The sequence below is a fragment of the Trichosurus vulpecula genome, chromosome 3, assembly GCF_011100635.1.
Source record: "Trichosurus vulpecula isolate mTriVul1 chromosome 3, mTriVul1.pri, whole genome shotgun sequence".
Classification (NCBI taxonomy): domain Eukaryota; kingdom Metazoa; phylum Chordata; class Mammalia; order Diprotodontia; family Phalangeridae; genus Trichosurus; species Trichosurus vulpecula.
Genome location: NC_050575.1, coordinates 364071811 through 364215989, shown reverse-complemented (window position 1 = coordinate 364215989; position 144179 = coordinate 364071811). Strand labels below are relative to the sequence as shown.

At 38.2% G+C, this 144179-nt stretch overlaps 2 protein-coding genes across 8 annotated transcripts; one reads left to right on the top strand and one right to left on the bottom strand.

The window, feature by feature from the left end:
* Positions 1 to 37729: 37729 nt before the first annotated feature.
* LOC118841668 (zinc finger protein 74-like) lies at positions 37730 to 90446 on the bottom strand. Of its 6 annotated transcripts, none has more exons than XM_036749250.1 (7): positions 74902 to 74962; positions 71002 to 71232; positions 70482 to 70627; positions 69103 to 69188; positions 52852 to 52978; positions 49930 to 50025; positions 37736 to 38984 (listed from the first exon to the last, which is right to left on the bottom strand). In XM_036749250.1, the coding sequence occupies exons 3-7, from the start codon at positions 70495 to 70497 to the stop codon at positions 38890 to 38892; spliced, it is 420 nt and encodes a 139-aa protein (XP_036605145.1). In that variant the 5' UTR covers positions 70498 to 70627; positions 71002 to 71232; positions 74902 to 74962; the 3' UTR covers positions 37736 to 38889. The 6 variants fall into 6 exon arrangements, with proteins under 6 accessions (XP_036605143.1, XP_036605145.1, XP_036605142.1 ...); XM_036749249.1 differs by lacking the exon at positions 74902 to 74962 and adding an exon at positions 90359 to 90446 and having other exon boundaries at positions 37750 to 38984; XM_036749248.1 differs by lacking the exon at positions 70482 to 70627 and having other exon boundaries at positions 37730 to 38984; positions 49930 to 50022; positions 74902 to 74960.
* Positions 89869 to 120359, top strand: LOC118841653 (zinc finger protein 287-like). 2 transcript variants are annotated; one of them, XM_036749230.1, is made up of 8 exons: positions 89869 to 89933; positions 101826 to 101945; positions 102724 to 102809; positions 103932 to 104437; positions 105678 to 105754; positions 115461 to 115587; positions 116069 to 116164; positions 118233 to 120359. In XM_036749230.1, the coding sequence occupies exons 4-8, from the start codon at positions 104044 to 104046 to the stop codon at positions 119477 to 119479; spliced, it is 1941 nt and encodes a 646-aa protein (XP_036605125.1). In that variant the 5' UTR covers positions 89869 to 89933; positions 101826 to 101945; positions 102724 to 102809; positions 103932 to 104043; the 3' UTR covers positions 119480 to 120359. The 2 variants fall into 2 exon arrangements, with proteins under 2 accessions (XP_036605125.1, XP_036605126.1); XM_036749231.1 differs by having other exon boundaries at positions 102703 to 102809.
* The last annotated feature ends 23820 nt before the right edge of the window (positions 120360 to 144179 follow it).

The window sequence follows — 144179 nt, the reverse complement described above, 5'->3', positions numbered from 1 at the left end:
AAGACACTGATCATCCTTAGAAGGAGTACACAGAGAAAGGATGGCATCGGTACTGGATTCTAGAGAGCCATACTCAAGGTGACTTATATTTCCTTAATCTCTCCAGAAATTTCAACTGTGTGGAGGTGGAGCCAAGATGGCAGCTGGAAAGCAGGGACTTGCTTGAGCCCCACCCCCCTTCTCCCCATCCCTCCAAAAACCTATAAAAAATGGCTCTGAACAAATTCTAGACTTTCAGAACCCACAAAGTAGCAAAAGGAAGCAGGGCTCCAGCCCAAGACAGCCTGGATGGTTACTGGGAAGGGTCTATCGCTGGGAGCTGGAAGGGAAGCAGAGCAGAGTCCACCGTGGGTCACATTAGGACCAACCAGACTGGGAGCCAGGCAAACAGGCATAGCACCCTGAATCAGTGAGCTGTGGCAGTTACCAGACTTCTCAACCCACAAACTCCAAAGACAACAGAGAAGGTTAGTGGGAAAAGCTGCTGGGACAGAGTGAAAGGAGTTCAGGGAGGGACACCACCCCTGGGCTGTCGCAGGTGGTGTAGCTCTGAGGCTGCTTCCAGAGCTACAGCTGCAGCAGCCTCTGGCTCCAGATCCACCTGGTGGGAGAAATTAAGCAGCAGATTAGAGCAGGAGTGCAAAGCCTGCTTTGCCCTGTATGATCTGGGATGCAATCCTGGTTGGTGGTTCTTAGGGGAGAAGGGGTGCTGGTGTGGCAGAGCTTGCTGTGTAGAAAAAGCTCTGAAAATAGCAGCGCGGTCCCTCAAGCTTGGGACAAAGTACTCTCTACTCTACAAGCAGTTGTACCCCAATGAAAAACTCAAGGGTCAAGTAGTTGAGTAGGAACGTGAACAGGCAGCGAAAACAGTCTCAGAATCAGACTCAGACTTTAGAATCTTTCTTTGGTGACAACGAAGACCAAAATATACAGCCAGAAGAAGTCAACAAAGTCAAAGAGCCTACATCAAAAGCCTCCAAGAAAAATATGAATTGGTCTCAGGCCATGGAAGAGCTCAAAAAGGAGTTGGAAAAGCAAGTTAGAGAAGTAGAGGAAAATGGGGAAGAGAAATGAGAGTGATGTGAGAAAACCAGGAAAAACAAGTCAATGACTTGCTAAAGGAGAGCCAAAAAATACTGAAGAAAATAACACCTTAAAAAGTAGATTAGCTTAAATGGCAAAAGAGCTCCCAAAAGCCAACGAGGACAAGAATGCCTTGAAAGGCAGAATTAGCCAAATGGAAAAGGAGGTCCAAAAGACCACTGAAGAAAATATTACCTTAAAAATTAGATTGGAGCAAGTGGAAGATAGTGACTTTATGAGAAATAAAGATATTATGAAACAGAACCAAAGGAATGAAAAAATGGAAGACAATGTGAAATATCTCATTGGAAAAACCGCTGACCTGGAAAATAGATCCAGGAGAAATAATTTAAAAAGTATTGGACTACCTGAAAGCCATCATCAAAAAAAAAGCCTAGATATCACCTTTCAAGAAATTATCAAGGAGAACTGCCCTAATATTCTAGAGCCAGAGGGTAAAATAGAAATTGAAAGAATCCACTGATTGCCTCCTGAAAAAGATCCCCAAAAGAAAACTCCTGGGAATATTGTCACCAAATTCAAGAGCTCCCAGATCAAGGAGAAAATACTGCAAGCAGCCAGAAAGAAACAATTTGAGTATTGTGGAAACACAATCAGGATAACACAAGATCTAGCAGCTTCTACATTAAGGGATCAAAGGGCTTGGAATATGATATTCCAGAGGTCAATGGAGGTAGGATTAAAACCAAGAATCACCTACCCAACAAAACTGAGTATCATGTTCCAAGGCAAAATATGGATTTTCAATAAAATAGAGGACTTTCAAGCTTTCTCAGTGAAAAAACCAAAGCTGAACAGAAACTCTGACTTTCAAACACAAGAATCAAGAGAAGCATGAAAAGGTAAACAAGAAAGAGAAATCATAAAGTTGAACTGTTTTGCTTACATTCCTACATGGAAAGATGATGTGTGTAATTCATGAGACTTCAGTATTAGGGTAGCTGAAGGGAATACACATACATATATATACATACATATATATATATATAGATATATAGATATATAGATACAGATATAGATATAGATGTGTGTATATATATAGAGAGAGGGGGGCACAAGGTGAGTTGAATATGAAGGGATGATATCTAAAAAAATAAAATCAAATTAAGGGATGAGAGAGGAATATACTGAGAGAGGGAGAAAGGGAGAGATAGAATGGGGTAAATTATCTCACATAAAAGTGGCAAGAAAAAGAAGTTCCGTAGGAAGGGAAGAGGGGGCAGGTGAGGCGGAATGAGTGAATCTTGCTCTCATTGGATTTGACCTGAGGAGGGAATAACCTACACACTCAACTGGGTATCTTACCTGGCAGGAAAGAAGGAGGAAGGGGATAAAAAAGGGGGGACTATAGAAGGGAGGGCAGATAGGGGGAGGAGGTAATCAAAAGCAAACACCTTCAAAAAGGGACAGGTTTGAGGGAGAAAATTGAATTAAGGGGGACAGGATAGGAGGGAGCAAAATATAGTTAGTCTTTCACAACATAAGTATTATAGAAGGGTTTTACATAATGATACACATGTGGCTTATGTTGAATTGTGAGTCTTTTTTAGGGAGGGTGGGTGGGGAGGGAAGAGGGGAGAGAATTTGGAACTCAAAGTTTTAAAAGCAGATGTTCACAAAAAAGTTGGATTTGCATGCAACTGGGAAATAAAATATATGGGCAATGGGGCATAGAAATCTATCTTGCCCTACAAGAAAGTAAGGGAAAAGGGATGTAGGGAGTGTTGTGATAGAAGGGAGGGCTGACTGGGGAACGGGGCAATCAGAATACATGCCATCTTGGAGGGGGGAGAGGTTAGAAATGGGGAGAAAATTTGTAATTCAAAATCTTGTGGAAATCAATGCCAAAAATTAAAAATATTAAATAAATAAGAAAAAAAGAGAGAAAGCAAAAAAAGAAAGAAAGAAAGAAAGAAATTTCAACCGTGATCTTTGGATAGAAATATTTCCCTTCCTTGTCTTGGAGTTTCTCCATCCATACATTCAAAAAGCAATTATTAAGGGTTACCTTGTACAAGGCATTGTATTAGGGAACACAAAGACAAAAATGATGTAATCCTTATCCTGAAGGGGCACACATTCTACTGGAGGAAACATATGTATAGAGATAAATTAATACAAAATATATTCAAAGTCAATTCAAAGTATTTTCAAGGTAAGAATGGAAAGGCATTAATAATGAGGAAACTGAGGATAATCAGCATGGCTCTTATATAAAAGGTAGCACTTGAGCTGGCCCTTGAAAAGAGCTAGGTGTTCTAAAGGGTTAAGCTAAGAATGGAGAGCTTTCCAAACATAAGGGATACAGAAATGATACAGAATACAGAATGATACAGAATGGTACAAGGGTACAGAAAGGGGAGATGGAAGTTTGTTTATAAAGAACAGTAAGTGGGCAAATTTGGCTTGATTGTAGAATATATGAAAGAGAGTAATATGAAATTAGTCTGGAGTTATAGGCTAGAATCAGATTGTGAAAGGTTTTACATGCCCAAGAGGCAATGGTGAGACACTGGTGCTTTTTGAGTGGGAAAATGACATGTTCAGGTTGTGCTTTAGAAATACCAATACACCTGTAAGGAGAATGGATTGGAGAGTAGAGAGACTAGAGGCAGGGAAGCCAATTAAGAGGCTATAGTAATGGTCCAAGTAAGAAATAATGAAGGCCTGAAATAAGATGGTATTTATGTGAGTAGAGAAAAGGGGAGAAAATCTAGGGATGTTATGAAGATAGAATTAAGAAGAGTTGACCATTGACGAGGGGTGGGGTAGAGGGGAGTGAGCGGTATGAAGAGCCAAAAGCCTAGGAAAGTCCCATGTAGGGACCTCAACCCCAGTTGTTTTCCTTGAGGGACTGGGTCTATTAGGGTCGATGACAGACTCACAGGAAGTGCTAACAACTTGCAGTTCCCTATTTTAGCATCCCTTTCCTCTCTATCCAACATCTGCTTATTCATTCAGCAGGTTCTTCAGGTCTACTACAAACTCAGTTTTGTGCTAAGATCTGTTCCTGAAGCTAAAAAAAATATGACAGCCTTTGCCATTGAGGAATTTGCAGTTTCAATGTCTTTGGGAAAAAAGGATAAAAGAAGCAGCATGGTGTAGTGGAGAAAGAGTTGACTTTGAAGGCAGGAAGCCCTGGTTTCAAGTTCTACATCTGAAATATACTGGCTGAGTGATCATACTTAAGCCAATTAATGTCTCAGTGCCTCAGGTGACTCTCTAGGACTGTAAGTTATAGAAGAGTCATCAATTTCAATCAGTTCAGAGTTTTCACACTGGGAGTTCCCAATAACAAGGAAATCACAGATCTAGACCAATAATAAAGTAATATACATAATTATTATTTTCAATTTTACATAGAAAGATAAACAACCCTCCAAGGAAATATGTGAATAATGGATAAAACTAGTGATATAGACATTAGTCAAAGTGTTTAGAAAATGAAAAAGTTTATGCCAGAACATTTATAGAAAGGCTTCTTGGAAGAGGTAGGATTTTACCAGGCCTTCCAGTTTGGAGAGTTGGAGGGGAAAACAGGTAATTAATCCTAGGCAGCAAGAAAATCTTTGGCAAACACTTTGAAGTGGAAGTAATATGTCATCTTTGGGAACCGATGAATGACTAAAGTAGGGAATTCAAACCAGACATAAGCTAACCCTAGACAGTACAATGGGACCAGATGGTAGAGGACCTTCAATGTTAGCTTGAGTAGTTTGGAATTTATCCTGGTATCAGTTTGGAGGTAATAGATCTTTTTTGAGTAGAGGAAAGAGAAAGTAACATGAAATACTTGCTAGTAGTTGAGAGGGGAAAATGTCTTTATATAGAAGGAGATGCTTAATGCCTGTTTGTTGAATCAAAGTAGAGACGGATGATTGATTGGGTGGAATTGCCTAGGCAATAGTTAATGAAGGGGAGGGAAGGGTCAAGGATGACTTCATGGTTTCCATGCTGGGAGACTGGCAAATTCTCATAACAGGTGAATCAATCTTGAAATATGCTGAATGGACTTGGAAAAAAAAGTATTATCCTTTCTCTGGGGATTCAAGAATTCAATTCATAACTTCTTCTCAGAGGAATGACCAATTGTCCAGAAATGTGATAAAGCATGATCACCGCTGACTAAGAAACGTGAAGCTGGAGTTGTTGGTATATTCCTGGAAATTGAATATTTACACTTTGCCAGGTAAGCCAACAAAACACCAAGAGGCAGCATCTTGACAATGAGGTTAAATATGTAATTAAAGCTTTTATGACCTTATTGTTCATAATGAAACATAGCAGGTACATAATTTAGTTTTTTCACAGATCAACCTGTACATTTATGTTGCTACTATAAAATTATAATAAGTATCTGTGTGTATCACTGTCATTCTGTTACCACAGGTCTTGTGCTTTCAAAATAGGTCTGTTCCATCCTTATGTATCTTAACTTGATTTTAATTGGATACTTTCTGTTAGAAACACAAGAGTAGGCAAACGTTATGCAGATTGTGAATCGCTTGAGTCAGCATAACTGCAGTGTTGACACCATTCTTCCCCCAGAGAATCATATTTTATCAGAGTCCAAATCATTATATTTTGTCATCATTTTTAGGGTTAGGCAGATGAAGCTAGAGTAAGAGAATAAACACAGCACTGTTCACAGAAAGACATTTTCCTTCATAAACCAAGGAAAGTTTACTTTTGTAATTTTTGTTCTCTGAGAGAGGAATAATTTGTGCGTTAAAAGAATTTTGAGTTCTTATTGACAAGATAATGAATGAATAAAAAAAAGAATGAATGAAAAGGTGTTTGTTAATTACTCATTATATGCTAAACACTGGAGATAGAAAAGAGAGCTTCAGTTCACACTGTAATATAGAAAGTTTTAGCTTCAATTCAGATGGAAAGGTCACTTGGTCTTCATGGGATAATAGTGAATCAGATGTTAATGTCTTCACAACTTGATAGAAACAAATTAAAAGCCTATAAGAGCTTACGCTATTTGCCATTTTCTCTGCCTGAGAGCAGGACTTTCAAAGACATTCATGGTGTCTAGTGCTGATGACAGGGTATCTCCAAGATGTGTTTTTTCTCCAAGATTTTGGGCATCTGAAACAGAAACCTATGGTATCTTCATCTCCACCTAAGGAACTTGCCTTTACCAGAACAAAAAAACAGCATATAATAAACCTTTTATTAGAAATCTCTCAATTTATAACTAGGCTCTTAAGACATGTATGAACAAAGGGCTAAGCAATAGGATGGTGGAGAAGAAAAAGTATGAGGCTAGTAACATTTCCTTCCTTTCCTAGGCATCAACAATTTCATCTCCAGATCCTACAAACTGAGACCATAATCTCTAACAATGAGGAAAATTCAATCACAGCATCTGAAAATTTATTAGAGCTCATTACAATGGATTTTACTTGTATTCCTCTAATAGATAATTCTCAAATCCTGGTAGAAAGTGACATACTCTATCTTCACCAACATTATAGAGGCAAAATAGCATAGTGGCCAAAAACAAACCATAAGAAACCTGGGTTCTTATTTCAGCCTAGCTACTACTAACTTCTGTGACCTTAAACAGGTCTCCATACTCTCTGGACCTCATTTTCTCATCTTTAAAATGAAGCATTAGGCCAAATTATCTGTAAGAATGTTTTCAGCTCTAAAACTGTATGAATCTTTATTGAGTGTGACATTTCCTGAACATAAATTATAACAATAAAAAGACTCTTTAGTCTTCCTTTAGGACCTATTCAAAGAGTGTGTCACATCCACTAGTGGTAGAAAAGAAAAGTCCATCCCCATTATTTAAAACTTCAACATTTTTCACATTTATAAAGCAGTCCCTGGGAAAGAGCCAAACTGAAACGCGTGACTCCACGTGTTACTTTGAGGGGACAAGAAAGTTTGTCATTGCATGAAGAACAATCCTACCTTTTCACAGTCTCTTACTGTCTAAATAAAACTTCAAAAATATCTGAAGGTATAGCAGCATCAAAGAAAGTAGGATCATGTGGACAGAACTCAAGGGAATGGTATGTATCTTAATTCTGATTATCTCAAATCTGATACAAGGGCCAGAGGAAGATAATCGAATGCAGTACACTGTGCTTAGCATTGGAGAGATAAAAAGATGACACAGCATCCCTGGCCTTGAGAGGTTTACAATCTGACAGAGACAGGTAAGACTCACATACTTCAATATTTCAAAGGATCCATGATTTTATTGCTGTAGCTACTACCCTCATTGATATTGATCACACCCACACTTTAGGAGACACTCTTCATGATCTGTCATGGCCAAAAAAGATGCACTCTCTGATTGATAGCCAATCTTCTGGTGAGAAGTCTCTCCAAACTTAAGTGAATCTTGTCAGATGACACATAATCTCATACTCATACTCAAAGCCACTCTATTCTAGGAGAACCTACCAGAGGTTGCATCTTTGAGTTACAACCTTCAAGAACCCAGCTGGGGTACTCATGAGCCATGTCTATCAAATTTGAAGATACCATGAAGCTCTGAGGGAAAGCTAATTCACTGGATAATAGAACGGGGATTCAAAATAAAGATTAGAAAAGATATCACAAAGCTAACAACCAAAACTTTAAAATGAAATTTAATAACCATATAGCAGGGCACTATAAGATATAAATAACATGAAGAATATAGAGAAGCATAGGAAATATATATGAACTAATGCAAAGGAAGAGAAACCAACAACACTATACATACAATGACTACAGAAATATAAATGGGAAGAAAACAAAGATGGAAATTGAATGCTGTGTAATTATAATGACCAAGCTTGTCCCTCACCTCTCTTCCTCCCAAAAAAGAGATAAAAGAATACACCTTCTTCCTTTGTTCCCCCCAGAGGTGAGATACTGTGGATATTGAACACGGCATATACATCAGCCTTGGTTGTTACGACATTTGGTTTGACTGAACTGTTTTTTCCCTTTTTCTCTTTTATTCTTTGTTATATAGGGGCTGCTTCTCTGGGTGAGGACAGGGAGCTAATTTATTAGGAAATTAAAGTGATGTAAAAACAAAAAAAATAATAAATGTTAAAAATAATTTGTTACTACACATTTTCATGTCGAATTATGCATAAGGTCATTTTCTCTCCACAGATCTACTACTCTGCATGGTGGGACTCCAAAATGTGCTCTAAGCATTTTACAAAGAAATTTAACATTAAACTATTTTATTTCAAATCATCCGAATATATTTATTGGATACCTGCTTTGACTATGGTGGGTTATATGACCTTTTCCTCATTCATATATTTATTGCAACTATTTTAATGTTGATGAATATCAATCTTACAAAACTGTATATTTTACTTCATGAAACTCTATCTTTATTTGGAAAACAGCATTAAAAAACTAGTTAAATAAATTGCAAGGGAGACATGAGTGCTTAGTAAGTTCAGTTGACTGTAACTTTAATAGAATCACAAGCTTAGTATGAAAAAACAATGACACGGCTGTTATTAATAGATGTCTAATAGCCAACAGGGATGTGAGTTGCTGTTCAGTCACTTTTCCATTGCGTCTGACTCTTCCAGGGGTTTTCTTTTCAGAGATACTGGAATCGTTTGCCTTTTCCTTCTCCAGCCCATTTTACAAATGAGGAAACTATGTAACAGGGTGAAGTGATCTGCCCAAGGTCATACAGCTAATAAGTGTCTTAGGCCAGATTTGAGCTCAGGAAGAGGAGCCTTCCTGATTCCAGGTCCAGGATAGCATTCTATCCAGTATACCACCTAGCTGCTTATAGGGATGTGAACCCCACTGTAATTTGCACTATTCACACCGGATTAGAGAGACCTAATTGTTATAAGTTCTTCTCTATATGGAGAGGATATATGCCTCTGCAATTTTCATGCACTGGTGGTACCTGTTTGCCCTCTGGAGAAAAGCAATCTACTTAACTTCCATAGCTTTTCAACTATTTTAATATAATTATCATGTGTTTTATGAGTATATTTATTTAATATCTACTTCTAGTCTCACAGTTGCCCTTCTACATAGCTAAGCCCTCTGGCACTTTCTGCTAAGTATGGGCGGTTTTCTAGATGCGTGCCAGAAGTAGTTATAACTATACAAGTACTGGTAACTACAGATGAGCTTTAATTATTATTTAGTCACAGGAAAACTGGAGTTTCAGGGATTTTGTGCTTATAGAATTGATGGTTATAGAATCCTGGGTGTGGTTTGTAACATTTGGAAGAAAGAAGAGAGTGTTACTAGAGAGATTACTTAAGAATCTTTTTAATAAACTTTGCTAAGAGGATGCAATTAATTCAGCAAATATTTTACAGTATCAGCTATGTGCTAGGTACTAGGGCTTTAAATATGAAAAACAACTTAGTCCTTAATCTCATGGAACTTAAAATCAAACAGGAGTGATGTAGCATATAAATGAAGTATTGTATAATGTAGAAAGTGGAAAGGACAAAGGGAATGAACCAAGTCAAGTACAAGACCAAGATTGGATATATAAATGCTTGAGCCATTTGATTACAAATGATAGTTGAAGCCATGAGAATAGATGGGATTGCAAAAAAGAAAGAAAAGAAAAGAAAAAAGAATGTAGAGCAAGAAAAGGCCACAGAATAGAAAACTTGAGATTGTCCACATTTAATCAGAGAGTCAAGAAAACTGGTCAGAAAGGTAGAAGGATAACTACAGCAGGATACAATTTCATGGAATACTAAGATGTGTCCAATAGGAGGAGAACTAAGTGGTCAACAGCGTTAAATGCTGCAGAAAGCTCAAGGAGGATGAAGACTGAGAAAGGGTCATTAGATTTACCAAGTAAAAGGTTATTGTTGACCTTAGAAAGAGACATTCCAATAGAGCAATGAGAATGGAAGCCAAATTGATGGGGGATTTCAGTAGAATGGGAATGGAAGCCAGATTGCAAAGTCTTGGAGAATAAGAAAGTAGTGAAACAGTGGAAGGTAATTAAGATAGCACAAAGGCTTGAACTCTGATTCAGGACTTCTGACTTCTCTCTTAAGCCATATCCCTCTGCTTAACCTCTTTTTCTGTTTACGTTTCTTACCTTCCAATATACCTTCACAGGCTCACTTGCCACAGTGGATAAATTTTTTTGTATGTTGTTTTGGTTGTTTTTCAGTCAAGTCCAACTCTTCATGACCCTATTTGGGGTTTTATTGGCAAAGACACTGAAGCGACTGGTCATTTCCTTCTTCAGCTCATTTTACAGAAGAGGAAAATGAGGCAAATGGTGTCACACAGCTAAGTAAGTGTCTGAGGCAAGATTTGAATTCAGGAAGATAAGTCTTCCTGACTCCAGGCCTGACTCCAGCTAAGTAAGTGTCTGAGGCAAGATTTGAATTCAGGAAGATAAGTCTTCCTGACTCCAGGCTCTATCCCTTGTGCCATCTAGCTGCCCTCATTCTTTTTTCTATTTTACCTCAAATGCTCTTCCTCCCCTTTTGTCCATTCTCTTCTCAGATTGCAAAACTGTTTTTGAGAGCTATCAAATCTGTATCTTCTCACTATAAGTTTCTCTTTTGTCAATACAGGAAACAAGAAATATTTGCATTTTTTATTTCTTTCAGACTAGGATATTAGGTCTAAAACCAAAGACTCAACTCCAAAACAGAACACTCTTAAAGAAGAAGAATCTTAGATAATAATGTAAATCTGCACAAAAGATAATCTCTTAAACTCAAATATTAAGAGAGAGGTGTAAACTTAGTAACATTCTAGAAAGAGAACAGGGAATCCAGGAAAACATGTGAAGTACATGACACTCACCTATAGGAAAACTCTCCCTGGAAAGAGAATCAAGAAAAGCAAAGAATTTGGAATAAGCTTTAGTCTTAACTCAATAGTTGTTTTATGACCAGGATTTCCCATAGGAGAAAGGTGCCATAAACAGGATACTTGTGGACAAAACTTCAAACTTAATTGAGACGCAACTAAATATCAATGTGAGAAAGCCTTTAGTCACTTTTTCATCCTTTAGTGATGACCAGAGAATTCATATCGGAAAGAAACTTTACAAATACAATGAATGTGGGAAAGCCTTCAGGCAAATTAAGAGTCTTATTCAACATCAGAAAATCCATACAGGAGAAAAATCATACAAATGTAAGGAATGTAAAAAAGCCTTAGGTCAGAATACTCATCTTATGCAACAGCAGAGAATTCATACTGGAAAGAAATCCTATAAGTTTAATGAACGTGGGAAAGCTTTCAATCAGATTTCAGCATGTATTAATCATCAGAGAATTCGTACTCGAGAGAAACCCTATCAAAATAATTAAAATTGTAAAATGTTCAGTTTGAGTATGAGTATGAGTATGAGTATGATTATGTCTTAATTGACATAAGAGCCTTCATACTGGAGAAAAATATCATCAGCCATCATATACATTTATTCAACATCAGAAAATCCACGATATTGAGAAACTTTATCAATGTTATGAATATGGGAAAGTTTCAGCAATAAGTCATTCCCTACCAAATGCCAGTATTTCATAATAGAGAGAAACCCCTTGAAAACTGTAAACAAGAGAAGGCCTTCAGCTACATTTCAGTCTCATTTAAAATTAGAGACATACCAGGGAAGAATCACCCTGCAAATATATCAAATGAAGGATTGTTTTCAGATGAACTACTTAAATATTCTTGAATTAAGATTCTTTGTTTTCAATCAGATACAGCTCACAATGATACATAAACATAGAACTCCACCTACACATAAACACACATAGAGTATTCCTTTATATCATTGTTTGATCCAGTGATTAGCACCCCCAGAATCATTCAAACAATCAATATCAATTATTTTTTTTATTCTGATAAATACAATAAACAATCACAACCTCATCAGAATAGCGACAGAGTAGCATGCTTCTCACCCCTTGGTAGAGAAGTGATGGACTAGAGGTGCAGAATGAGACATACATTTTTGGACATGGCCAATATGTGAATTAATTTTCCTTCACTATAAATATTTTTTATAAGAAAAAAGAGATTTTTCTATTTGGTGGGAGAAGTTGTAGGCAGGAATTAGTAGTCAGAGTGATTTTTTTTCAAAATCAGAAATAAAAATCCTTAATGAAACATTACAGAGTACACAGAAGAGAACAGAAAGAAGGGGATACAGATAAGCAGAGGGGTTTTATTACTTTCATGCTAAATTTCATATGCACTAAAAAAAACTGCATATGATAGGAGCTCAGAGTTTTGAATATAATCTCCTTTTTGCTTTTTTCTTTGTAAATTGAAATGTTCACGTGTTGATATTTAAATTCATAAGAAAAAATTGTAATCAAAAAATAGCTATTCCAAAGTATAATGGCTACCTCAGATGGTAATGGACTTCCCCTCACAGATATCTTCAAGCAAAGGCTAGATAATCACTTTGGTGAGTATTTTCTATAGGAGAGGTTCATATATGCTTAGTATTATATATGTACTACAATCCCTTTGAACTGGGAAACTGTGATAGGAGAGCGAAAAGGGGAAAGAACCACAATATTAAGGCTGCTTTGAGTTACAGGATTTGTTTAGCTTGATTAGTGTAAGACAAAACAATTTTATTTCTAACTAAAGCCACAGGCAGGATTTGGGAAGAAGACAGTCTGGCAAGTGAGCTAAATTTTGTGGGAAAGAGGTTGGTAGCTATCAATTCATTTATATACTGGCAGTGGTTTACCACAATTCATATATATATGGTATTAAGTCAATTCTACCCATTACTTCTGACACTTTTATGCTTGGATTTAATAAGGAGAGTTCTGTCTCTTAGGAAGCATAATGACTGTTATCCATGTATTTCCCATTCAGATTTGTATAACTTTACTAGTAACTGATAGTCATGAGTATAATAAAGAGAAATAAACTAAGGGAGAGCCCTTTAATCTCTTAACCCCCTAGAACAAAATGACAGTAGTGACCAATGCAGGTTTGACCATATCGTCTACCCTATATTCAATAAACAAATGTACATCTGTTTCTCTGTTCCTGCTTGCTTTGCAAAGCTATCTTAGCTCTCTAGTGAATCTTCAATGGACCACTGTCAGAGAGCAGAAACTAATAGCCATCATGGTTGCCTTGGAAACATGTTATCACATCACATTAGCATGCTTCACATTCCATATCATATCTCTGCCATACTTTTGATATTTCCCAAACTCGTTTCTTCTTTCTCTTCAGGTAGTCTGTGTCATGTTGCAGTGTGGGGGAAAATCACTTTTGTTCCTCTCTCTCTTTTGACCTTCACCCACATAGTCTCCATCATTCTTTGACTCTCTGGTTCCTGGATTTCCTCAGAAGAGTTTACCTGTACACCTTCTTGACACACCATCCTCCACCCCCCGCTCCCAACTATACTATTTCTTTTGAATAAAGTACAGTGTATACCTCAAAAACCATAGTCAACATGGATTTCATCCCATCAATACTTACAACTTTTGTTAGGTGAACTACAACTCTGGCAAGGAATCTGTCAACCCTATGTGCTGAGTCATGATACTGAAATCCAAATCCAATGTTCAGACACCAACTTCTTAGTTCACTCCCCAAATTAATTTTTCTCTTCTGCATCTCTTGCCTTCAATGGATGGATAAGAGTTAGAAAAACATATCCGGGCCTTCGTGGTCTTCAGTTTCTTACCTAAGACTTCATAATTGTTAGTTATACTTTTTAAGTTTATTCCCAAATGAATCCCCAAGATAGGGTAGTTGTTATCAAATTTAATACGTTTGGGTAGGTTCTCTGTTAAGGCTTGGATATATGTTCTACCAAGAAAACAGACCTCTCAACTACTCCCATTCTCTTTTTATTCTGCCTCTTATAGGAAAATCTGTCACCTGATAGTTTCCATGGCCTAACTATATTATTCTTAGAAGGACTTGGAGCTTTTTTCTTCAACTGAGAAAACAGATCCAAAGCCTATCACAGAGGAATATAGTGGTAAAGGGTACTTCAATTATCCAGATACCCGATAGAGTTCTCCACCAAAAGCAAAATAGCCAATAACTCCTCGACTGGCCATAGTGATCATTTCATCCTCTAAAATGTAGAGGAGACCACTACCAAGGAGAAATTTTATTCTACATATGGTTTTCACTAATAGGGATGAACTGGTTGCTGCGGTGATTGACTAGGGTGGGTGGAAATGATGTGAACCTTAAGGTGAAGTGACCATCACATGCTAGAATTTGTGGCAGAGAAGTCGGTGAAATCTGAGCATAGTCTGACAGGAGTCCTAGATCATGGAAAAGATTTCAAAGTAAAATCAACAAGCATTTAAGTACTTTCTATGTCCCAGGCACTTAGAAAAGATAAAAAGAAAGGTGAAGAAGAAGAAGAAGAAGAAGAAGAAGAAGAAGAAGAACAACAACAACAACAACAACAACAACAACAACAACAACAACAACAACTACAACAACAATAACAAGAAGAACAAGAACAACAAGAACAACAAGAACAACAAGAAGAACAAGAAGAAGAACAAGAACAAGAAGAAGAACAAGAACAGGTAGAATTAGAACAAGAAGAAGAACAAGAACAAGAAGAAGAACAAAAAGAACAAGAAGAACAAGATAATAATAAGAAGAAGAACAAGAACAATAAGAAGAACAAGAAGAAAAATAAGAAAAATAGGAACAAGATGAACAAGAACAAGAAACAGGAGACAACACAGAAACCAATCTTAAACAAACAAGATATAAAATAAATTGAAGATAATGTCAGAGGGGAAGCACTAAGATTAAGGAGGATGATAAAAGGCTTCTTGAAGAAAGTGAGACTTTAGTTGAGTCTTGAAAGAAGCTAGGAAAAATAAGAGATGAAAGGGAGGAAAGAGAGAATTCTAGGCATAGGGGACAGACAGTGAGAATGCACTGAATCAGAAAATGGAGTGTCTCGTCCCAAGAGCAACATGGAGGTTAGTATCATTGGATCACAGAGTGCATGGAGGTAAAAAAAGGTGTAAAAAGACCAGAAAGATAGGAAGAGGCCAGCTTGTGAAGTGCTTTAAAAATAAAACATGGTATTTCATATTTAATTCTAGAAGTAAAAAGGAGTCACTGGAGTTTATTAAATATAGGAGACTAATATGGTCAGACCTACACTTTTGGAAGATCAATTTAATACCTAAATGGAGGATGGACTGGAAGAGGAGAGATATGAGACAGTGAGACCAACCAGCCTACTACTGCAATAATCCAAGCATGAGATCATGAGAGCCCACACAAAATTGATAGCAATATCATTGTGGGGAAGAGGGCATATATGAGAGATGTTACAAAGGTAAAAAAAATTTATAATTTGGCAAAAGATTGGATATGGGAGGTGAGAAAGAGTGAAGCATCACCTTGGAGATAAGCTGGGTCATCCTGGGAAGATAGTGGCATCTTCAACATTAACAGGGTTAATGTTAGGAAGAGGAGAGGGATTGGGGAAAAAGATGATAACTTCAGTTTTGGACACATTGATTAAGATACCTATAGGACATCCAATTTAAAATGTCCAACACATAACAGGAGATACAAGATTAGAAGTTGGGAGAAAGAATAGATCTAGACCAAGAGATCTGAGAATCAACTGCATAAAGATAATAATTGAATGCATGGGAGCTGGTAAGATCACTAAATGAATAGTACAGGGGAGGAAGAGAAAAGGACCGAGGACAGAACCTTGGGGTACACAAATGATTGTCCGGCATAGTCTGGATGAGATGAAAGATATGTAGGAATCCATAGTCTAAAATGCTGCAGGAGAAGTCAGCCCAGAAGAACGCTCAAGAATGAAAATCTAATGACACAAAAGGCAAATAATTGCAATAAGGAAAAATTATATTTTCTGAAGAGACAAATGTGGATGTAGAGGGAATCCAATCAACTTAGTACAGAAGACAGAAGCTAAACTAGGCAACAGAAAATTACTATAAGAATATGGCATAGTTATATAAAAATAGTATAAGGTGGATAGTTTTTTTAAAAGTACTTTGAGAGAAAAATGAGGACCAAAGAAAGGACAGAATATTTGCTTGGGATGGATAGGACCATGGTAAATCACAACAGTGAGAAAGAATAGCTACTGAATTAATATTTTGTTTCTATTTTTCTCTGCCAAGGAGAATGACCTTTACACTTAAAATGTCAGAATAAAATGACCATCAGGGAGTTGACATCCAAGACATGTGAAAGAATAGTAAGAGTGTCTATCTGTTCCTGATCAATTCAAGTTACCTGGCACAGATGAATTACATTTTCCTATTCTGAAAGAACCAGCAGATATGGTTGCTTATCCACTATCAAGTGACATTTAAAAGATCATGGAGAACAGGAGAGTTACCACAAATTTAAAGAAGGGCAAACGTACGTCCCAGTTTTCAAAATAAAGAGAGATAGCTAAGTCTGCAAACTATAGGCTAGGGAATTTGACTTTGATTTTAAGAACATTCTAGAACAGATTATTAAGGCAATGGTTAGCAAAGATCTAGAAAGAGAAAGGATGATTACAAAGTTCTAGCATGGTGTCATCAGGAACAGATCATGCCAGATTAACCTTGCTTGCTTTCTGGAAATGATTACTAGACTAGTAAATAAGCAAAATGCTGTGGACATATTTTACATAGTTTTTTCACATTTTTTAAGTATTAAGTATCTTATGGAGAAGATGGAAAGATATGTGTTAGGTAATAATACAATCATGAGATGAATTCAGAACTAGTTAGTTGTCTGAACTCAAAGAATATCTGTCAATGGTTCGATGTCACTGTGGTTACAAGTCTCTCATGTGGTACCTCAGGGCTCTGTGCTTGGTCCTGTGCTATTTAATACTTTTACCATTGACCTGGATGAAGGCATAGGTATTATGCTCACCAAATTTGAGCATGACACAAAGCTGTTAAAACAGTAGATGATGCATTTAGGATTCCAAAATATCTTTACAAGGTAAAACATTGGGCTAAATTTTAAATATATTAAGATGAAATTCAGTAAGTATAAATGTAAAAGTCTTCCACTTGGGTACAAAAAGTCAGCTTTACAAGTATAAGATGAAGGAAGCATGCATAGATGGTAATAGTCTTTCTGAAAAGGTCCTGAAATTTTAGTGGGCTGCAAGCTCAATATATGCCAGCAGTGTAAAGTGGCAGGCAAAAAACTAATGCAATCTTGGGATGCATTAAGAGGGGCATATCTTTCAGGAATAGGGAGATGACAGTCCCATGTACTGTGCCCTCACCTGAATGAATGGAAGAGTTGTGTTCAGCCATAGGCACTATATTTAAGAAGGACACTGAAAAACTGGAAAGTGTCCAGAGAACAATCAGTACAGTAAAGGGCCTTGAGTCCACGCCATATGATGATTGAGTGAGGGGATTAGAACATGCTTTCCCTGAAAAAGAGAAGACTAGGGAGGTGAGGAGAGAGAGAAGGCATGATAGTTCTCTTCAAGTATTTAAAACCAAATGCATTATCTTTATCCTCCAAACACTCCCTTCTTCCTAACTTCCTTGCTAATATTGGGGGTACCATCACCTTCCATTCACCTGGGCTTACCCAGGTGTCATACTTGACTCCCCTCTCTCATCTGCCATATCCAAACTGTTGCCAAGGTCTATCATTTCTCTGTTTGCAACACAGCCCATAAACACCCTCTTCTGCCCTCTGACACTGCCATTACCCTGATGAAAGCCCTCATCACCTCACTAATGGACTAGTTCAGTAGCCTGCTAGTAGGTTTCCCTATTTTTGTCTCTTTCTATTTCAGTCCATCCTACACTTAGCTGTCAGATTGATCTTCCTAAAGCTCAAGTCTGACCATGTCAGCCCCGAATCAGTCAACATCAGTGACTCTGTGTTGCCTCTAGAATCAAATACAAAATCCTCTATTTGGCTTTGAAAACCCTTCATAAACTGGGCCCCTTCCTAGTTTTCCAGGCTTCTGTAACTTACACTCCTCCATGCCCTCTGTGATCCAGTGACAATGGCCTCCTTGCTGTTCCTCAAACAAGACACTTCATCTCCTAACTATAAGTGTTTTCACTAGCTGTCCCTTATACCTGGAACTCTCATCTTCTCTGGGTTTCTCTGGCTTCCTTCAAGTCACAGCTTAAATCTTACCTTCTTTAAGAAGCCTTTTCCAATCCCCCTTAATGCTAGTGCCTTCCCTCTAAGATTATTTCCAATTTATCTTGTATATATCTTATTTGTACAAAGGTTTTTACATGTTATCCCCTTCATTAGACAGAAAGCTCCCTGAAAGCTTTTGCCTCTCTTTGTATCCTCAGTATTTCATACAGTGTCTGGTGTATAGTAGGTGCTTAATAAATGCTAGGTGGAGGACTGTCATTTGGAGGAAGTACCAGAATTGTTTCACTTGGCCCCAGAAAGTAGATTGAGGATCAGTGGGTAGAAAGAGAAAAAAAAGAAAAATTTAAGTTTGATATTCAGAAAATATTCCTAACAAAAAGAGCTGCCCAAAAGTAGAATGACCTGCCTTTCTCCCCTATCTTGAGTAAAATATAATTCTGTACCGAACTATGTGTATATATTCTTCCTCCTTTAACCAGTTCAGATGGCACTGAGATTCAAGTATTAGCTACTCCCCTCAGCACCCCCTCTTCCTGGTTTGTATAGATGACTGCTTACACATCTTGATTTTTGAGATAACTCCCTTTCCCTTCCCTCTTAGTGTATTATTTTTCTCTTAATATTATTAAGCCACAACAGAACCACTCTTAGGCCTTTTGTCTAATTAGACTCCCTCTACGACCCCTGATGATGATAAGGTTCAGAGGAGACACATGTCATCTCTCCATATTAGCATGTAAGCATTTTATCCTAGTTTAGTCCTTTATCATTGTCAATTCATGTATACCTATTTCATGTTTCTCTAAACTACTGTGTTTGAACTCAAAGTTTCTACATAATCCTGGTATTTTTATCAGAAATGCTTGAAAGTTCTCTATTTCATTAAAAATCCCTTTTTCCCCTGAAGGATTATACTCAGTTTTGCTGGACAAGTTATTCTTGGCTTTAGGCCTATATCCTTTGCCTTCTGAAATACATCCCAAGCTTTCTGCTCATTTATAGTGGTGGCTCATAAATCATGTGATCCTGTCATCCCTTGGCATTTGAATTCTTTCTTTCTGGCTACTTGCAGTATTTTTATTTTGATCTGTTAGCTCTGGACTTTGATTATAATGTTCCTAGAAATTTTCATTTGGGGATTTCTTTCAGAAAGTCACCAGTGGATTATTTCTATTTCCACTTTGCCCTTTTATTCTAAGAGATCTGGGCAGTTTTCTTTTAAGATTTCTTGAAATATGATTTCTAGGGTCTTGTGTTGGTCATGATCTTCAGGTAGTTCAATGATTCCTAACCATAAAATCTTTGGGGTTAAAGACTCTTTTCTTAGCCATCTTTACCAATCACAGTCTCTGGACTTAAAATAATTGTTTAATTAATAAAATTATTTCGTGTGCCCCTGGACAAGTTTAGCCCAAGGGTCTGACTATGACTGAAGCTACTATTTTTTTATGCTGTCCCTAACCTTAGCTAATATCTTTGGGTAGATTCCAGAGGGGCTCCAGAGCAATTGGTCCCTGCCAGAGAGTGCCTGGCACATAGAAGAACTTAATTATTGTTTGTTGTCTGATCAATTCTTAATTTTTTTTCTTCTCAGCATGTTTTCCAGGTCCATTGTTTTTGCTATGAGAAATTTTATATTTTCATCTTTTTCTAGCCTTTTAATTTTGTTATAATGATAATAATTAGACAATAAGAATATTGTCTTATGGAGACATTGGATTCCACTTGGTCCATTCTAATTTTCAAGGAGTTATGCTGCTTGGGCAAGATTTTGTACCTGTTATGCCAAACCATTAATTTTCTTTCCAATTCTTTCTTCCACAGCTCTCAATTATTTTCCGTTTTTTCCCTCAAGTACTTATTTCATTGATAAAAAAATTAATTCTTAATTAAAAAAAACTCTTGCTCCATCTTTTTCAGGAGTTTTATTTAAATTTGTGCCCAAGTTCTTTCTTTGGGACTTTGATGATATTTTGGAGTAATTTTCTTCTGGGTTTGTGTCCTGACATCCTTGTCATGATAGTAGCTTTTTTTGATGTGATTTTTTTTTTGCTTATTCCTTCTAGTTTACTTTAGACTTGATGTTAGTAGGGTCAGACACTGAATTCTTCTGGAGGGAAGGTATAGGCTGATCTTATTGCTGCTTTGTTCAGGTATTGAGTGTTGTTTTATTCCAGGATTTCAGCTACATCTCAGGCTGGAGACTTGTAAGCTTTCAGTGTTCCTAAAGTTGTCTGGTCCCTTACCCACCCCACCCCCCAAATGTTACAGTTCCTGACCTGGGTTTGAAAGTGAGTAATGATAGATGGCTACTAGACATAGCCACTATCAGTCAGATGGGAAACTCTGCTTATTCTGAGTGACAGATTTTCAGGCTCCCCTTTGGTACGTGATTACTGCCCTGGTTACTGCTCTGTAGTCTTCAGGGTAGGCTGGAAGCTGGAACTGAGTTCCTGTTTTGCTCCTGTAGCCAGAATGGACTTTGTTTTCTTTGAATGACTCAGCTTGCCTCGTTGAGCTTCCCTGGACGCTTGCTCTTCTGGGGCAGGACCAGAGCTTCCTGTGTGATGAGTCGTGGGGCTGGCTGAGGGCAGGTGTGTTAACGTGGTCTACGCTAAGGGTAGGGGCCAAGTCAAGAACCAATCGGCCCTGGTCGTTCAGGCGGTGCTTGATGATGTCAAAAAGGACAGCTTGAAGATCCTCCTTTCCTTTTCCGGTTGGAGCCAGAGACACCTACAGCCGAAGCTGAGCTGCCGGCAGCAGAGCTGACTAGAGGCTAGTGGGTAATCTTCTTACCGTAGAGGGGAAGCATGTATACGATTTTGCCTTATACCATCTCGCTTCTCTGTGGCCTCCTGATCACCCTTGTAAGGCGGACTTATTGGGCCTGGAAGCTTTTGATGAAAATATCAAAATGGGGACGCTGGTTTGTGGGCTTGTTATTGTGGAGTGTAAATACATGCTTTAGTTCTCCTGCCTTCTGCCTAGAGAATTCCTTATATCTTGCGGTTCCGGACCTTTTAGGCACATATGAGATTCTCTTTGAAATCATAAATTCTGCCTTCCTAATATAGCTCCTCAAGTCAGACTCACATCACCGCTATTTATGAACGTGTTTCTCTCAGCCTAGAACCTGTGGCAATTCCTTACTTTAGAATGCCACCCCTGGACAAAGGTCCTCTTCCACAGTCTGCTCTAGATCTGTGATATAACTGGCTATTGGGCAACCAAGCTGCCAATTTGTACCTGTTCCTGTGCAAAGTCCCAATATGGGTCTGGAGGTACCTGCTATGGGTCTGAGACTTCTTACACTGGAGTACAGCCTCTCCCCAGGCATGTATTGCTCTCCTAATCAGACCTCATCCCCAGTATCCCCAGACCTCCATCTTTATCTTCCTATACTGATCTGGGTCAGAGAAATGACTCAATGACATTTTCTCTTGGATTTTCCCATCAGGCTTCAGTCTGGTGCATTTTCTAAGTCTGTTTCAAGAGAAGAATTTGGTTGGTTTGCTTCCTGTTACTCAGACACCTTGATTCTGCCTCCTGTCATTTTTTTTAATCTTTGTAGCCTCAGTACTTAGCAAAATACCTACCTAGTTTGTGCTTAATAAATGCTGTTGTACAATTCCTAATCCAGGAGCAGGTATATATATATATATATGACTTTGAGAAATGCTTAATGTGTTGATTAAAATGCTGAATGTAGGAGAGACCTTACAGCTCATACCTGCTTCAACAATAAGAAAACCTTCATTTAGAGAACCCATGGGGATAGAACTGTATAGTTCACTGTTCATTTGCCCTCAGTGAATAGTCTTCAAAAGGGAGCAGAGCCTTAATTATATCCCTACAAATCCATTCTGAGGGGCCTGATCTAGAGGAAAGTTCCACACAAGGCATGGCAGTGCCAGGGTAGCAGAAAAGAGGGTACGGAAGCAATATATGTAGTAGAAAGAGTGGTCTTGAAATAAGAGGAGTTCTAGCTTTCTGCCTTCTGTTGACTGTAAAATGTAGAATATTCACACCATCCACTGTACGGTGAGTTTGTTTGTTTACTTGTTTGAACCTTAGAACATACACAAACATGATGTATTATGATTTCGCTGAAAGGTGATTTCTCATGCCTTTCCCAAATCCCACTCCTCTGCTCCCTTATTAACTGAAAGAATAAATGTGGGAATAAAACAAACAAACAAAAAGGTCATGTTATTGCACTGGTGAAGACAGGGTGCCTGGCAGCTGTATCCCTAGACATCTATACTTCACAGGCACCAGCTCGGGACACTTGAAGTTTTACCTGGGGATGGCGCCCAACACGTGCCAAGAGGAGAGGGACATCTTTCTATGGCCCAGCACCAAGCTCAGTGCTGCACATGCAAAAACTGTTTAATCAACGTTTGTGGAATTGAACAGCATTTGATGAACGACGAGTTCTAGTCAAGTTTTTAAGGAGCACGGAAAAAAATGCAGACTCTGAAATCAAGCCTAAGGAACGGGGTCAGAGCAGTCCCGCTCCACAAACCGTGCTAATCACGTGTTAGATTTTTAATTAATTTACGTTTGCTTAATTACTGGATGGATTGGGGGGGGGGGGTGCTTGTGTTATTCTGCTCAATGAGTTACTTTGCTCAAATACTGTTCGCTGTGCTTTCCGAGTCTTTAACTTACCTTTAACTGAATCTAACCTGGACCAGAAGCAGCAGAGGAGTCCCCCAATCACTCAAGAACGGACTGAGTCACAATGCCTTCTGGGATTTGGAGTCCGAACTCAGAAAGAGGTCCTACCGGAAGGATGCTCAGAACGGGACCTTGGAAGTTGTTTCTGCGCATGAGTAACTCCTTGTAGTTGTCCGCGGAGTTATTTGGCCACATAACTCGCATAGGTGAGTCTAAGTCAAGGGTTATGGTCAGGGTCAAGGCCGTGGGCATTCCCGGAAATGATTACAGTGACTAGCCAGGAACAAAGACTGGGCCCTGGGGTCTGTAGAGAGTCCGATGGGGCTGCCCCTCTCCAGCCCTCTAGAGGAGAAGCTGTGGCCTCAGCTCTGGGACAGTGAGGTCCGCGGGCGGGAGGACAGGGTAGCTTGTGCCTCTGCCCTCTTGTGGACACTGAGTGGTGATTTCGCCCCTTCTGCACATTTGTCCTCGGGGTTGAGTGCTACCTGACCATAAATCCCATGACTTAGCGGTCCTTGCTGGGCATAGTCTCTGAGTTTAAAATATTTATTAAATTAGTAAAATTATTTATGCGCCCCAAGCCAAATTCCGCCCAGGGATTTGATCGTGACCGAAGCTACTGTTTATTTAGGGCATCTCTATTCTTAGTACCCATGGGTAGGAATGGGCCGTGCCAGAGTAACAGGGACCTTGAGCCACAGAGTAAAGGTCCCAACCAAGAATCTTGCTCCTGGTCCCAGAAAGATCAAAGTGGAAGAAGCTGCCTCCCACTAAACATTTATCCATCCTGGAGGAAATCTACCTAACCTGGGACCTTTCACTAGTTTCAGAATAGAGACTGGAAACAGAGGAAAGAGCAGATCTGAAGCTTGCTAGTGTTGAAACTGTTGCTTATCTGTGATCAAGATCAGTGAAGAGAAGCTGCTTGGAAAAGGGAAGAATTACTCACCTTCGTTCATAGAGAAGAGGCAGAAACCTCAGAGCATGGCTTACAAGAAAATAGGCCAGGGGAAAATGGTGAACTGCAACTCTTCTCTTCACCCTGCCTTCCTCCACAGGTTTTTCCTCAGCTCTTGGTAGAAGTAGTCTTATAATCACATGAATCTCCATACCTAGTCTTTAGGGGTATACTGATCCCCTTCACCTGTTCTACTCAAGATTGAAGTTAATCCCCTTTCCTCTGATAGGTCAGGTTTTTCTCTAACTTGAGTTGTGGCTAGTGGAAAGACTGCAGGACTTAGACTGAAGATGTGAATTTCGAATTTTCCTGTAGGCACTTATTAGCTATGTGATGACAAACAAAGTCATTTAATTCCCAGCCTCCTTCCCCACCCCACCCCACCCCCGCCCCCCACTGTAAAATGGAAATATAAACATTCACACTACTTGCCTTATAGGGTTCTCCTGAAGAAAATGTTTTGCAAGCCTCAAAGATCTATAAAAGTGGAAGTTATTGCTATTCTGAGAAAAAAAAAAGGAGAACTCTAATAGACAAAGGAGTAGGAATGACATATTCGAAAAGCAATGGATGTTCTTATCTAAATTTAACTATTAAGTAACATCTCTAGTGGATCAACTGACCTAGCATGTAGGTATCAACATAGTAAATTGTTAATTGTTTGCTGAATCACTTCTAGTTGTATTGGGAAAAAATAACATTGGTTCAGTGACTGGTAATAAATATATCAGTCATAACATAATAACATTATAACTATAGTATTATTATGACTATCCCTTCCAAAGTAACAGGAGTACTTCCACTGGGTACCTTCGGGTAGAAACAATAGGAGAGGAAGTTTACTGTAACCTCAAAATGTGGTGAGTTCAATGAGTAAGAATATCTTGAGCCTCAGAGTGGACTCCTGATATTCTTTAGGGCAATCTTTCTCTTCTAGCTTTCTTTTTTTTTTAATAATCAGAAGGAGAGACAGTTCTGTTACCTCTTCCTGTAGTGAGAGACAGCCCACCTTCTTGTAAGCCCATTTCTCCAAAGGCTGCTATTTTTCTGTCTGTTAATCTGTGAATATGGCTCTTCTCTTGTAAAGATGTTTTGACTTCTATTAATTCATTTTGTCTTTACAATAACCCTGTAAATCATGTTGGATTGATATTATGTTCATCCCAATTTTATACATGTGGAATTTTGAGCTCAGAAAAGTGTAATGAATTACTTCTAACTTCACAGCTAGGTATTGATGGAACCAGTACTATAAGCCAAGGCCGCTGGATTTATTTTTCCAGACTTTCCATTAGGCCACACTACACTATTTATAGGGATTTTTTTTGTTTGTTTAGTTGTATCAGATATACAGTATTAAGAGTTGTCAATTTACCATGTGTTCTACGTTCTCTGACAACTGAACTCTGTATTTTGGAACTTACTAATAAGAATAGAGTCAGTGTCCTATATAGGTCTTTGTAAGGTTAATGGAATATAAGATCTTCCCTGTCCATGTGACCACGTGTTCCCTTTTTTCCTCGGAACAGGGGCCGTGTTCCCAGGTCTAAAGATACACAGGTATTTCAACCACAGATGTCTTGCTGCTTTGAGCTGTGGCCCAGCTCACAGCTATAATACATCCTGAGTCACGTAGAGCCCATTGGGGGAGGAACTTGCCTAAGAGGGGAATCTTGCTTAGGGGAGAAGCTTACTTACAGGGAGGCTTCCTTCCAGGAAGGCTTTCACACCTTTTGGCACTAATTAGGCACTGAGTCAGGAGGATAGTGATGCCTTCTGGCTCTGAGCCTATTAGCCAAAAGTGTGTGTGTATATCTGTATATGTGTGTGTGTGTGTGTGTATGTATATGTGTGTATACATATATATATATATATATATATACATATATTCTGAGGTGAGATTTTGCTTTGAGGCTCACTTATGGAAAGAATGTTTGCCTGAGGTCTTTGTGATTTGGCCATACAAGACTCTGGGCAGCCATTGCTAAGGAGCCCCCCAGCTTTGTGAACCCAGATGTTGGTGCTCCCTGTCTGGTGATTATATATCTATTACTATGTTTAGACAGTTGGAGCCCTGTCTATTGGAGCTCAGTGCTAATCTCTCTCTGCTTGTATTTTCTCCACATTCAGGGTGCTGACCTTTCCCCTGAACTAGTGAATGCCCTTTACCTTCTTTACTTACATATCTTTAATTAAAATAAGATTGTAGACCCCTTTGAAGCTATCTTTCCTTTAGAAAAGCAGATCAAAGAACCTGTGCTAGCAGGCCATCCTGGGTGTGCGAGGGTGCTTGCTAACATAGTCTCCTCTCCCTTATCATAGAAGGGGATGGGGCTTCTCCCAGCCTGCTTTTGACCTCCTTTGTCATATGGAGTCTGGATAGAGGGATGTCATACCTAACTGTTGTGTTGAGATTTCTAGCTAATTTGAGAATTACAAGTCAATTACTGTCTCCTTTTTCTTCCTCAGATCATTCTAATTTCTCTTAGCAAAGAACACATAGGAAGAAGGAATGGCCTCTGGGCTTCTGATGAGCAGATCCCAGGTGAATTGGGGTATTCTCTCTTCTGAATGGCAGTCTTAGATCTTACACTTCATAAAAGTTCCTTCCTTTCCCTGGAGCTTGTCTCCCCAACCAAATCCGTACCTCTTGTTTTCTCTCAGTATATGAGACTCCTCTGATAGATGAAGAACTATGAGAAGAATTCCTAATTTACCTTCCTCATTATCCATCTCTTTTCTTCATCCATTCAACAATTTTTTTGTTCGTTTGTTTTAGGTCTACTATGTATTACATACTCTGGATTTATTGCATTTTTCCTAACTATATTTATTAGTAACAAAGATGAGTAAATTGAGAATCAGTATTCATTTGGGAAATAAGATAATGTTTGGTCTTGGGCGTTTGCATTTTGAGGTGAAAGCATCCTTTCAACAAGTAAAAACTAGGCACTAGAAGGACAACTAAAAGGGCTCATGAGCATGATATGAGAGTCATGTACTTAGATGTGATAAAAGGGAGAGATTTGATAAGACTGGAAAACTAAGAGAAAAAAACTGAGAGGTAAGGAGTAAACCTTCTAGAATGTGAGCAAAGTAAGCAGAAGGAAAACCAGGATAATATTTTGTGTGGACCAGGAGAGGTGTAAGGTTCAAGATGGAAGGAATAGTCAGCAGTACCAAGGTAATTTGAAAACTTTTGGGAAAAGTAATTGTATTTGACTAGAAGAGTAGTCACTAATGATATCTAGAGAATGATTGCAGTGGTTTAAGAAACTGGTAAGGAAATAAAGGGATGGGAGTACAGGCTGTTCATTTGAACATAAAAGAAATGAAGAGGAAAAAATGTATGTTTTTATTAATTTTTGAATATGAAATATATGTTTAGGCTAAAGGGAGGGAGAGCTCATGAAAAGGAAAAAGTTGATTATTATAAGGAAAGCAAGGAATAGTGTAGGGACTAAGATATGGGAGGAGAGGGAGAATTGATATACTACAAAGTACAGGGGGAACTGAAATAATAATAAAGTATGAAATATGGAAGTCTTCATAGTTGAGATGAATATCTGAGGAAACTCAGGCCTCATGTCTTATCTTCTCTGCAAAGCCAAGCATCTTTGAGAGAACTCCACGTCCAAAACATTACGCACAGATAGAAAGCTTATTACCAGTGAGTCTTCTCTCATTTTTCACTCACCTACACAGTTACTTCTTAGGACCTCTCTACCTTCAGCTTCCTGGAGCCCTCCCTGTTCTCTTTCTGCATCTGTGAAGAACCAGATCTGGAATTTACAAGACCTGCTTATGGGGAAAAAGAAGGGAGATTTAGCTATTTGTGCTGAGAGTCAGTTTTATGATGTCTTTTAGATTTGAGATATCCATCACAGAAGTAATTCAATCCCACTCCCTTGATCTGTAGAGAACAAAAAGGAAATGTGAAATGCTAAAGATGATAGAAAGCATAAGTATTCAACTCCTACTTTCCTTCTGTCTGTTGTATCAAGAGAATGCTCTTCAGGTAGGAAGAGGTAGAACAACCATAATTTGAAAGTATATCAAAAGGGTGGCTACAATGCATTATAGGACAGTGGTAGCACCAAACCCAAAATGACAGCCAATAAAAGACCAATGTAAAAAGTGGAAGAAATCTGCAACTGTAGGATTAAAATCATATGTAATGTCTAGGCTGATGAAGATAGTTTATTGACTTACTGTTCCTGACAGCCCTCCATCTACCCAGAAAACCTTCAGAATATAAATCACCTTCCTAGCAGAATATCCATTCAGGCTACCCAACTTCACATTTTTAAAAATGTCTGTCAGCCTAACATAGATAAAAAAGGGCAAATGAATCTAAAACCCAGAAGCCAGTAATAAAAAAATAACCAAGTTATTCATTTCCTCAAAGTACTGGTGTATGAACTCTCTACCCTTCCCCCAGCCTGAATACCCTCTTGACTTACCTAGCTGAAGAATATGCTAAGAATTGTATTTTTAGAAGTATGGAAGAATTCTGATGGGCTAGCTAAGTAGTTCAGTAAATAGAGCACTGGTCCTGGATTCAGAAAGACCTGAGTTCAAATGTGGCCTCAGACACTTACTTAGCTGTGTGACCCTGAGCAAGTCACTTAATCCTGTTTGCCTCAGTTTTCTTATCCCTAAAATGAGCTGGAGAAGGAAATGGCAAACCATTCCGGTATCTTTGCCAAGAAAACTCCAAAAGTGGTCGCGTAGAATCAGACACAACTGGAAAATTATTAAACAACTTAACTAAAGAATTCTGAATAATTTATAAAGAAATATAGGGGAAAACTTAGAAGTAAAAAAGCAATCTGTGGACTAAATTTTTCCATGATTAATTCCAGGTGACCAGAGAACCAGTGTTTAAAATAGTACTTCCCAAAAAATTGAGACATGCTGCCACCTGGTGTTGATTTATGACAGTTACTAATTTTCTAGTTTCCTTAAAATTAATCTAGTTAAACCCCTACTCAAAGGATTTACAAAAATAAAAAAAAAACAACAAAAACTATGTTTGAATTCTGCTCTCTTTGTTTTAAAAATCTCTGCTTCATTCTACGTTAAAGGATAGTGTTTTCATTTCTTGCCCGATTCATCTGAAACAATCTTCTAAAACAGAAAATGAGTGGCTTTTTCAGATCCTATTTTTTCACATTCATTTTACTTTCAGTTTATTTTCATTTGCTACCCCACTCCACCCCCAGGTCAATGCCTTAGGACTGCTTAACTCAATCTGCCCCTCAAAGCCCAAAAGAAAAATTGCTTAATTTCTAGCAATTATGTTTACTCCTCTAATTGGTGCCATGCTTTGTGAAATGTGAATGGAAAAAATCCTAAGGGACCAAGTAAGTCTAAACATGAGGATAGAGTGCATAATGAGGAAGGAACTTAGCTATTGTATAATTTTAGTTGACATTACCACAAAGATGTTGACTATCTGAACAAATCCTAGATTATATGCTGTGTAGGAGGATTGAATTACAGCCTGGCACCAGATCTGACCTGAGATACACCTAAGGCATTTCATGGAGAGAAAAGAGCTTGTCAGCACCATGGGAGGCCCTTGTAGTTAGAAGCTTCCCGGAAGACATGTTAAGGAAATAGAGGTCCTTTCTGATAGTGTCTTTGTGGCTGTGTTTGAATCAGCTTCAGGAATGAAGAAATGAGCAATCACTCATAATCTTTTCTCAAACTAAAATGCGTCATACTCCTTGAAGATGTCCATATGAAAATTGAAAGCATATTTGGCTAAGTTTCCCAGTAGACTTACAGAAAACAGTTTAGGATTAAGATTCCATAGTTAACCCCCTGAGATGTGAGTGGTCTGGGTCAGGATCAGTCACCCCTTCTAACCTCCACTATCCCTTTTTAAAAAGAATTAAAGAAGCCTACATGGATAAGGAAGTCACCTTTTACCCACTGATCTACTTTTATAGAAAGAAGGTATTTAACCCTCCTTTTGTACAAGATAGCCATAGTGAATAAGCTTAAGTTACTTCCAACTTAAGTAGTCATATACTTTAAGTATTTTGGGACTATTTTATTAGTATCTTGATTGTTCTTTTGGAGGAAAAAAAGGTAATTATAGGTCTATAAGAAAATTGGCTTGTAAGGATTAAAATGCTACTGTCTTAACATAGGTGGATCTTCCCCAAATCCCACAAAAATATCCTTGTTGATCCTCAGGAAATTGCTGTGGTAATTTCAAACTATGACATGGGACTGACTACTTTTTTATTAACTTTCCTCCAAATTATCTCAGATCTTCCAGTTATTATGGGGACCAGTCCATAAGGAAAAGAATGATTCAAAGAAACTTCAACTTTGCTTTTTTAATTTTCCTCAAACTTAAAGTTGTTCCTGGAGCACAGAGATGTGGAAAACAGCCAAACGGTTTTGTCTGGGCAAAAATGAAATGCATTTATAAGTTAAAGAGACAGCTGGTGACAGAGTGGATAGAGCCCTGAGCATGGAATCAGGAAGATCTGAGTTCAAATGCAACCTCGGACACTTATTAGCTACCTGTGTCATAATGGACCAGTCACTTAACCTCTGTTTAACTCCTTATCTGTAAAATGGGGAAAGTAATAGCACCTACTTATCAGAGTTGTTGTAAAATGAAATAATAGTTGCAAATGTGCTTAGCAGAGTCTGGCACATAGCAGGCCCCATTATTCCCTTCCCCCTCTTAAGTGTATGTGAATTCTTTGGTTAACACCAGACTACTTTTCTACCTTGTAAATAATCCTTGTTTCTTTAGCCTTTCATAGGCAATAGATATACAACAACTGTTTTCAGAAAGGTATGGGTGTTTTTGTGGGCTGCTCAATATGTGTCAGGAATGTGATGTGATAGCCAAAAAAGTTAATTCAAATTTGGACTGTATATTGGAAGGGAATAGCTTCCAGGAATAGGGAGGTCAGTTGGACTAGACTTGTACTGTACACTGCCTTCTTCTGGGCATAACTGCATTTTGGCAGACATCAATGTTTTCAGAGGACAAGAGAATATGTGATGCCTATGTACATTTTTGTGTCTGCTTAGAATTGTTATGGACTTCTCTCACTGCTTCTTTGGATTTGTAATGAAGTGGCAAGTTTTGTTTTTAACAAATGAATTAAAAGCCCAAGGTATTTGTGGTCATAAGAAAATTCCACTCTTCCTTGAGTGGAAGTTTAGTTTTTAAGCCCAAACAGATTATATCCCAGAATACTAATAGCATTTACCTCTCTAATGAGGGAATAACACTTGAAAATCTTCAAAGAATTACAGATAGATTCCAAAGGATTATGACGAAAAAGAGATTGATTCTGAAAAACATAGACTAGTTTCTATTTCAAGGAGAATTCTGGAGTAAAAAGTTTGAAAACTTGAAAAAGGAAGTAGTGATCACTATGAGTCCGTATGGTTTCATAGCATGAGGTATTTGAAAGAGCATTATTCTTGGAGATGGAAGATCCAAGTTTGAGTCCCAGCTTTGTTATTCTGTGACCTCGAGGAGCAAGTCAATCAACTTTCTCTGGGCTTCAGCTCTTGAAGAACTCTGAAGCATTGAAATTCTTTTATTTGTTTCATTAGGTATTGCCCAATCACATGTGAAAGAGACTTTTAACAATCATTTTGTAAAATTTTGAGTTCCAAACTCCCCCCTCCTTGAGAAGGAAGCAATTTGATTATGATTATACATGTGAGATCATGCAAAACATTGCCTTATTAGCCATGCTGCAAAAGAAAACACAAACAAAATAAAACAATAAAAATAAAGTTTTCTGAAAAGTCATGCTTCATTCTTCTTTTAGAGTTAATCAGTTCTCTCTCTGGAGGTGGATAGCATTTTTAATTATGGATCCTTTGGAATTGTCTTGGATTGTTTTCTTAATCAGAATAGCTGTCTTTCACAGTTGGTCATCCTTAAAATGTTGCTGTTACTGTGTATAGTGTTCTCTTGGTTCTGCTCACTTCACTTTGCATTATTAGTTCATGTTCATCTTTCCAGGTTTTTCTGAAAGCATCCTACTCGTCATTTCTTAAAGCACAGTAATATTCTATCACAATCATATACCATAACTTGTGGAACCATTTCCCAATTCATGGGCATCCTCTCAATTTCCAATTCATAACCACCACAAAAAGAGATGCTATAAATAATTTTACACAAATAGGTCCTTTTTCCTTTCTTTAAGTACAACCTGGTCATGGTGTGTTTGTGATGTATTGCTATAATCTCCTTGCTAATATTTTATTTAATATTTTTGCATCAATATTTATTAAGAAAATTGGTCTATAGTTTTCTTTCTCTGTTTTTGATCTCCCTGGTTTAGGTATCAAAATCATATTTGTGTCATAAAAGGAATTTGATAAGGACTCCTTCTTTACCCATTTTTCAAATAGATTATATAGTGTTGGGATTAATTGTTCCTTAAATTTTTGGTAGAATTTATTTGTGAATGCATTTGGTCCTTGGGATTTTTTCCTAGGGAGCTCAATGATGACTTTTTAAATTTCTTTTTCTAAGATGGGCTTATTACAGTATATTTGTTCTCCTCTGTCAACTGGGCAGTTTATGTTCTTGTAAATATTCATCCATTTTACTTAGATTGTCATTTTTACTGGCATATAATTAGGAAAAATTACTCCTAATAATTGTTTTCATTTCATCTTCGTTGGTGGTATATTCACCCTTTTCATTTTTGGTGCTAGTAATTTGGTTTTCTTCTTCCTTTTTTAATTAAAATTAACCAATGGTTCATTTTTTATTGGTTTTATTTGTTAGTTCAGTGGGCTTTTTTAAACTTTCAATTTTATTAAAGTTTCCTTAGATTTTCAGGATTTCCATTTGGCATTTAATTAGAGATTCTTACTTTGTTCTTTTTCTAATTTTTTTAGTTCCATGCTCAGCTAATTGATCTGCTCTTTCTTTCTTTTATTGGGGCATGGATTTAGAGATATAAATTTTCCCTTAAGTACTGCTTTGGCTGAATCCCACAGATTACAGAATGTTACCTTAGTGTTGTCATTCTCTTTAATGAAATTATTGTTTCTATTATTTGTTCTTTGACCCACTCATTCTTTAGGATTCGATTAGTTTCCAATTATCTCTTAATCTATGCTTCCACACCCCTTTATTGAATGGAATTTTATTGCATTTTGCTCTAGAAATGGTGCATTTAATATTTCTGCTTTTCTGTATTTGGTTGTGAGATTTTTATGTCTTAATACATGTTCAGTTCTTGTGAAGGTGCCATGTACCATTGGAAAAAAAGGATGTTTCTTTTTATTCCCATTCAGTTTTCTCCAGAAGTCTGTCATATTTAACTTTTAAAAAATTCTCTGCATCTCCTTAACTTCTTATTTATTTTATGGTCAGATTTATCTAGCCCTGAGAGAGGAAAGTTGAGGTCCCCCAATAATGTAGTTTTACTCTCGATTTCCTCCTATAATTCATTTAGCTTTTCCTTTAAGAATTTGGATGCTCTGCTTTTTGGTGCATATGTGTTTAGTATGAATATTACTTCATTATTTATGGTGCCTATCAGCTGAATGTGGTTTTCCTGCTGATCTCTTTTAATTAGGTCTATTTTTACTTTTGCTTTGTCTGAGTTCATGATTGCTATCCCTGCCTTTTTTACTTCAGCTGTAGTATAATAGATTCAGTTCTAGCTCTTTATTTTAAATCTGTGTGCATCTCTGTTTCAAGTGCGTGTCTTGTAAGCAACATATTACTGGGTTCTAGTTTCTAATCCATTCTGCTATCTGCTATCTGCTTCCATTTTATGGGCTAATGCATCCCTTTCACATTCACAGGTATGATTATTAACTGTGTGCATTTTCCTCCATTCTGTTTTTTTCTGTTCATCCTTCTTCCTCTTTTTTTATCCTGCTCCTCCTCTAAAGTCTGTTTTGCTTCTGACCACTGACATTTTTTTATCAACCCTCCCTTTTATCACCCCACTCTTTGTCTTTTCCCCTTCCAGTCCTACTTACTTGTTGGGTAAGATAGATTCTGTTATCAATTGAATATTGTAGGGGGCAGAGCCAACATGGTGGAGAAAAAGCAAGGCCTTGCCTGAGCTCTCCCCAAACCCCAAAACAAATTCCAAAGCAGCAGAACCCCCAAAAGAATGATGTGAAATAATTTTCCAGCCCAAAACAACTTAGAAATTCTGCGGGGAAGATCTGTTGCACTAGGGTGAGAGTGGAGTGAGAGTGAAGTACAGTCCAGCATGGGAGAGCACCAGCCAACCAGCAGTAGGCCTTAGGGGTGCCTGAATCAGTAGTGGAAGGTTTTACTTCCAGAGCTCTCAAATCACAGACAGTAAGGAGGTAGAACAGCTAGTCAGAAGGAGATTGCAGGTGTCTTTTTGCTGGCACTGGGGGCAGGACTTTGTTGCATTGCCCATACTTGGATCTGGGTCACAATCCTGGAACTCAGGCCCAGTACAAGGAGGAACACTACAATGCCAGAGCTTTTACCTACAGGGGAGCTGAGACCCTGATCAGAGTTCCAGGACAGAAAAGAGTGGTTGTGGTCACTCAAAGACCAGTGCATAATACAAGAGAGTAGTAAACGCACCTCTCCCTAGATCATACCACCTTGGAAAAAATGTAATCTTACAGATCCCCAGAATTACCTCTGAAAAAAGTTGTACAAAAAAACCTGAAGCTTGGGACAGTGTCCCCTCCACTCCATAAGCAGAACCCCATTTTAGCATATTTGAAAGCCAAGAAATAGACTGGGAAAATGAGCAAACAGCAGAAAAAGATCTTGAATATAGAAAGTTACTGTTGTGACAGGGAAGATCAAAACACAACCTCAGAAGTAGACAACAAAGTCAAAACTCCTACATCCAAAGCCTCAAAGAAAAATACGAATTGGCCTCAGGCCATAGAAGAGCTCAAAAAGGATTTTGAACATCAAATAAGAGAGGTAGAGGAAAAATTGGGAGGAGAAATGAGAGTGATGCAAGAAAACATGAAAAAAGTCAACAGCTTAATAAAGAAGGCACAAAAAATATTGAAGAAAATAAGACCTTAAAGAACAGAATAGGCCAAATGGTAAAAAGAGGCACAAAAATCCAATGAAGAGAAGAATGCCTTGAAAAGCAGAATTGACCAAATGGAAAAAGGAGCAAAAAAATTCACTGAAGAAAAAAACTCCTTAAAAAGCAGAATTGGCCAAATGGAAAAAGAGGTATAAAAGCTCGCTGAAGAAAATAATTCCTTAAAAATTTAGAATTGGGCAAGTCAAAGCTAATGACTCCATGAGATAATCAAGATACAATAAAACAAAATCAAAAGAATTTAAAAAAGAAAATATGAAATGTCTCATTGGAAAAATAACTGACCTGGAAAACAGATCCAGGAGAGATAATTTAAAAATTATTGGACTGCCTGAAAGCCATGATCAAGAAAGGGACTGCACAGTGATCCACATGTCCTATTAACTGTGATGAGCTTCCCTGATCCATATCCATCGTGCTTTCCATTTGTCTTCATTAGTCTTTAAATGCCAAACAGTGGAGTTTATATTAAATCTCATAATGAACAGGAAGTCACTGAGGTTTCTTGAATTGGGGAGAATATGGTTAAATCAACTTTAGGAAACTATTTTGGTGGTTGTCTGAAGAATGGATTAGAATAGGGAAAGACTTGAGATGGGAAATCAATTAGAAGTCTAGTGCCACAGCCCTAAATTGTCCCCATTATTAAGATAGGGAAAGGCCCATCATAAACAAAACTTCCAAGGCTGAATTGAATTTGGGACATTTTCAATGTGGGTCCTTCCTCCAATGATGCAGATACAACCCACTCATGCCTTATAGCCCTGTAAAACTTCTGATGTTGTTTAAACTCTTACTACGTGACCAGCCACCTTCTTTTCCAGTCATACAGTTGTTGATTAACAATGCCTTTGAACCTACTCTCAACCATTGTTCGCTTCTCCATTGCCCTGTGTTAACACTTAATTTAATTCTTCAGATACTGTAACTCATCATAACATAGAATAACAAGAAGAACATTGATGTTTAAAATATGGGCCTTTGTTTGAGGGAGAAACTGGGCATGTTAAAAGCATTACACAGCTTTCCAAAGGCAATCCAATGCACTCACCTCCTACTGTTCAATTTTTATTACAGTCCATGTGCAGTGTCTGTCCAAGTTCAGTGTCCTTATGGACTATCTCTATGGGTTGACCATCCAACCATATATCATAATCTGTACGACTGATATTTTCTGTCTTCAATTGAACCAGATTAATGCCCAGCAAATATATATCCATCTAAACTAGTTGTGAATGGCCAAACGGAACATATTGTCCAAAAAAGTGTAATTTAGACTAGATGGCCAACTACCCCATTGCTAAAGTCTCTTCCAACTCTCAAAGTCTGTGACTGTGTGAGATTCTGGACTTGAGTGGATAGTGGGACTGCCCCCAAGTTCTTAGAAGATAAACCTAAGAAAACAACATGGGAATCTTCACAGAACCTATATGTCCCAGATCTGGCTGAAGACTTCTACCATTATTGGCCATGTTAAGGTGGCAGCAGGAGGCCAAAGAAGTAGCATTAGTTTCAAATCCCAACTTCACTACTCTCCTAGGCAGGTGACCCCAAATTGACAAGTCATTTGACCTTTCTAAGCCTTTTATTCATCTCCTATAAAATATGGATAATGAAATTAATTACCTACTTTACAAGGTTGTTGTGAGAATTAACTTAGGTATATATTAGGAGGACTGAGTGTGCTAGAGCAGATTAAATTAATTCACTAGAACTGATTGTTAAAATTTAAGTGTGAGCATTGGAAATTGGCAAATACAAAAATTGGGGCATGATTTATTGTTTTGTTGATTCTCTAAAATTAAGAAAATGACAGAGATGATGTTAATAATGCAGATTAAACTTAAAAGTATGTCATGTGTACATTTTTTGGGGGGGAGCCAGGTTAAAACATTCACCAGCAAACCCCTGTGTGTATACAAAGTATTTTTTTTAAACATTAAAGTGATAGTAACATTTTAAACGTTAAAGTGATAGTTATTTTTTATAAAAATGGGGAGGCATTTTAGAAGGAGAGCTACTGTCCAAGCCCACAGCTGTGGTGCCTTCTGCTGAGCTGAAAGGGTAAACAGTACATGCTACCATGAAGTGATGTTTCCTGTGACTGCTTCTTTGAATGAAGCAAATCATCATGCTTTTTCATACTATATTCCTTTCTTCATGTTGTTCTACTCTATGTGAATCTAGTGTCTCACCTCATCTGATATTTTCGTGCTTGGCTCTTGGATGTGGTAAAAGGCTTTGGCTTTTAGATTGTTCCTGATTATTTGAACTCCTAAATGGAGAATAGTGCTTAGATGCCTTATATCCTAGTGCTTGTTAACTCTAACTTGTTAAACAAAGCTATCCAATGGAGATAGGGGAAGAGGAACACTTTTTTGATGGCCTAAACATTACAGAGTAGGAAGTGCTTTATAAATGGCTATTGATTAATTGATTTCTATTATTTTGTGTGCCTTATAAACAAAGACCCTAGGAAGAGCAGTTTTATGGTCTGGGGAGTTTAGTTGGTGAAAGTAGAGATGAGAAAGAGATTAAATGTTGCATCTAAGACATCCATATTTGGTAGTGGCAGGTATTTTTGTGGAGTTCAGGCCCACAGGAGGGTAGAAGAGGTTCAACTGACTGTGACGTATCAGCAGTGTGATGTGGCAACCAGAAAAAGATAATGAGACCTTGGGATGCTTAAGAAAAGTTTCATTCAGTTTGGGGGGCTGTGGCATAATAATTATTTCTCTAAAAAAACAGTAATATGCAAACTTTTGATTACACACCCTATCACTAAAAAAAATAATGTTGAGCACACCCCCCATTTATACATATATATCAATTTATTTATAAATTACATACATGCTCTACTGTACACACATTATAAAACATACACAAATACAAATTACAATAAACAATAGGTTATAACAGTGAACATAATAGCTCTTCAGGAGTCATGTTTTCTGCATGAAGACAATCATCATACACAATGGGAAAATGATAAGCAAAAGTGAATTGTCTCTGAATTCAACTCAGCAGAGAGCTTCTTCTATAAATGCATTCCTCTTTATTTTCATGGTTCTGCTTAATGGATGTTTAATATCCTATTCATATTTGGATATTTTGGATGGTTTTGTATAAAGATGAGGAACAGCAAGAAGGCCCATGTGATTGGATTGTACAGTGCATGAATAATAGAACTGTATAACAAAGTTAGAAAGGTAGGTTGGGGCCAGGTTTTGGAGGTCTTTAAATGCCAAATATTGCAGTTTATATTTGATCTCAGAATGAACAGGGAGCCACTGAAGTTTCTTGAATTGGCAGGGAATATGGTCAGATCTACTTTAGGAAAATCATTTTGGTGGTTGTCTGAAGAATGGATTAAAGTAGGGAAAGATTTGAGATGGGAAACCAATTAGAAGTCTAGTGCCACAGCCATAAATTGATCAGGGGAGATAGGGAGTGAGCATATTGGGTGGTTGGAGTGGTTATTTACCAATGACATCTGCTCAGGTATTGCTATAGGTAACAAATAGGGTTTGGATTATAAATACCCAGAAGAGCTTACCCCCATACCAAAAGGGAAGTTAGAGGCTTACATGCCTACGGGAAGGTGGAATGAAGAATTGTTCAGAGATAAGGCATGAAGAGTAGGTTGTACTAAGTCCCAATATTGGCTGCTCCAGGAAGGGTGGAGTGGTAGTTGATCACATATGCCTTGGGATCTGAAGACTCTTGCTATAGTGTACACCAAAGTGCTCCCTTCTTTCCCATGCTCCCCTATCAGTTCAGAGAAGGGAAGTAGAGCCCATATAACCTAACCCTAGTATGAATCCTTTATATATGATGATAATGAATGACGGGATGGAAACAACCTAGGCAAAGGCATCAGCAAAAGTTACCAAAAGCAGTATGGTCCTGATGCTTTTAGAGGAGATTCTCCAAGCCAGAGAGATCAGGACTAGAAATGAGCAAAATGCTTCAAATAAGTTGAGGTCTGGCAACTCGTGAGAAGCAGCATATCATCAGACAGAAAACTCTGGGTAAGACAAACTGGTGCTTAGCCAGGGAAGTACCTGTGGGTAAGAAAGCTTTGGGTTAACAATGGGACCTCAAAGAGATAGGAAAGGACTTGGGTTGGGGGGAGGAAAGAGGCAGAGAGATTTCCTGAGTTCCACCAATAAGCAGTTGCTTAAGGTCACCTTTTTTTGAATATGTCCAATTTAGAAGGAAAAGCAGACTAACCATTCAAAGTTGGTAGATTACAAGAAACTAAAACAAATTTCATCTAGCTTCAAGGCTCTTTTTACAGAGTTAATCCAGAACCAGGTTTTCACTGGGGTGTGTTTGAGTGCATCTGCTAAGATTTTTAGTTTGAGACAACATAGCTCCAGCTAAGACCCACTCTAATCCGTACATGTGAGTTTTGACCTTGGTAGAGCACGATAAAATCTAAATGGTTGTGTGGACAGGAAAAGAGAACCTGGGGGAAAGACTTTGATTTTGCAGGTGAGGCAGAGTATTTCATTTCATGTCTTTTAAGAGCAGGAATCTAAATGGAATCCTAGATAGACCACTACTTCCTCACCTCCCTCTTCCACCCCCCTCACAAAATGCATATATCCCAAGGCTGGGAATGTGGAAATCTGGGCTATCAACAATGCCAATATTTGCAGTGGTGGGGAGATAGAGGAGTTAGCATTTTCTCTCAGAAATCCTCCATCATAATTTTGAAAAAATCAGTTCCAGAGGATACAAGAAATCACTCATACACGAGAAAAAAGGAAAAGGCTTGAGTGTTGCCAAGGTACAGATGTTGTTTGCTGTCACATAAAACACCATTGCACAAACCATCAGGATGCTCTGTGTGTAAGATTTCACACAGTACACAGACCAGCTCAGAGTATAAGACTCCCCAAGGGACCTACATAACACAAAGGAATATAAATGCATTGCTCCATTATCACAAGACCATCCCCTCTCACTTTCCTTCCTTCAAAGACAACCAGCTCTTTAAGTAGCAGTGTAATTACAGGACTAGACTACTATCCAGCAAGTTCTACTTCTACAAGCTTTTAGGTGCTGGCCTTGCACAACCCCAGCATCAGTGAGAAGCTGGGGCTTCGTCAGGGCTATTGACAACAGCTATTTTGCCATCCCCAAACTCAGCTATCCTGTATTCCATATTGTTACTAACACATTCCTGCTCTGAAGTAGGGAGGAAAGGTTGCTTATTTCAATTGGTAAAAACAAAAGTGTAGGGCTTTAGCACTGAGAAAATGAATTTTAGTGTCCCTAACCACACCCAAAAGTAGCAAGTGTGTGCTTAAAGAGAACAGGACCCAGACTAGCCTCTGTCTTAAACGCATGTCCCGATACCTTTATATCTCAAACCCAGGAAGAGGAGAAATCTAAAGAATAGACTCTCAAAGAGGGAAGAGTAGTCTGAACCCCCAAATTCTAGGGTGCAGAGATAACCCTGGAGAGAGATGGGTGAAACCCAGTTATGAGTCCAGTCATAAAGTAGGGCAAAATAAAACATGGTCAGCTACAGCATTGCCCATAGTTACTGTGGCAAGAGTCAAGGAAGGATCATAGGATCATAAATTTAGAGCAGGAAGAGATTTTACTCAGAGAACATTGACTCCAACCTTTTCATTTTACAGATGAGGAAACTGAGGTACAAAGAGGTTAAATGACTTGCCTAAGGTCATGCAGCTAGTGAATGTCTGAGGCAGGACTTGAACCTGGGTCTTTCTGACTCCAAGAATGCCATCTAACTGCCTGGCAAGGGGAAGTGGGAGAGTCTGAATCCTTGGGAGCTCCACTAAGGCCAACTTGTCTAAACCCTAGGTCCTGAAGAGCCAACTAGAGTGAGGACTTGCATGGTAACAAGGATTGCAGTTTAATAGCTGTTGGGCAAGTCCCTTCAGCTGCCCTAGCCCTAATTTCTTTATTTGTGAAATGTAATACCTGCATTACCTATCTCATATAGCTGCCCAGAAAATCAAAGGAAGTAATGCTTACAAAATGATTTGTAAACTGTGAAGTGCTGGACAAATATGAGCTAGAGGACATTCCCCTCTCCCTGGAGACTGTTAATCCACTTAGCTTTAGGACTCCACCCTGAGGATGAAATGTCTAAATTGTTGAGTACAAACTCACCCAATCCACTATATTGAGCTGGCCTCAGATCATGCTTCACATTCCATTCCATCCATCCATCCACCCTGGGTGTCTTACTATATACCCTGCTTCAGTGTTCACCCATTTCCACCCTCTTCTCTAAGAACAGTAATTAAATCATTGCTTCTGCAGAGGGCATGACAATCAGCTGCCCTGTGGCACCTTGCATCATTACATCCTTTCCTAACACAAGGGAGTTTCACGCTTATATAATAGATATATATAATATGTATAATAGCCCCATTCATTCATTTCATCATATTATGAGATATATAAGCCTTGGGCAATTCTCTAAAGCTTATCTTCTCAGTTAGTGGTTCTCAAAGTGTGATCCAAAGACCCCTGGAATCTTTCAGGGGTTTGGTGAGGTCAAAAATATTTTCATAATAATTACTATGATGTTTTAATTCCTAATACAGTCAGTAATGATAGACATAATCCATATAAACAAGAACTCAGTAATTTTTAAGAGTGGGAAGGGGTCCTGAGTTTAAGAAGTGCTGTACTGTTATAGGCTTGCAATCCATATCAGTGGAAGGTGTTTGCACACTGACAAAATCACAGCTTCCTGATGTGCTGATATGAGATATATTAGCCATAATTTCTTTCACCGGTGATCTAATGATTCTATTTTTTACATTGAATTCTGTCATACACAATTATTTATTTTTATATAAAGCCCATTATTAACCCAATTGGTATTTTTATTGGGCATCTTAGATTTTCTGGATAGACAATCATTTAATCTTTGTTGTTGTTGAGCAGTCATTCAGTCATATCTAACCCCATGGACTGTAGCATGCCAGGCCCTTCTATCCTCCACTGTCTCATGAAGTCTGTCCAAGCTCATGTTCATTGTTGCCATGACACTATCCATCTCATCCTCTACCATCCCATTTTCCTTTTAACTTCAGTCTTTCCCAAAATCAGGGTCTTTTTCATTTAGTCCCATCTTCTCATTATGTGATCAAAGTATTTAAGCTTCGGCTTCAGTATTTGACCTTCCAGTGAATACCTTGAGTTATTTTTTAAGTATTGTTTTAAGTATTTTAAATTTTAAGTATTGTTTTTAAGTATTGACTTATTTGACTGCCTTGTTATTTTTTTAAGTATTGATCTCCTTGCTGACCAAGGGACTCTCAACAGTGTTCCCTAGCACCACAATTCAAAGTAGTCCAACTCTCATAACCACACATTTCAAAAACTATAAATGTGATTGTGTGGACCCTTGTCAGCAAGATGATGTCTCTGCTTTTGAGTGTGCTGCCCAGATTTGCCATAGCTTTCTTTCTGAGGAGCAAGCTGCTTTTACAACTAGAAATAGGTTTGTCCCTTTGTCACCAATGTGTATTCCTTTAGTTTTTCATGCTTTAGACAAAACACGTTGAATAGAAATGACCAAATTGGGCAACCTTTATTTTGCACCTTTCAGTTGTAATGCTTCTAACATTTTTCATTTTATGTCAGCCCTTCATTTCAAATAATTGTTTTATTATGATAAAATATCATTCTGTTCAATTTTTAGAGGGATTGGTACAAATGGATATTGTATTTTATTAAACTATCATTTCTCTGTGGGACAGCTAGGTGGCACAGTGGATAAAGTGCTGGAGCTAGAGTCAAGAAGACTCATCTTCATGAATTCAAATCTGACTTGACATATTTACTAGCTGTGTGACCCTGGGCAAATTACTTAACCATATTTGCCTCAGTTCTTCATCTGTAAAATGATCTGGAGAAGAAAATGAATTATATTTGTAGATTTTTCCATGAGTACCATATTTGTGGAGTCTCTCTCTCATAGGAATTCTATGTTAAGAACTGAACTTAAACTGATGTTTTCTCCAAATTCACTACACTTAATTCCTATCTTCCTAGAAAGGGTTTTCTTTTGCGAAATTATTATTTGCCGAAAATGTTGATCCTGGATTCTCCATGGTGTCTCTAATTGAGCATCACATTCATAGTCTTCTCTAAACTTGGAGTTCAAGAGATAACCCTTTGTAACATGTTCCATTATAATTTTCTGAGATAATTCATCTTTGAAAATCCCCTGCTTTGCAATTGACTGCTTGGTTTCAAGCCTAGTCTCCCAGTCTGAAAGAAATCAAATCTGCATATGTCCCTATTCCTTGTCCTAGGAAAAAGCAAACCACTATAAAGTGGGGATGGAAGAGTGACATTAACAAGGAACAATGTGTCCTGAATAGCAGTTAACAAATGACATTACGGTCTACTCATATGGTGGAAAACAGAAGGGAAAAGTAGTTAGAAAGGGACACAAGTCTTTAGGTTAAAGAGGAGATAGGGAACAGGGCTGATACATTGTGCAAGTGAACAAAGGGGAGTGAAACAATCTTATCAAGGATTATTGAAACAACTAGTCCTGGTTGAACAATATGACACATTAATGAGAAGAGATCTGGCTAAAGGCAAATATGAGATGAGCTGGAATTAAAGGAAGCAGTCTGGGTTAAGAGTTGAGGCCCATTACTTCATGCCTAGCCTACCTACTTCTAATCCTTCCTCTCCCTCCCAGCTATCTATCCAGCACTATCAAAGTAATCTTCCACATACAATTCCATACTTCCCTACTGCATAGCTCTCCTACACTAACCATACCCAGATAACTTTCAATCACAGAGCCCCCACTTGAATCTAGATGCAATCACGCCATGCTTGTATCTGTAGGACAAGCATCTGCCGCACTGAAGAGAAAATTTAAGTGAGCCAAAGAGCATATCATATTTACCCAGGATTGGGCCCAGTTCTGATCACTAGTGCTATTCCTGTTTTCATGGTCCTGTGGATTTTGTCATCCTCACAGAGTTGTAGAGTGGAACAAGCACTGGAAATGGAGTTAAAGGACTTCGGTTGAAATTCTTGTTCAGATGCTACTACCTGTGTGACTTTAGGCAAATCACTTCATAACTCTGAACCTCAATTTCTTCATGTATAAAAATAAGGGAATTAGATTGGATGATTTTTACATTTATTTCCTGGTCCCACCATGAATGGGTGACATTCTAGGGCTATGTATTAGGCCTTTTGTTTCCTATATACTGTCTTCTGGTGATCTCATCAGCTTCTAGGGGCTTAATTATGTAGATAATTCCCAAATATATACCTACATGCATATATACACTCTGTGTGTGTGTGTGTGTGTGTGTGTGTGTGTATGTATGCATTTTCAGCCCTCAAGTTTCATAAGTTATAGTCCTTTATCATCTGTCTGCTGGCTGTCTCCACCTGGATATCCCCTAGGATTATCTTAAATTCAGTTTATCTAAAACAAAACTCATTACCTTTCCTCTCAACTTGTCCCATCTTGCTAATTTCCTTCTTCCTGTAAAGGGCAAACCCAGCCTCCCAGGATCCCACCTTTGCAACCTTGGGATGATCTTCAACTCTTCAGTCTTCTTGACTTCCCATCCAATTAGTTGCGAGGACTCCTTGGTTCTATCTATACAACATCTCTCACTTTCATCCCCTTCTCTTTGCTTAAAAGGCCACCATCCCTGTACACCTCTCACCTGGAATATTGCAATAGTTCCTAATTAGTCTCCCTGCTTCCAGCCTCTCCCCTCTCAAATCCATCCTCCACAGAGTTGGCAAATTAATAATCTTTAAGTACAGATCTTACCTTTTACTCTTCTGCTCATAAAGTTCCAGTTGCTTCTTATTGCCTCTAAGATAAAATATAAACTCTTCTTTTTGGCACTTAAAGCCTTTTACAATCTGCCTCAAATCTATCATTTCATACTGATTTCACATGAATCTCCCTCCCACACATTACCTGCAATTCAAATTATACTATTAGATGTTCCCTTAGCATGATATTTTATCTCCCACCTCCATGCCATTGTACAAGCTTGGAGTACTGTCCCTTTTCGTTTCCACCTCTTAGACTCCCCAACTTGCCTTAAAAACTCAGCTCAAGTGTCATCTCTGACAAAAGGTCTTTCCTAATTCCCTCTGGTTACTCCACCCAATTATTTTGTATTTATATATCTGTGTATATTTTGGATACTTCTAGCAAAAATGTATGTTTTGAGGGCAGGTTATTTCATTTTTGTTTTTGCTTCACTGGCACCTGGAGATGTATGTCTTTCACAGAAGAAGAGCTTAATAAATGCCTACTGAACTGTTCAGCTAAATTGGTTTGCAGATTTAGGGCTTCCCTCTAAGAAGCATGGCATGAAAGCTTGTGGTAGGCTATGGTCAGGACTAAAGACATCACAAGTGAAGGAGGAGACTGAGGAGCAGGTAGGATTTGAAGCGGAAAATCATTAGGTTTCAGAATAGATAGAATTACAAGTCACATGGGAACTAGGGAATGCTAAGGACAGTAACCCCTGCTACCTAGGTAGCAAGAGTATAAAGGTTCTTTGTCTTATGCATAACCACAGGCTTTTTGTACCAGTGACATAGTTCCTGGCACCCCCAGGGCCCCTTAAAAAGCCCCCACCCAAAAAGTTTCCTGTCTTCTCAAACATGGTAGATTCTGTATTCCATGCCGGCCATATTTGCCACCATAGAAATATCATATGCACAGAGAAAAAAGGAAAAAAATCTTGGCTCTCAATTCAACCACTAAATTTGTCCAGTGTTCCTATGAGTGAAGAAACTTGATCTTTTATAACCCATTCTTGTGTTGGGTCCATCATTTACAACATCTTGATGCTTAAAATCAGGAAAGTTGCCATCAGGAAGGAAAAAAGGTAGGATAAAGCTTTAAACCAAATTTGCTGTTACTGGGTTCCTGACTACTCAACTCTCCCCTGTCTCTGGCCCCCACAGACCTACTGCTACTGTCTATCCCCTGATTTGGTAAAACTCTTCCCTTGCTGAAAGACATCCTCTAGTTCTATCTTACCTAGAAGGTATAATTCACAGAAATCAGGTTGGCAATAAAAGCCCTCTACAACCTGGCCCTGGTATACCAGTTCTACTTTATACTGAATTCAATCTGATCTCTCTTCTTTCTCATCCATAGCCCTACTCATTCTGAACCCTTTGTTCATGCTGTTCATTCTACCTGGAATGCCATCTCCCTTTCTCTCCACCTATTCAAATTCTGAACATTTTTCAGGGTCCAGATCATGTCACTAACAAAAAAGACCAATCATGCCAGCGCACATTGTTGTTCTGAACTATCTGAATTATCTTTTATTATAATTGTTCTTGTACATGCTTCATCTCCCCGACTAGGCTAAAAATGTAATTGAATTTGAGGCTCTCTTATTCTTTTTCCTATTCTCCACAATACTGACTATAAAGGGTCCTGTACATGGTAGGCCTTCAATAAATATTTGTTAATTTGAACTTCAAAGTCATTTATTGCCTATGCATTTTGGAACTTAGCGCTATAATATTGTTCTACCTTATTTATTTAAAAATTTCACTTCTAAATGTTCTATTTTAAAATATTTCATAGTTTTAACTTCCTATTTAGATTCTAAACTCTTAACAGGTAGTATTGTGAGGGAAGGAAAAGAAGAGGAAGAAAAAAATAAAGGATAGGAAGTGAGTGAAGGAGAGGGGAGAGAGAGAGAGAGAATAGAAAGAAGGGAGGCAAAGAAAGGTGTCCTGACTCCACAGTAAACAATCAATCGAGGGTTTATTTACCAAGCGCCTACCACATATCCAACACTGGAGGTAATTGGAAGTATAGGAAATGGGCGCTTCCCTCTGGGTCTTTAGAATCTAGATGGAGAGACAAGACTAACACATATGAAACAAAGATAAAAAATACATAGTATGTGATCAAATGTTGATTATACTCATTCTTGAATCCAGATTTTTACTTCATAACCTGTGTTCTTTCTACTCTACCACACTGCCTCTCCAATAATAATTTGTGTATACATATATATATATACATTTGTATGTATATATATGTGCATTTATGTGTGTGTATATGTATGTGTGTTGCATTCATATATATTTACAAAGTTCTTTCCTCAAAATAACTCTATAAGGTGAGTGGTCAAATATTTTTATCCTATTTTACAGAAAAAGAAACAGGTAGTGCAAGGTCACACAGTTTGTAAGTGGCAAAGCAAGACTTGAACTCATCTTTTGATGCTAAATCCTGGGATCTTTCTTCTATGCTAGACTGCTACCCATGGAGGAACAAACATGAAATGTGAACAGACTGAAAACTAAATGAAGAGAAGGCAATTGAGGAATTAGAAGGAAATATACTTTAGCCTTGATACAGCTGGTGTTGTAGATTCCTGATTAGGGCAGTGACAAGATGAAGATTTTTATCATTCGTGTGCCCACTGCAGTGTCATCGTTTCCTCAGATGGTGAAAGGTACTATAAAAGTGATTATTGAAGTTATGGTTTAGGGTTAAGAGGTGATAAGAAATTTTCAATATTATTGGGACACAGAAACAAAGTGTTCCAATGTGCTCTTGTCAGAAAGACAGACTTATAAAGATAGAAGGAAAACAAGAAAATTCAAAAGAAGGCCATAACACGATGAAGCAGGGATTAAAGTAGGGATTCTTGACCTTTTTAGCATCATGGATCCCTCTGGCAGTTTGGCTAAGCCTATCAATTCCTTCTTATAGTAATATTTTAAGCGCATAAAATATATGGGATTAAACAGGAAACCAATTATGTTGAAATAAAGATGTAATTTTTTCCATCCAAGTTCATAGATGCACTGAGATTAACCCACAGACCCCATCTGTGAACCCTATGTTAAGAACCCCTGCTTCAAAGGAAAACAAAGCCAAGGCCCCTGGTGAAAGATTTCCCAGAGATCATGGAATAGCAGCAAGAACCTCCAAAACTTTTCAACAGAGAAATAAAACTTGAAAGAGATATAAGGATAGATATTAGGTTAGAAATGAGAGGTTAGAATAGGATATTCCAAAAAAGAAAAGGGGATCATGTTGTACCCCCAAATTAAAATAGCATTAAATATCAGCCTAATCATCTATGGATACATGTGGAACTTCAACAAAAAAGAGGCATTTGGGTTATTCCTGCAAAAGAAACAAGAGGTGAGAACATTCAACCTGCAAACAATCCAGACAAAACTAAAACAGAAGCAACGTAAATAAGCACAATTATCGAGAAAAAAAAACTGAGCTGAGAAACCAATTCTCTCTTGTTTCTAGGCTCTCTTTAAAAAAAAATAACAAAGAGGGAACAGCAAGGGACAAAAGATTCTAAAGGGCTACAAATTTAAGAGGAAATAAGGAGCCTGGCATAGTGGCAAAGATGACCTGAGGATCACAGCTTCCAGCACTGTGTCTAATAGATGTCAGCTGTGTGTCCCTGAACAAGTCTCTTAACCTCTCAGGAGGTTAACCTTAAATTAGTTTAGCCTCTCTAAAATGACAAGTTGCCTTGAAAAAGTCAATTCCACTGATAGAGAAAGTTGCTCACCTGAAGCTCACTACACCGATAAATCACATATTCAATTTTTTAAAAAAAAGGGTATGGGTGAAGAAGTCAGAGGAAGGTAAGAAGGAAATACTGGATTAATGTTCTGTGAACTGAATCTCATGATTCTCTATGAGTGAATCAATATCTGTTGTGGGAATGAAAATACAATGGGAAATTGTTGTTCAGTGACTGGCTTCATGTCCCCATGGATTATATTGTCCATGGGGTTTTCTTGGCAAAGATACTGAAGTGGTTTGCCATTTTCTTCTCCAATGGATTAAGGCAAACAGAGGTTAAGTGACTTGTCCAGAGTCACACAGCTAGTAAAGGTCTGAGGCCAGATTTGAACTCAAGTCTTCCTGACTCCAGGCCCAGTGCTCTGTCCACTGAGCCATCTAGCTGCCTCCAACAGTGGGAAGTAGCTCCAGTGAAAAGAGGGAAAGCAAGAGACATGAGAACTGGAGGTGGACATCCTCCCAGCCACCATGTGAGCAGAGAAGAAACAGTAATTTCTTCAGCTTCTTAACAAGATTTAGAGGCCATGGAAGAGAAAATAACAGAAGGAGAAGGGCTGCAGTTGGGACTGGTTCATGAAAGCTAATCTAGACTTAGAAGGCAAAGTGATAGAATACTACTGAAGCACACCCATGGATGAGGGTGAGGAGGAGAGACAGAAATTTTTTAATGGGTCTTTGCTGGACACCTGGAGAGATTACTTTCCCTTGAACAAGAAATGTGATTCCCAGGAGAGAAGGTATATGAGACCCTTTGCTATGGCCAGAGGTCGAGGTGGGGAGGCAGGGAGAAGAGACTTAACTCCAACAGGAAGACATACTGACCTTAAGAGAGAGGAGTATCCATAAGCAAGACATAAGATCAGTCCTCTTGATTGTGTGACTCCCACTACACCTGACTGTCTCTTTCAAGAGCTAATATTTTTAGGAATGACATACATCAGAAAGCCTCACAAAATATACAAAAACTCAAAACATGAAAAAAATCCACTTAATGGTGGGATATTTAAGTGGAACTATCCTGTAAAAAAAGGAAGGAGAAGAACAGCAAAGTAAAATACCCTGGCTAGATAAATGTGGGAGATTAGATTCAATATAAGGAAGAATTTAATAATTGCTTCAGCTGACCGAAAATATAACATGCTATATCAGAAGCAGAAGGCTCTTTGTCAGGTATGTGCACTGGGTATGAGGTAGGAACAGCTAACCTCAAAGATCGTTTTCAACTTCGAGAATCTGTGAAATGTTTAGGTATAGTTCAGGTATCTAAGGGAGTTCAAGGCAAATGGCCTCAGTTCTCCCCACATGCCCCATGTTTATGGGACATTTAAGGAGACTTACCCAATCACTGCTTCCAAAATTCCACCCTTTGTGACTGTTACAGTGATTTCCACCTGCTGGGTTCTCACACTCACCTAGGCGGTTGCTTTTTGGAATTTCCTTCTTGGTCCAGGGGCCTTTTCCATGCTCCAAATGAGAAATCACATCTGGTTTGGAAACTGGATGTCCTGCTTATAAGTAAAAAGAAAGGCTTTCAGTGTTGGTGCTGGAAGACAAAGAACCAGAGCAGAAAACAGTTCCATCCGATTGTTCTTGGCTACACACGGGAGCACTCTACAAATCCCCACCTCCACTGTACTCTTTTGAACAAGCACCCTTATATTCTATAATACTTCCTCTATTACATCACCCATTTTGTCATATTGTGTGAAACCCAGATTTCCTCTGACAATTTAGTATCTTTTGCTACTTTCTCCAATGGAGGCTACTCTTTCAACTCTCTATAATTCATAGCAGTGACAACTATGCTTTGGAGCAGATAGAGTGCTGGACTAAGAGATAGGCAAAACTTGAACTCAAATCTTGCTTCAGAAACTTTGTAGCCATGTGACCCTGGGCATATCGCTTAACCTCTCTGTGCCTTAGTTTCCTCTTTTGTAAAATGTGGATAATAGTAACCTCAAACTCTAAGGGTGATTGTAAAGATCAAATGGCATGTAAAGCACTTTGTAAACCTCAGAGTGCTTGTGCATGCTAGCTACTATTATTACAGCACCAGAGTTTGGCATACTTTATTGTAACACATTTAGAGTTAGAAGGGATGTCAGTGACCATGTAGTCCAATTCACACCCAAAAGGAATCTCCAGCATAACATACCTGACAAGAGTTGATGCAGATTCTATAGACCTTCCAAGTAGAGGCAGGATGCCCAGCACCTCTCTAGGCAGCCATTTTTAAACAGTTCTAATTATTAGAAATTTATTAATAATAACAATAATAATAACTAACATTTAGGTAGCAATTTAAGGTTTACAAAGCACTCTACATATTATCTCAGTTCATCTTGACAACAAACTTGTGAAATAAGTTCTGTTATCATCTCTATGTTATATAGACGAGGAAACTGTGGTAGATGCTGGCTTCCTTCAAGATACAGTTCGAATTTCACTTTGTGCAAGAGGTTTTTCCATCTACCTCCTCTAGTGCCTTGCCTCTGAGATGACTTCCCATTTACACTATATACATCTTGTACATCCGCAGTTATTTGCATATGGCCTCTCCAGTTAGAATGTAACCTCCAAAAAGGGCAGGGACCATGGTTCTGCCTTTCTCCTATCCCCATAGCATAGCACAGTGCCTGGCACATAGGAAGTGATTAACAAACGCTTGTTGATGATAATGATATAGTTATTTGCCTAGGGTCACACAGCTAGTTGTGCCTGAGGCAGGATTAAAACTTGGGTCTTCCTGACTCCAAGTCTATCACACTCTCCATGGCACAACCTTAACAGAAAAAGTCTAATTTCTTTGCACATAACAGCCCTTCAAATGCTTGAACATAGCTATCATGTCTTCCCTGAGTTTCCTCTTTTCTGGGCTAAACATCTATAATTCCTTCATCCAATTCTGACATGACATGGACTCAATGACCTTTGATATACATTCTGACTGCCTTCCTATGGATATTTTCCAGACTTCTGATGTCTTTCTTTAAAGCTAGTGCCCAGGACTAAATACAATACTCTGGGTTTGGTCTGATTATTACACAAGTAGAGAGAGACTTTCACCTCCCTCTCTAATTCCTGTAGGCTATGCCTCTCAATATAGTCCAAGACTGAATTACTTTTGTTTACTGTCACATTGGTATCATACTGAATTTGCAGCACACCAAAACCTGTATTTCTTTTTTCAAACTAACTGCTGTCTATGCATGCGTTCAGCACACTATATTTGTAAACTTGATTTTAATCCTAAGTATGACTTTACCTTTATTTCCACATGTCATTAGATTCAACCCAATGCAGGTGAAGATTTTTTTTTGTATCTTGACTCTTTCATCCACTATGTTACCTATTCCAGCTTCAGAATCTTCTGCAACTCAATGATTGTGCCATCTATATCTTTATCCAAGTCATAATAAAAACATTAAACAGAAATGGACCAAATACATATCCCTGGACACTCCACTGGAGGCCACCAAACAAGTTAACACCAAGCTAATAATTAATAAATTCTCTTTTAATTTAGCTATACAACCTATTGTCTAATCCACATTTCTCATTCCTTTCCAGAAGAATAAAATGGCATAATTTATCACATTCTTTGCTAAAATCCAGGTAAACTATATTTAAAATATTTTACTGATCTACCAGTTTAGTAACCCTGTTAAAAAGGAAATCATGTTATTATGACATGACCTATTTTCAATGAAGCCACAGTTCATTTGCTTCCTTGTACTCACTGCATCCTTTTCTTTATTTTCACTAATCATCTCTTTAATGATCCATTCTAGAATTTTTCCAGGAATCAAAGTAAAACTCAAAGGACTGCAGTGTGCTAAAGAAAACTCTCATTTTGCACCCTATCTCCAATCTCCAAGCCATCTGTGTTCCAGGACAGGTATTCCCAGGTTCTTTAAGTAAGTAATCCTTGCATGGAACAGTTTCCAGTTCTCTCACTATCCTGATCACCCTCCTCTGAATGTGTTCTTTTATCAATATCCTTCCTAAAATGCAGAGCTTACAACTGAACAGTATTTCAGGTATGATCTGACTAAATAAAAATATGATAGAACTACAGCTTCCTTTATCCTAAAAACTATGCCTGGGGGTTATGGAGGAGTGGACTGGAGAGAAGATAAAGAAGGAAGGAAGGAAGGAAGGAAAGAAGGAAGGAAGGAAGGAAGGAACGAAGGAACGAAGGAAGGAAGGAAGGAAATTGAAAGAAAGGAAGGAAGTTATCAAAATATTTTTAAAATCAAGTTCCTGGACACCTGGTTAAGAAGACCTACTCTTGCCTAACATTATTCCATGAATAATACAGAAACAACCCTTACCCAATGAAGCCAGGTTCCTGTAGTTATCCAGCATCACATCTCTATACAGACTTTTCTGAGTAGAATCAAAATGTCCCCATTCATCTTGGGTGAAGCTCATAGACATATCCTTGAATGTCAGTGATTCCTGAAATACCAAGTATTTTTTTTAATTGTTTACTTATTTTTGCAAGCATTTATTATCTCTCCCTCTTACAATCAAAAGGAAAGAAGACAGGAAGGAAGGAAGGAAGAAAGAAAGGAAGGAAGGAAGCCTCATAACAAATATGGATAATGCAGCATTTTTTTTTTACATTGGCCATGTCTAAGAATACGTATTTATTTTGCATTTTAAACTGCTTTCCTCTCTGGCAGGAGGCTTTATCTTTAGACTGCTGGGTTCAGACTCATGATTATCATTGAATCAATCAGAGTTCTAAGGTCTTTTGAAGTTTTCTCTATGATGTCACATTGTATATACAAATTATTCTCCTGGTTCTGTTCATCTTACTCTGCATCAGTTTACAGAGCTCTTTCAACTTAATGCTGAAACTAATTATGACAAAATAATATTCTATAACATTTATATGGTATAATTTGTTTAGCTATTCCCCAACAGGTGAGTGTCCCCCTTAGTTCCCAATTTTTACTACTCTGTAAAGATTATCGTTTTGCACATATGAGTCCTTCAAAAACATTTTACTCAGACTAGAACAACCATCCTGCAACCCTGATATGGCCTTGGAGAGAGATGGCAACATTTTGTCAGTCAATAAACATTTATGAAGTACCTACTATGTGCCAGGAACTGTATTAAGAACTGGGGATAGAAATGTGAAAAAAAGAAAGACAGTTCTTGCCCTAAAGAGCTTTTTACAGCATGGTCATTTCTGGAAATCCAGCATCTACTGCTTCTCTAACACTCCCCACCCCCAGCTAAAACTTCCCTTGTAACAAAGAAATGCAATTAAGCAAAACCACCACTTCTGCAAATGTAAACAAAATGGTTCCCTAATTATCCCTCTCCCTCAAACCTGGATGCAGTGAGGAGGAGGAAGCATGTTTCATTATCTGTTCCCCAGGACCATTACTGGCATTTCATTCACTCAGAGTTTGGAAGACAAGCCAGAATGTAATGGGAGTAAGGGTAAATTGGCAGGATTATAGGAACTGATAACATTCATAATGCTTAATGTTTCAAGTCAAATAAAACTTTTATTGTGTTCCATACCTGGCAGTATTTAAGACTAACTCGGGCTATATTGGAAAATAACATAATGTATAAATTCTTTATCAAAGATTGCTCTGCCCTCTGCAGCCACAGCACAGTGGCTTCTAGCAGCTCAGGACCTGGGAATGTAGGGTGGGGAGCCAAAGCTAGAATGGAGGCAGGAAGTGGGGCAATAAATATGGTTAAGGGAGTAGTCATTTTTTTGTTCTTTATGTTTTAAATAGTAACAACATTTAGACCAAGATAAAATAAAAATACTTGTGGTTGGATGTTTTGTAGTAACAAAGAACTGGAAACAGTAGATATACACTGAGGAATGGTTGAAAAAATTAATATGGCATATGAATAAAATATTACTAGAGATGATACACATGAAAAATTCAGAGAACTATAGAAAGATTTGTATGAACTACTGCTAAGCAAAATAGGCAAAATCAAAATAACAATATATGTGATGATTACAATAATGTAAAGGAAAAGATCACTAAAAGGAAACCGAATTCTGAGTAACTGAAATACCAGCAATTATTCTGGAGAACAGATAATGAAACATGCCTTCCTCTCCTCACTGCACACAGGTCTAAGGAAGGGATATTATTAGGGAACCACGTCGTTTACATCTTCAGATGTACTAGTTTTGCTTAACTGCTTTTCTTTGTTACTAGGGAAGTTTTAGTGGAGGATGAAGGAAGGGGTACATGCAAAAATTACCATAATATAAAAATGAAAGACACTAATAAGACTTTTTTTAAAAAAAAAGAAGGACCTTTAGTAGTAAAGGATTTTTGAATTGGTAAATATATGCCAAGACTGACAATTAGAAAATGCTATTCTAGACTATGTGGGACATATCAAGTTGGATATATCAAAGAAGTATAAGACACAGTATATATCCTTGTAAAGCGTGCAATTTTGCTCAGTTGGAAAACATAGCCATGACAAATTTTAGAAAACAATATAAGACAGAATATTGTCAAATCCTAAATTATATGGTAAGCACATAGAATGGAGTTTTTTGTCCTTTGTTTCTGAAGTGGACCAAAGACATCACAGGGTGATGTCTTGACTTGTTTGTCAATTGGATTTAAGTAATGCAGAGTTGCACAAAGTCTTCAGCCTCACTGTCTCTTCCAGAGTCATTGAAGTTCGGTGGCAAGATAAAAGTTAAGATGACTGGCTATGGCCTAGGATGCAGTGGATGACCAAGCTCTAAGCACTCCACAGTGCCTGCTTCAGCCTCTTTCATGAGCATTTGAACAAATTGTTCTCATCCACTCATTCCATCAGGGAAAAGTTTTCACTAGAGGGAGACATTCCCCAATTCATTGATCGATTTGAGGCCTGTTGGTTACCCTTAACCTAGTTTAGCCTGTCTGCCAAGACAGTTTTCCCAGTAAGTGGCTGCTGTGCATGCTACCACTTCTTGAGTTCCACGTGAGAGCTGGGTGACAGTTGGACACCAAAGGTGGATGAGCAGCCCTGAAAAGGGCTCAGCAAGTCCTCTTACCAGATGTGCTAGTCCTCCCTGAACACGTCATAGTAGGGAGTATTTCAGAGATGAAGAGATCAGGATAGGGTAGAGAAGGGAGGGAAGACAAGCCAAAAGAATTACATAACCTCAGAGCAGGAACATCCTCTAAGTTATTAAAGACGTGTAGTTATCTTAGCCAATGTTTTAACACTTCTGGTACTAGTTATATACTACTTCAAAAGGGAAGCCACTTCATTTGAAAACTTTTAATTGTCAAATATTCTCTCTTAATGTGAGCTGAAATCATTTTCCTCATACCTTTCACCAGTTGAATACTAAGTCATAAAAACATGCAGCCATTTGGTATGAAATTGATAAAATTTTGCCCCAAGATTAAAAATACTGAAGGGAATAGCTACAGTAACAATAATGCAATTGTTCTGATGAAAAGAGTAATATTCATATCTTTATAGTGTTTAATGGTTTACAAAACACGTTCCTCATGATAATCCTGAGTGAGTTATGTAGGATTTGCTAGGACAAAAGTCCATATCATATCTTCTCTACATTCTACATTAAGTTCTGCACTCCAAATAAATAAATAACTTCTCAATACTAATACCTTTGTATAGATAACCTAGTTATGTAGAAATGAAATAAAATGGAGAACATGGTTCAAATAAATAAAGGCCTTTGAGTGACAGAGATACAACAAGGTTTTTGTTTTGTTTTTAAACAAAGCTAGGCAGGTAAAGAGAAAGAAAAAAATGCAAACAAGGTGAGAAAGATTGACAAAAACGGGCAGAGAAAAAAGAAAAAAAACAATCCTATCCCTGGTCATGACAAAGCGGGAAATCTAACTTGTGATCCTAAGAATATATATGTTGCCATTTTTCCAAAGGTACATAAGTGGCCTCTGACTGTTTTCATTTACGTATGTGGAGGTCTAGTGTAGAAATCTGCTAATGCAGTGGCCTGCTACAAGTTGTGTCTCAGGATTGATTCTATGTACCTCTTTTTATTTTGGAAGAGGTAGTGTCAATCCAATGATCAATAGAAGCCTGAAGGACCTTCAAGATGCTCAAAAACGTCAAAGGCTGGACAAGTGAGATGGGCAAGTAGAGGCAGAGCCCCATGCCCCTCTGTTCTCTAAATCTATGGTAACCTGCTTCCAAACAAAAATGACTTCATGGAGAATATTCATTTGACTGCTGACATAAGCCAAGCAGAAATTTGTCTAATTGTAATTTCCCTGTGGCCTCTGAAGTGTTACAAAATAAGTCTAAGTCTTCTTCTAAAGAACAACACTTCAAATATTTGATGCCAAGAATTACTAAATTGTCTAGTAAGGGTGGTATTGATTGAGTTATTCAGCTGTTGGCTCACCCTACATAAATTAAAAGATAAAATATAGTACCTTAGGTGAAAATCAATCATAAGCACTAGACTATGTAGGAAAAGTCCTTTGAAATGGAGTGTCTTAACACAGGAAAGAGGATTCAGATCTACTGAAGAAACTTTGTCGTGCCCTAGTGGTCCTATACAAATTTTCAGTTGATTTGAGAGTGGAGCCATTAGAGAGGCTGGAGCAAGAGTAGTGCTCTAGTAAAACTCCGGAGTGGGGTTTACTATATCTGAAGGGAAGAAGAAGCCTAAGCTTCCTCCCCATTTCCTCATCCACCTCTTTGGAGAGGTGAGGATTTTGTGAACTTCAGAGGGTATGGAGGATTTTGGACTTCCCATCTTCCCAATGGTATCCTAGCAGCCTCCCTAGATGAGCTACCAGCAGTGTCTACCTGAGATCTGAGGCCAGATTGGACATCATTTCTAGGCCCCACAATGAAAGTAAAGAAACTACACACCATGACCGTGACTCTTGAACATCTCATATATGAGAGAAAAGAAACTAGGATCTGTGAGCTACCCATTTGTTATCTGTGTTCTCTAAGCTTAATCCCACTTTCCCCTGGATTTTGTATGTACTTGTGGGACCGTAACAGATGTTCCTATTGTGTCAACTTAGTAAATACTTGTAGAAATTATTCTCAACTGATAATCTTGAGGAGGGAAGCACATAGGTATGGGCTTGAGCCAAGGTCTCCCTCCCCAGGGGTACCCCTACAGCCCTTAGAGGATGTAGCCTTGCTCCAAGACCCAATATTTGTCTGTAAGACCAGGAATTGTGGTAAGGGTCCTCAGAGTTTATATTGGCTACACTTTTTACCAGATAAAGATCCCCAGTTCTTTCAATCATTCTCTATGCTATTTTGTATCCCTCATGTTTCAGTTTCTCAACATCCCTCTTAAAATGGGAAGCCCAGAACTGAACACAAAACTTCAAGTGTGTTCTAAACAATGTAGAGCACAGTAGATTTGTTACTACACACACACATATACACATACACACACACGCACATACACACACCAGTGTCTTTCACTATATATTGATTAATGCAACACATTGCTGTCTCATACTGGGTTTAGAATAAAGTAAAAGTTGTCATCAAATAAAGTGAAATAGAAAAGCTTTCATTAGGCACTTATTTTGTGCTAAAATTGTACTAAGTGCTGGTGATACAAATTGAAAAGTTCCCAAGGAGCTCACATTCTAATTAGAGGAGACAACACATAGAGAAGGTTTTGGGTGCAAGGTAAAGGCCCGGCAGAAGGGTGGATGACAAAGCTCAGTAATCTTTAGGGAAATAGACTCGCTATCTAATACATCTCCCCCATCATACCCATCATGTACTTGTACGGTTGAAGTTTAGAACATAAATACTACACTGTGAGTATGTCCTCATTAAACTTCCCTTTTTAAAGTTTTGACCAAAGTTTCACAACTGAAAATTTTTTATGAATCATGCTACTTTTACCCTCTCTCCAGAACAAAAATGACAAGCCTCCCCAAAAAGTTATGGCTTACTCTGCAACCCCTCCTAGGTTCTATCGAATTTATGTTTTTGGCTCTTTTTCATTCCCAACCTCTTCAGACAACTGGTTTATTTACCTCAGTGAATTTGTAAATCAAAACAACTCTGAGGTTTCACTTCACCCTGAGTAAATTAGCAAAGATGACAAAAGATAGACATAGTCCATCTTAAAAGAACTGTGGGAAGACAGACACATTAATACATTGTTGGTAAAGCTATAAATTGGTCCAACTTCTTCCCAAAAGTAATTTGGAATTATACTAAAAAAGCAACTTAAATGCCCATACCTTGAGGGTAAGGGAAGAGAAGGGGTATTTTCAGAAAAGAGCAGAATGTAAAAAAGAATATGTGTGTATAATATTTTTAAAAAGAGAAATTTCCATAATATTATGGAATTTGAAGGAAATCAGCACATTAGCACCCACAAACAAGAATTCCTGAAGGATCTCACCATCTTCAGGGAATCATTCATTCATTTTCATTCTGCATCCATCATCCTGAATGATACTGATAAACATCTTTGATGAGCACATCTCTACTATATTAACTTGCTATTGAAAACCAGATGGCCATTAAACATTGTCATCCCATTGTTGCATCTGTCACAAATCATGACTTTAATCTATGCATGGGTACTGTCTAGTTGAATAAGAGTCTTTAAGGCTGCACTGTTATACCAAATATTGTTTTATTATCAACAAACAATAAAAAGTGGAATCTTGAATTCTTTATATACCTTTCAGTTAATGATGTAAATGCGAAGCTATGATGGTATACAAAGCATTATTTTTGAGTGTCCACCCCTCTCATATTTTCGTTAGACACTCAATTTATGCAAAGATAACTCTTATAAAGTTTTATAAAGAGGAGAAAGTAAAAATATAGGTCAGTAGTTACTGAAGTCTTCTTGCTTACCTTTTTTCCATAATTATACCCAATCATTGGCTTTAGCTGTTTTATGAGCTGATACTGTTCATAGCATTGAACTCTCCATCTCTATAGGCTTTTTGTTGTTGTTTTCATGAAAAAAGAAATCTATTCCAAGTTTAAGCACCTCAAAATTTATATTTCCATTCAGACTATAGCACAAATGTAAATTCTATGTGAAACCATGAATCTCCATGTCTTACTGCTTGCTTTTTTAAAGTGTGTAATATATTCTACGTGTTACCTTAAAAAGTGTCCTGCTTATCTGTGCTTCCTCCCAAACTTCATTCTGTTCTGTATATTTTTTTGAATGTTACAAAACCTCCCCATTTTGGCACCACTATTGCTAATTTCCTTCCTCTCGTCTCTCAATTTAAAAAGTGAGAGACAGAAGAAAAACCCTTGTAATAAGTAAGTATAATCAAATAAAATGAATCCACACAGTGGCCATGTCTAAATGTACCCTATGTCTACCAGCCCTCTATCAAAAGGTAGTTAATTTGCTTCATCACAGATCCATGGCTGGTCATGGAACTGATTAGAGTTCTTATGTCTTTTAAAGTTGTTTTTCTTTACAAAATTGCTGTACTTGTATAAATGGTTCTCCTGGTTGAGCTCACTTCATATTACCCTAGATTCTATGAAATACTGTAGTGTATTTCTTATGGCACAATAATACTCTTATTACATTCATATACCACAGTTTTTTCAGCCATTCACCAGTTATCTGAGACAATGGAGGATGCCCCATAGATTTTGGTTCTTTTCTTTTTCCTCTACCTCAAATCTTCCCTTCAGGATCAGGAAGTTTGGATCAACTGGGATTATTCCTTCCTTGAAATTATTCTCCTGCTTAACCTCCACTTTCCTATCTCCACTTGTTTCCTTATTGAGTTTGATGTATTCCCATTGTTTGTTTGTGCATATGCATGCATGATCAAATCTTTTTTCCATTTCAAATGAGAGTGAGGTTCATCTGTTGCTCACTCCCTCCACATCCTCTTCTTCTATGTCTGTATACTCTTCTAATATGAGAAGCAGCAAGTTCTATACCCTTCTTCCTCCTTTCAACACAAATATATTTCCTTATGCCACCCTCCCCCTTCTCTTTCACTTCTTCAATGTTCAGAACAAAACCAATCCACTCCCAGGACTTCTGTTTTTCATACTTAACTCCCCAAATAACTTTTAAAAATTGAGGTTCTTAAAGAGACACACATTTTTCCCCCATTTGAATGTTAGTACTATTCCATCATACAGCTCAATTGCTCAAATAAATTGACCATTTTTCCCTTCAGTTCTGGTCTTTTCATAAGAAATACTTGTAAGTCTTCTTCCATTAAAGATCCATCTTTTCCCTTGGAGGATTATACTCAGCTTTGCAGGGTAAGTTTTCTTGGTTTGCAAGACTATCTTTAGCCTTTTGGATATTGCATTCCAAGATCTATTTATAGCAATAGCTGGCAGGTCTTTTGTGATATTGTCTGTGAATCCATAGGGCTTGAAATTCTTCTTTCTGGATGTTTGCAGTATTTTTTCTTTGATGTGGGAGCTCTAGATTTGGGGTTTCTCTCAGGAGGTAATTGGTAAATTCTATCTTTACTTTGCCTTCTGAATTTAAGAGATTTTGGTAGTTTTCATTATTGATTCCTTGGGCTTTTTTAAATTATAGTTTCAGCAAACCCAGTGATTCTTAAATTATCTTTCCTTGACCTGTTGGATTTTTTTAGGTCAGTTGTTTTGTATATCAAATAGCTTGCATTTGCTTCTACTTTTCTAATTTTAAAATTTTGTCTTAATGATTTCTTGCTGCCTCATGGAGTCATTGTTTTTATTGTTGTTGTTGTTTATTTATTCTGGTTTTTAGGGCTTCTGTTACTTGGGTAAGGTTTACCACTCTCTCTTCTAAGCTGCTTATTCTTCTAATTATTTAATTTTTTACCTCTTGCTGTGTTGCTTCTAGGCATTCAGTGGCAGTCTTTTTTTTCCTTTGAGTTTCTCTGGATGCATTTATTATAGAAATACTCTCTTCTTTTGAGGATCTCTAGATTTTCAATAGTTTTTTATTCATCAGTGTATTCTTTGATTTACTCATGTGTCTAGCTTTACTCCCTACATTGAAACTTTGTGGCCAGACTCAGTTCCTTGCTGTGTTTTTGGATAGGGTCATCTGCCCTGCTTGTTCTCATCTTGTGTTCCTTGGGTTCTTGCACTGAACTCCACCTCCCAGGATTAAGCCCACCTGCATTGTTGAGGTTCAAAGTGCTGAATCTTTTGGGTCTTCTCTGACATCTCAGGAGAGAATATTAGGGCCTCAGAGTCCTAAGACTTAAACTATACCAACCTAAGCACATGACTGGCTACTGCCTGCTGCCATTTCCTGGGTTTTGAAAGTTCCCATTCTGGGGCTTTCTTACCACCCTGGAGAACACTGTTGTTGCTGTCTCTTGACACAGAACATTGCAGTCTACACATATCCCATCTCTGGTAATGTTGAGAAGCTACCTTGTTCTGACTTTGCTGGAGGGCCCCCCCCTTTCCTATTCCACTGCTTCTGGATGACTTTTTGTTCATTTTCTCCAGTAGAGGAACTCACTCTACTTCCTTATGAGATTCCTTAATCATTATTCAGCCTGGCATGATTTTCAGGGTTTGGAAGAAGTAAAGATATGATCACTGAAAGTTCTGTCTCTTATTCAGGCAGTCATGTTGGCAGGAAGTACCTCTGTACTCCTGGTACTCTGTACTTTATTTAAACTTCTATAAAATGTGCTACTTGTATACTCTGTGTTGTGTTTTCTTTATTCCATTTCCCATTTTTCAGCCTCAATAGCTTGTTTGAAGAGATAGGGTTGGATCTGTTGTAACTGCATTCCAGATCATCTTCTCATCCTGTATTATAATTTGGTGTTTATTTTTACTTAACAAGTCACTGGTCTTACCACATACAAGCCCTAAGCCCTCCCAGTCACTCAGGCTGACAACCTAGGTGTCATCCTGGACTCCTTTCTCTCTCACACACAGCCCTATGTCCAATCAGTTGTAAAATTCTGTCATATCTACCCTTATAACACTTCTCATATTTGCTCCCTTCTCTCCTCTGAGATGCCATCACACTTGTGCAGGCAGGCACTTGTCACCTCATGCCTGGACTACTCTAAGAGCCTGCTAATTGGCCTCTCTGTCTCAAACCTCTCCCAACTTTGGTCCATCCCCCTCTAAGCTGTAAAACTGATCTTCCTTAAGCATATTTCTGATCATGTAATCCACTTACTCCATAAACTCCAGTGGCTCCCTATTACTTTCAAATATGAAATCCTCTGTTTGTCTCCTACCTTTCTAGTCATCTGATACTTCACTCCCCTCTATGATCCATTGACACTGGCCTCCTTGCTGTCTCTCAAACAAGATACTCCATTTCCTGACTGAGCATTTTCACTGGCTGACTCCCATGTCTGGAGCTCTCTCCCTCCTCACCTCTACCTTCTGGATTCCTTCAAGTCTGAACTAAAGTCCCACCTTCTGCAAGAAGCCCATCAATTGGGGAATGGCTGAACAAATTGTGGTATGTGATTATGATGGAATACTATTGTACTATAGGAAATGATAAGCAGAATGCTCTCAGAGAAACCTAGAAAGATTTGTATGAGCTGATGCAAAGTGAAATGTACTGTGTACAAAGTCATAGCAATATTGTAGGATGATCAGCTGCGAATGACTTAGCTAGTCTCAATAATACAATGATCCAAGACAGCTCTGAAGAACTTACGATGAAAAATCATATCCCCAGCCTATCCAACCCCCGACAAAGAACTGATGGTGTCTGAATGCAGATTGAAGCATACTTTTAAAAAATTTTCTTTATCCTTCTTGAGGGTTTTTTGGTGGTCTACGATTTCTTTCACAACATGACTATTATGGAAGTGTTTGGCATGACTACACATGTTTAACCCATATCGAATTGCTTACCTTCTCAATGGGGTGGGGCCTGGGGAGAGAGAAAGGAGATCTTCCCAGACCTTCTTACTTCTAGTACCATCCCTCTGTTTATTTGCAATGTATCATATACATGTGTGTATAAATCTGTGTATATGTATATTTATATGTATGTGTGTATACATGTGTATATACATATATGTATACACACACACATATATATACATATATATATATATATATCTTGTTTGTACATAGTTGTTTGCATGTCACTGTGAGCTCCTTGAGAGCAAGGACTCCTTTTTATCTTTTTTTGTATGCCCACTGCTCAGCATAGTGCCACATGTAGAAGACATTTAATATGTTTATTGACTGACACCTATTAACATCACCCTCTTCCCCTCCAAATCAGCCACCTTTCATGGCAAACTCCCACTTTCCTCAATGACTTTGGCAATTAATTGGTTTCCTAATTCATTTCATTCTCTGCTGTAATCAATAGCTTTAAGGGACTTTAGTCCAATTTTCTCATTTTTCACATAAGAAAACTGAGGTCTGTGATCAGTTATTTAAACAACTATATTTTATGACTTCAGATGACTTAGCCTGAATTTCATGTTATATATGTATGTAGTACACTTCATTTAGTAGTACATTTTAATACAGGCAATATTATTTTTGGTTCAATATTCTTTTTTTTATTCTTCAAAGAATTAAGAAGCAAAAACTTAACTAAACTTGACTTTTAAATTAACAACTAAGCTTTACTTTAGAAACACAAACTTTAAAAATGTGACAAAAATACTTTTTTTGAGACAACAGGGTATGCCTACCTATATTCATCTCTACTTTACTACTGTTGCTCACTTTGAACTTCACTATAACTTGAAACTGTCCCGCCTCCATAATCTCAAATTCTGAAATACTCTCCTACATTTTAAGCATCTTCATTCCTACTAAATCTGTATTTTTTCCTCATTTATGCCCTTTAGTCTCTCTGCCCCTACCCTATTCTTCTTTCCATCCCCACTCAAAAATCTCCAAAGGTCAATCATATCTAACTTTTCTAAAATTCCATTTAGGTTCTTAATTTTATTCATGTTTATTTTTTGTCTATATTTAAAAGAGAAATCTTACTTCTTTTGGTAACTTATTTAACTTTTACTTTAAATATTTAGATGCTACACAATTTTGGTACATATATGGTTTAGTATTTAATTTAATCCTTTGTTTTTAGTACCTTTCAGCATAATGTGATTTCCCGATTTATCTCTTAACTAAGACTATTTTTGCTGTTGCCTTGTCTGAGACCATAATTGCTACTCTTGTCTTTTTAACTTTAAGTATTTTAATCTTTTGTGAATCTTTATGTCTCAGCTGTATTTGTTGTAAACAACATTATTTTGGATTCTGTTTTTTGATCCATTCTATCCTGTTCCATTTTATGGGTGAGTTCATCACATTCATAGTAATGGCTGTTATCTGTGTGCTTTCCTCCATTCATTGTATTCTTTTATGCTTTTCCCTACTGTTTCCCAATTATACTTTACAATGAAGGTATTAAGTGAGGATTGTGCTCAGCATCAGTGTTCTAGGTTTGAAGCAATTTGCTTCCCTGTGCTTTATTTTACCTAGATCCCAATCAGAGGTTCTTAGCATTTCTTACTTTCCTTTTAAACCCTTGTTCTTATGATTAATCCTTCCCTAATTCTACCCTCCCTCTTATTCCCCCACTCCTTCCTTCCCCATTCCCTCCCATTTCCTCATTGAGTGAAATATATTTCTGTACCCAACTCTGTATGTGTCTGTATTCTGATCTACTTTGACAAATTCAGATGAAAGTGTTCCCCCACCCATTCTTCCTTATTTTTGTTATCTTATAATTGTACACCATGATTGTATGAAATCATTTCCCACCACCTTTCCTTAGGTGTTCATTTCTGCCTCCCTTGCCCTCTTTTAAAAGCATCAAAACATAACAAAAAACTCTTGTCTTGTTTAACTCCCTCTCTGACCTCTGAAGACATTGATTCTGAGGGGAACCATATGTTCTCCCAGTACTTGAATGTAAAAACTTCATCCTTGTTTAGTACTTTCTGACTGTTCACTCATATTCACCATTTTATGTTTCTTTTGGTTCCTGTATTTGTATTTCAAACTTCCTCTTCAACTCTGGAGTTTTCATCAAGAATGCTTGGAAGTTCTATTTCATTAAAAGTCCTCAATTGGATTATACTCAATTATTCTGGATAAGTTCTTCTTAGTTATAAGCACATTTCTTTTGCCTTTTGGACTACTGTATTTCAAGTTCTCCACTCCTTTATTGTGAGAGTTGCTAAATTTTATATAATCTTGACTGTGACTCCTCAATACTTGAATCCTCTTTCTGGCTATCTGCAGTTTTAACTTTGATCTGGAAACTCTGGATTTTGGCTTTGATGTTCTTGGTAGTTTCCATTTTATTTGTTTTTGTTGTTGGTGGTGGTGGTGGTGGTGGTGGTGGTGTTTTCAAAACTGTCCTCTGGTTCTATGAGATCTGGGAAGCTTTCTTTCGTGTTTCTTGAAATATATCCACTTTTTTTTTACCATGGCTTTGAGTGGTCTGATTTCACTCATGAAATCACTTTTAACTTTTTTTTTAACTCTCGCTTTATGCTTACCAGGAATTCTAGTTGAAATTGTGTCCACATTATGTTCTTCTTTGAGGCTTTACCTGTAGACACTTTGGAATCATTGTTTTCACTTGGGTTTGTATCTTGGATGTGTCTGTCACTCTAACATCTCTTTATGGTGGAAATTGTTTTACTATTATAATTATTACTCTTTCTTCTAGACTTCTCAACTGGAACTATATCTTAGGGCCAGGGAATGGGAATGCCTGGGTTCTGTTTTAATTCTCTGGATATTGAGTCCTATGTTCTTTGGGAAACTCTGGGGCTGCTTAGGCCAGGCAATTGCAAGCTTTCAATATTCCCCAAATAGGTTAATCTAGGGCAAAATCTATTCACTACCCTTCTGGTCTGAATTCCACAAGCCAATAATTCCAGCTGGTATATGGACTACACATCTGTAACTTTGTCTCTGAATGGAGCTCCAATAGACTGCCGCTGACCCCAGATCCTGTCAGATAGCTGGCAGGTTCTGCAGGTTAAGAGTGGCAGAACTACAGGTCCCTTCTTGGTCTGAGCTCTCTATACTTCTTATTCAGGTACAGACCTCAGAGCAATTATTAAGTCAGAGACCCTGCTCCACGGTAAATGCCACAGAGCTACTAGTTCCTTCTGTTCCTGCTTTTTGCCTAGTACTCATCCTTGGGCAATTACCCGCAATATGTGGTCTACTACCCCCACCAAGGCTCAGGTCTTCTCTCAAGTCCACAACAAATCTTCCAGGCAACTATTCCTGCTCCTTGATCAGCATCAGTCATCCCTGCTGGATCTGGGACTGCTTCTTACCCTAATATATAGCCATAGGTCATAATTCAGACCCCTCTTGGAAGGCTCCATGAAGTACCTTCCTACCTAGAACTCTACCCTGGTGTCTGAAGACCTGGCTCCTTATGCCAACTTGGGCTGAAAAAAAAAAAGACTCAGTGATTTTTCCCTGGATTTCTCTATCAGGATTGAATATGGTGATCTTCCTAAATTATCACCAGAGTAACTGTGGGAGAGAGCTGGGCTGTACTTTACCATATTGGCTGGTCACCTCTCCTATTCTCCCAGTAAATTAATCCTTTTTTTCTTTTTACATACTTTCCTACCCAGACTGAATTCCTTAGTCAATTATTTCAATAATGTACTTATTAAACAAAACCTACTAACAAATGTGCATTTCAATCTAGTGTCCAATAAACCCAGAACACAAACTACTGAGAAAGAGACTTTTTTTAATGGAAAAGAACTATGAAGAAAACTGCAAATCAGTACAGAAAAAATAAGTTTAGGTCAATAACTTAAGCCACAGACACAATAAATTCAAATGGATAAAATGTCTAAATGTAATACTATTGTACATGTGTGTGTATGTGTGTGTGTGTGTGTGTATGTGTGTGTGTGAGAGAGAGAGAGAGAGAGAGAGAGAGAGAGAGAGAGAGAGAGAGAGGGAGAGAGTAGAATATTATATCTTTCAAAATTATGGATAAGGGAAAATTCATAACCAGACCCAAGATAGAAAGCCTCATAAAAGCAAACTAGATAATTGTGGTTATATAAAATTTTAAAAGCATATGAAGAATTTTTTTAAAAATACAGTTAGAATTAGAAAAAAAAGGTATGGATTAGGGAAAACTCTTTGTATTAAGTATATTTAGTAAAAACGGATATCTAAAAATCTATAAATTGACAGAAATATGTAAGATTAAAGGGCATTCCTTAATAGACAGAATCTATCAGAACAATATTTTCAGAAGAGAAAAATGCAAACTACCAATAGCCATTTGGAAAAAAAATGTTCAAAAACAGAGAAATATACATTAAAACAACTCTAATTAGTCCAAGAGAACAGCTGATGAAAATTATCTTCCTCCTTTTGGTATAGAGGCAGAGAGGACCTATAAGTGTAGGATGTTTCATACCTAGTCACTGTATCAGTTGGTTATAATCAAACTTTTTTTTTCTTTGTTACAAGAAAAGTCCCAGTAGGTGACTGACTGATCTAAAAACAAAAAGGTATGCATACAACTTATTAAAATAAATTTTAAAAGCGTGAGGTATCACCTCACACCCATCAAGCTAATAAACCTGAAAAAATATGGGGAAACATATTGTTTGAAGGTTTGGAAAAGGTAGTATGCCCTTTCATTGTTGGTAAAGTTATGATTTCAAATATTCTGGAAAATTTGGAATTAAGCAAAAAAAAAAGTCATCAAAAGGTCCATGGGTACAGAAATGCTCGGGGTAACATGTGTAACAACAGAAACTATAATTAAATATACCCAATGAATGAGGAATAACTGAAAAATTCTGGCATATAAATATAATGGAACATTACTTATTCGTAAGGAATAAGGAATTTGAAGAATTCAGAAAAACATGGGAATGCTTATATGAAATGACGTAAAAAGAAAAGAATGCAGAGCCAAAAGAATATGTCTACAACAAAGCTCATAAAGTTAACATGGAGAAGAAACAGAATTCTGATTTAATAAAATTGTCAATGTTAGAAACATGCAGTCAGAGTTAAAAGACCCATCTTGTTTTGCTCAACACTCAATAAACTTTCTCATGAAATTCTATTAAATTAACCTCATAAGGGGGAGGAGTGATTGCATGTTTGTTGGGAAATGTCAAAATAAAATATATAAAGTTTTTGAAACAAGACAGAAAAATCAATAAACTATTTCATCAAATGTACTTTATATACATAATCTTTGCCCTCAAGGAGTTTAAAATGTACACACATAGGGGAGACTAAGTACATAAGAAATAACCATTATAATTGTTTTTATTAGGTGTGAAAAAGTTAAAAATTACAATATAAAGGTATGTTTAGGTGTCTGTTGGGAGGTGTCTATTGCATCAAAACAAAATATATCAAAAAATTAAAAAACAGTACGCTCCTACCTTCTTAGAATACCTCTAAGGGCAAAGACCGTATCTTTACCCATGCATTTATATTAAGCACCTGTTAGATGTAGGGTACTATACAGGTGCTGATTATACAAAGACAAAAACCAAACTGTCTCTGCCCTCAAAGGGCTTACATTCTATTTGGGGTATACAATATGCTCAGTGAAAAATGATGTAGTATTTAAGGAGAGAGAAGAAACCCCAGCTCACCTTGGATCTGGATGCCAGGAGCCCAGAGGTCATTTCCTCCGCCTCTGTGCTCTGTTTGGGGAGAAGGTCATATTTCTCAGGCAGGGCTGGTAAAGAAAAAAGAACCATAAGGGAGACAATCCTACAATTCTCAAACCTACAAGGCTAGAAATTGAAACATTGCATTTGGCTTTGATCACCTCCCCAAGCATGCACAAGTCAAAGGGGTCCCCTTCCTGGCCTATATCCTTGATTTTAACCTTACGGTCTGAGTGGTTTCAGAGGACAGAACCCTATGCATTCCTTGAATCAGACCACACGATGCAAATTCAAAGCTCTGTTCCCATGTGCACTGATAATGAATGTGACATACCCTCTCTGCTTCAGTCACTTCCTCACTTAATAAAGAAAAATATTACCATTTCCCTCCCTACTCCAATTTTCCAGACTCTTCAGAGAAAACATACTTTGATTTTACTGTCAGTAAAGTAATATGGCCCAAAAGAACGAGCACAGAACTGGTCAGATTATAAACCTGGTTCTGTCACTCACTACCTGTGGGATTCAAAGCAATTCTCTTTAACTCTCCAATCATGATTTGCACATTTGTAAAATAAGCATTACCATATTTATCCTGCTAGTCTCCTGTTCTTGTGGAGATAAAATATAATAGTAAAACAGAAAGTTTTTGTCAAGTAAAAAGTTTAATTCATAAACAAACTACAAATACAACAAATATCACAGAAAACATATGATAGAAAGATTTATAAAAGGGTGGATGATTGGGATAGGAATAACCAATGGAAAGAGAATGGGTTCCTGAATTTGTAGTACATCAGTTCAAATCTCACCTCCAGTGTTTTTTACCTATTACCTCACTTTTATCTAGACCTATGATCCTAATGTTGGCTTCCAAGGGCATTTTTTTTCACAGAAGAGCTAGAAGGGAAGACAAAGGCTAACTACTTCATGGGGCCATACTAAGACTATGAATATACTCACTGAACCCATCATACCCTAAAGCCAAGGAGGCCTTCCTCTCCCTCAACTCTACTCAATTTCTGATAGAATCAGAACTATTTAGTAGAAAAAAAATCCATATACTCTTCAGAAAGTACTGAAAAGGCTGCACAACAGTATCATAAGCCTGGACATATGCCACAATTCTGATTTTCTAATGTGTTCCCCTGCAACCACTGTAACCATTACCCAATTAACAATGCATTATCTGACCAATCTAGGACCCAAGTTTCTAAGCCAGCCCTTCCCTAGGAATTTTAGGGTACATGAAGGAGGGATTGTGAAGGTAGGCCATCAAAGGTCTGAAAATGGAAGCTTTGGGGCAGGTTTCCCAGGTGGTGTTTAGGAGATAAAAAGGAGCTAGGGCCGGGTATACTCACAAGCTGGGGCAGTCATTCTCCTCTGCAGCAGAAAACTCCACTCAGGAAATTCATCATTTTTATACTTTTGTGCACAATGTAATTTTTTTCCTCTTCTGTTTTCTTTTAATGAAAGTCCCTTTTGGAAAAACTACAACCTGTCTTGGCTGAATAAAGAGGACAGTGGTTTTCCGTTGTTGTTATTGTTGTTGTTGTTATGGGTTTCTTTTTTCCCCACAGTTTGAGCAGGATAGATTGAGGAGGGACCAATGTACCTTATATGTTAGTGGCCAAGGGACTAGATCAGTGTAAGGCTTAAAAGAAGAAGTAAATATAGGGAAAATGGAGAGAGAGAAGGAGAGGCCAAGGGGAAAATGGAAAATAGGAACAAAGAGCCAAGCAGAAGATGAAAATTAGGGTCAGCTATGGATTTTGATCATGTCATTCCTGACCTATTCACCCACATACCCTCCCCTAAGTGCTGTCTGCCTTTGTCCCTCACTGCAAAGATTTCTCCCCTTTCACATTTTGTAATCCTCACCTTTCTTCTCAAACATGTTCACCAAATCTTCCATAAGCACTCCTTCGTCTTTGTTCACTGGATGCTCTGATTTCATCCAAGGACTGTCTCCTGGGGCAAGACGGTCAGGAATTGTTCCAGAATTCTCCAACTCCACACAAAGATTCTAAAGAATGCCCCGATGTGTGTCCTCCTAAGAGCAGTTCTGCTCTTCAGGAGTGGCCTCTTCTACCTCCACCTTCTTTTAGAGGACTGTATAGAAAGAAAAGTAAATTCCCTTTAGATGGGACCTTCTTCACTCTGAGGTTCATATCTCACTACCCTACAGAGAATATACCCCTTGGTGTCACAGGCTAGGTCCCTTAAAACTCTCCCAGAACTGTTGTAGGTGAATAAAGGATTAAGTCACAAGAGGAGACTAAAAGCCTCAGTCTCAATGACTTCAGGGATGTCCAGAGGCAGCTAGAGACACACAACCAATAAATCCAATACAGTAAGTTTTGTTCACTCCACAATTAACTCACTGCAATGTCCTAGGTCTTATGGGAGATCAATGCCTTCATGAAGAATACAAATTTGTTGCTCTCGAGGGGTTTACAATCCAGTAAGTAAAGCTGTTGGTGGCACCACAGTCAAAAAGTTATGTACACAAACACACACCTGGAGCCTTTTACTGACTAGTGCACACACAAAGAAGCATGCATGCACAGATATATGGGGCTCCTCTTCGTTTTCATCCATAGACAGAAACAGATGCACAGAAATGGGGTTCCTCCTAATGCAGACAGACACACAGACAAGGACACAGGGCTACTATCTTGCTACACACACAGACACAGAACACCAACCACTCTCTACCTCTCATACTTGAAACATGGACACATGGGTGCACAGACCTATGGACACAGTGATACAGGGCTGCTCTCTTCTACTACATACACAAACATGTACATAGGGCTCCTCTGCCCTCCTTCTTTCTCATGTACACAGATCTGGGGTCATCTCTTTCTTGATCTCTCACTCCACCCCCCACCTGTCACTCACACATATACACTCATACTCTCTCTCTCTCTCTCTCTCTCTCTCTCTCTCTCTCTCTCTCACACACACACACACACACACACACACACATACACACACACTCACATGGTTTCTCTCCACAGCCACAGCCACAGCCACATTCGGCCGCAAGACTCCTCTTCTTTTCATATTTTTTATGCACAAAGAAGCAGGGGTGTGCTTTTTTTGTTTTCAAGGAGAGACACAAGACACAGGAATACAGAGTTCCAGTCCTCTACCCCTCTTTCTTTCCCACCTTACACACATACACACAGCTCCTCTCCTGTCAGACACACACATACATAGTGCCTTCTTCCCCTCCTCTCTTACACACACATACACAGGGCTCCTTTTTCACACATAAAGACACATGGACACAGAGGTCCTCTCTTCACACTCTCCGCTCTTCTCTTACATTTACACACACATACACACTGCACACACTGCACATAAACCGAGACACCCAGGGCTCCTCTCCCACATACAAAGACAGTACCCTCCTCCCTCCTCCCCACATATACAGCGTTCCGCTTTCCTCTTCAGTTGCACACACAAAGCTCCTCTCACACATGAAGACACACAGGCTCCTCTCCTCTTTTAAAGCATATATATGTACACAGAGCTCCTCTTTTTACACACAGAGTGTTCCTTGCTTCTCACATACACAGATTTATGTATCTACACATATACAGTATACCTCTACTAACCCCTCTCCCCCCCATTCATTCTCTGTCTCTGTCTCTCTGTCTGTCTCTCTCTCTCTTTCTCTCTCTCTCTCTCTCTCTCTCTCTCTCTCTCTCTCTCTCTCTCTCTCTCTCTCTCTCACACACACACACACACACAAACCCCTGAGTGGCCTCTCCTCCCCCACCAGACATAACACACATACAGTGCTCCACCTCTTTTCACCCACACAGATACACAGACACAGAGCTCCTCTCTTCTCACACATACATAAACACTCACACCAGTAGTGTACTTCTCTCATCCTCTCAAAGAGACATAGGGTGCTTCTCTCTTCACAAGCCTACATACCCAAGTACACATATCCCGGTGATCTTCCTCTCATACACACAGACACAGGCATACAGATATCCATGAATTTCAAGGGTCTCTCTCTCTCTCTCTCTCTCTCTCTCTCTCTCTCTCTCTCTCTCTCTCTCTCTCTCTCTCTCCTCTCTTCTCTCTCTTCCCTCTCTCTCCACCTCCCTTTCTCTCTCTTCCTCTCCCCACCCCGCCCCCCCCCGGCCCCGCTTGAGCACATACACACACACCTCCTTTCCCCTTCTTTGTCACACACATAAATACAAAGTTCCTCTCACACAAACACAGGGATAAAGGACTCTACTCCCTTCACAAACATAGACATAGGTCCCTTCCTCTTTTCACACATAAGACTCCAGGCTCCTTTCCTCTTTTCACACACAAACACATGGACAATGGCTCTTGTTCTTTCTCAGACACACACATATGCACACACAGTATACTCACACTCATACACAGGGCTCCCCCTCTTACACACTTGTATACCTACTTACACACAGAGCTCCTCTCTCCTCAAATACACAGGTGGTTTGCATGTCTCCTCTCCTCTCTCTTATATCTCATTTTCTATATACCTTTCCCATGATTCCTTGATGACAGTTCCTTCCCTCTATTGATTATCTATAATTGTTCCTGAATATAGTTTGTACATAATTGTTTGCTTGTTGTCTCCATTAGTTTGTGAGCTCCTTGAGAGTGGGGACTAGTTTTTGTCTTTCTTTGTATCCCTAGCCCTTAGCACAATGCCTGGCACATAGTAGGTGCTTAACAAATGCTAGATAACTGACACTGCTCCTGTCCTCTGATCCAAACATAGGACCACTCATATACAGACCATACACATGCATGCATACGCGCACACAAACACACATTCACAAGACTCCCCTCTCCCCTCCTCTCACACAGAGACACAAGATTCCTCCTATTTTCACTCACAGAGACAGAGATAAGGACACATGCACACACATATACATAGGGGTCTTCTCTGAAATAGTGCTAAGTCCTCCCTATCACTACAGTCTCGCTCTTTTCAAGACAGAGGAGCCAGTCTCTCCTCTCACACAGACACATACCTTCCCTACCCCCCCAACACACACACACACACAAACACAAACACACACACTCTAGTCCTCTTTACTCACACAAAGACACAAGATTCCTTCCCTTTTCACATGCAGACAGGTTGGAGGTCCTCTCCTTTTTACCGAGAGACCACTGACACAGAGTTTATCTCTCTCTCTCTCTCACACACACACACACACACACACACACAGAGCTCCTCTCCTCCCCACCCCCAAACAGCAGATCCATGGGGCTTCTTTTCCTTCCCTGTCAGTCACAGAGCTCCCGCTGAGATCACCTCCAAAGTCCCCATAGATCTTATATGTACAGAGTTGTTGACATGTTATCTCCCCCATTAGACTGGGAACTCTTTGAGAGCAGAAGTCATCTTTCTGCCTTTCTTTGTACACCTGTCACTTAGTACAATGCCTGGTACACAGTAAGTTTAATAAATGCTCCCTGTCTCCATTTCACATGCTCACAAATAGCTCTGCTTCTTTTCACACACACAAGCAGGGAAACTAAGGTCCCCTCTCTTCTCACATATAAACACACACACACACACACACATGGTTCCTTTCCCCTCCTGTCACAAAACTGTCTCCAGTTTTTTTCTTACCACAAACACATGCCTGCATGTGGTCCTCTGCCCTCTCTTCACACACAGACACATGGACAAACACACAGACCCATGGATGCAGGGTCCTTTCCTCTTTTCACACACAGACCCAAGGACAATGACATGATCACACCTACCTCCAGCCCCTCGGATTTCTATCCCTCCCCCAGCCCCTCTCTAACCCTTGGCCAGGCTCATCTACCTCTCCCTCCCTCTGTGTCTGCATCCTTCTGAGGAGGAGGAGCCTGGGTTTATTCACCAACCAGGAACCTCCAGAGAACAAAGGCACCAGCGATTGCCACGTAGCCAAACTAAGGTCCCTGACACCTGCAGAGCTGATGAACTACCCTTCCCAGAAGCCTTCTGGTCAAAGTACTTCACGTCCCAATTCCATTTCCCTGATGGCACAGAGCAAAAAGCCCCTGGGGCCCTGAATCCTGTAGGATTTCTTAAAAAAATGGTTAGGTAACAAGAACTCTCAGCATTCTGGGAAATGTAGTTTGGACCTCACTTCTGCCCTTCTGTACTGTCCCTTCTTTGTTTAAGGAAGCCTGCCAATACTATGGGGTTTACCTGAAGTATATCTAACTTGAATTCCAGAATTATAACATCATAGACTCTTTCTCATTCTTTTGCTGGTTCTTCATCCATGCCATACCTACTACCTGTGGGTGTCCCAAAAGGCTCTGCCCTGAGCCACCTTCTCTTTTCCCTCCATATTATCTTGTTTAGGATCTCACCTATTTCAACTAGATTTAGCCAGCCTTGCCTTCTCTCCTGAGCACTATTTCTGTGTCCTCAGCTGACTTTTGGAAAATATCCAAAACAATTCATTATCTTCCCCAACCTCTACTCCATCCCCCTATTACTGCTCAGGGTGCAATTCTCCCAGTCAGACTTGCAACCTCAGGGCCATCTCAGTTCTTCACTTGAATTCACTTCACGTAGTCAGTCTGCTCAGTCCTGCTATTTCTACCTTTAAATCACATATATCTCCTTTTTGCCACTCACACAGCTACCATCCCAGCTAGTGTGAGCCCTCATCAACTGAACTATTGCAATGGCCTTCTGTTTGTCTATATATCTCATCCCTCCTCACTCTAATACATCCTCCACTTGGTTGTCAAAGTTATTTTCTTGAAGCTCAAGCCTGAGCCTTTTCAACCCACTCCCTCCTTCAAAAAACTTCATTGGCTCCATCATCTCTGATATAAAAAATAAAATGCTTTATTTGGCATTTAAAGCCCTTCACAATCTGTCCCTTTCTTACTTTTCACCTTCTTATACTTGGCTCCCCTCCAGGTACAGGGCCTGGTACTTAACAAATGCTTAAATAATTGACAAACTGGCAAAGCTGTTAGTATGGTACAATGGACAGAGCACAGACCTGCACTCAGAGGAGCTGCTTTGGCCATGGACTATCTGCATAACCTTTAGCAAATCACTTAATCTTTCTAGGCCTCCATTAATTCATCAGAAAGGAGGGACTTAAACTGGATGACCTCTAAGATCCTTTTCAGCTCTAAATCCATAATCCTATGATCTAGTCCAACCCATTCATTTTACAAAGAAGTGTGAGTTCTTGTTCTGAAATATTTACTTGTGTGAATGTTATCAGCCCTTCCTGCTGGCTCACCATTTAAAAAATCAGAAAATCTCAAAATTGCACAGAACTTAAAAGGCCATTCATTCCAACTCATGCCTGACCAGCAATCCTATCAGTAACATCCTAGAAAAGTGGTTATCTAACCTACTTTAAGAATTCAAGTGACAAAGAAGGGAAGAATTTGGAGATCAGCAGGTCACTGGTGATCCTAGAATGAGCAGCTTCAGTAGAGTAGGCCTTATACAAGCCTGACTACAGAAAGTAAGAGTAATAAGGAAATGGAGGCAGCATATTTGGCTTTTTTAAGAAGTTTAGCAGTACAGGAGAGGAGAGCCAGTTAGTAGTTAGAAGAATGAGAAGAGATAAGGGATATTTTTAAGAATATCCTCAATCAATCAATAAACATTTATTAAGTACCTTCTTTGTGTAAGGCACTGTGCTATAAATGCTAGAGCCCAATGTTAATGGGCAGCATCACCATCATTAATACCTCCCTGTAAGGAATCCTGCTTTAAGTATGGAGTATGCTTTAAATCAGGAGTGTGGAACCTGTGGCTTCCCCAAAGAATTTGTTCTGTGAAGTTTGGATTCAGACCAAGAACCACACTTGAGGACCTAGAAGGCCACATGTGGCCTCGAGGCCACAGGTTCCCCACCCCTGGTTTAAATAAATGAAAGCATTAGGAAACAAAAAGCCCTATGTCTGCTTCATTTCAGGATTCCAAAGAGAACAGAGCACACAAGTATAGAAGACTGAGTGGGAGAAGAACAGGAAAGTTGGGACTCTTAACACAAGCAGCTATAACTTATTAAGCCCAGTCAGATTTTTTAAAACCAGTATTAAATTGTTTTGATGCTTCCTTTTTGTAGTAGAGTTCAAGATACAGAGCTTCCAGACCCCCTTCCTTCTCAAATTTTTTCATTATTTCCTCTGATATTCTCGGTCCTGCCAATGATTTTTGTTATTTTATCTAAGATTATAAAGCAACTCTTTAGTAGTTTGAGTGATATGGCACTGAATTTGCAAATTAATTTGTGTTCAATTAATATCTCTCTAGTTGTTTCTATAAAGAGTTATTTTCCCTCCACAGTTTTTCCAGGGGATCCTGTCAGCTCAAGATCCATCCATCCATTCCCTACCCTCTCTGTATTCCCTCCATGGAATTCCCAGGTAGCCCACCTTTATCAGGCCAGGACCCCATCCTGAGGGCCTTCTCCAATGTTCCAGAAGCCATCCCAGGTCCAGTTCCACCTCCTAATCATGCTCCCTCCTATTGTGAAGTAGGCCTCCACAGGATGCAGTATCACCACTTGCCATGAGATTAAATCTCAGAGGAGGGCTTTAAACAGTCTAATTATTTGCCATCCTCAACTGTTCCTTCTCCAACCACAGATTCTCTTCCTGGACTCATTCTTCATTGGCTAGCATACTTTTCCCATCCCAGTGATTCTGAACCAACCTTCCTCTCTCCCCCCTGAACAAAGCTAATTCCTCATCCTTAAATGCTTTCTCTCTTCTTCCCATACCCTCAACCAAATCTCCCACCACATCCCTCTCCAGATCTACCTACCCCTTCCACTATAATCTTTATAATTCAATTCAATAAGCATTTATTAAGCACCTACTATGTACCAGGCACTATGCTAAGAGCCTATAATGGATGCTCCTTCTACCTCCTGGAATTTACTGAGATCTGTCTCTTAACTGATGACATTCCTTCCCTGGCCATCCTTTCCAGTACTGGTTCTACATCTCAACTCATTGGTCACAGAGGGAGAATGGGAACCCTCCTTAATCCCCATCGCTACTTCTAGGATCTCCAACTACCTTCATCATTCAGTTTCTATATAGCACCCCTCCAAACACCATTTCAGTTGAGGACCTCACCACACACTTCAATGAGACCCTCTTCTCCCCTCCTCCTCATCTCATATCACTTACACATCTTCCCCCACTATCTCTTTCTTCACTCTGGTCTCACATGAAGAGATAGCTCTTTTCTCAATCCGCTTACACTGGGAAATAGATTAGAACCCTGTGGGATAGGGGTAAATACAAGTCAAGTAAATTATAAATTATGAGGTTAGTCATACTTCTAAATAGAAACCTAGGAAAGGCAACTGGAGCAGCTAGGGCCTTAGCACGCAAAGTAGCTTGAGCTAGCCAAAGCTAAGTCATCATCACCATCATCACTAACATTTATATAGCACTTACTTTGTGCCAAGCACTATGCTAGAATTTTATAATGATTTTATTTGGTCCTAACAACAACCCTAACAGGTGCTATTATTATCTCCACTTTATAGGTGAAGATATTGACACAAACAGGGGTTGTGAGTTGCTCAGGGTCACAAAGTTAGCATCTGAGGCCATATTTGAACTAAGGTCTTCTTGACTTCAGACCCAGTCCTCCATCCACTGTGCCACCTTGCTGCCTTAAATTCTCATCAAAATGAGAATTAGCTCAATCAAATAACTACTTCACAATAGGAACTTAGCTTTAATAATTTCTGACAGAAAATCACACACTACAGTCAGGAAAAGAACACACACAGAAGGGAGAAGAATGGGATGAGAAAACACACAAACCAGGTAGATAGTTGGGGGAGAAATGAAGACTGCAATGTGCAATAAAAATAGCTCTAGGAAGATAGAACAAAAACAATCAAGATAGATTCCCTTTCAAGTTTCCATTGGACTTTTCCTGCTGGGATGCATCAGAGGTCCTCACTAATCAGAAAAACAAAATAATTGCTGAGCCCTTCAGCCCTCAGAAAGATGGAAAAGAGAAAAAGAGTAGGAAAAAATGTCATCTTCTTTCCTCTCTGAGTCACAGTACAAGGAAAGCAAATTCAGGAAAATGATCTTCCTAATATAAAACAAAAATTAAAAAATTAAAATGAAGCTGGATGCTAAGAAACTTGCCCCAGGAAGGACAAAGCACCTCCTTTACGTTAGAACTGAGTAACTATTGATATAAAATGTTGTATGATCTATCAGACAGTCCCTCAACTGGCTTTAGTTGTTCTTTTTTGTTTTTGCTACAAAGAAAAGCTCATGTGATAGGAGTGGAAGGGTGTATCTAGAAATTACTTCAAGGAAAAAAAAAAGATACGATAAAAGATTTAGGACTGAAAAGCAACTTAGAGATCATCTAGTTCAATTTCCATGATTTGTAGCATGAGTCTCCTGATCATTTTGGAGAGGTCTGAGAAAAGGGACAAATTCCATAGAGCAGGACACCTGCCCTGGCCTCTGGCTTAGAGACATAAACACTGGTTCCTTGCTGGGAAGGCAGTGAATTACTGATTGGTCCCCAGCAAATGGTGCTGTCTTAAAAATAACTGGAGGCGAGAGGTGGAGAAGACAGTACTGAGATACAGATTCTCATAAAAGAGACTTCTCGTTTTACAAAAGTGAGCTACAGAATTGGTTCTGCCCCTTTTTTAGTCCCTTCTCCCTTTTTGTCTACTTTCTCTTACACTTCCAGCAAAAGGAGGAGAAGATATTCCCAGGCCCAAACATCTCCCTCCCCCCATCACTTAGCAGTTCGAGTGACTTACAGATTCATAGGGCAGTGAGAGACATGTGCTTCTGCAGGTTAGCTTGAGATTGGAATCCATAGAATTCACAATTCCTGATTGCTTTTTCTACCTTTCTGTTTCCTTTTCTGAGCTCACATAAGAGACTAGATATCCTGAGAAATAGATGTGTCCAGCCATGAAGAAATGCCTCATGGGTAATCACAAGTTCTAGTTTTCCTAAGTCAAGTGTTAACTTTCAAGAAGAAAATTTTGTAATAAAGGTCCACAACACCTAATCTTGCCAATACTTCATGACAACTGCTGTGAGTTGTTTGGGTAGTTCAGGCCTGGGATAAATGCAATGTGACAAAACCAGTATGTATCACAGACAGCATGGCTTCCTGGCTCCAAGTAGACTATCTGCTATGCTATGCTAACTCTTATAAAGTAACTACTAAAGAAAAAAATTAAGTATCCAAATTTCTAGATGAAATCTTTCAAATGGTTTAAATAGAATCAACAAAAGGCTGGGAAAACTGAAATAATGGCAAGTAGCATGGAACTTTCCTGTAATACAGTATCAAGAATGCTAAAACTAAGCACAAGTTGAGGTTGATGAGGAAAGTTAAGAATCAGAAAAGGTATTTTTCTTTGTTTTGCTATATTGAAAGAGTTTAAATAAAAGATAGAACTACTGCTTGAGAAATAGGAGACTAGAATAACAGAGAAGATAGAACTATTCCATTCTTATCCTGCCTCTAGATTCTCTGTCAAGGAGAAATGACCCCTGCCCTGCAAATGTCAGGACAAAAACATGGCTGACAGGGAGTGGATACTATAGATAAGGAAAGAGGTAGGAAGAAATAACCTAGTTTGACTTGATGGATCCAGTCATCTGACCCAGAGAAATTACATCCTAGCATCTGAAAGAACTGGAAGATATGATTGCTAAATCACTCTGCCAGCAGTATGTTCCAGATATAATGAAGAATAGGAGCAGTACCAGAGATAGACTTTCAAAGCTAGAAAATTAGTCTGCAAACTATAGATGAGTGAGCTTGATTTGACTCCTGGGAAAATTCTGGAATAGACTAAAGAGATGGTTAGTGGACAACTAGAAATGAAAGAGAGATTATAAAGAGTCAACATGGCATCGAGAACAAATTATGATAGAATAACCTTCTTTCCTTATTTTGATGATTAGTAAATAGTAGGTAAAAGTAGGACAGCTAGGTGGTACAGTAGATAGAGCACTGGGCCTGGAGTCAGAAGACCAGAGTTCAAAACCAGCCTCAGATATTACCTACTAGCTATGTGATCCTGGCAAGTCACTTCACCCTGTTTGCCTCAGTTTCCTCAAATATAAAAATAAGCCAGAGAAGGAAATGGCAAACCACTCCAGTATTTTTGCCAAGAAAAACCCAAATGGGGTCATGAAGAGTCAGACATGACGGAAATAGCTGAACAACAACAAAATTGACAAGTTTTGATATGATGTACAGGAATTTTTCCTAATCGTTACAAAAGAATGGAGTGGACTAACTTGGATTACAGTTGAAATCAATGGTGGCAACAATAATCCTGAGATATGTGTGAATGCATGAGCCAACAAGTTGTCAGCACAATATGACTTCCAGAAGGGACAAGAGAATTCTGTTGCTGATGGTTGGTACCACGGTGCATGACAAGAAATTGTGTGGATTTTTAGCATATAGGAGAGACCTGTGGGATGACCCATTCTGTATGCCCAGGGCAATGCCCTCATGCTCAAGGACTATGACTTCAACTGTAGCAAAGTTAGGTTCAGAGACAGAACCCACATGGGGTTCCCCATATGGGAATAGAGGTGATGGTAGCAGGCCTGAGATTCTGGCTGGGTCAGAGATGCTGATGAAAGAGTCAGTCATCCTAAACCAAGGTTGGGAATTGACAAAAGGCCCAGACTTAAGGGACAAAACTGCTTTGAATAAGTGATAAGACTGTTTGGAGAAAGAAGGCTCTCTCCTCAATTCTGCCTCTTGGACTACTTAAGTTCTTTCAAGATTCAGCTCATGTGCTTGTGTTCTATATGAGACCATTAATGGTTGACAAAATTACTTTGCACATGTATTACTTATTTACCTATGAAGATGGCATGTTCCCCTAGTAAGCTCCTTGAAGGCAAGAATTATTTTTTGTCTTTGTCTCTATTGGAAGCAACCAGGCACATGCCTTTCAGATACTAGCATGTTTTCAGAACTCAGATAATTAAGAAATTCTGCCATCTCTGCCAAATGTTGAAGGCAAGAGAATTCTTCATCAAGGGAATATCTCATGATCTCTGACTTCAAATGCAAGAAACTTTTTTTGATCTTTTTTTTTAGTAAGAACTTAGAGGGCTGATAAAACTGACCCCAATAACTTCCAATATAAGCCTAACATTTCAGACTTAGTTTAAGAATACTTAACAACATGCTTTATGACCAGGGCCAAGGCCCAAAGAAAGGAGATGTGAATGGCTATCACTTTTGAAGAATCCCTAGATGCTGGAGTGTGTTGGTTAGTGTGTAGTAACTGACAAGAAATAAACTGTTCATGTTTATGCTGTGTAGGGTATAAAACAGTATGTTTTACATTGCTGGAAGGCAACCTGGGCATAAATAGGAGTAGATATTCATTTATGTACAGAAATTGAACTTTAGCAACAGGCAAAAAGCCATTATGGTTACTCAGCTAATTGGTGGTCCATTTGAGGGCAGGTGCCCCAAAGAGAGGTTGTCCACAGCACTATCGCCGTCCAGAATTTCAACCCCTGATACAAAATCTGATGGAGTAGTTGTCATGGCAGTAATAATCACCAAAATGGAACTTCAGAGGTCACATGACCTGGATACGGAGGGAAAACAAAAGATGGCCTTCCAGACTCAGAATGGCTTCTATGGGCATTTAGTTAAGCTGTCTGCTTTCTGCAAAGCCTCTATATTCTTTCAATAATAATAAATGCAATGTTTTTAAAAGTATTTGTTCAAGCGGTAATAGTCACAGATCCAAAGAATCTCTTTTTGGACCAGACCTCAGATAGCATCCACTCCAATCCATATTTGAAGAAAAAGCCCCTCTACAACATCCCCAACAAAGTCATCCAGTGTTTTGTTGAAGTTTCTAGTGAAGGAGATTTCACTGCTTCATAAAGCACCCCATTCCATTTTTCCAGAGCTCTAATTGGAAGTGTTTCTTTAATAAAGCTTAAATTTACCACTGCAACTTCCACCTTTTGCTCCTAGTACAAACAATTAAATTCAAAATGAATTTCTATGGTAAGTGTTGGAGCTATCAAAACAAAAGAACAGTACTTGAGCTTAAGAGGATTGAATTCTACTAGTAGAAGGGAATACAAAAATGACAAAGATAAGTATATACAATGCAATCTGAGGAAGGAGAAAGTATTAACAACTATATCAAGAAAGGCTTCTTTCAGCAGGTGGTGGCACCTTAGATGAATCTTGAAGAAACTTAAGGATTCTAAGCAGTCAAGGAAATGATTCCTACATCCTAGAAAGAGAGAACAGACTGAAAAGGCAGAGGCAAGAGATGGAATGCCAAATTTGGGAAAGAAACAGCAAACAGTCCATAACAAGGGCAGCTAGGTGGTATAGTGGATAGAGTGGAATCAAGAGGACCTGAGTTCAAATCCGACCTCAGACACTGACTAAGCTATGTGACCCTGGGCAAGTCAGTTTCTTCATTTGCAAAATGAACTGGAAAAAGAAATGGCAAACCACTCCAGTATGTTTGCCAAGAAAACCCCAAATGGGGTCACAAAGAGTCAAACACAACTGAAGAACAAACCATCCACAAGGCAGCATGGTAGAAGGAAAAGGACGGTAAGAGGACCTGGGTTCAAATGTCACCTCTGACACTACCTATCACCTGTGTGACCTTGGGCAAATCACTTAATCTCTCTAGGTCTCAATTTCCTCATCCGTGAAATGAGTTGTTTGACCTACATTCATGATTGATTTGCCTAGAAGGTAAACCCGGAGGAGGAGGCTGGAGCTAGACTGTACAGAGTTTTTAAATGCCACACTAGGGGCTTTCCATTTTATCCTATAAACAGTGATGGAATCCTAATAAAACTGCCCCCAGCCCCAACATTCTAACTTCCTTATGGTCCCCACTGAACAGCAGGTATGTATTGATTTAACCACACGATCTGGCTTTAACCACACCTCAGTCCCCCATTCAATACAACCACTGCCTCTAGCTAACCTCTGTCCCCAGATCCAAATCTCATGTTTAAACAGGTGTATCCAAGCAAAAGCACATCATCCATCTACCCCAAGACAGTGCCACAATACCTAACTATCCATCTTGACCAGACAGGACCACAATAGCAGAAGGAAATCAGAAAGCAGAAGGAAATGCTTGACCATCAAACCATAGATGGCATCCTTCCCCATTACCTAATCCTTTAACAAACCTTACCTGCCTCTTTAATATTCATAATTTCTGTTGTGTGATCAGCATCATTACACTATAAATTTGCCTGTGTTGTCTTACCAAGATGCTGGTTGCTCTTGGATCCTAGCCTGCTTCTGAGGAGCATCAATCCTCAATAAATGCCTATACCTGGATTGGAAGTGGTCTGATTCTGAATCCTTTGAGACGACCCCTACAATATACCATGAAACTGCAACAAACAACAGGGAGGCATTGAAGTTTCTTGAGTAGAAGTGTGGCATGACAAAATAAAGGAAAATGAGTTTAATTTCTCTTCCACATGACAATGCTTCAGATACTTAAAGACAGCCCTCATATCCAGTCTATCAAAGTTGGTCATCACACCATTGTTGTTGCTGCGGACAATGTTCTCCTGCTTCTGCTCACTTTACTCAGCCTCAGTTCATGTAAGTCTTGTCTTCTCCAGTATAAATATCCCCAGTTTCTTAAAAGTTTCTTCATTCGTTCTTCATATGGGCCTCCTCTCCTGTGGTCTCACCAGAGCAGAGAACAAGTGGGTCTATTGGACTACTTGGTCCTTGACTCTAGGTCTCCCTTAATGTAGTCTCTGATCATATATTTTTGTTGTTGTTGTTCTCAAAAAGACTCCTTACAGTTCCTTGGCTCTGGATATTTTCTCAGGATGTCTCCCATGCCTGGAATGTTCTCCCTCCTCGTTTCCACTGACTAGCTTTCCTGGTTTCTTTCAATACCCAGTTAAGATCTCATCTTCTCCAAGAAGCCTTTTCTGATTCTTCTTTATTTTTAATTCATTTTTTAAACTTTATTTTAAGTTTTCAACATTCACTTTTATAAGGGTTTGAGGTCTAAGCTTTTCCTCCTCCCTCCCCTCCCCCTTCCCTAGATGGCATGCAATCTGATATAAGCTATACATGTATCATCATATTAAATATTATTTACACATTAGTCATGTTGTAAAGAAGAATCAGAATGAAAGGGAATAACCACAAGAAAGAAAAAAAACAAAGAGAAAAGGGAGAGAAAATAGTATGCTTCGATCTGCATTCAGGCTCCATGGTTCTTTCTCTGGATGTGGATAGCATTTTTCATCATGAGTCTTTTGGAATTGTCTTAGATCATTACATTGCTGAGAGGAGCCAAGTCTATCAAAGTTGGTCATTGCACCATTGTTGTTGCTGTGCACAATGTTCTCCTGGTTCTGCTCACTTTACTCAGCTTCAGTTCATGTAAGTCTTGCCAAGTTTTTCTGAAATCTGCCTGCTCATCATTTCTTATGGAATGATAGTATTCCATTACATTCATATACTACAACTTGTTCAGTCATTCCCAAGTTGATGGGCATCCACTCAATTCCTAATTCTTTGCTACCACAAAAATATTTTTGTACACATGGGTCCTTTTCCCATTTTTATGATCTCTATGGGATACAGACCTAGAAGTTGTATTACTAGATTAAAGGGTATGCACTTTTATAGCCCTTTGGGCATAGTTCTAAATTGCTCTCCAGAATGGTTGGATCAGTTCACAACTCCACCAACAATGCTTTAGTGTTCCAATTTTCCCTTATCTTCTCCAACATTTATTATTTTCCTGTTTTGTCATGTTAGTCAATCTAATAGGTGTGATGTGGTACCTCAGAGTTGTTTTAATTTGCATTTCTCTAATCAATAGTGATTTAGAGCATTTTTTCATATGACTATAGATAATTAATTTCCTCCTCTGAAAACTGCCTGTTCATATCCTTTGACCATTTATCAACTGGGGACATGACTTGTATTCTTATAAATTTGACTCAGTTCTCTATATATTTGAGAAATGAGGCCTTTATCAGAGACAATGGCTATAAAAATTGTTTCCCAGCTTTCTGTTTCCCTTCTAATCTTGGTTGCATTGGCTTTGTTTGTGCAAAATCTTTTCCATCTAATTTAATAAAAAACCATTTTGCTTTTCATAATGTTCTCTATCTCTTGTTTGGTTGTAAATTCTTCCCTTCTCCACAGATCTGACAGGCAAACTATTCCTTGTTCTCCTAAATTTGCTTATAGTATCAGCCTTTATGTCTAAATCGTGTACCCATTTGACCTTAGGTATATGGTATAAGATGCTGGTCTATGCCTAGTTTCTGCCATACTATCTTCCAGTTTTCCCATAACTTTTGTTAAATTGTGAGTTCTTATCCCAGAAGCTAGAGTCTTTGGGTTTATCAAACAGTAGATTATTATAGTCATTGACTACTGTGTCTTGTGTACCTGACCTATTCCACTGATCCACCACTCTATTTCTTAGTCAGTACCAAGTAATTTTGATGACTGCTGCTTTATAATACAGTTTTAAATCTGGTACAGCTAGGCTACCTTCCTTTGCATTTCTTTTCATTAATTCCCTTGATGTTTTTCTCCAGGTGAATTTTGTTATTTTTTTCTAGCTCTACGAAATACTTTTTTAGTAGTTTGGTTGGTATGGCTCTGAATAAGTAAGTTGATTTAGGTAGAATTGTCATTTTCATTATATTAGCTAGACTTACCCATGAACAACTGATATTTAATAAAAGAGAAAACGAATTCTGACTTTATTTGTGTGAAAAGTGTTTTGTAATTCTGTTCATATAGTTCCTGTGTTTGTCTTGGCAGGTAGACTCCCAAATACTTTATATTGTCTACAGTTACTTTAAATGGAGTTTCTCTATCTCTCACTGTTGGGCTTTGTTAGTAATAAATAGAAATATCAGTGATTAATGTGGGTTTATTTTATATCCTGCAACTTTGCTAAAGTTGTTAATTATTTCAAGTAGTTTTTTTGTTGATTCTCTAGGATTCTCTTAGGTATACCATCATATCATCTTCAAAGAGTGATAGCTTCAATTACTGTTTCTTCTCTTATTGCTAAAGCTAACATTTCTAGTACAATATTGAATAACAATGGTGATAATAGACATCCAAGTTTCACCTCTGATCTTATTAAGAAATGCTTCTAGCTTATACCCATTACATATAATGCCTGCTGATGGATTTAGATAGATGCTACTTATCATTTTAAGGAAACTCCATTTATTCCTATGCTCTCTATTGTTTTTAATAGGAATGGGTGTGGCATTTTGTCAAAAGCTTTTTATGCATCTACTGAGATAATCATACAATTTCTGTTAATTTCTGATTCTTCTTAATAGTAGTGCCTTCTCTTTGTTGATTCCTGCCCCCCCCCCCATTTATCCTGCATATAGCTTCTCTGTACGTAGTTGTTTGCATATTGTCTTCCCCATTAGATTGTGAACTTCTTGAGGACAAAGACTGTCTTTTGCCTTTCTTTCTATACTCAATGCTTAACAAAGCACCTGGCAAATAGAAGACTTCTTAATAAATTCTTATTGACTGACTGACAATTCTGGTTCATATTGGGCTTGCAGTCTACAAAAATCCCTGGCTCTTTTTCCATACAAACTGATGCCTAAACATATCTCCCTCACTGTGGACTTGTAATTCATCCTAATTACATCCTCATCTATTCTATTCCCAGGACCCCGCCCAGCATGCAGAATTTGTCTAAGCCATCTTCCAATATCACCATCAGTACCAGCTACTTGAAAAAGTGCAGAAATTCCAATTTGAAGAAAAGTCGAAGTCCCTGAGGCATTCAAAAGGACAATGGGGAGTCTTAAGTGTTACCTTATTGTGTTGAGTGACCCCTACCTCTGCCAGCTATCTACAGATATTCCTTGGCAAAGTATGGTGACATGCCAATTTATCCCTATATTCTCTGCCTTGACATTTTCACCCCCAGGCTTTCATTTGACAAGTGGATTTAATAAAAGAGAAAACAAATTTAATGACCTAGAAAAGTGGTTCACCTCAGATCCTACTTTTATATACTTAGATGGGAAGAAAAACTGCATTATGGAGAACAATACATTGTGAAGGGGCCCTCTTTTCACAGGCAACGCTACCACTGCCCACAGCCTGTCTCTACACATACTTTTTCCAGAAACTGATGAAGACAAGAAGAAAAAAAAACTTATCGTACCCAGCAGATGGAGACGCTCGTAAGACTACATTTAAAGCACCATTTTAAAGGAGTATGGTATCTCACCATTGCCTAAAGCAGCAGACATGTAAAACTCAAAACTCCCAAGAAAACTAAATGAAAATGTAATTGGGAAATTTTTAACAAATTTTAAAAAATACAACATAATGTCTACATGTGGTTTTCTAAAGTCTATCTGGCCAGCACAGGCTGTTTCTATTGAATTTGACACCACTGACCCACACAGACCATTAGAACATATAGAATACCTTTGGAATACATGGCTGTCCAAATAATGCTTAACCTATAATAGCAGGTTGAACTTCAATATCACCTATGTTCCCTGACATCACTAAGATCTAACAGATCAATAACCCCCCAAAGTCCAATTGATTAATTAATTTTTGCATCCATTGAACCTCAACTAGATCTATTATTGTTAACACTTTTACAAGCTTGACTCTCAGTTTTTACACCAGTTTCCTGCTTCTGGAGATATCACCTGGAAACTGTTTCTACATGTTGCAGTCCCTACCTCATCGGCAGCAACAAATACTTCACAACTAGAAAACAAAGTTTTCTCCACCCAAGTCCTTAGCACTATAAAATGTTTCAACATCATAAAATAATGTAATTCTCTTCAGTGAAAATGACATTAAAGATAATTGCCATCTGCTTTGCTACTTTACCCCAAGGACCTCAGGAGTTTCACCTGACTCTCAGCAGAAATCTCCTGTGTGTTGTCTCCCTTATTAGAGTATCAGCTTCTGGAGGGCCCACATACTCATAGCTTTACTCTCTGTATCACCAGAGTGTAGCACTGTCAGCACTTCTTCCTTCACCGACTTAGCCCCGGAAGACACTCTGGCTTGCACTGGGCCTGCCTTTAAGCCAAGAAGGCTAGATAAACTAGGGCCTGGAAATGGAGGTCCTAGTGATGACCCTAAACTACTGTGAATTAGCGTTGGATTAAGAACTGATGCGGACGGGCTGGAGGACAGGGTTGGGGGAGGGGAAGGGGCACATTGGGGAAGTTAGGCCACAAACAACTTCGCCAGGCCCGCCTCTCTTCGCGATGGCAGGGTGTGGTGGGGGCCACGGCCCCTCCTCGGCCCAGGCTGCAGCTTCTCTCCAGCTCGTCACCCGACACACTTCCCTTCTCACTCCCCTCCTCCTCCCCCTCCGCCCCCTCTCCCTCTTTCTACAGTGTGCAAGGGAGACCAAGCCGTCCATATGGACACGTTCCCTCTCCTCCCCACTCCAGAACACCAACACCGCCGTCCCCACCCTTCCACCCCGCCAAGATAAATTTAAAGGCGGGTGCAGAGCCAGAATAGCGACACACCACAGGGCAGCCTGTGGCCCACGACTGAAACTCCAGCTCTGGCGAGTGAGACAAATGACAGTCTCCAGGCCCGGAGCATGCCGGGAAGCGGAGGAGGGGCGCCCCGGGGGATTCTGGGAGTGGTAGTTGAGCGGCGGGGCTCTGTCCAGGCTTCTGCGCAGTTTCCTTTTCTCTGGGTTTGCTGCATTGTCCGTCAGGTCAGCTCCAAGTTCAAGGTGAGTCCGGCTCCATCTCCCTTCCCCTGCTTCTGTCTGTGCCTCGGCGCTCTGGGACTGGCTGACAGAAGGGAGAACGCGGTGCGGGGCTGTGGCAGCGGATACCACCCGGGCTCCCCGGATCCTCCGGCCACGCGTGCTCCGACCCAGCCCCTTAGGCTGCCCCGGACGAACCGGACCGAGCCTTGGGCTGAGCCGGCCCATCCCACAGGGCGGCTCTGCGGGGTCAGAGACCCGGAGGGGCCCCTCCAGGTCTTCTCGTCCAAGCCTCTGGCGTTAAACATGAGGAAACTGAGGAACAGGGCAGTGACTCGTGGGGCATCCCTCAGGTGGTAAACGTCAGAACTCCGCTCGAAACCCCATCCGCTGCCCCCGGGTCCGGCACGCTCCCACCACTCCCTGCTGCCTCAGTGTGCCTTACTTACCCCATGTGAGTGACCATCTCTGTGCCTGATTTCCTGTGTGATCCAGCCGTGCGATTCTCCATGTGACAGTGTGACAGTCCGGTGTGCCTTGTCACCATATTGTGTGGTCGCCTCTGTGTGGATGACTGAGCTGTGGGAGCACGTGAGGTGAATTTTGGGAGGAGAGGGTCACCTGTATTCATGCCTTTTATCTGGTTGCCTATGTGACCTTGTATGTATAAGTGAAATCATTACTGAGTGTGACTCTGTGTGTAAATGTGGTTGCCTACATGCACGACTCTGTTATGTGACCTTCTTTATGGTCTCCCACAAGCGCCCCTCTTATATGACCATTTATGTATTCACCTGCATGTGGTCATCTGTTTGTGGTTGCCTTAGCATAACCATGCATTTTGTATATGTGTATGACCTGTGTGTGTGGTCAGCTATGTGAATGGCTGTGTGTGTAGGAGTACACATAGGGAGTCATACATGCAAGATCATGTACTCAGGCAACCACATGTATGTGCATGATTTTATGTTTGTGTGATTACTTCTGTGTGGCTCTACATCCTTTCAAATGCATATAGTCTTGTATGTGGGGTCACCTATATGTGATCTTAGATATGTGTGTCTTCACTTTGTGTGATTTTATATATGTTTATGAATGTGGTCTTCTGTATGCCTGACTGTGTTTGTGAAGGTATGACTATGTGTTTGCTGTGTGTTTTTGGTGACTTGTGTGTATGTGACCATTTATGTGTGTTTTACCTATGTGGTCATTACATTATGTATATGTGAGCACTTGTATGTATGACCATATGTGTTTATGTATGGTCATGACCTTGTGTGGGTGTGGGTGTTGTTGCCATTCTGCATCATTTGTGTGCTTATTTGTGGTCACTTGCATGTAAGTAATTGTCTCTGTGTGCCCATGCACCACTTATCTGTGAGTGGGTCTGTATATGAGGCCATGTATGTGTGTGATTATCATTACTTATGGTCTGCTATGTCAGGTGACTAGCTGGGTGCTTGACCTTAGGTATATGGTTGTCTGGGAGTGAGACCTTGTTAGATGACAGTGTTCATGACCCTAGTGTGGATCTAACCCTCTGAGTATTATCACCTATTTGTTCCCATTGCAGGACCCTTCTCTTTGACTGTGTTTGACTATGTATATGACTAACTAACCACACTCCAGTGACTGAGTACCCTTGATGTCAGTGGAGGGTGCTAGGGGAAGAAGGAAGGTTTGTCTATATTTCCTGGTTCTGAGTATATGGTAGGTAGTGTTAAAATAAGAAGTATGTATCTGATAAGAGCTCCATACACACTTGTGTGCCTGAGTAGTCATAGAATGGCACAGACTGTTTAGTCCAACAACTTAATTTTACAAGCGAAGAAACTGAGTCATTCCTTAAGAAAGGAAGTGACTTGTATCAATCAGAGGAAGGGTTCTTTGCTATTGAGATGAGAACTGAGGTAATGAGGTCTTATGAAGTAGGTATCTTGCTTAGGGGACACACCTGACCTGAATCTTCTAAAACTCAAACTCTCTTTTATCAGGAAAAAGGCAGATTAGTCAAGGAAAAGCTGATTTTTGGACTGATGTCAGTATTTGGCAATACTTGTTAGTCTGAAAAGACATTTTCAAAGATGAAATATATAAAATCTCATTACAGGTCAATGTTAAGAGATGAACATTTGCAAATGATTTTAATGACAAGGAACACTAACTTTGAACCCCAATTAAGTGAGCTATTATTTCCTCCAAAAATAATTCCATTCTTCTTACTAGTAGACCATATTGCAAAAAAAAAAAAGTATTCAGTTATTGTTGTCATAGTTTGAATTTCATCAATAAAAATGTTATAGAAATTTGTTTTCTCTCTTGTTATATTAAGTACCTACATAGCATCTTTGAGTTAGCCTCATGGCCCTCAAAGCTTAGAATATTTACCATCTGGCTCTTTATAGAAAAAAAAAAAATTGGCTAACCCCTGCATTAGAAAATAAGCTTTTTTGAAGGAAGTAATATCTTGTATCTTTATGTCTCTTCTTAGTCTTCTATCTTTCCACTTATGCCATTTTACTTTACTTTGATTTATCAACATAGAATAGTGTTAAAAAAAAAAACCTGGCGTGTTAAAATCAGTTTACTGAATGTTACTATCATTTTCTGAGCTGTTCCTATGCTTTCAACAAGCAGGCTAATCTATTCATTTTTATGTATCCCACTGGATACAGACTGTGCTATTGAGATAAAATCATAAGGAGTAAATGGCATAAATCAACATAACTTCTTTTTATTCCCCAGACACACAGTTATATTCTAGTGAGGGCCAAAACTTCACCTGAGTTCAAACCTAGTCTCAGACACTTCCTAATTGTGTGTCCTTGGGCAAGTTACTTAACCTCTGTTTGCCTTGGTTTCCTCAGGTGTAAGTGGAGATATCAAGTGGAGAATCAGAAGAGATGATATTTGTAAAGTGCTTAGCCTAGCACCTGGCTTGTAATAGCACTATATAAATGCTAATTGTTATTATTATCATTATTATTTTATTGCCTTTCATTTAGAGAGGCAAGATAAGGCTGAAAAAGTAGAATCCCCAGAGTTGTATAAAGAGTGCTAGATTAGAGATCTCAATTTGAATTTCAATTCTATCACTTCTCATGGAGATGATTAGACTAAATGTCCCCTAAGGTCCAAATACATAGGTTCCTAGACATCACAACCTTCCTAAGGGAATGACCTTGAGCAAGTGACTTAACATCTCTGGGCCTTAGTTTCCTCATCTGTAAAATGAGGAGGTTAAATTCAGTCCCTTAAGATTAGATCATAAAATCTCACAGCAGCAACAGTCTCAGATTGCATGACTTAAGGGCAGAAGTTTTCCTTTCTGAGCTAACAGAACTTTGTTCTGCCCCTAGTTGAACAAATATTTATTAAGTGCCTTCTATAGGCTAGGCAGTGGGACAGATAAAATGTTTAGATTAGACATAGTCCATGCTTTCATTGAGTTTATAGTTTAGGAATGGGGTGAGACACAAATCACTATAAAATGTGATACATGCTTTTTTAAAAGATTAAATAAGGTGTAAGATGTGTATAAATGGGTTTTCAACTGGAGGGATTATGGAAGGCTTCCTGAAGCAGGTGGCCACTTAGCTGAACTTTGCAGGTTAGATAAGAATTCAGTGAGCATTGCAGGCATAGGAAATGGTTTGAGCAAAGATCCAAAGGTAAGAATACAGGATGTGTATAGGGGTTGGCAGTAGTCCAGTTTTCCTGGAGCTTAATGTAAGCAGGAAAAGAAGTAGATAAGGTCAGAAAGGTAAGATCACACTAGATTATGTGATTTGGTAATAAGTAGGGAACAGAAGGGACCTAACCAGATATATGCATAAGGAAGATGACTCTGGCAATTGGGAAAAGAATGGAGGCAGAAAGGTCACTTAAGAAGCTTTTACAATTGTCTAGCCAGGTTGTAATGAAAACCTGTACCAGGGTAGTAACAGTAAGGATGAAGAGGTGGGGACAAATAGGCAAGATGGTACAAAGATAGAATCAACAGATTTAAACATAGGTAGTGAAGAAGCTGGCCAAGGAAATATAAAGAAATACCTAGAGTTCTGAAATAAAAGAGAAAAGGTAGATAATTATATGTTATTACATGGACTTTTGCTGGTGCTTAAACTTTGCTCAATCCTCACAGAGCTAGAGCAGCTCTGAAGAACAAGAATGTGCTATTTGATAGTGGAATGCAGCTGAGCCCACAATTTCATCACAATCAGATAAAAAGCTTCTAAATATTATTGTTGTTGTTCAGTCATGTCTAACTCTTAATGACTCCATTTGGGGTTTTCTTGGCAACGATAATGGAATGCTTTGCCAATTCCCTGTTCAGATCATTTTACAGATGAGTAGGTAAGGCAAACAAGGTTAAGTGACCTGTCCAGAGTCGCACAGCTAGTAAGTGTCTGAGGTCAGATTGAACTCGTGAAGATGAGTCTTCCTGATTCCAGCCCAACACTCTATCCACTGTGTCACCCAGCTGCATTCTAAATGTACCATAGGTAATTTAATTTAACTATACCATAGATAAATTATACTTCCCCCACAAGCTCCTTAATTCTTTGACAGGTAGTTGTTGTTTATTCTTCATTTTCCAAGAGGTCCAGTGACATCACAGGTGATGCCTTGATTCCATGTAAATTGGATTTAAGTGAGGCAGACTTGGACGAAGTCCTCAGCCTTACTCTCTTGTCCTGAGTCATCATAGTCCAGGACAAAAGTCAAGACTACTGGCAATGTCCTGGGATGCTGTGGATAACCTTGGCATCTTTGATGCCTGACCAAGCTCTCAACTTCTGCAGTGCCTGCTTCAGCTGCCTTCATGGCCATTGGAACAAATTGTTCTCATCTGCCCATTCCACTACAGAAAATCTTCACATGCTTAGAGTAGACAGCCTCCTAACTCACCAACAGGTTTGGTCTGTCAGTTTCCCTCCACCCAGGGTGTGTCTACTGTGCATGCTACAGTTTCTTGGAGCCACAGGTGAGAGTTGAGTGAATCAGGTGGATATCAAAGGTGGATGAGCAGCCCTGAAAAGGTTGTGGCAAGCCATCACACCAGAGGTGCTAGTCCTCCTGGACATCCCATGCACCCCAGGTGACAGGTGCATGACAAATGAGTAGCTTCCTATGAGAGTCAGCCACAAAATTTAGCCATGAAAGCTGCCAACAAGAAGACAAAGGATTAAAAGTCTGTTAGTATGGTGATGTGATCATCTTAAACTTTTCAGGCCTAGTCTTTCTAGCACTACATTGTCTCTGCTCTAGACATTACTGTCTATTCCAGATATTATCCTTCCTTCTGACTGCATCCCCTTTCTTTTCTGAAATCACCTACAACCTTCTATCTTAAAATATCCTATGGACTATGGTGCCTCCTGGCCTTTGACATTAGAACTGTAAAAGCTTTTGGATATTCCTGGTTGAGCTTCTACCCCCATTCCCATGTTGGTGTTCCTGAACTACCCAAATCAAGGAATTATTTTGGAGCCAGGAGTACCACTACAGTACCTAGAAGGAATGATGATAACATAGCTCCTTCAAGAACAAGTCATGCCAGACTAACATTATTTTTTTTCGCAAGATAAGTAGACATTGGTGGGAGAGGGTAGATGAAGTATATCTAGATTTCAAGAAAGAATTTAAGTCTCATACAATCCTTATGGAAAAGTGGAGAGATGTGGCATATGTGATAGTGTAATTAAATGGATTTGGAACCAGTATAATGATTGAATAAAAAGAGTATTCGCTAATGGGATGGATTTAGCCTACTCTGATGTCTCATTTTACCATGGAGATAATCTTGGATTCTCAAAGACTGTGCCAGTGGAATATCAGCTTTGGCATATTTTACCATGATAGAAAGGCTTTGAATACAGATGGGGGTGGGAAGAGATATCATCTTTCTTAGGAGCAGCTTAGCTAAGTACAGACAGGCTTAACCCCAGTATTCTGTACACTTAGTGATAATTTCTTTGGCCATGGCAGTTGATCACATGAAAAATATGATATGGATATTTGTAATATGTAACATCCTTCCAGTTGGGCAGAGTGGTAGAATAGGGAAGAGGGTGCTAAGAATCACAGTTTTTAGACTATCTTTTAGAGATCCTATATCTCTAGGAAAAAAAAAATCAATGATGCCAACAGCTTCACATACTAAAGCATCCACCACACTAGGGCTGTTGGAATTCTAAATAAACAGTCCTTGTTCAGTGACCAATAAATAGATATGCTAGTGAAGGAACTGAATTCTAGAAATCTTTATAGTCTCACTATCTAAAAAAAAATAAAACAAGGGAATTGCAAGATAAATGGAAGAATCGTTGTTCACAGATTCCCCTTAGACAAGCAAATAAAGGTGTTGGCAGAGTTAGTTTTATATAGTACCTAAAGGCAACAAGAAACATTTCATAGAACATTTGCTCTTCTCAAATTGTTCTCTTCTTGATGAGTATTTACAAAAAGACCATCATGAAAATAATAAGAGGATGAAGAATTATATGAAGGATGAAGAAATTATATGAAGAACTTGATAAGGGCCTCCAAATTAAACTAATATATACTTTGATACTTAGTGATTTTGAGGCAAAGGTGAGGATAGTAAAAAATGTTAGAAAATATACCTCAAGAATTAAGAATGAGAGAAGCCCTACACCAATACCTCATGGATATTTCCTTTGAGAAAAGGACTAAAAGATGCTGGACATGGCAAGCGCTGAATAACATCACTGAAAAGTCAAACTGATTTTATTTGAACAGTCAGACCAGTGACTTGTTAGAGAAAAGATTAAAATTAATACAAGACTAAAAGGAATAAAAATGAGAAAAATATACAGTGGGCAATTAAAGCAACATTGGAGGGTCTATGGGAAGACAGGCATATTAATGAGCTTTTCTTAGAATTGTGAATAGTTTTGACTGTTATGGAAAATAGCTTGGAATTATGCAAGAAAATTTACTAAACTGTTCATACCTTTTGACCTATTGACTTCATTACTAGACAAATACGCCAAAGAGACTTAAAAAAAACACATATAGCCAAATATTTGTATCAGCATTGTTAGTGTCAAAGAAAAAAATGAAAATGAAGTGGTTACCCATTAATTGGGGCATGGCTGAACAAACTGCAGAAATAGAATATAAGAAATGAATAATATAATTAATTTGCTTCTTAATGTTTTCACACCATGACACCTTTTTTTCCGGCTCCTCTTTATGTACTGGAGGACAACAGGTGCCTGCCCCATTAGAATACAAGTAGGCAAATTATGAGCCATGGGCCAAATCCAGTCCACCACCTGTTTTTGTACAGCCCACAAGCTAAAAATGGCTTAAGTTGTATTGAAATATAGCCATACTCCTTCATTTGTGTATTGTCTATGGCAGCTTTTGTGCTGCAATGGCAGAGCTGAGTAGTTGCAGCAGAAATCAGATATGATGGTCTCATCACTTTGACTTCTGTTCAGCAAATTCAGCAAATTGCAGTGAGAGTCACAATTCAACAGTTTTGAGTGCTCAACCTGTTGTCCCACTGTGACATTTTATTACCAGTAATGCTCAGCATGTCAAAAGAAGGTAGGTAGGTAGGTAGGAAGGAAGGAAGGAAGGAAGGAAGGAAGGAAGGAAGGAAGGAAGGAAGGAGGAGGAGGAAGAGGAGGAAAAGGAGAAGAAGAAGAAGAAGAAGAAGAAGAAGAAGAAGAAGAAGAAGAAGAAGAAGAAGAAGAAGAAGAAGAAGAAGAAGAAGAAGAAGAAGAAGAAGAAGAAGAAGAAGAAGAAGAAGAAAAAATTTATTATGATTTTTTGAGCTCAGGGTCAATAATTAAATTTTTTTTTTTCTGACCATGAATAACCACCCTCAACCACTATTATGGAACACTTAATGGCTTTAGAAATTGGCTTTTGCTGCAGACTTGATAATATTTCTTAATTAATTCAACCTAAAATTATAAGGCAAAATGGGGTTTTTATGGAAATTTATACTGTGGTAAAGCCAATTCAAGCAGCTAGGTAGCAAAGTGGATTGAGTACTAGGTCTGGAGTCAGGAAGACCTGAATTCAAAATATAGCCTCAGATAATTAATAGCTGTGGAGTCACAAAGAGTCAGACATAACTCAAATGACTAAACAACAACAAAAGCCAATTCAATGACGGCTAATGTTAAACAACATAGTCATAAATAATGTCAAGCTGCTTTATATACTTCCTCTGCTGTCAGAAGTTAAAACAAGAAGCAAAATCTCCATTCCCAAACAAATTTGTAGCAGATATGTTTTCCCAGCTCAGATTACAGTTCCAACAGTGTTTTTTGGGCCCTGATGCAAATACAAAAGTGTTCTATATTTCAAAATATGTCTAAATGTACAATTGATGACCTTCAATTGGATCTTCAATTGGAAGTGATTAATCTGCAATATTAATTAATCAATCTGCAAACAAAAGGCAAATATCAAGAGAAGAATCTAATCTAATCCTATAAATGCCTTCCAAGCAATATATATATATGCATATATATATATATTATCAACTAAAATTATATGTTCATGGACTGATACCAGTATTTGGCGATACTTGTTAGTCTGAAAAGACATTTTCAAAGATGAAATATGTAAAATCTCATTACAAATCAACATTAAGAGATGAACATTTGCAAATGGTTTTAATGACAAAAAACACTAACTTTGAACCCCAATTAAGTGAACTATTATTTCCTCCAAAAATAATTCCATTCTTCTTACTAGTGGACCATATTGCAAAAACAAAGAATTCAGTTATTGTTGTTATACTTTGAATTTCATCAATAAAAATATGATAGAAATTTTTTTTCTCTCTTGTTATATTAAGTACCTACATAGCATCCTTGAGTTAGCCTCATGGCTCTCAAAGCTTAGAATATTTACCATCTGGCTCTTTATAGGAAAAAAAAATTGGTTAACCCCTGCATTAGAATATAAGCTTTTTTTTTTAAGGAAGTAATATCTTGTATATTTATGTCCTTCCTTAGTCTTCTGTCTTTCCACTTATGCCATTTTACTTCACTCTTCCCAAACCTGTTCTTTACATTTATCGTAATAGTCAATTCCTTTATCCATGTCTTTTCTACCAGTCTGCCATTTATCATGGCCTCATTTCACTCTCAACCATACTTGATTCAATATGAACTCTTCAACCCTATAATACCTTATTGCCTTGAATATCCATTATTTCTTTCCTTCAGAACCCCAACCCTGTGAAATTCCCATCAGCTGTATTACCCTTATTACCAAATTGCCAAACACTGCTAGAGATACCTATAAAGCCATACTGAGTCCACTATTCATTAATACTATTTACCCTCCTACTGATCTTTCGCTACAGCACAATTCTTTTATTTTGCTCTTAATGACTTATTATTATATCCCCCATATTAGTTGCTCAATATATTCTCTCTCCTCAGATTTTCAATATAATTCTATCATATTTCTCTTCATCCTCAGCAGATAGACTCTCTCCCTGCATTACTGAGAAGACTAAATACAACTCGGTTGACATCTTTCAATTTCCTTCCACCCTTCTTGTGTGGAAACAAACAAACTAATCCATGTTTCATTCTTTCCCTTTGTTTTTTTATTCTCCTTATCTTTCTCAAAGTTAGCTCTTCCATGTAGCCCTTGATCCCATCTTCTCCTATCTCCTCCTTGACTTTGCTTCATCATATTCTTTGCTTGTATATCCAATATGCCCCCTTTCTCCCCACTCTCCTCTACTGGAACCTTTCCTTCCTACAAACATCTTCAGTTCTCTTATTCTTGAAAAACAAAAACTTGCCTTTCACCTGCCCTTAACTACTAAACTTCCAGAAAGAGTAATCTACAATTGATGCCTCTGCTTACTAGCCACCCTCTTACTCCTCATTTACTTGTAATCTGATTTCTGCCCTCTTCGCTCTACTGAAATTGTTCTTTTTTAAAATTACTACTTTTTAAAGTTATTTTATTTATTTTTAGTTTTCAATGTTGACTTCCATAAATTTCAAATTTTCTCCCCTCTCCTCCCCAAGATGGCCTGCAATCTGATATAGGCTCTACATATATATTCCTATTAAACATATTTTCACATTAGTCATGTTGTATAGAAGAAGTATGATATATGGGAGAAACCGCAAGAAAGAAAAAACAAAACAAACAACAACAACAAAAAAGAAAATAGTCTGCTTCACTCTGCATTCAGACTCCACAGTTCTTTCCCTGGATGTGGATGGCATTATCCATCATAAGTCTTTTGGAATTGCTTTAGGTCCTTGCATTGCTGAGAAGGGCTAAGTCTATTAAAATCAGTCATTGTACATTGTGGATGTTACTGTGTACAATGTTTTCCTGGTTCTGCTCACTTCACTCAACATCAGTTCATATAAGTCTTTCCAGGTTTTTCTGAAATCCTCCTGTCCATCATTTCTTGGAGCACAATTATATTCTATTACATTCATCTACCACAACTTGTTCAGCCATTCCCCAATTGATGGGCATCCCCTCAATTTCCAGTTCTTGGCCACCACAAAAAGAGCTGCTATAAATACTTTTGTACATGTGGATCCTTTCCCCATTTTTATGATCTCCTTGGGATGCAACCCTAGAAGCAGTATTGCTGGGACAAAGGGTATGCATATTTTTATAGTCCTTTGGGCATAGTTCCAAATTACTCCAGAATGGTTGGATCAGCTCACAGTTCTACCAACAATGAATTAGTGTTACAATTTTCCCACATCTCCAACATTTATCATTTTCCTATTTGAAACTGTTCTTTTTAAAGTCACTAATAACCTCCTTTTTCAGTGAGCCCAGCTGTCCAGCTTTCTGTTTTCTGTGTTTGTGAACAATCCTCTCCTTCTAAATCTGGAGTTCTTAGCCTTTTTTTGTATGTATGTGTGTGTGTGTGTGTGTGTGTGTGTGTGTGTGTGTGTATGTGTGTCATGGACCCCTTGGGCCATCTGAATAATGTTTTTAAAGAAAAATGTTTTTAAATGAATAGCAAGGGGCTTCAAAAGAAGTCAATTATATTGAAATATATATTTTTAAAAGTTCATAGAACCTAGGTTAAGAGTCCCTGTTCTGGATAGTCTCGTCTACCCTTGTATCTAGAACACTACAATCTACTGGTTCTCCACCTTACTTCTATGACTACCTTTTTTTTTCCTGTGGACTTCCTCTTTTTTTTTTATTTGGATCTCAGGTTGTTGTTGTTGTTTTGGTTTTATTTTGTCTATGTATTATCTCATCTTTTAGTTTGTAAGTGACTTCATGACAGGGTCTCTGTCCTTGTTCTTTGCATCTTTTTTATCCCCGGGGTCTAGGGCAGTGGCTTGTACATAGTAAGTTCTCAATGTTATTTGACTTGAATATAACTGTGTCCTAAGAAAGGAGAGATTTGAACTCCTTTCAATATATATTTTAGAGGTAAACTGTCTTCCAAAACTTTAGGCTCATGGTCTGCATAATAACATTGCCTATTTCCTACATTGTGCAGAATATTATGGGCTAGATATAGAGAGAAAAGTCACAGGGGACATATTGGTTTCTATGTTCAAATGTTTGGAGGGTTGTCATGTGGAAGATAGAGTAATCTGACTATATTCCACCATTGGGTGGAAGTTAAAGGAAGTAAAATTTCAATACAGTATAATATATACAAAACAGAAATCAACTCCCTCCCCCACCACCAAGAAACCAGCCCTTCCTTCTGATTCCTATTTATGTCAATTGTCTCTGGAAACCTCAGGATCGCCTCTGTCTCTCTCAATCAATATATCCAATCAATCATTTAGACCCGGGCATTCTATCTTTGAAATAACTCTGGAATCTTCCTTTTCCTTCCTAGTCCCACTGCTACTTAGCAGATATGATCCCTAAGTGAGCAAAAATATTTTTCCCCCTTAGGAATCAGTCACATTCAAAGATTTGACTGGACTTTATCAGGAGCAGGAGCAACTGGAGTCTTCTCAAAAGGACTACACAAGGAAATAATGCTGAGGATCTATAGGAACCTGGTCTCATTAGGTAAGGATGGTTTTCATATGTTTCAGAATCTGACCTTTGGGTGTATTCATTTCCTGATTCCTGGGATCATTTGTTTTCCCCAGTACAAATATTAGATTCCTACAATTTTCTCATAAGCAGGTTATCAGATTTCAAAATCAGTGTGTATCATCCCCTCAACTTCACTTATACTCACTCCATGTGCCCTATCCATTGCCAAATCTTGGTGTTTCTACTTTTGCAACATCTCTGGCACACACACACACACACACACACACACTTTGACTTACATAGCTGCTACCCTAATGTAGGTCCTCTTTACCTCACACCTGGACTGTTGCAGTGGCTTTCTGACTTGTGTCTGTGAGCCTAGGGTTCCTATGGTCCAGTAGAAATGAGAACACAGGTGCATTAGGTTCACAATGTAGGGAGATGGAAATCTGAGTGTCCACTAAGGACTTGCCTGGACTAAGACTATCCCATAATTTGTCATACTTATTACCTGTAACCTCTAGGGCTCAGCTTCTAAGACCATGCTAGACCCTAATGGCTAGCTGGAGGGGAATTACTCCACAGAGTCATCAGTGGAGTTTTACTAGTGGAGAGCAAAAACTCTGAAGCCACTCTATTCAATTGAGAACATTGGAGGGTGGAGTTGATGTGGCTACAACCTCTGCTCCTGGAATCTCTATTTTCTCTTTTTTTTTTGGAATTAAGATTGTACTGGAAATGTCCCAGGAGAGTGGGACAGTATTCATTTACATTTCTCTCTCTTCAGCTTCATCTTGCTTTGCCACAGGCACTACCTACTGGATTTCTGGAGGAGCAAAGGAATCAGAGTTTGTTGGCTCTAGTGTCTTTTCATTGGTTTCTGTCCAGCTTGGGGTGAGTAAGATTAGGGGAAAAAAAGGGAATAAAGCTGGGACTCTAAAGGGAGTGTCAGGAGGGGAGGAGAAGAAGCCTTATATCTCTTTTATTTTATTTTAATTACAAACTTAACAAACACCAAATAAAATGGGTATTTGCATATACCAAATAAAACAGTAAAAGGATGATTGTTCATGAAAACTGTAAATTTCTTACTTGCAACTTTTTTTCTTTACTTTTTATGTATATAATAAATTCAACATGTAACTTTAAAAGTTATCGTGCTTATGTGTTTCCTTCTGGCCTTCTGTTCTCTTTTGTGCATTAAAAATGCTTCAGTGATGCTCTTTTCGTTCTTTCTTTTATGGACAATTTTATTGCTAACTTCCCTCTCCTTTCCACTATTGGAGGGGGGAAGTATCTTGTCACAAATCTGCATAGTATAGCAAAACAAATTTCCACATTGCAAACTTTTATCTCCTGAATTGGAAATTCAGTAAAGATTCCAGTGACAGCAGATCCAGAAACAGCCAACTCATGGTCTGGTTGGATGATCACTGATAACTACATCTCTCACCGACTTTCATCCTTCAGATAAGGGGAAAAGAGAGTCAACTTCTTCAGGACCCTGGGACAGAGTCTGTGGGTCACCTTTATCCTTGACTTCTAAAGGCTTTTGCTCAAGTGTGTATTAATCTCATGGTTTGCCATTGGTTGTTTCTTATCACCCTACATTTTTAGAGAGCTTTAGAGTTCATAAGGCGGTTCACAAGCAGTTCATTATAGTTTTTAGTCAATGGTTTGATCCAAGTCCCTGTGACTTCACACCCCACCTTCCCCCACCTCTGTGCCTTTTCTGGCTTTTATTTGTAGGCAAAACTGCTTTATTTTTCCAACTCTAAAGAGAATGTGATAGGTATTTGCTTCTGCAGCCCTTTTATCTATTGTTTACATATGAGGATTGAGCCAAATCTGAAAGCATCGTTTATATTAACTTCAGAGCACCCTTCCATACTACTTTCTGAATTGCACTTCTTTATCTTTACAATCTCTTTACAGTCTGTAAGACCTTAAAGTACTGTTTGTATGACTGAAGCCTCTGGAATCTTCCTGTTAATTCTAATCTCTCTTTGCCCACAGCACTAATTAGTAGACTGTAGGTTCTCTGCCTGAATTTGAATGGATTTGGTTCCTTCCAAAGAAGGCAGATTTGAACCCTAGAATAAAGATCCCAGATGAGGAGAAACTGTCCATGAACAAGGAGATGGCCACCTCTAGGAATACTCATGGTCCACATTTACAAGAACAAGATGAGGTTTTGAGAATGACTTTTTCTGAGGAACATGAAACCCTTCTAAAAAGAAACACATTTGATGCTGCAGTCTCTCGTCGTAACTTCAGGCACTTTCAATATGCAGAAGCAGATGGACCCCATAAAGCCCTAGGCCAACTTCGAGAGCTCTGCCATCAGTGGCTGAGGCCAGATATTCACACCAAGGAGCAGATCCTGGAGATGCTGGTATTAGAACAGTTTTGGGCAATCTTGCCTGGAGAAATCAGAACTTGGGTAAAGTCCCATCATCCAGAGAATGGGGAAGAGGTGGTGAACCTGATAGAGGATTTGACCCAAATTCTTAAGGAGGAAGGTAAGACTTACAAAAAGACAGGGAGAAGACCTGAGGATTTAAGAAAGGGAAATATGCACCTGAAAGTGGAGGGGTTAGGGTGGCAGGTGCTTGGAAAGAGAATAGTGGAAAGGAAAATATCTAGAGGGTAGATAAAGGGGCACAAGAGATTCTACCTGCAAATATCAATAAGAATATTTGAGCCTTCAAATGAAATCCGGATATCTTCTTGGTCCTCCATGAGTAACAACGTGTGAAACCACAGAGGAGAGAACATTCTCCACTTGATAATCCTGTTTCGGTTTTAGTAATGTGAGACAGTGATACACATCATGAAAAACTTCCACAGAGGGGTTTTTCCCTGCAAAGGCTAATGCCATTCAGCTTATAAATAAAAAAAAAAAAAACAGAATGATCATTTGACTTGTATAAGTCTTTGTATGTCTTACTTGTATCCACATTAAGAAGACAACACAGATCTTCTGACTTCCATCTTCGTCTTTTCTGGATTAGTGTTATTCAACTGCCAATCTGTTGTGTGGCACACTAATGTCAGTTCAAAAAGCTTTTACAACCTTTATTTCTTAAAGCATAAAAACTCTTTGAACTCTTTATTCTACTCCTTCTTCCTCTACCCTTCTCCTTTCATCCCTGCTCCATTTTTTTCTCCCAGTGCTTGGTATCTGCCTTGCCCCTTCCTCTGATTTATCGTACTGAAATTGTAGAGAGCAAATTGGTCTCTGGCAAAGACTTTAGATATTTTATAAATCCACAGTATGACGTGGCTTGAGTAAATTACACTAATTCACCTTAACTGATATTAAAGCCAATGTTTTGTTTCTTTGGAGCTGCTTTCTGCAAAGAAGTTGATAAACTGATCTCTTACATTCTGTAAAGTAGGATAGAGGCTTGGAAAATATTCCTTCAGTAGTTAAGGAAACTACTGTGGCAGAGAGAGTTTGAGTTACATTCTTCACATCACATAGCAACTTGAAGATAGAGCTGCGCAATCAGTTAGTGCTTCTTGATGCATAAACCAGAGCTGTATCCTTTGGACTCCTCTGTGACTCCGAAGATGAATTTGGAGCTATAATTATGGATTTCCAGGGTCCTTTGTTCTGATTTTCACAAAATCAGGGCTATTTCTGGGCTTTTGTTACCTTTTTGTTCTATAAGAAGGGCTAATGGTATGTGGAAATTTCTAGTGTGGGATTTGACACACAGGACTAGTGTCCCTCATATCTTCATTTTCCTTTCCTAGTTCTGCCTTCTCAGGACTCTGTCCTTCCCCAAGAAGAGGAAAGAATAGGCCCTGAATTCATGACAGTCAATTCCCAGGTGAGTTGGGGTTTCCCCTTTTTCTTTGAACTCTTGGTTCTCAGAGCTTGAGTAGATATTTTTTCCTTCCATTGTTCCAGAACCAAGGAAATTTGGTCCACCCAGGTCAACAAAAGATTCCATAGAAAATTATTTCCACTAGTCCAGTGCCCACCTTCAGAATTCCTTTCCTATCCACCTGGCATCTACTCATTCAAGGATGGGAAAGAGAAGGTGGTAAATTATTTACCTTGAAGATAGTTTTATGCTTCAAAAAGTAGAATATACAGCAAGGGAAACTCTTCTGGACCTCATTCTTACCAGTAAGGTAAGGAATTTGTTGTTGAAGTAGAAATGATGAAAACCTGAAGGGAAGTGACCACGCCATATTAAAATTTGTGATAAAGCAAGAAAGACATTCCAGGAATAGTCTGATGTACGTGCTAGATTTTTGGGAGAGTAGATTCCAAATGGCTACTCGAAAAAAAGATAAGATTCCATGGGTTAAAATCCTGCAGGACAAGTCATCTCAGAAGAGTTTGAAAACACTAAAGAATGAAATTCTGAAGACACAAACAGAAAAATTCCAATGAGAAAGCAAAGAGAGATCTTTCTAAAGATACTGATGTGCATAAACATTACAAACTTAGATTTGTAAAATATGTAGAGAAGGTGGAAGCAAGGACAAGTAGGAGAGGGTAATTACAAAAGAGAATCCTGAATCTAAAAATGATAACCTCAGAAACTCTAAAGGTCAGAATGAACTAAGGCTAGTGATGAAGTAAATGAAAGGTTTTTTTGGAATGATGTCAAGAGATTATTAGAGTCTTACTCATTTGATCATTCTATGAAGGTGACTCTGGATTCTTAAGGTCTATACCAGCAGAGCACAAACTCTGGTTCTACTAAGATGAAAAGACTTTGCTGGTTCCTGCATCTAAGGACTCCCCTAAGTACAGGTCTCATCATCAGTGTAATAGCCACATAGTAATGGAGTCTTTGGCCATGGCAATCCAATTACAAAGAAGAATACAAAAGGGCCCTCAGAACTGTATGGTGCCCCCCACTTCAGCATTTACAGTGATGGGTAGAGGGTGCTAAGAATCATGCAGTATTTAGGACACTTATTAATTTGGTTTGTCTAGTGACCAATGAGTAGACATACTGGAGAAACTGACATATTAATCTTGACATTCTCACTGTAAGTGAAAATAGAAGATAGAGGGAAAGTTGCAGCTAAGTGGAAGTATGGTTCACAGATTCTCCTTGGAGAAGCAAGCAAAGGAGTTGGCAGAGATATGGAAATACAGAGAGGCAGAAATACAGCCAAAGCAACATTTCCTGAGTATTTGGTCATCTTATGTTGTGTAGAAAATAACAGCGAGACAAGACTTACAGTATAGTACTTAGTCATCTTATAGTACAGTAAAGTATAGTATTTGTAAAAAGATCACCATGAAAATAAGTTACCTTATGCATAAATATCTGTTCCAAAGAATAAAGTGATTGAACAATTCCCTGAAGAATTTGATACTTTCTAAGGTAAATCAATATATATGCTTTGGTACTTGATGACTTCGAGATAGAGGTTGGCTGAAATAATATATGATAAAAAAAATCTTGGAAAATACAGTTCAGGAATAAGGACTGAAAGAGGCCAACAGTTTGTAGATTACACAGAATCCTCATACCTATATATCATAAAGCTTCTTCTGATAAGAAAATTGAAGATCCTGAACAAGGTAAGTCCTAAAAAATATAACCAAAATGAAATTAATTTTTAACAGGAAGTGACTCATTGATGTGGGAATCATTCTGAAATCAGTTGTGTATGAAGTTAGACAACCAACTTATCAGAGCAAAGATAAAAATAAATGCAAAGTAAGAAGAAAAAATAAAAACAGAAAAAGACATGACATACAATTAAAACTTCAGTATGACTTATTTAAACAAGTTTTTGATACCAAAAAATGGGAATCCAATGGGGAAAGGACATAGGCCTTATTATAAGAATTTCATACATTAGTTTCACAGATGAAAATCAGTTGCTATTACAGGAAAACCAAAGGAGCCTAAAACTTCCTTAGTCACCAAGCATTTTATTGATTTACTCAGCAGAAACATATAACAGCTGATAGCAACATCAATTTAGACTACAAATTCATTTGTTAATCTTGCAAAGACCATTGGGATATTGTAAGTCATATTTCCTTCTGAACCAGCAGGGATCTCTAGAGAGAAAAATAGTCTAATAAAGGCATAATGAGAGACACAACTAAGAATCATCTTGAGAAAAATTGGAGAGATGCAGAAACAAAAGGAGAGGAAGCATGGGATAAGTCAAAATGACCCAAGTTCAGGTCTTACTTCTGACCTATATTGTCTGTATATCCCTGGGCAAGTCATTTAACCCCTCACTCCCCAAGGTAACTGTATAAGATAATAAATTGCAGAAAAGTTGCCAATCTGTCTATGTTGGTTGAAGGAACTCCCTCATTGACAATATCTACGTGAATGAAATCACAGATCAGGCTGAAAAGTAAATAAGATTTAAAATACACAGACAAAAGACATAAAAAAGACATAAAAAAATTAAAAAGTGAAGCTACCACGTTTGAGCTCTACCATCACCTTCCTAGCTATGTTTTTGGAAGAATAAAAAAGTGAAATTGAAGAGAGCAAAAGTAGAAGAAAGTAGAGCAAGTATACACTAAGGAGGCTCATGCTGGAGGTAAAATTTTTAGGTCATTGAAAGATCAATTCTGGGGGCATCTGGAGGAGGAGGGGATGCCAAAGGTGTTTTTAAAAAATCTCAGGTGTTATTGTCAAAAAAGATGACTGAGAGATGATCACTAACTTAACAAAATACTTATTTTCCCATCTTTAAAAAATGTTTTAAGAACTATCTTCATTTGTATTGAGGTCACTCTTGATAGGAGTATTCATAAAGTATTTAGGCCCTCCAAAGTTACGTACCAGAGTGGACCACATATTTGCAATCATACAATGGAAAAATGGGCAAAAATTAAGGTTCCACTGTGCTTGTTGTTTAACTATTAAAACAGAAAAAACATTTAATTTAATGGAATAAAATGCTGCCTTAAATGCTATCCTCCAAAAAAGTGCTACCCATGGATATGTTAAAACTATCCTGGAGTACTTGAGAGATATGACAGAAATAGCCTAGACCTTGTGATCATTTCTATCATGTGAAACATAAAACAGGGAGTTAAATGCCCAATTATTCCTTACTCTTATAGAAAACCAGCATAGAGTTCATATTGAAGAGAAATTCCTTGTAGAAGGGAAGTTCTCCAGATGTTCCCATTTGTAGAAGACATTATGCTATTTCAAGCCCCAGATCAATAAATGAGATCCATAATTATGCAAAAGTTTGACTAAGCTCTTGGCTAAGTCATATAACACTGTTTGCCTCAGTTTCCTTGTCTGTAAAATGAGCTAGAGAAGGAAATGGTGAACCACAGTCAGGAAGTCAGAAATGACTGAAAAATGACTGAACAATAGCAGTACTCAATATGAGTCAACAACGTGATGCTGCAGCTTAAAAATCTGATTTCATCTTGAGCTAGATTAAGAGAAGCAGAGCTTCTTGGAGTAAGGAGATGATAGTTTCTCTGCCTTAATGAGATTGTAGAGGGAGAAATGAACCCAGGGATGTAGAAATCCCAAACCAAAATTCCCAGGGCAAGGCCGCCTGGAATGAATTCTGGGACCCAAGAAATCTTTAAGTCAAGTTGATGAAAGTTTTATTACGCTTTAAGTAAATATAGCGGGCAAGAGTTCTTAGGGAACCTGCAACCATACAGGGCTACAGGGAAAGTTTAAGTACAAGATTTAGGGATGAAACCTGTCAATTAGGCATGTTGGGGTGGGATTAGGGAGTGGTCAGGGCGTGATTAGGGGGTTGGTCAGTTCTTAAAGGAACATGCACTTTTTGTATCTACTGCGCAGGTATCTTACCCAGAATTCACTGGGAAATAGCCCAAAGCAGGGCTACCTGGGAGTGTGGTTTTGCCTGTGAAACGTCACCTAAGTCACCAAAAGTTCAGGGCTAGCTGGAGATACTGGCTAGGTTCCGTCAAGTGCCTTGTTAGTCAAGATTAATGTAAGGGAGTATGCATTTGACTATGTGTAGGATACATGTTCGACTCAGTGTATGGTCAGTTATCAACACCTGGGAATCAAACTATAATTGGGCATAGCTGCTTACTAAGGAAGAAGCAGAGATAATTTTGGGGCACACTGCCCTTTAGCTAGAGAGGCTGCCTGGGAAAGAATATGTTTGAGAACTAGATGTGTTCTGAAATTGGAATTCTGCCACAGGCACAGGCACCCAGGCAGAGGCTAAGGGGAAATGTGATGTTAGAATTAGGGTCCAAGCACAAGCACCCCATCAAGACCACATCTGGAGTATTGTATTCAGTTCCACAGTTTAGGAATTATCTTGACGTGTTGGAGATTTTCCAGAAGAGTTTGGTTTAGTCCTTTGAGCCAATGAAGTCTCAAGGACAATTTCACTATACTTTAAGGAAAAGAAATACTCCAGCCAACATTGTGGTAGATAATCCTACCACATAGACTGGATGTAATGAGCACCATGTCATTCACAAACAAGAGCATCTAAAGGACCTTACCATCTATAAGGAACCCTTGAACTTGCATTCTGGGCTGAATTTCTTTCATGACAATGGTGAATATCTTTGGGAAGAAAGCATCTCTGTATTTAATTTCTTGCTTGATAGCAATAATAAGAGGGCCATTGAACAAGATTCTGTTTAGTTTTATTTTCCAAGAAATCATGCATAATAACTTTGTTGGAAGAGAGTCTATAAAGACCTTAAGATTTTGCTCTACCAAATGCAATATTTTTGTAGCCCATAAACAATAAGCACAGTAAGATCTTTTATTTTCCGATCTGTCAGTTGTTGTGATGATAACGATGTAGTTTGCTGTTAAATGTTTCTTGAGAAAACCTGCCCATTACCTTTTCATACCTTCATCCAAGGGTGGCCTAGGTAGATGATTCTACAAATTATAAAAATTTTATTGAAAGGACAAAATAAGCATTTGAGCTGATAAATATTGATCTCCTCTTAGTCACCTTTTTTGATAAGGTCTGAGATATTTTCCATGCCTTTGGCATCTTTTTCTCCTTCCTTCATTTTCCTTTTCATTTCTCCACAACAATTAATACCACAGTGTCCTCAAAATTGTTGCCTCTGCCACATTTGATCTATTCCATGTACATTGATGTAGGTACATTTTATCTATTCCAACTGCTTTTCTCATCTTTGCTTTCTACAGTGCATTTTTACTTCCTCTAGAAACACTTAGACTGTAATGAGAATGAGAATGTCATCTCACAGTCTTTAACATAAATGAGTCTATTACAAACAAAAACTTTGCAGACTTAAAAAAAATTGTGTGTTTTCCTAATTTCCTCCTGTACTGCTGTCAGATGACTTTATTTAGTTGGCTCCTTAATCAAACATTCTTTGAGTAAGTTTTTCTCTCTAGTATATCTCAATGTTTCATCAGCTGATACTCCTCATGATCTTCTATTATCCTACTTCATAAGATTTTATTTTTTTGTTTTCTTTTCAGTAGTACTGATAGGATATAATCCTTTCATTTATTTCTTTTTGACATTAATTTTTTTAATTTTGATTTCCAAATTATCCTCCCTCCCAACCCTCCCTCAGCCATTGGGAAGGAAAGCAATAAAATATTAGTTATGCATGTGAAGTCATACAAAACATTTCCCCATGTTGCAAAAGCAAAGACCAACAAAAAGCAAGAAACAAAGAAGGTTAAAAAAGTATGCTTCAATCTGCACTCAGAGCTCCTCAATTCTCTCTCTCGGCATGGATAGCAATTTTTATCATGGGTCCTTTGGAATTGCCTTTATTATTTTCATGATCAGAGTAGCTACATCTTTCACAGTTGATCATCATCACAATATTGCTGTTACTGTGTACAATGTTCTTCTGGTTCTGCTCACTTCACTTTGCATCAGTTCATATAGGCCTTCCCAGGTTTTTTCTTAAATCATCCTGCTTATCATTCTTAAAGCATAATAGTATTCCATTAGCATCAGTTACCACAACCTGTTCAGCCATTTCCCAGTTGATGGGCATCCCCTCAATTTCCAATTCTATGCCACCACAAAAAAGAGCTATTATAAATATTTTTGTACATATAGGTCCATTTCCCTTTTCTTTAGTCTCTTGGGGATATAGATCTTGTAGTGATATTTCTGGGTCAAAGAGTATGCACAATTTTGTTGCACTTTGGGCATAATTGCAAATTGTTCTCCAGAATGGTTGGACCACTTGACAACTTCACCAATACTTCATTAGTGTCCCAATTTTTCCACATGCCTTCCAGCATTTATCATTTTCCTTTTCTGTCATGTTAGGCAATTTGATAGATATGAGGTGGTACCTCAGAGTTGCTTTTGTTTGCAATTCTTCATTAAGTAGTGATTTAGAGCATTTTTTTCATGTGCCTAATGATAGCTTTGATTTCTTCTTCTAAAAAGTGCCTGTTTATATCCATTGACTATTTATCAATTGGGGAATGGTTCTTATTTTTATGAATTTGTCTCAGTTCCCTGTATATTTGGTAAGTGAGGCCTTTGCCAGAGAAACTTGCTGTAAATTTTTTCCACCCAGTTTGCTGCTTTCCTTCTAACTTTGGGTACGTTGGTTTTGTTTCTGCAAAATCTTTGATTTCATATAATCACAATTATACATTTTATTCCTATGATCCTCTCTATCTCTTGTTTGGTCATAAACTCTTCTTTTATATATAGATCTGACAGGTACATTTTTCCATGCCGTCCTAATTTGGTTGTGATATCTCTCTTTATGTCTAAATCATATACACATTTTGTTCTTACTTTGGCATATGGTGAGAAATATTGGTCTATGCCTAGTTTCTGCCCAATTACTCTCTAGTTTCCCCAGCAATTTTTGTCAAATGGTGAGTTCTTGCCACAAAGGTTTAAATTTAGGGTTTATCAAACACTAGATTACTATGGTCATGTACTACTGTACATGATCTGTACATAATCTATTCTACACATCCACTGCTTAATTTCTTAACCAGTACCAGATTGTTTCAATGATTACTGCTTTGTAATATAGTTTGAAACCTGGTACTGCTAGGTCACCTTTCTTCAATTTTTTTTCATTGATTCCCTTCATATTCTTGATATTTTGTTCTTCTGGGTGAATTTGTTATTATTTTTTCTACCTCTATAAAATAATTATTTGATAGTTTGATTGGTATGGCACTGAATAAGCAAATTAATTTCAGTAGAATTTGTCATTTTTAGTATATTGGCTCAGCGTATAAGCAATGAATATTTCTCCAATTGTTTAGATTTGTCTTTATTTTTATGAAAAGTGTTCTGCAATTGCATGCATGTGGTCCTTGGATTTAGCTTGGCAGATCCCCAAGTATTTTATAATGTCTGTAGCTATTTTAGATGGAATTTCTCTATCTCCTCCAGATACATTTTGTTGGTAGTATATACAAATGCTTTTGGTTTATATGGGTTTATGGGTTTATTTTATATCCTGCAACTTTACTAAAGTTGTTTATTATTTCAGGTAGTTTGTCAGTTGATTCTCCAAGTTTCTCTAAATATACCATCATATCACCTGCAAAGAGTCATGTTTTATTTCTTCATTGCCTTTTCTTATTCCTTTGATTTCCTTTTCTTGTCTTATTGATATAGCTAGCATTTCGGGTACAATATTGGATGATAGTGATGATTATGGAGATCCTTGCTTCGTCTCTGATCTTATTGGGAAGGCTTCAAACTTATTCTCATTACAGATAATGCTTACTCTTGGGTTTAGATAGACACTACTTATCATTTTAAGAAAGGCTTCACTTATTCCTGTGCTTTCTAGTGTTTTTCGTAGAAAGGGGTGTTGTATTTTGTAAAAAGCAGTTTCTGCACTTATTGAGATAATCATATGATTTCTATTGGTTTTGCTATTGATATGTTATGATTATTATAGTTTTCCTCATGTTGAACCAGCCCTGCATTCCTGGTATAAATCCTATGTGGTCATAGTGTATGATCTTTGTGATATATTTGTAATCTCCTTGCTAGTATTTTATTTAAATTTTTGCATCATTTAATAAGAGAAATTGACATAGTTTTATTTCTCTATTTTTTGCTCTCTCTGGTTTACATATCAAAACGATATTTGTGTCATAAAAGGAATTTGGTAGGACTCTTTCTTTACTAATTTTTGCAAATACTTTATGTATCATTGGAATTAAATGTTCCTTACGTGTTTGGTAGAATTCACTTGTAAATCCATCTGGTCTTAGGGATTTTTTTTCTTAGGAAGCTCATTTATGGCTTGTTTAATTTCTTATTGTAAGATGGAGTTATTTAGATATTCTCTTCTGTTAATTTAGGCAATCTATATTTTTTTAAATATTCATCCATTTCACTTAGATTGTCAGTTTGGCTGGCATGTAATTGGGCAAAATAATGCTTAATAATTCAATTTCTTCTTTATTGGTGGTACATTCACCCATTTCCTTTCTGAAACTGGTAATTTAGCTTTCTTCTTTCTTTTTTTTTAACCAAATCCACCAATGGTTTATCTTTTTTACTGTATTTTTTATTTAAGAATACCAGCTCTTAATTTTATTTATTAGTTCAGTGGTTTTTTTGCTTTTGATTTATTAAAATCTTTTATTTTCAGAATTTTCATTGTGGTATTTAATTTGGTGATTTTTAATTTTTTCTTTTTCTAGTTATTTTAGTTGCATGTCCAATTCATTGATCTGCTCTTTCTCTCTTTTATTCATGTACATATTTAGAAATATAAATAAGATTTCTCCTTCTGACATCCTAAGTTGTCTTTGGCTAGAAAAAAACATCTCACTCTGACCTTTTCTTGTCTCTGCTGCTCCTGAATTTGATTTAAAGCATTACTTTAAAGATTTTTATGGGGGGATGTTGGGAGAGCTCAGCTGCTCCCTGTACTCTGCCATCTTGGCTCTGCCCCCGGAAGTGTCCTTCATAAGATTTTACAAACAATTTTGTATCCTAAAACAGTAGTGTCCTTGACTATCATTTCTTCACTTTGCCAATAGGTTGAGTATTAGCTGGCTAAATCTTTAGTCTCTTTTGGTCTTCTCATTATTTCTTCGGTTAAACTTATTTACAAAATTATTACAATTGTTGTTGATATCTTCTTTCATCCCTTTCCCATTTGGGGTGGCCAATAACTTATTTAAAAGGTCAGGTTGGAGCTGAGGATACTATGATTCCTCTTTAAAATCTTCCCTGAGTACCTGAGCTCTCACTGTTCATTTCTCTTTGAATCCTCATGACCTTACCATCTCGTCCATATAATTTAGTGCTTGTTTAATACTATTTTGTATTACTCTCTAATCATTTTGCATATGTTTTCTTCCTCAGCAAATTGTTCCTCAAAGGTAGGAGCTAAGTCTACTACCTTGTACTTTCTTCAAAAACCAGTGCTAGATACACAGTGGAGAATAAGCAAATGTTTCACAATAAATCAAACCCTGAATTATACTAGAACCCTGGATGTTGTCAGAACCACTGCCTTTCAATGCTTCTCATCTCCCATGATGATTCCAACTCTTCCCAGGCCTACATGGGGAGATAGTTACAGATTGAACAGAAATGTCTTTGGCATTTCAGAAATCAATGGAATTCAAGGATGTAGCTGTGGATTTCACCTTGGAGGAATGGGAACAACTACACTTTTCTCAGAGGGAACTGTACAGGGATGTCATGCTGGAGAACTATAGGAACCTAGTCTTCCTAGGTAAGAATCTTCCCTCCGACTCCACCCCTAAAATAACTCAGGACCTCCTCTTTAAGACATCTTTGCTTCCATACTTGCTAAATGCTCCAAGATATTGGAAATACTTAGCTGAGTTTTGGTTTGTCACTCAGGATATGATTTTTCCTAATCCCTTTTAAGTCAAGAGACAGGATGCTTTGACTCCTCATCCCCAGATGAAAAGTCTTTATAGAATTGGAAATTAGTACCTTCACTATACTATTCTTTAGGCTGAGCTGTCCCCTTCCAGATCAAAAAACTCTCCCCAAGGTCCTAGCATAGATGCTTGAAGAAATGAAATGTATCCATCAGCCTTCTCTTTCTGAGAGCACAACATAGACTATCCTTTATCTCACCATCTGGTCCTTCCAAATATGTCCTTCCAAAAGAGGAAGAGGCTAAGATTGAATTCTATAATAATTCTTCATCTCTAGCATTTTCCCATTTCTTTCCTCATGAGTAGGGCTGTCAGTTTCCAAACCAGATGTCATCACCCAGTTGGAACAATTGCAAGCACCAGTGATGCTGGAGAAGGAAGTCTCAAGATGTAGCTCTCCAGGTGAGTCATTGCAGGCAACAGCTTAGCTGGTTAATTAGGAGAATATGCCTTTGAAAAGTTGAACAGGGAGCTCTCCTCATCAAAGTCCATCAGCTTGATAGAGAAGGAATGATACTGACATATCTTGTAGGCCTTCATATTTTTTTTAACAAATTACCTTTCTAACGATATCTCTTTCATACTTCTCTTTAAAGAAAATTGTCTCCTCTATTTCCAAAGGTACTGTACCTTGAATTCTGTCCCTTACTACTCGCATCTGTCATTTCTTCCGTGGTTATTCTCCACTCTGAAATCGTCATTGTCTCTTCCTCTTTTCTTCGAGCTTCAAATATGTGTAGCTGTGCCTTATATTTTTTTAAAGTATAACAGCTTGTGTTTATCCTTCCTACTTGTGCTACCTGCCTTCCAATTTGTCCATCATCTGAAAAAACACAAAATGCCTCCAAAGTACCCCAAAATATATCCCATGTTTTGCATCAATAAATGTACAAAAACCTTCAACAAAATAAAGTAATTGAGTCGCAAGACATAGAAATGAAAAGATTTTTTTTGATGTACTAAAAAGGTATCTATTGAAAACAGATGATTTTCCACTAAGTTTGAATCAAAGATGCCCACCATCACCATTATTATTTGACTTACTACTAAAAATGCTGCCTTCAGCAATAAGATAAGAAAAAAACATAAAGAATAAGTATGGGCAAAGATGAGGCAAAAAACCATCGTTCTTTTCAAAAGATATGATGATTTACCTAGAAATCAAAAGAATCATGACCCTCAGTCTTCACATTATTTCTTTACAAACTTATTTTTTGCTGCTCCCCAAAATGGTTGTTATTGAATCCTATATCTCACTGTATCTATTCTTTAATTATACTATGTCCCCTACTAGCAGTGCCCTACCCCTTCTATTCTGTATATCACATATTTATATGTTCTATATATCCATATTATACATTTTTTAAGGCCCACAGTATGTCCCTGACAATTTCAGCTCACTACAGAACCCACCCTTCCCTGGTTTTCTGGACCACTTGCAGTCCATATTATATAGTCTCACAGCTTGATGACGTATTTTCCTTGGTCCATTTTTTTAATACATTAATATAACCCATCACCACCATTAAAGTCATAGCTCCTGAAGAAAAGGGACTCTGTCTTTCAATTCTTCTTCATCTGTAGTTCTGGATACCTAGTAGGCACTCAGTATACATTAGATTGTTTTAAGTCAGACATAGGACACATTACTGTTTCAATTGTTGAAATGGTAGAAATATCAAGAAGAAGATGATCCTTACAGCAACACTAAGCAATGTAGTGATGTAGAGAGACATGTTGCCCAACAAGACAAACAGAGGTGAAGTGACTTGTCCAGGGCATATATAGCTAGTGCATGATGCTGAATTCAAACTCAGGTTTTCCTGACTCCAAGCCCAGCACCACCTAGCTGCCCATTTTTCAGTTCACTAAAGCTTTTCACTTGGACCACAATGTTGGAACTTGTCTGATTCTCCCTTTGGAGTTCTGGGTAACTTATCCCTATTTTTTTCTGTGCAAATTCTGTGTCCACTTACCAGGTTGAGGAACTCATTCACAGACTGAGCATAGCATTGTTTGTCCATATTCCCTGATGAGCCATATCCTATTGTGGGACCCTACTGGTCTGAGGGTGATTTTCAGTGTGAGAAGTCTGTAAAGATAGTCTTAGATTTGTACAACCATCTAGCTTAGGTCAGTAGTCTTTGATGAGGTTTGACTCGCATATTTTCCAAGGTAGGTTTATCTAAGAATGTTTTTTATTGTCTAGAAGCATAACAAGCTCATTTGAGTCTTATAGGAAGGATTTTTCTCTTTTAAATTAATTATTAATGTTGCTATACTTTCACTACAGGAACTATATTGTGCTCTATATAGAGCACTTTTATCAGCAATTCTCTAATGTAAATAATACAGGTATTATCCCTATTATGAAGGAAGGAAACTGAAGCCCAGAGATTCAGAGACTTGCTCCTATCACAGAGACATAAAATCAGGAAGAGTAGACATTTACTTTTTTTTCCCCTTCCAGGTAGGGAGACTGCTTCAGAAATCATGGAATTAATTCCCAAGCAAGACATTGCTTTGAAAGAGTCAACACAAGAAGAACTCAGAAGGGATGCTTCCTGGTTCTACAGTTTGGAAACACCTAGAAAGTGTGAAATCAAGTTAGAGAAACAACAAGACAACCAAAAGAAACATTGCCAGCAAATGACAGTTGGCCACAAGAAAACTTTTAAAAAGATGAACAGCCATGAATGTAAGAAATTTGGGAGAAACTTAAGTTTGGGACAAATCCTTGCTCCCCAAGAGAGAATATCTTCAGGAAAAAGTCTCCATAAATGTGATACACACTTAAGAAACTTCAAACAGTATTCTGGGCTCAAACTAACTAAATGTAACCAACTCCCTGCATCAGGAAAAAAACCTTGTAAGTTTAATGAATGCAAGAAAATGTTTATTCCCCACTCAGACCTTAATGAATATCATAAGAGAACCTCTGGAGAGCTACCATACAAATGTGACAGATGTGGGAAGGTCTTCCACTGGAAGAGACATCTTGTTCAACATCAAAAAATTCATACTGGAATAAAAACCTATGAATGTACTGAATGTGGGAAAACTTTTAGGCACAGCTCATCTCTTCCTGCCCATCAAAGAATTCATACTGGAGAGAAGCCCTATAAATGTAGTGAATGTGGAAAAGCCTTCAACTATAGTTCATCATTTTTTGAACATCAAAGAATCCATACTGGAACAAAACCCTATGCATGCAATGTGTGTGGGAAAGCCTTTAACCATAGCTCATCACTTACTGAACACCAGAGAATTCATACTGGAGAGAAACCCTATGAATGTACTGAATGTGGGAAATCCTTCAGCCAGATGGGACATCTTACTAAACATCATAGAATCCATACTGGAGAAAAACCCTACACATGTAATGAATGTGGAAAATCCTTTAGTTGGAGTGCAGACCTTACTCAGCATCAGAGAATTCATACTGGAGAGAAACCCTATGAATGTAATGAATGTGGGAAGGCCTTCAGGTGGAACACATACCTTACTCAACATCAGAGAATCCATACTGGAGAGAAGCCCTATGCATGCAATGAATGTGGAAAAGCCTTTAGACAGAAGGGTCACCTCACTCAACATCAGAGGATCCATACTGGAGAGAAACCCTATCAATGTAATGTATGTGGGAAAGCCTTCAGTGTCAGTTCATCTCTTATAAAGCATCAGAAAGTTCACTCTGGGGAGAAACCTCATAAATGAAATTAATATGGAAAATCTTTCAAGTGTAGTTCAGTTTTCCTTCAACTATCAGAGAACCATGGAAATGTAAGAATGTGGGTAAAGCTTTAGTCAGACTTGGCACTTATCAAATACTTGAGAGTTAAGATATCAGTTCAACACTGAGGCTTTTTAAAAGTTTCCTTTTCCCTTTTCCTGGAAATATACATCCTGAAGAACAAGAGGTGAGGGGAGTGTTTGTGCAATTTAGGGATTTTTCTAAGATTTTTAAGATCATGAAAATTGTCCTTAACTAATTTTTTTTCTTGACAATCATGTCCCCTTTTCTTTTTCTTATTTGGGTAAAGAGCACGATTACTTAATGACTAGAAGAACTTGATTTCCCAAGTTAGATTAGCTTGTCTGAAATACCTTGAAAATTCAAGTCCTAATGAATTGAAAGCGGAAAATGCTTACCACCCAGTAGATAGTTATATTGTGTTTTTAATGTGAATGAACACTGCACTCTGGAATCCTTGAAAGAAAATGGGAAAACCAGCCTGCTTGACAAATTGGCTCATTTTTTAAAATAATTTTTCTTTTTTATTATGAATTTAATAAACATCAAGGAGCATAAACATTTCTACATGAAAAGAATAACAAAAAGAGGATTTCATGTCTTCTCTTAACTTGGCTCATTTTTAAAAATTTTTTTTATTTTTTAGTTTTAGTTTGCAACACACGGTTCTACATAATTTTGAGTTCCAGATTTTCTTCCCTCCCCCCACCCTTCCCCAAGATGGCATGGAGTTCTATATAACTTCCATGTATAACTTCGCATTGAATTAATTTACACACTAGTCAAGTTGCGGAGAAAAATTATGACCAATAAAATGAATCATGAGAAAGAAGAAACAGAACCAAAAAAAAAAAAACACAACCCAACAAGAAATACAAAAGAGAGAAAAAAGGGGGGGGGAGAAAAAGGCGAGCATGAAGCGTGCCTTGATCTGCATTCATACTTCATAGTTCTTTCTCTGGATGTAGATAGCACTCTCCATCGTGAGTCCTTTGGAGCTGTCCCTGCATATTGTGTTGCTGAGAAGAGCAAAGTCTGTCAGGGTTAGTCATCACAGAATCCATATATCTGTGGTTGTGTATAATGTTCTCCTGGCTCTGCTCCGCTCACTCAGCATTATGTCATGTAGGTTTTTCCAGGTTGTTATGAAGTCCGTATCATCCCCATTTCTTATAGCACAATAGTATTCCATTATCTTCATATACCACAGCTTGTTCAGCCATTCCTCAATTGATAGACATCCCTTTGATTTCCAATTCTTAGCTACTACAAAAAGAGAACTTGGCTCATTTTTTAAACAGTTATCTTCCATGAAATTGCGGAGTACTTGTTTATTAGACTTAATTATGATTATTTTTAAATAATAAGAACACCTTATTTTCTATTTCCTTAGTTTTCCAGTGTATTTGAAAGGTCAGAAAACTCTACTAAGAAGATAAATCTTTCTAGTTCTCAACCTTTGAAAAAAGAAACTGACTCCTTGGTCGTCATATATTTTAACAAATAACAAAAGGAAAGGCAGTGGTATAGTGGATAAAACACCAGATTTAGAATCAGATGATCTGAATTCAAGTCTCTGTTCTGCTACCTACTGTGTGTGTGACTTTGGGTAAGTCACTTAGCATCTCTAGGCATCAGTTTCTCCATCTGCAAAATTTGAAAGTGAAATACAATGATCTCTAAGATTCCCTCCAAATCGTTGCATATAATGTATTTTGTATTTATTAATATGTATTTATGTATGTATACATATATATGTGTATATATATACACATGTATGTATACATATATATGTGTATATATATATACATATATATATATATACACATGTATGTATGTATTCGTATTTGTGTACAATGCTATGTTTCTAAAAAAAAGCCAAGTATTAGCTTCTTTAGAAGTATTAAGAAATAATATGAGGGAAGTATCTCAAGTCCATCATGTTATTAATATTATTCAGAAGTTTCTTGATTGGTTGATATTGAAGCTGGCACTGGAAGAGTGAAGCAATGAACTCAATCAAAAAAGCACAGGTGGATTAATCCCAAAATCTGCTTGTGTATATCTGAAAAGAGAGGTACCATTTTTTTCTTGGTACATAAAGTTGTAATAGGAATTCGGCTTAAGGATATTCAGGATAGGCCAGGGTACTCTTGGATAATTTTAATTAAGGATTGTTGTTGTTCAGGCATCTCAGTTGTGTCCAACTGTTTGTGACCCCTTTTAGGGTTTTCTTGGCAAAGATACTGGAGTAGTTTGCCATTTCCTTCTCCAGCTCATTTTACAGATGAGGAAGCTAAGGCACACAGGGTTAAGTGACTTGCCCAGGGTCACACAACTAGTAAGTGTCTAAGGACAGATTTGAACTCATAAAGTTAAGGATTAGATTGGAAATTTTAGGCAACAATTAGTCCAGGGCTAGGTTGATTTAATTTGCACTTCTGATTACCATACCTTGGCATTTCTGAATTTGTATGTTGCTTTTTCCCTTGTTATTAAACAAGGCCTTGAATGTGTGAAGACAGGGAATAAAAGGGGGGAAAGAGCATTCATGTTAAGACCAAAGCACTTGGAAATAGTAATAGTGAATAAGGAGGTAGAATAAGTAAGTAGGTGGAACAGATCTGTGAATTCAAAGAACTAAGCCATATCAGGGGCCTAGGAAGAGCCAAGAGGTCCAACACTTTTTTTGGAAGTTCAGTGATCAGAGAAGTTCAATAAGAAATGAAATCCTTAAGGACTGAAGCTAATTCCCTTATATTAATTCCCAAAGAAAGAGTTAATATTTGAGGAATCTGACCACAGGTCAGTGAGAGCTAAGGTCCTAAGTAGGGTTAAGATATATCATAAAGTCTATTCTCATTTTGAATTACATGGGAAAAGGATGCTCTAGGACCTAGTGGAATCATGGGGACTAATGACTCTGCTAAGAACTTTTAGGTTAGGGTAGATTGAGAACTTTTGAAACCACCCAGTCTGTACTGGGTAATGTTCATTTCTGTGCACTTTCAATTATCTGAACTTTCTTCTTGACATTTCTGAAATTATAATTTTCTCTATTAATACATATCTCTATTTAAACATAAGATGGTACTTGCATGATAAGGGCAAGAAGTAGAATCATGGGAACTATATATATATATGTGTGTGTGTATATATATAATGATGGTAACATTTGGTTACGGTATTCTTGATCCTTAAAGAATGTAGTTCCTCTCCCTCCCTCTGCTGGGACCTGAAGACCAGCCTTCCTGGGATCCTGGCAGCTGTCCTGGTTGTTTTGCCCATGTATCTCCATGTTCTTTGTCTAGGGTGTTTCATTTTAGGCCTTGAACCTCTCCTTTGTAAATTAAAATGCTTATAATAAAGGCCTTTTTTTAAAGGCAGTCTATGGGATGACCAGTTTGAAATGTCCAACAGGAATTTGATGATTAGAGCTCAGGAAAGACCCAAGTTGGATATAAATATTTCTGAGTCATATGCATAAAGATAATAAATCCATAGGAATTGACAGTCAATAAGTGAGAATGGGTAGAGAAAGAAAGTAAGGCCTAGGCCAGGGTCTTGAAGAATGCCTATATTTAGAGGCGTGGGATTAGGAAACTTTCTGACTGAGTGAATTTGGAGTAGTAGTGAAGACCAGTAGTCCAGGGCCAACACACATACGGGCTAATCACTAATTAACATGGAGCGTGCTGGGACAAGATATTTGGTATTCATCTAAAGACAAAGAAGGGGAGCTCTAGGTCAAGAAAGAATCTTGATTAGTCGAACTATATTCAATGCACTTTAATTACATTGCTCAGAAAGTCTTACTCTCAAACTTAGGCAGTTTTCTTTACATTTCTAATTACTTTCTTTATACTAAAATGCAGCATGCTATATTGGAGAGAGAACTCGTTTGAAGACAGGAATATTTTAGTTCAAGTCCTGACTCTAACATATACTGTCTCTGTGACCCCTAAGCAAGCCACTTAACCTTTCAATGCCTTCAGGTAGCTCTCTAACACCATAAGTTACAGAAAAAAATATCAACTTGCATTGCCTCACCAAAGTTCCTTATACTAAAGAAATCTCAGATCCAGCCACTTTCCTAGTATATTTTTCCTTATAAATAAACCCTAGAAAAATGACATGATCTGAGGTGTATGGCATCAAGATAAAAGGGAAAATGAATACATGCCACAACCAGCCAAAAAGGGATTAGCAATTAAGAGTCATCTCTGAATCCAAGGGCCATAGAGGCCCAGGATGTTCAGTGATTTGGGCTGGGGTTCAGTAACTAGGAACCTCCAGAACAAAACTAAGGCTCAAGACACTGAAAGCAAAGGCAAAGAGGTCTTGGATTTAAAATTTGCATTAATAAAAGCCCATCCAAAGATGGGTTACAAGGAAGAGTTCACATTACAGGAAGTCACCTTGGTTCACTGAGGCCTAAAGGTCCAGGGCAGGATCTTTTAGGGGTATGGACCTGCAAAAGATTGAAGAATTTTTCTTCCCATTTCCATGTGATGGAAATAAGCTAGTTTGCTTGGAACTTTGAAGCATCTTAAATTGTCTCTGTGTTTCTGTGTTTTATACTAGAACTTTGCCTTTAATATAGATCTGACAGTAGATTTTGGAAGTGGATCTCATATGGCTAACTTTGCAGTAGGAAGGATGGCAAGATGGTCAAGTTTATCCCACATCCTCTTCCCAAGGCAGTGGTGGTGGATTAAAATGGTCTAGCAAGAATTAAGTGACATGTATTCTTGACCACTAATACTTGCCTCCATGTCCTTTTTGTAAAGTCCCCACCTCCATAGCCCAACATTATATCTTGTTGCCCTTACCAAAAATACCATTCCCTTACCCCACTTTATTGTGGATTAATCCAATTAAGTCACTTTTTCTAATGTTATAGAATCCCAGTTGGAAAGATTCTTTCATGTTATCTACTTCAACTCTATATCTGATGCATATGTCCCTTGTACATCTCCAAAAAACTGGTCCTACCTTTAATTGAACACCCCAGGGATATGAGGCAGACCATTTTGATAGCTCTAAAGTTGTTAGTTGAGATTTACTGCACTGTCATTCTACCATTGATCCTATTTCTCTCTTAACCCCAACTCCCCACCCCACCCACCCTGCCTATGGAGAGCAATTCTAATATTTCCATGTGATAGCACTTCAAACTTTTGCAAATAATCATTATGAATGCCCTAAATCTAAGGCAGCTAGGTGGTGCTGTGGATATGACACTGGGCCTGGAGTTACAAAAACCTGAGTTCAAATCCAGCCTCAAACACTTCTTAGCTCTGTGACCCAGGGCAAGTCAACTTCTGTCTGCTGCAATTTCCTCAATTGTAAAATGGGGTTAATTATAGCACCTACCTCCCAGGGTTGTTGTGAGTATCAAATGAGACATTTATAAAGAGCATAGTACAGTCCCTGGCACATAGTAGTCACTTAATAAACATTCTTCCTTCCGGGTTCAACATTCCTTGTGCCTTCAACCAATTCTTGTTGATATGCTTTGTTGTCTCACTATCCTCGTCACCCTTCTCTAGTTTTACTACAGTTTTTTCATCCTCCTTTTTAAAATGTTTAGCTCAGAACTGAGCACAACACTCTTGATATCATACAACTAATGCAGAATACAGCAAAGCTCCATTCTGGCTACTATGGTTTTGTTAATATGCTCTAAAATTACATTGGCTTTTTTGACAGTCATGTGTCTTTGTATTAAGCTTGTAGTTAACCAAGACCTCAAATTCTTTTTTTTATATTAATTGCTGTCAAACTATGTCTCTCACATCTTATATTTGTATGGTTGTGGGTTTTTGTTTGTTTACTGCTTTTGAAGCTAAATGCAGGACTTCACATTTATTCATACTGGATTTCATATTGTTAAATATAGCCTATGCCAGCTTGTTGAAATATTTGTATTACATTTCTGTCAGGAAATATATTCATATCCCTCCAAGCTTTGTGTCTACTGCAAATTTGTAAAGTACACCACTTATATCTTGATCTTTGGTTAAAATGTTGATCTCAGGTCCTAGGACAAAGTCCAGCAATAACTCACAGTCTTTCCAGACTGACATCCACCTACTAATAAGCCCTCTAATTCTAGTCATTCAGCATGTTCCAGATTCATCAAGCTATGCTATGATACTGCCCACATCAATCAAACTTGTCCACAAAAATAGTAGGACTTGTCAAATACTTTGCTGAAATTCACATACCATCTACAGAATTATTTTAATATAGTCTTATAACTGTGCCAGCCTGAAATTGTTTGATGAAAGAATTCATAAGTCATTAAGATACTCCTGATTTTCCTATCCATTTCCTTGACCCTAATGCTCTTGCAAGTTATACTTCTCTGATCACCCCATTAGCTTTTATTTTTAACTTTTTGAGAACTATTGCTTACTTATGAAGTTAGAGATGGGGACTAGATACTTATTGGCCCATGGCTAGCTCCCACCTCTGATGCCTGAAGCAAAGATAATTTCCCATCTCTACAAAAGCCATGACCACCATGATAGGAAGGATTAGTATCCTGGTACTGAAGTAACAACAACCAAAAAAAAAAACAAACAAACAAACCCTGCCCATAAATAAGGAAGAGTGGTGAGAATTTCATGTAATTTAGGTTTGTCAAATCCAAGGACAACCTCTCATAAAACCATCTTTGATCCCTTCTCCTTCAACTGTGGCCTGAAGGCCATCATACCCAAGACTCCTCCAGCTGTTGAGACCTGGTTTATCCTTCCCTCTCTGGCAAGTGACATATGTTGGTATCATTTACTTTAGGTCCCTTTCTTCTGCCCTTAACGCTTATAACTCTGCCCATGGATGCTTTGTTTTAGTCTTTGAACTTCCCCTTGTGTTAGTTGAAACTTTTGCTATAATAAAAGATATTGCTTTATATGTTATTCTGTCTGATTCTTTGGCAAAAACCTCCAAGTCCTAAAACAAATAAGTCCTAAAACAATTGGAATGGACTGGGACACCTTCTCATTGACAGAAATTAGGTTAGTCTTGTTCTTAATGAACTAACTCCAAGTGCTCATCACTTACCCAAAGTGCCCAGAAAACAATCCATTCTAGAATTTTGTAGGAGGTGAGCATCAAACTCATTTGTCTATAGTTTGTGAACTAGTTCTGTTTTTTCCCCCTTTCAAAAAAATCATAGTAGAGTCCTGAGTAAAATTGATAGAGATGGATAAAAACCCATTACCAGTTCTACAGTACTGGGCATTTTCAATGCTTCCTCAATGATCATCATTAGTGGTTCAGAAATCAAATGAGCAGGTTCCTTCTGAGATGCTTTCTATTTGGCCAGTTGACTTGAATTCATAGAGAGAAGTGCTCTACTATACTCTTCACTTGTGTTTCAGTTACTTTTTTGTCCTTTTCAGCCTGACAGTTCTACTTAGTAGAGGAGATAAAAGGAAAATAGATTAGTAGTCCTTTTTTGTTGTTAATCCACTAATTTTCCCCCATATTTTCATTAGCATTAGGCCTAGCTGTTCTTTCTTATATGGGTTGCCTTGAAAGTAGTCCCTCAAAAGAAGAACAAAAACCCCCAACTCTTACTGTGAGTATTTTTGTGAGTCTTAGTGCATTCTGGGATTTAATCTTCCTGGCAGAGTCTTACAAATATTTGTATTCATCTTTGGTTATCTGATCCATCAGTCTTTTCCATTCTTTTAAAATTTGAGCTCCAGAAACAACTTGTATAGCAATATCATTCTCTTTAGATATCTTTTACTGAGGGAATTGAGGGGATTGGAGCAGTAAGTAATGGTGGGAATTGAGTGAATCACAGTGACTCTATCTTGTGACTCAGTACCCTGCCTGTTCACTTATGTGTTTAGTTTGACTTCTATCTTGTGAGAAAAGTTTATTCAATTTTGGGAATTGGGAGAAAACTTTACTATATTGTTAGAATCTAGCCCTGTATGACTAGGAAGCAGAACCACCTCTACCTGCTGTTTAGAGACCCTTAACTAAACACCTAGGTTATATTGACTAGAAACCTGGTCATATCCAAAGATTGGTACAAAGAGTTTCTCACAATTGTGTATCTCAGGCAAGACATATGTCTTATCTGAAAACTGGTCCCATATTGATCAATCAGTTATTGTTTTCATGTTCCTTTGATTACAGACACTTGGGGAGAGTGAGACACTGCTTTTTCTGATTTCAGGGAATTGCACCTGTTCACTCTCCCCCTCCCAACTTGGAAAGTCACTAATAATTCCTCCAATTAGAAATTAGATTGCCTAATTTTGTATTCCAGTTGTTTTCTTTTAATTAATTGGTCTTACTTGATTAATTGCTTTTAATGTATAAAAGTCTGTCTCCCCTTGTATTCAGGGTCCACCCCAAGGTGAGGAGGTCTGGTCCTGTTTTGTTTAGCAATTAGTATGCATTGCTTAATAAATCAAAATGCTTAGAAGCTGGAACCTTTGTTTCCTCTACCGTTTCATATTTTAAATTTACAATTTGTAGTAGGTGCTTCAATTCTGTTCAACAAAAATTTATGAAGTACCTGCTACAAATTCTAAAATGGAATGGTCCATGATTCTTATCATTTCTCATTTACCCATGTGGGTCAGAGTAAAATCCTGAAGAGTAGTTTTCCTCATCTCTTTTACATCCTAAAAGATGTATTTCTCAACAAGAAAATTAAAAAAATTTCTCATCTACCCTGGGGGAGGGGGAGAGAGAGAGAGAGAGAAGAGAAGAGAGAGCAAGAGCGAGAGAGAGATCTTCAATAGATTTCTAGGTGTAGTTGACTCCCACAATAATATCATTTCAGCTTGATTCCCACTCAGGTGTGTATTATTTTGACATACAATACTACTCTTCCACTTGTCTCTGCTTTTAAATAAAATGTATTATTTTATTCCTATATTCTAATCATGAGTTCCTTTATACTTCTAATAGGTCAAATGATACATGATTTCCTTGATACAAGTAAGCCCTTCACTCATGCAGATGGCAAACCCTCTCTGCCTTCATTGATGGTCTTCAAGAATTACTGTGGTCAAAAGAATTCATTACCTGATAACCAACCTCTTAATGACCCTCTCTGAACTTAGTTAAGCTGGTCCTCAGACCACAGACACACAGTACATTATGCTGTCTTTACTCATAGAAAGCCTTTACTCACAGAAACTTAGACTGTGGAACATGACAGGCGTATCCTTCAAGAGCCTAGAGTCACTTCCTTGACACCAGGAAACCCCATAGAAGGGCTTGCAATCAAACTTGCAGTTCACTTTATTTAATATCTATACCTAGTGCCTTGGTATACTGACATCTAGGACCATGATCTTCCTACATACTTCCATTTTTTTCATCCCAGCATTACACGCCCACCCAAAATATCCCTATTCTCCCTACAAAACTCTTCCATTCCATGTTCCTAGAATCACCATTCCCTTGTTGACAAACTTCGCTTCATCTTCAATCTCCTAGCATTCCTGCCTTTATAGATTGAAGCTAGGCTATCCCCTAGAGATTCTAAATCTCTAGCTGTCCTTTCTACTACTGAATGCTTTTTCCACATGCACTGCCTCACAGGTCCTCGAAGTGGAGTTATCACTGAACTTCCCACTGAAACTTAATAGCCCTAGTTCTATCATCCCTTAGCCACTTTTGAAGATTCTGCCATGTGACCATACCAGGATCTCTCGGTCTTTGTTCTTGTCATCTATCATCCTTTAGGGCAGCTCCTGCCTTTATTCATGACTTCGACACTTGCTTCATGATCTTATTTACTGTTATGCCTCTGCCATCATCCTTGGAGGCTTCATTTTCAAAATTAATTATTACTCTTAAAACCTGCTTTCACAGTTCTTTGAGTGCCAAACTCTTGTGACCTCCACTTTTACTTTATACCCTCACCATCAATCAAACATACTCCACCTTCAGGATCCCAAACTCTGGAATTCCCTATTTGATCACAGTCTAATATCTTTTTACTTCTCTCCTTTTTTTCCCCATAGCATTGCTTATCTTCAGTATACCTCAACTCCTTCCTATTCTCCTTATTAACTCTGTCCTGGCCTCCTTTTCCTTCCTATCCAGTTATGACCCTATGACCATTTCAATAATGTCTTCTCCATGCTTAAATACCTCTTTGCTCCCTTGAACTTTCGCCTTTCCCATCAGGAAACTTTTAAAAAGTGGATCCAGTCTTCCTTGCTGGTTTGGTTTTATTTTTCACAGATTTGACATTCCAATTGAATTAGATTTCTCACTGTCTCTACTCTCATCATGCCTTTCCTGTTTAGATATCTATACTTTTACCTTCCTTCATACTATAATGTTCTTCCTCTAGCTCTCATCTCATTCTATGAAAGTTTTTCCCTTCGAGGCCTACTCAGATGTTAACTCCTCTACTAAGTCATGGCCTGCACAGAGCTGAAGTTGTTTACTCTTCATACTCCTCATAGTATTTCTCCTGGACCTCTCCTTCATAGTTATATCACTATCCTTTGTATCAAAGATCTTTAAATGCTTGTCTTTCCCTACTATTCAAGTAGTTAATTGCCTTGATGGCATGATTTATGACTTAAGTTGTGATATTGTTTTCTTTTTATGCTTTGGTGCAGGCTAGTTACACCATCAGAGGGAAGAAGGGAGACATATAGAGAGAAACAACAAAAAATGACTTATGAATCCATGGGTATAACTCTTGATATAAGTGGAACTCTACTTACCTACCCCTAGGTTTATCCTTATGTATTCATGACTATATTCAAAAGTGTTTGAGATTTGCTTTTCCTTGATTGGTACATTTACAAAAGATTCCAGTTACCTCTGTGTTTTTAAGTATAAAGCTTCATTAATTCTAACCAGCACCTTTATGCTTCAGCCTGCAAGTCTAAGTAGGACTAATTTCCTTGATTGAAGTTATATACACATCTTTAATTCTTAGGACCATAATAAGAATAATACCCAGAATTACAGTGAAATGGAAGTAAATGTCTCCTTGGATCCTTTTTGCACGTGAGTTTTCTTTGCGTGGTTTGTATGCTGCTAATATATAAGAAGAGGGTGTATATATCTATGTGTGCGTTCCTTAAAACTATGAACCACAGTAGTACATTCCCAAAGCCTACCACAGTGCCTTGGACATAGTAAGTCCTTAATAAATGTTGCTTAAATTGATTTTTTAAAGATTTAAACTTTTATTGATACTTAAAAAAATATTACTATTACTTCCCAGTGTTTCCCCAATAGAACAAAAATGTTCTATTATATTCATAAATCACAATTTGTTCAGTCATCCCTCAATTTATGGATACATACTTTCTTTCTATATCTTTTTCTTTTGGACCACACAAAAAATATGCTATGAAAATTTTAGTATATTTGGGAACTTTCTCACTGTCTTATTCTCTTAGTGTAAATGACCAATGGTATAAATAATCTAGTCACTTTTCTGTTATGGATGAATTCAATTTTTAAAACATTCTGAACTTTAAAATCATCAACAAATACAAATATTTGAGTAAACAAATAAGAATTTAAGTTCTCCTATTTAAATTTTGTTTGAATATGCAGATTTAGCAAGATAGTAACAAAATCATTCTGATTGTCACCATGTCCTTTTCTAAACTTTTTTGGTCTTCTGTATGGTTTTCTAGACATTTTTGCTGTTGTTATTTTATATATAGTCATAGTTAGGGTGTCTTTTCCTTTGACTTACTCTGATTCACTTTTTAGAAATATTCTTTATTTCTTCATATTCTTCACACATACATACATATTTATCTCTATTTATACATACATACATATATATATATATATATATAGCTTTTCCAACTGTTGGTAATTTAGGTTATTTCTAGGGGCTTTTTATTCTTTTGAACAATGCTAAGACTTTTTAATAAATAGATCTTTTTTCCCATGTCAATAACATTCTAAAAAGTATAATTCTAAATTTCTTCTGTTGAAAAGTTAAGAATTTTCCTCTTTTTCCCAATTGTAAGAGACAACATTCATTATCCTAAAAAGCCATTTGCTATTGTCAGCTTGAAATAAAGAGGACTACTAAAGTAACAATGACAAGGGTCTTTAATTGAGGCAAGAAAATTGCAATTCTGGACACTACACAGCACTGGAGTACAGGCATTCCCCTGAGCACCAGAGGGGGCAGAGTTTAAATATACTTCAATAGGAATGAAGGCTCAGGAGGGTTAAACTGTTTTACAAAATAGCCAAAGGCTGGGAAGCCTGGGGAGGGGTAACATCAGAATACCAGGCTTCTAGGTGCAGCCAGTTTTTTTTGTTTTGTTTTGTTTTTATGGTTTGGACCAGATTGACTGTCCTCAGGCAGCTTATAGCTGTGTGGTCAGGGCAAGGTCAGCTCAAAGGTAGCTGAATTCAACATTCCCACCTTTTAGTCAAGACAAATTTCTGTTGTACTACTGAACCAGGATAGCATTAATCACCTTAGTCCTGAGTTTCTCTGAGCATGCAAGGTAACATCTGAAAAGGAGAAACAGGAAAATGATAATGAGGAGGGTGGCCAGGAGGGCCTGGAATAGTGGTCCACAGAGAGAATATGAGCCTACGGGGAGCTAGCTGAAAAGGCCCTCAATCCAGAAAGGGTGGGAGGGATCAGCACCACATGTAGTTTGGGAGTGATCCACTCTCAATGTCCATTTAATCATCATGTTTTATTTTGAACTTCAGGTGTCTTTTATAGATGTTTCTTCTAGAAACAATTTCTCTTGGACATTCTGAAATACCCAAAAAGGTGTTAATTCCAAATTAAATGATAAACCTAAATAAAATTGATTTTTCCATTGAGGTAACACAAGATATTCTGTAAATTACTATCCTCTAAGAAAACAGATTACACTAAAATTCTTTTCATTAAAACAAAACATAAGATGTTTCTGATTTTAACTTGAACTAATATATTTGTGTAGTGTGCATACATATGTGTGTATACATATACATACATAATATGTAGTGTGCATATATATACATATATATACATATACATATATACATACATATACACACATATACATAGATGGCTCAAGGGACCCAGACCGGTACCAAAGCCTCATACGTGGCACCCCTGAGTGTCCTGTGTCTCTTCTTCTCATTGTCAATCTCACTTCTGACACCAGATTGTCAACAGACAATCACAACTTCACAAAATTTACATGAAAAACTAGATTTATGAACATGCGTGTGGAACCTTAAGCAAGTGCAAAAAGTTCACAATCCAAGCAAAAGCTTGTATATTTATGAAATTATACTAAAGAGAAGAGGAGAAACAGAAATCTCCACCTAAATGGCAGTAGCAGGGGAAGAGAAATGTTGAATAATGAAAATACGATAATCTGCTTATGTACAAGGGTCTCAGCTGCAGAAACAGTCTGGTGTAGACTGACTGGTGCCTATCTTGACTCCCAAGGACACACAGGGAGTCCAGCTTGGGGTACAAACAATAAATTATGTCAGCTCGGGGGAGAAGGATGTTGTTCTTGACATGTTCAGTACCTCCTGCATACTCTAGGTCCGGTGTTTCTAGAAAATATGGCAACTCAAAAAAACAAGTTCAGGGGACTCCTTAACATTCCTTAACAATACATATGTGTGTATATGTGTGCATATATGTATGTATATATGTGAGAGTATATATATATATGTGTATGTGTGTGTGTATCCCACAAACTCATATCAGTCTGATTATTTTGAAATACACAAATATAGATAACTATAAACAAGCAGGTGACAAGGCCAAATACTCATTTACTCAATCATTCAGGATATAGTATTGTGACAATGAGATTCATCACAAAAATCACAGCTTACCTTACCCTGGTTAGAGAGATTTGCTATGAGGGGAAGGCAGGGACATGATTACAGCAACATCCTCAGTTACATTTAATTTTAGTTAAGAATAATATAAGCAGCCAAGGGCATGACAAGATACCATAGCCAGTCTCGGAATTAACTAAGGGGTTAATTGTATGGGAAACTGAGTCATCAGGGCCCTATCTTAGCCTGTGGCCCTCTCAACTTTTTCCCCAGGGACAGATCTCCGTTGGCCTTAGATCTCAGACTTCACTCCCATTGATCTGCTGGCATTATCCTTGAAGCAGTAAAACACTGGCTGAAGGACACAGTATACCTGAAAATGAAGCTAAAAATATTCAGGGTCCCTACAGGTTTCACCTCAAACAGCAAAGTTTCACTAACCACAGTAGAGCTGTACACAATTGTTTTCAGTACTCTCATGTTGTTGTAATAAGTTAACTATCAAATAAAAATTTATCAACCTTCAAAAAAATCACAAGAGATTTCACTTAACATTCCTTTCTACTAGAATTTCTCCTCAAATACAGCTTAAAATTAATCCTGGTACAAAAAGGCAGTATTAGAATTTAATAATCACATTCTGTAAATTCACATAGATACTGAATATAATGATAGCTTACTAATCTCTTTAAAACAAAAATATTTCTAGGATTTTTAAGACTATGTTGGTCAAAGATGTAACTTCAGTACAGATTCTTCCTAATATAATTCCACAATTTTTATAATTACAAATCATCCTTTAAACTGCTACTATACTACAAATTTTGTCAAGGAGTGATCTCATTTCCTCAGCAACCATAATCTATAGTTTTACCAGATATGGGAAAGCCTGAATCAGCAGAGCAGTCATGAGTGGAAGGAATAAAGAGCTGGATGCCCTTGCTCCTACCAGATTGTCAACCTGAAATAAAGAAGTAGCAACAAAGTAGCAACAACAAGGATCTTTAATTAAAGCAAGGGAATTGCAATTCAGGACACCACACAGTACTGGAGTGCCGGAGTGCCCTTAAGCCCCAGCAAACATAAAGAATAATATTTTATGTCAATAAATATATTTGTTGAGTCTTTTTCTTTTACTAAAATAAACCATCATATAAATGGTATAAATACTTTGTAAATATGAATAATTTAACCTCCTCTTTGTTTTTGCTTATTCCTAATTTCATTTTCTTTGTTGATATTGTTAGCATTTCTGAAACTATATCATGGTAATGGTGAAAGTAGGTAGTCTTATTCTATGTATTTTTAAAGGGAAAACTTATTAAAGCTGAAGACCCTAAGGATACAGTTGGTGTCTTCATCTCTGCTGCCTATGAAAGGCAAGAGATTCAGAAGAGATAGGTAAAGATTTGGTAAGTGGAAGTGTTTAAGATGTATTGGATTTTGATTTCTGGACTGTACCTTAAAATATGGAAATGACAAGTTCCTCTCCAGGGTTAACCTAATAAGGACTGGTAAGAATATGCTTGTCCTGATTCTTGCAAATCTAATAAAAAAGACTATTTGACAAAGGTGGGGGAGGGGGAACTTGCCTAAGTATATCCACCAAGCTACATAATGAAATACTCAGCTGGATCTGTGGCCTTGTTGATAAAGATAATCCCCCAATAATGCAGATTGAAACCCATTTAGTCACATCATGTGTATCCACATGTCACTCTAGTCTACAGATCTTGGGCAAATCATTTCAACTCTCTGGGTCTCAGCTTTATATGCAAAATAAGAAAATAGAATTGGATGATCTTCACAATTCTTTCCAACCCTAAATTTAGGATCTTATGATCCTCCCATAAGTTAGGGTGTTCACCCAACATGCTGAGGGCCTAGCTCATTTTTCTTTTGATATCATGAAGATGCCAGAGCAGCACCCAGTCAGTCTGTTAGTCAGTCCCTAAACATTTATTAAGTGCCTACTATGTGCCAATTACTCTGCTAAATGCTGAGAATACAATAAAAGAGCAAAAAATAGTCCCTGATCTCAAAGAACTCACTGTCTAATGGGGGGAGACAACAAGCAAACAATGAATCCAGGAGTCACTATTGCAACAATCTGGCTAGCAGCTGCTGTGTGGGTGAAAAGCCAACACAAGCCCAACAACAAGGATGCTGCAAGCACAGGTTCTTTTGATCTGCTTTACTAGGGAAAGTAGCATTAAAGGGGTTAACAATCTTATTTCAATCCAACATACAAATATCATTCACTTAGTTCAGGGGAAGAAGCCAGCACCCTGAACTTCAAAGCAAATACAAACAAATAACAAACATACATTTATAAACAGACCAAATACAATTCATAGTTACCAAGAAACCATCAACATCTAAGTTCATCCAGAGGCCCTTAGAGCGACTGCCCAGAGTCCCGAGCCTCCAGGAGTGAGAGCCTCCCAGAGAACGCCAATCTCTGGGTATATATTTTGTTCAGTGTCAAAGGTGAGTCACACATGCGACTCACCCATGTGACCTAAAAGCATCACAAAAATTGGACTTAAACCCACGTGGTCTAAAAGCCTCTGATGCCACAAACATATCACTCAAACCCATGCAAACTAGGCTTTCCCTTGAGGCAAAGAGATCATCAAGGACTCCTAATTTAATCAAGGAAACAAAGGCCAAACTCTTCAAGGGCACCTGTTTGAACAAGTGCTAAAAGCCCATTTTGATTGCCAATACAGTCACCTCCTGAAGAAAACCCAAAATTGGGGACTTCTGGTGCCAAGATAGTGGAATGAGGCTCCCTGGAGCCCTCCCAAATTCCCTTCCAAATAAACTGCCTCAGAACTGATTTAGGATCAGGGAAGCAGCTTACCAGCTCAGCAGGATCAGTCTATTTCACTGGGGTGGGAGGATGATTTTTTGTTTTTACAACATCTACTTTCCCCCATCTCCTCCACATTCCTCCCAGAGATCTATCCTTTATAACACAAATTTTTAAAAGTAATAATAGGAAAAAATCAGCAAAACCAACAAATACATCAGAAAAATGTGACATGAAACATTCCATGGCTGTGGAAGCCCATCTCTGCAAATGGTGGTGCCGAGTTCTTTTTTGAAACCAAGCTCAGTCTTTATAATTTTAAAATGTTCAGTTTTGATTATATTCTTACCTTAAAATCACACTTGTAAAAAGAAAAATGCAGTGCTTTCATTGAAATCCACTATTACAAGGCAATAGCAAAGTTGTAGCTGAGATATTAAGTCTTTTGATTTTCTTGACTCAGAATCAAAATCCCAGGATCTTTGGAGTTTGATTAAATTCAAGCCCAAGTTTTTAAGCCTTTTGACATTCTGAAACCACGAGATGTTTAAAGAATCAAAAATGGAAAAAATTCAGCCTCAATAAGGTCTGACTCATGTATTTTAAAAGCAGATCTGCCCTGAAAAAAAGGTTAGGAATCAAAACAAAGCTATTAGTGAAATTGAGATGTTAGATAAAGAAAGTGAAAAGAGTCTCTTTAAGAACAGCAGAAATACTAATAATTTGATATGTAATTTTAATAAGCATTTATATAGTGCCTGCTATGTGCCAGGCACCATATCAAGTGTTTTTACAAATTTTACTTCATTTGATCCTCACAATAATCCTGTGAGAGAGATGTTATTACTAGGAAACAAGTTAAGTGACTTGCTCAGGATCATACAGCTAGTAAGAAGTGTCTTAGGACACATTTGAACTTAAGTCTTCCTGACTATAGGCCCAGTGCTCTATCCACTGTGCCACCAGCTGCTTCATAGCTCTATATAATACCAATGCTTATTCCTAAAGAGAAATATATGGTAAGCAAATGAAATAATCAAAACAATAGCCCTGAATCAGTTTCTCAGAAAGTCTCTGAGTGGCCCTTTATTACCCCTAAAGACTCCTCAAAGTTACCTATTAAAGTCTCCCCAAAGGATACCTTTTTTGGGTAGATTCCATCATCCTGAAAGTAATCTTTCACATTCTGATTTCATGCTGCGTAAAAATATATCAGGAATTTTGCAAAAGGCAAAAATTTTATTTAGTATACTATGATATTATGCCATATTAAATATTTTTAGTGATTCATTGTATATTGCCTTTTTAAACAGTTTATATATAGTTTAGAAAGCTATATCATACAAGCATATTTAAAATTGAAACATTTAATCACAATATATGGGTTGTTTTTTATATATTAAAAGTTGAACATAAGACCTTTGTCAAGGAATTTGACCCCTTTTATAATATTTTTCCTATAGAAAAATCAGATTAAACTTAGATCACTCCAATTTATCTTTTATACACCTTGCCACAAGTATGAAAACATTTGATGTTTGTTTGGTTCATTTATTCAGGATACATTTTTTTTCTTTTTCTTTTCTTTCTTTCTTTTGCAGGGCAGTTGGGGTTAAGTGACTTGCCCAAGGTCACACAGCTAGTAAGTGTGTCAAGTGTCTGAGGCAGGATTTGAACTCAGGTCCTCCTGACTTCAGGGCCGGTGCTCTACTCACTGCGCTACCTAACTGCCCCCAGGATATATTTTAAAAATACATTTATTATAAAAAGTGTTGTTTAATAAGCTAAATTATTTTCTCTGAGAAAGTTTGGAGTAGAATGATTATTTTTTTAAAACCGACAGATTACTGCTATCTGGTAGCAGCTCATATGTTTAAAAGAAAATGAATAAGGAAAGTAGAAAAAGAGCACGTTTATCTCCACAACTACAAACAAAATCATAGTCCTTAACTAGAATATTTTCATTATAGAATATTTAACTACATAACATATTTTTAAAAGATGTTCCCTTCATTCATTACATTCCCAAGATTACATTCCCTTTTGATGCCTATTATTTTAGAGCAAGGCTTCTTAACTGCTTTCCCCTTGCAGTCTCTTTTTGCATTTTGGCAGCATTGCTTGGCGTTGCCTGGCCTAAGGGAATTGCAAAGTGCAAAATGCACATGCTTTGTGTTCACAACCAAGGGTGCAGCGAAGTCTCAGGATGTAACATGGCAAGTGCTGCCAGAAACACGCTAGATTCATTACATATTTGATTCTGAATTACATTTTGGCTGTTGCATATTCAGAAACATTTTGCTGTGGCCAAATTTTTTGCGACCCCATATGCAGTTGAGACCCACAGTTTAAGATGTGCTGTGTTGGGGGGGGGGCAGAGCCAAGATGGCAGAGGAAAAACAGGGATTTGCTTGAGCTTTCCCCCAAACCCCTCCAAATTCCTGCAAGAAATGACTCTAAACAAATACTAGAGCTACAGAACCCACAAAATAACAGAATGAAGCAGATCTCCAGCCCAAGACAGAATATTAGGTTGACTGGAAGGGTCTATCACACCGATATGGGAGCTGATTGTAGCCCAGTGTGGCCTGTGCTGGCATAGATGGGGCTGGAGCAGGCCTCAGGGCACTGAATCACTGATAGCTGTGGCATTTTCCAGACTTCTCAACCCACAAACACCAAAGACAACTTAAAAGATCAGTGGGAAAACTCTGCCAACCCGAGTGAGAGAATAGCACAGTCCAGCCCCAGCCCACAGGCAGCAGAGCTGGTGGCAACAGGGGCAGCAGCAGCAGCAACATCAGCAGCAACAGCAGTGGCTGCTTCAGATGCTCCAGGCCCACAGAGAGTGGGGGAATTCAAGAGGCTGATCACAGTAGGAGTGCAGGGATGTCTTTCCTGGCACTGAGGCAGGATTCTCTTGCTTTGCCCTGCTTGGATCTGGGTTGCAATCTTGGTTGGCAGTTCTGGGGTGAGAAGGAGCACTGGTGTAGCAGAGCTTGTGGGGGCTGTGGAGAGGGAGTCCTCCTGGTAGTTACACGGCAGAAAGGAGTGCTTGAGATCACTCACAGACCAGAGCACAGGCCAGTAGAGGAGTAAACACCTCTCCTTGGATCATACTACCTCAGAAGAACTAAAAATTTAAAGGTGCCTACAAGTAGCTCTGAAAACAGCAGCACAAAACCCCTGAAGCTTAGGACAGAGCACTCTCCACTCTGGAAACAGAGTCATACCATGACAAAGAGCTCAAAAGTCAAGTACTTGGCTGGGAAAATGAGCAGACAGCATAAAAAAACTCAGACTATAGAATCTTACTTTCGTGACAAAGAAGATCAAAACATACAATCAGAAGACCACAAAGTCAAAGATCCTACATCCAAAGCCTCTAAGAAAAATATGAATTGGTCACAGGCCATGGAAGAGCTCAAAAAGGATTTGGAAAAGCAAGTAAGAGAAGTAGAGGAAAAATTGGGAAAAGAAATGAGAGTGATGCAAGAAAATTGGCTTGCTAAAGGAGACCCAAAAAATACAGAAGAAAATAACACCTTAAAAATAGACTAACCCAAATGGCAAAAGAGCTCCAAAAAGCCAACGAGGAGAATAATGCCTTAAAAAACAGAACTGGCCAAATGGAAAAGGAGGTCCAAAAGCTCACTGAAGAAAATAATTCCTTAAAAATTAGAATGGGGCAAATGGAAGATAGAGACTTTATGAGAAATCAAGAAATTATAAAACAGGACCAAAAGAATGAAAAAATAGAAAACAATGTGAAATATCTCATTGGAAAAACCACTGACCTGGAAAATAGATCCAGAAGACATAATTTAAAAATTACTGGATTACCTGAAAGCCATTATTAAAAAAAGGAGCCTAGACATCATCTTTCAAGAAATTATCAAGGAAAATTGCCCTGATAATCTAGAATCAGAGGGTAAAATAGAAATTTTAAGAATCCACCAATTGCCTCTTGAAAAAGATCCCAAAAGGAAAACTCCTAGGAATATTGTAGCCAAATTCCAGAGTTCCCAGATCAAGGAGAAAATATTGCAAGCAGCTAGAAAGAAACAAATTGAGTATTGTGGAAACACAATCAGGATAACATAAGCTCTAGCAGCTTCTACATTATGGGATTGAAGGGCTTGGAATATGATATTCCAGAGGTCAAAGGAGCTAGGATTAAAACCAAGAATCACCTACCCAGCAAAACTGAGTATATACTTCAGGGGAAAAAATTGACATTCAATGAAATAGAGGACTTTCAAGAATTCTTGATGAAAAGACCAGAGATGAATAGAAAGTTTGACTTTCAAATGCAAGAATCAAGAGAAGCATGAAAAGGTAAACAGGAAAGAGAAATCATAAGTGATGATATCTAAAAAATAAAATTAAGGGGTAAGAGAGGAATATATTGGGAGGATAAAGGGAGAGATAGAATGGGGTAAATTATCTCACATAAAAGAGCCAAAAAAAAGTTGTTATAATGGAAGAGAAGAGTGGGGAGGTGAAAGGCAATGAGTGAACTTTACTCTCATCAGATTTGGCTTAAGGAGGGAATAACATACACACTCAAGTGGGTATCTTACCCTACAGGAAAGTAGAGGCAAGGGGATAAGAAGGGCGAGATGATAGAGGGGAGGACAGATTGGGGGAGGGGGTAGTAAGAAGCAAACACTTTCAGAAAGGGACAGGGTCGAAGGAGAAAGCTGAATAAATGGGGGACGGGATAGGATGGAGGAAAATATAGTCTTTCATAACATGACTATTATGGAAGTGTTTCGCATAATGATACATGTATAACCTATATTAAATTGCTTGCCTTCTCATTGAGTGGGGGTGAGGAGGGAAGAAGGGAGAGAATTTGGAGCTCAAAGTTCTAAAAACAAATGTTAATAACTGTTTTTACATGCAACTGGGAAATAAGATATACAGGCAATGGGGTATAGAAATCCATCTTGCCCTACAAGAAAGTAAGGGGAAAGGGCACAAGGAGGGGGAGGAGTGGGGTGATAGAATGGAGGGAAGACTGCGGAAAGGGGCAATCAGAATATATGCCATCTTGGGGTAGGGGGGAGGGGAGAGATGGGGAAAAAATTTGTAACTCAAAATCTTGTGTAAATGAATGTTAAAAACTAAAAAATAAATAAATTAATCTTTTTAAAAAGCATGCCTTCATGGAACTAGTGAACAATTCCAATGAACTTCTTTGGGCAACCAAAATTTTGTTGTGATCTTCCATAAGTCCTTGTCACTAACAGTATCACAGGCCTTGGCCAGATCAATGAATGTTGTATACAGACTTCTGTCCTGCTCCTGGCATTTCTCCTGAAGTTGTTGGCATTAAATAGTATATCAATCATTCCTCAACCCTTTCTGAAGGCACACTGGCTAGATGATCATCTTCCAGGTGAAGGAAGCCTCTGGCCAGAATCTTGCTGGCAATAACTAAGAGAGAGATCCCCACTATGATTGTCACAGGACAAGCTATTTCCTTTTCCTTTACAGAGGTGGACAACGGAGGCATCTTAAACTCCTGGGGTACGATTTCTTCTTGCCATATAACCTGTAAGATTTCAGTCAGCTCTTGTATGAGGAGTGGACCTCCGTTGTGAAGCTATCAGCTGGAATAGAATCAGCACCAGATGCTTTGCTACTTGAGAGAGCCTCTTCTACAGTTGGAAGTTCTGCTAGAGAAGAGTTGGCTTCAACCTGAAGTAAATAGTCCGTGGCTTCAGTATTGGTTGATGATAGTCTGTGAAGGACACTATGGACATATTTAACTCTATCTTCCCAGTATCATATCTTTATCACTAATCAATGGGGCTGCATCAGTGTTCAATAGTTGAGCTGTGCCATAGAGCATTAACCCATAAATAGATTCAGGGAATCATAAAAGCATTTGGATTGTTACTATCAGAATAAATATGAATTTCGTCTTTTTTCTTCCTCAGCCCAAAATCCCGAATCTCTCCAAGCTTCATTTGCACTTTATTTTTGATAAAGTTAAATACAGCCTTCTTAGAGATGAAGAAAGTATCTTGCTGGTAATCCTGTGGAGTTCTCATTTTTCATTTAGGAGCCTTTGAATTTCCCCATCATTTTCATCAAATCAATATTGATATGTACAAATATTCTGACCCAGATGAGTAAATGCATTGCTGTACACCAAATCTCAAAACTGCTCACTTTTTTTCTGCTTCACTCTTGCCAACCATGTGTTGTCTCAGTTTTCCTTCAAGTTAACAAACTACTCACCCAGGGAGAAGCATTCTAATCTGTCAGCATTAAGTCTTCTGGTAGTCATCTTGGCTTGAGGCTGTTACCACCATTGAATGCAAATGTTTAGCTTGGAGAGGATAAGTCTATGATTGGTCCAGAACTCTGTGCCATGCATTGCCAGCTATTCACATCCTATCTCTTCTCCTTACAATGGCATAGTCTACTATATGTCAGTGTTTACTGTGTTGGTGTATCCATGAAGTTTTACTTAATTTAGGTAAAGGAAGATAGTGTTGGTGATGAGAAGATCATGAAGTACACAAGCCTTCAGTAGCAAGTGACCTTTGTTCTTGTTATTTCCAACTCCTTTCTTCCTGAGAACTCCCTGCCATATCTGATAGTCTGTGCTTACCCTGGTGTTAAAGTCACCTAGAATTATAAGCTTGTCCTTTTTTGACACGTTGATGTTGAGGGTATCCAGGTCTTCATAACATTTTTCTTTGACCTCTTCAGGGTTTGTCATGGTAAGAACATTCTGTGGTCCTCTCTCCCGGTCCCCACCGGCCCCCCCTCCCCTGCTGCTTTACTTAATCTCCTCCCCTCCTACTTCCCTGCTGGGTAAGATAGATTTCTATATTCAACTGATTATGTATATTATTCCCTCTTTGAACCAATACTAGTAAGAATAAGGTTCAAGAGCTTCCCATCATCCATCTTCCCCTCCACTGTAATAGGTCTTTCTCACCTCTTCATGGGAGATAATTTACTCCATTCTACCTCTCCCTTCTTTCGTGCAGTGATGCTTCCCTGAGGCCCCCAGGGGACCTTCATGTCTGGTGCTGCACTGGGGGGGGGGGGGTGGAGTGGGAATTGGCTGGTAATGCTGGAGGCCATAGGGGTCTGGCAGATTACGTGGTGTTAAGCTGGGTCCTAGTGGTGGTGTCTGGCAGGTTCCGAGGCCTGGTGAGGTGTTTCTGCATTTGCCTAGGGCATATACTGAAGCATGTGGTAGTCTGGCTTCTGGACCCTGCCTGTTTGCCCCAGGTGATGCTGAAGGCTGGCAGGGCTTGTGGTTGCTGGTGGCTGCCTGTTTGCTTAGGCACCCGTAGGGTTGGCATCTATCTGTTTGTCTGGGGCTATATGGTGATAATGTGATTAAAGATCTTTTCAGGTAGAGCCAGTTAGGGGAAACTTGATTAGGACAGGCTTGATTGTAGGCAGACCTACACCCTTTACTTTCTAGGTGTGGAGTCCTAGACCCATACACTTTCACTAACTAGGTGTGGGGCCACAGGCCAATACCCTTTTGCTAATTAGGTCTCTAGAGGAGTGAAGCGCTCAGGCCCAAAAATGAGTATATATACCCAGAAGGTAGCCATAGAAGTCAGAATTCAGCCTAAGGAGAAGGAGCAGGAACTCAAGAGTCTACATTGCTGCAGAGAGAATGCAGAGTAGAGAGTGGAAACCTGGGAACTGCAGAGACCAGACAACTGAGGGAGGAAGAGAACCCAGGCAAGCAGACAGGATTCATGAGTGTTTAGCCCCAGCAGAGGGGAAGGTTACAGGATGATGTGGTTCCATACTATGACACTGTGTTATAATTTCCTTGTTGTTACATTGAGGTAGGATTACTGGTTTTGGAATATAATTATTGCTATATTGAATTGGAGTTATTGGTCTTGGGATTTGATTCTCTGGTGTCTAAATAAATGTGATACTTCCTCTGCCTTCTACCTAGAAAGTTTTTCATACTTTGCAATTCCAAACCATACAGGCATGTTCATGGTCATCCTCGAGGTCAGGAATCTTGCCTAACTTATATAGGCTATGCTGCAGCACTT

Excerpts from the sequence above, each read along its gene's own strand:
- LOC118841668 (XM_036749245.1), bottom strand. The coding sequence starts at position 71,077 with ATGAAATCAGAGCATCCAGTGAACAAAGACGAAGGAGTGCTTATGGAA. Across the intron at positions 52,979-69,102 it reads TCCTGGCATCCAGATCCAAG|GAATCACTGACATTCAAGGA; the intron begins GTGAGCTGGGGT and ends TTGGTATTTCAG. Across the intron at positions 50,026-52,851 it reads CAGGAACCTGGCTTCATTGG|CAGGACATCCAGTTTCCAAA; the intron begins GTAAGGGTTGTT and ends TTTACTTATAAG.
- LOC118841653 (XM_036749230.1), top strand. The coding sequence starts at position 104,044 with ATGAACAAGGAGATGGCCACCTCTAGGAATACTCATGGTCCACATTTA. Across the intron at positions 105,755-115,460 it reads TCATGACAGTCAATTCCCAG|AAATCAATGGAATTCAAGGA; the intron begins GTGAGTTGGGGT and ends TTGGCATTTCAG. Across the intron at positions 116,165-118,232 it reads CTCAAGATGTAGCTCTCCAG|GTAGGGAGACTGCTTCAGAA; the intron begins GTGAGTCATTGC and ends TTCCCCTTCCAG.